Below are 144179 nucleotides of genomic sequence, written 5' to 3'. Positions count from 1 at the left end.
TGAGTCAGAGAGAGAGAGAGAAAGAGAGAGAGAGAGACGTGGTGGGTGGGAGGGGTGAAAGAGAAGGGAGGCAGAGGATGAGGGAGGGGGGTGTGGGATTTTTTTGTATTGATCTGAGTGCATTCTGTGCGGTGAATACAGAGAGAGAGAGACACACAAAAAAAGAAAGTGAGAAGGGAGACAGAGATGGAGGGAGCAGTTACTGTCTCCAGACATCAAGTCTCGCCTTTTGAATCAATCTTCAGAAAATTCTGATATCATTATCGGCGTCACTAGCAAAACTGAGGAACATCTGCAAATGCGGGGAGAGAAACAATACAGTGACAACGTGGAGAGATGCGAGAAGCAGGGAGAGAGAAAAGGGAGAGAGGGAGGGAGGTGACAGTTTCTGTGGGGGCGATTACATTGGAGAGGGAGGAAGAGAGCAGGATGAGAAGGGTGGGCGGAAGTGACAACGAAATAGAGATCAAGAGAGAGAGAGAGAGAGGAGATAACAAAATCCAGCATCTCTTCTTGTTATTTTTAACGAACAGTGCATTGCAAAATATGTGCCCACACATGTGACCAAAAATCTGTCGAATTTTTCTTTGAAATCGTGGCATGCATACATTTTCATCCTGATCCACAATAACACACGTTTTAAAAACGAGGACACTTGGAGGTCAGGATGTTCTGGAAACGAATCGCGTGCTATCTACGGGAGTCGGCGTACAGTCCAAAAACACTTCTCACAGTCGGAGGAAAGTCATAAACAAATACGAATCAACTAAGCAAAGGATGGAGGGATGCAAAGAGTAGGCAGCGATGACAAAAAAAGGAGCTGATGGGGAGATGGGCCTCTGAAAATAGAAGCGGAAGTAAACGCAGCCTCCCAAAGACTCTTCCCACTCAGCGTCTATAGAGTTATTTTCTGTGCTCTGCTCTGAAATAAAAGAAACTGAATCCGGCAGTGAGCTTCCTGCGATCCGTGATGTGTGTGTTTCACTCTGAATTCAAAAAGGAAGGCCAAAAAGCCCTGTTGAAGTTCAGAAAGGGTTCTGTAAAATAACTATTCATGTTTTATTAAACAAACAGATCTCCCACAGAGCCAACAAATGTTTGAGTGTTGCACTGCATGTGGCTTAAGGCAAAAGTCCAATTCAATTCATTTGTCTTTTTGTTTTAGTTGGTTTGTTTTCAAAAACCTAGTTCCTATGTTATTATATTTTTGAGAATTCTGTCCTCCACGCTAACATTCCAATTTCATATTTATGATAATTTTGGATAAGCAAATAGTATCATACATTCAGAGTAAACAAGTCAATATAATGACGGTAGATCTGAACCGAAAAGTCGAACTGTGTTCTCAGGACAAGATCGTTTTTAATGAATGCCAGATTGGAGCAAGTTTTCAGATTTATTTCAGTGCAATTTTGTTACCATTGTGGAGACGAGTAGAACATGCTGTGGACTCAAACAGCTCATTTCATAACTGCTTTGCTGAAGGAGCATTTAATGATTAACATTTAAGATGCTAATTTGCGCTATTGCTAGCTAATAGTTTGTTAATAATAGTCATATAATTCAGTTATGTGACACTAAAATAATATGAAATTGAATTGGATGAATGAATATGAAATGAATCATGTCAGGGAGACATGTAAAATTCACATAGAGACCACTTAATTGGGTAACTTAAAATGACTTAATTTCATGATGTTGAAGTTACATGAACAAATTATGATGGTTTAACTTATTTGATTCAAGTGGGACCGATGTGCAAGATTCAATCTTGTAAATTAAACACAGTTTTTTCAGTGAATTGATTCGTTAAAATGATGTGTTGCTTGGTGCTCACTGTGATTTTGCCAAGTAAGACATGTTCCTGAACGTGCCTGTCTGGAAATGTATTCCTAACAATATATCCCCTAAACCTAACCCTACCCATAAGTTATGCCTAAAGTCAGAGGGAAATGAGATGAATAACACTGGTAAGCACCTGTAAACTGGATTGAAATGTTGTTCCAGGATAACAAAGATGTTGTACTTGTTGAAATCACGTTCACCGTTGGTTGATATCAGGTTTTCATTGTGACTACTTACCCCATAGTGTGCTAATATGCCCTCTGTCTGCAGCACATAAGGTCAATATAAAAAAAATGCATGTTTTACTTGGCAATGTCAGTGGAAATGTTATATTTTCTTTTTAGCAGATAAAATTCATATATAGCCATAGGCCTGTCAAAATACTTGTTTGATTCTTGCTAGTAAAAAAAAGGTTTATAAATGGGCCAAATAATGTCTAAATCTAACCATGCAAAATGGTTCAAAATGGTCCTGCTTCATTTATTAAAACAATAGAAGTCGCTGAGGCAAGCATCACGCGTTCTTATGTGTGATAATGCAGTAAGTTGATCAAACAAGTCATCCTTGTTTAAATAGTATCTTCATGCAATAATATTCTAAGTAAGTTGATATGTGCATATAGCGAAAGTTAGAAAAGCTGCAAACTTCCTCAGGGATGTACCCTTTGCGGGGGCACGCGGTGTATTCCGCTGTCTTGATCATCCCACGTTCAGTTCAGGAGGGAGAATACGAGCTACCCGTCTGACACGTGCGTTACGTCTCAGGGTTCCCCAAATCACTATCCAGAATTGGTCATGAGGACGTAGACTACCGGTTGTACGCATTTGCGTGCTCTCGGCGCACTTAGAGACTTCGAATCGAGTTACACTTGCATTGATTTCAAAAGGCTGATCAATCCTCTGCTGCTATGACTGCTTCCCATTGACGTCTGTCTGAATATCTAAACGCGAAACGCACTCGAGAATGATTCAGCGACGCGATCCGCAGAGAGCTTGTCGACATTTTGCGCGCGCTATATGATCGAAATTAGTTTATTACAACAGCATAATGGCTGTCGACGTGTTTGCCGCATCAAACACAAGAAATGAGAATGTGATGTTTCGTTCTTGCAGGAAAAAAGGACGTCCGCAGTCTCCGCAATGTAACGCTATTCTGTGGTAGTCAAAGGGTGAAAGGCGCGCGAGGAATCACGACTCGCGCGCTTATGCGGGATAATAAATATAAATATATAAAATTTTAATTTTATTTTAATTAAAGTACACGAATTATACAGTAGTGTAATGAAAGTAAAAAGACACGTAAACTGACATATGCTTTTGTTCAATCTGTGGTTGAGGGTTGCTTTATGTTCAATTGTTCAATTCACATGTTTTGTATATCATTTCAAAGCAGCTTTACAGAAAATGAATGTGTCTACATTAGAATTTAGAGTGGTCTGTTATCAGAGGTGACATTGTCCAAGTTATGTATTTCAGAAATGAACATATGCCTACATCACACAGTAGCTAACAATGTATTAATTTAGGGCATAACAATTAAAGCATGTTGTTAACAAATGTTTAGGATATATAGAATGTAATGTCTGTAACTTATTTGTTTTTAAGCCAAGTGTTCAAAACTTTAATATTTCCATATATCTCAAATAAGTAGGTAAACGTGTAGTTTAGTTGTCCTTAAATGGTATTATTAACAAGGTGGGCTGTTCCACTACTGGTTGGGTGTAACACTTGCATGCATTTAATATAGCCAACTTCAAATTTATGTGTTCAAAATAATAATTATTCTACCCCTCCATTGATTTTAAACATTTTTATTCAAAAGATCAAATAAACGTGGACACAAGTAGAACAAATACATAAAGACTAACAAATCTATAACATAACAGACTTGCCAGTTTTGGTAATTGTGGCCTACAATGTAACAATGTAACATTTTGTGCAATCTTGGGTTAAGTACATTGGAAAGTGTCAATTTACACATAGGTGAAAAGGTTATGGGGATGTTATATATTGGTTTTAACTAAGGAGAACCTGATGATTCAGATGATAGTTGTCATTTAACATCCGTTTATATCTGAAATTATACTAAAAGGTTGTGTGGATGTTATATTGATTTAAAACGAGAATCTGATGATTCAGGATAGTTCTGTCCGTTTACATCCATTAACACCTCAATTTATAAGACAGAAGTGAAGTTATATACTTTTAAATAAGTGGTGTTAAAACCCTTCCTGGTCTCCCTTACATCAAAACCAGCATTTAAAGGGACAGTTCACCCAAAAATGGAAATTCTGTTATTATATATATATTTACCCTCATATTGTTCCAAACCTGTATGCGTTTCTTATATGTTGAACACAAAAGAAGATATTTTGAAGAATGTTGGTAACCAGACAGTTGACGGCAGCCATAGACTTCCACTGTAGGAAAAATAAATAAATACTATAAGTCATTGGCTATCATCAACTGTTTGATTACCAACATTCTTTAAAATATCTTCCTTTGTGTTCAGCAGAAGAAAGAAACTTGAAACTACATGAGGGCGAGTAAATTATGACAAATTTTATTCTTGGGTGAACTATCACATTAATCATCATTTGTTGAACCTGAACGTATTTAGCCACATTTTCAGTCTTGAGATTTTAACTGGCAGGGTCAGAAGGAGGAACAAGCACACACAGTCTATATATAATCGTTCTGTGCTCGTTTAACTGTGAGAATCCGAACTCTCCTTGGTCTTTATAAATAGCAGCCCCGTTGACAAAATTCCGTCAATGACGTAGTGCACGCGCGTAGTTGAGTAGGTGATGCTTTTTAGTGAATGAGTTCCCCCTCCCTCTCCAGCTTACTAGTACTATCAGATCTCTATAAAAAGCGCACGGTAGATGGAAAAGCGCTTGAGAGCTGCTTGTTTCTACCAGGAAAAAGAAGACGAGACGAGCGTGTCGAGTGTAGACAGTGGTCCATATGGAGACACTCAGGCGATAAAGAACTTCTCATTGCGCAGTACACCGTACCATCCTACTGGAGCGCCAACATCTCATAGACAAGGTGCTAGAAAACGGACAGCCGTCATAAATTCGACTGCATTTTTGACAAGGACTCCTATATTTCAAGGTAAGTGTGATTTGACACTGTTTGGTTGAAAATGGCACGGTGACAGCCAGGAAGTTCATTTAAAAATGATCTGAAGGTTGCCAAATACAAGTCTTAGAAGTTTTTTCCCCCTCAGGTAATATTTTTTATGCGTGTTTATTAAAAGATGTACGGCATATTGCAGACGACCTGAAACTTACTGCAGTGTGACTCACTTTTTTCGCACGTGGGCAGCATGAAGACCCTTTAAAGGGAACAGTCTAATGGACAATGCAGGTGCTGCTGAAAAAGGTTGCGTTCACAAGTGAAATTAAAGAATCTGTGTTTTTATTATTAACTTTTTAACGTAGAAAATGAATTTACGAAGCTGTGATGTATTATTCATAAGTTTAATTAGCATATTGACTATTCGGGAATTACAAACATAGGTTAAAATGCTACATACATTTCTGGAATTAATATGTAGGCTATAGGCCTATGTATTTAGTGAAACAAGTCTATAATTGAATGTCGCTGTAAGTCATCTAAATGTACAATACCACCCGAATCTTCGCTGTAAACTCTCTCGTGAATATGTGACACCGGGAGATTTCCGGTACAGATGAACTGTTGTCGTCTCGCTCAGTGTTGCCAGATCTTGATAATAAAAACAAAAAAAACATTTAAATAGTAGGCCTATGGCAATTATTCCGTATAATAAACTTCGGGATAAAAACGCACTTTTGTAGGATTCTATGCCGTTTATCTGAACAGGATCGGAAACGCTCCCCTAGCCTCATCATTTACAGAGATGGAGACCCACTTTACACTAACGACGAAGCAGTCAAGCTCAAATTCGCGATGGTAGCCTACCTATTCTAAACCTTAAAAAAAGCAACAACAAAAGAAGTGGCTTATATTAACTGGACGTGGCAACACTTCCCTCCCCTTTCTTTCCGGTTGATGCCCTCGTACCTCCACTAACCATCGTTTTTATTTTTTGCCTTTCTATTCAACAGTCGTTTTTTTTCTTCTCCCTCCTCCCTCCCCCCTTTTAAATGAATGGTATAATTTCCTTCCTACCTAATGTTTCCGCTCACCTTTTTTTCTACACAGATTCTGTGACGTGTATTCAGGCGTTGAAGTCAGGTCTGCGTCACTCTTGCGCACTTTGCAGATGATTCGTAGTCACCTACTGTAACCCTTTAAAGAGACAGCGCGCGCTCAGATACAAACACACACACACAAATGACTGCAGCACAAACCTTTTATTTTTCGCGGGGGTGTTAAAGAAGGGAGCAGGGATCCGTTTTCATTCATTGAAGACACCTTATTCATTCTATAATGACTGAACAATTTAATTAGCACAGCCAACGACACTTATGACTGACATTTTGAGTAGCTTAAACAAGTACACAACATGTATTTGAACTCTTAAAAGAACAGTGCATACAAAAAATAGTATTATGATAATTCTTCACTCGCCCTTATTTTGATTTATTTTTTCACATGGAACTCAAAAGGAGATGTTTGGTACAATATCAGTCAGCATTCACTGTATTTGTATGTACAAATATGCTATGAAAGTGAATGGTGACTGAGGTAATCTTTTAATTTTAGGGTGAACTGTATAGTTTGAAGTGTAGTGCAATGGAAATTTTAATATCTTAAGTCATATATTTAACCATAATGCTACCTAGGACTGCTATATTAAATGGGTTCAATGGAATAAAGCCGAGTAAACTTGTGTTTCAGCACCACGGACAGCGGTCAGTGTTTTGTCAATGCTGCTTTCTCCTTTCTCAAAACTGAACACAATTAAGCAGTCTAACATTGGGCAGTCTAAAATAAACAAGTATAAGGTGTTGTATACATAATCAAATATAATTGAAAATGACTTTCAAAGGGGTTCAAGCCAGCATCTACGTCACTATCCCAGCCGCGGTGCTCATGGGAATCAATGTTCCCGAGAATTTTCTGCTTGGGCAAAACCATGGCCCTTCTAATGAAATAAACCGTGCTATGTATCATTCAGGGCATAAAGAATAGTTTTTTTTATCCATACACCATATACATATAGGTGTTTAATACATCCTGTTTTTGTAACACTTCTCTTTACTTGCAGTAGCTGTTCTATCTCTCCCTCAGTGAGCCGAATTCTTCCAGGTCTTGCCCAGCATGGCAGTAATGAGAGTCTTTGCCAGTATGCCAGCACTTCATGACCTTGGCTCTAGACTGCTTACTGCTTATGGAGTCCAACAGTACAGTAACAGTCTACAGTCATGGCTACTGAAGTCTGGCTCCAGCATCACAAATATGCATTTGAATACCAGACCTAGCCCGATTTAGCCTATCATCTGTATAACTTCCGTTGGATTTCATAGGAAAGGCTGTGAAAATGTGCACGCACACATACATCAGAAATACTCGGCTGTGACGGCAAACAGTTGCGTATATCTGAGCCTGTATTGGGGGAGTCCTGTGCTATGGAGGCTTGTCGTTTCATCTAACAAGCCAATAGGAGAGCGCTATTTCCAGTTACCATGCCAACACCCCCTCTGCTGTCTCCATGGTGACCGTGGCTTTAGATTGTTACTGTAGCGATGGCACGTGGTAACAGTCTACAGCCATGGTCGCCAAGGGGCAGGTGTTATAGCGACAACTGGAAGCATAATTGTGACTAGCAGGCTTAATTATGTTTCATGTGCGTGACCAGAACGCACATGAAACTGTAACATGGTGAGGGATTTGCTAGGAAGAACTTACAGGATGATTTGATTTTGGAAAGTAGGTCAAAGTCTCACTTTATTTATTTATATCTTTCCCTCCTTCTGAAACTCTATTGAAAGACTGTTTTTCTCTCTCGTTGCCTGCTGAAAAGTATCAAAACTGTACATGTGTTACTGTTTGATTTCTGACTGAAAACAACATACATTAAACACTTCGATACAAACAGATTTGTGTTCTGTGGTTATTGATTCACGTACTGTACCAGAATATACAATGTTTTTCCTGATGATTCACCTCGTTTCCTGTTGGCCAAGTGATTCATTCTAATGTGAAGTGCCAATGATTGCTCCTTTTTTCCCCAGACAATTTCCTGTGGAACAGGGAGAAGCAGTTTTAATTAGGATAGAGTGACAGAATATGTTGAATGTGTAATTGATGAAAGCCATACAATTTTTTTTTTTTACCGGTTCCAGTGCCATCTGGGACAGCAGGACAGGTGTTTTGGTTAATTTAGTGAGTAATTAACATATATTAAATTAACAGGGATGTCTTGTCAAAATGAGTTTTGATCTGCAGATTTTTTTAGTGGTGTGCAATAGAATATGGCCCAAATGCTAAAGAAATAGAAGTCACATGTCGCCCTCTGGAGGAGAGAGTCTGTAGTTGCACAAAACAAGCTGTGGGCAACAATTGTCATGCAAGTAATAGAAAATGATATTCAGAAATGTTTATATGAAAATTAAAATACATAAAATCTCGGCATCCAAGACAATGTCCCTTTTTTTATTTATTTTTATTCTTTTTATTATGCCACTTTGTAACATTAAATACAATATTTTGTTCTTGGGCTGGATGCAAATCGTGCCCAAAGTTGTCTAACCTTTTAAGCCTATATAAATACTTACTTCGAAACAATGTGATGAGAAGTCGATAGAGACTCTTTTCCCTACAAGTAAGAGACCATGTGCTGATATTGGAACCTCAGCACATAAACTCTTACTGTTCAGGGCTAAGGGCATCGCACGCACACACACACACACACGCACGCACGCACGCACGCACGCACACACACACACAATTATTAATTATTCAGCCTCTAAAAGAAGACAAACATGGCACTGTCAGGCATTTAAGCAGAAATACAGAAAAAGTACTGTAGGAGATCATCAGCAAAGAACAATAAATTCTATTCATTTTAAAAAGACAAACACTAATTGGCCATATGCATTAAAAGGAATGATTAAAAAATGGAACGTATAGGCATTAATTCATCTCCACCTCCACTTGACCCAAATGTGCCCCTGTAAAAACTACATTCACAAGAAGGAACAGCCAAACCAGAAGAATTTGAAGGGTTCTGTTCAGATCCTCTTCACCAAAACCTTGTAGTCCTTACCAATGATAGCACAGTCCCTGGTAGCTCAGAAGAAAGAAAGAAAGAAAGAAAGAAAGAAAGAAAGAAAGAAAGAAAGAAAGAAAGAAAGAAAGAAAGAAAGAACTTTATTGTTTCGCATGTACATATATTTACTGTAATTACACTAACTGGGTGATAACTAGTCCTAAACCTAACTTCAACCCATGTAGTTACCTTATATTTCTACGTTGGGTAAGTAGGCTACATTGTAAGTACATTGAAAGTGCACGTACTGTGAAACAAAGTGTAACCCAGTCCCTCTGGCTTAAGGTGTGCACTGTCCACATAGCCTAAACCGGAAAACAGAAGCAGCAGGACCGGGTTTAGATCAGGCTGGGAATTAATAAGTAACTCAAACCACACTCAGCTGAACGAATTCCTGAATTCCTGGTAATAAGACCGCCTGACTCTCTAAGAACAAAAGAATCCTAGTTCCAAAACAAAACCACCACAACAACAACAACCCCTAAACTCAATTTTCAGAGAAAAAATCCTTTGTTCTAACATCTTGTCTTACTCTTTGCTTGTAAATATGCACCATGTGCTTCATAACAGTGACATCATAGCTGTTCTTTAGGTTAAATGATCCATTCGTTGGGAAACTCCCTCCACCCTCTCTGTCCCTGCTGAGATCTGATTGGTCAGTCCGGCCACACCAGCAAAGCAGGGTCTTCTCAGTGACCTCTTCACCATAACACATTTCCTGGAATTTACCTTCTTCTGCTCTTCTGGGAAACCTCATATATTTTTCCGTCTTCTTCGAATATTATATAAAGTTACATATAAGGGTTTTGATTCACTCCAAAGCAACATTTCACCAACACTATGAATAAACAGGCATATTCATATACAAATACATATTCATATACATAAAGACAGCATATAGAAGTAGGCCTATGTATTCATACTCTAGGCTACACATACCTTTCTAATATAAATACACTATTTAGCTTCATTTTACCACAAAACATATTTAAAATGAAATCATGTGACTGTACAGCACAATACATACATGACTCCAACATGTGTGATAAACACCCCAAATCACCACTTGTCCAAACGCATCACTCCTCAAAATCTCCCATGAAGATTTCCAGAAAAATAAAGGTAAAAGTTCAGAGACAGTGTGATATAGTCCATATAGTCAGCTTTCAGAATGAGAGAACGCAAAAGATAGTTTAACGGAGCAGGATGAAACTACCGAGTCCTTCTACTCTTATAAAAACACGCTGTAGCTCCGCCCACATTCTCAAAACCACGCCTTCCTCATTCCTCAGAGAAAAAAACACCCCGTTACTTTTAACACAGGTTGCTGGCATCCCTCTGCCTCTTACTATAACCCACCAGAGTCAAAATATAGCCCGATGCACCGCTCACAACCTTCTTTTCCAGACATTTCTTACACAACTGTCCTTCTCTCACCCCTGGCCACGACTGTTGCGCAAGTCCAGGATTCCTGAGGCCGGGAGTCACGGAGCTGTTGTAAAACTTACTGGCAAGAGGGAGTTTGTGTTTCTCCTCTTGTCTTCCATTTATCAAAACCATGTGTTTGCGTGGAGAAAGAGACACGTGGCACTGAGAAGGAGAGAACAGAAAAAAAGGACGAATTATGTGGGAGGGACTGACAGAAAGAGAGGAAAAACAAATGAGAGGAAAAATAAAAAAAGGCTTTAAAATATGATCATTTTGGCATGGTATGTTAAATGGTAAAATGTTAACCAAATTATATACATATTTATAGCCTATATACTATAACAATTATAAAATAATCATATACAAATAAATGGAAGAAATTGTCCTTCTATCCCATCACAACCCTTTAAGGGCTCTGTAAACCTCATAGTTTTTACATTTCGGTAACTAAATAAAATAAGTTAAGCATTTTTTTATAAGTTATACAAGATTCAACTAATTTTTAAGTCAGTTTAATGTACTTTAAGTTGAAAATGACTTAAACTTCCAAGTTGATTGTACTTAAATTTAAAACAGCATTTTTTTTATAGTAGCCTATAGGTTGAAATGCATAAATCTTGAAAAAGGCTTTAATTTTTTTAGTGTACATTAGATACAGTGTGAACTGTTTAAAACAACAAATCAACCTAATGTGTAGCTGTTTCATTGTCGTTTACAAGAATAAGAGAGGGATGGAGACAGGGAGAGTGAGAAAAAAGGAAAGGAAACGCGAGAGATCGGGTCAAGGAAGGTGTGGAGGAGCTCAGGATACATTGGAAATAGTGAGTGAGAAGAGAGGAGTGCTTTCCACAAACATCTGGAAATCATCATGAATGCAATCCTGGTCCGCCAAACTTCCTTTAAGCTACATGAGAACACAGAGTTCCCAATCTAACTGTGAGCGCGCGCAAACACACACACACACACACACACACACACACACATTGACAGAGGAATCAAAATGATAAACAGCTGCAGGGTGAAACACACACACACACACACACACACACACACACACACACACACACACACACACACACACACACACACACACACACACACACACACACACACACACACACACACACACACACACACACACACACACACACACACACACACACACACACACACACACACACACTAAGCTACTGCACCTGCCTTACTGAATATACTGAAGATTCAAGTTCATCATCCAGAACAGTTTTCCCACTACCAATATGACTTAAAAAAATGTTTATTGAATAATTAATAAAGCACTTTAAGAAATAATAACATAAAGCTAATAAAACAAACCTAAAGCCTATACTGCATCATATTTTGTGCGGAAATTTTGAAATAATTAATTTAATATTAAATTATCAATAGGATCAAAACTTTGCTGAAAAAAACTGCTGTAAACAATGTACCACATGTCATATGATTGTTGTTTATTCTTTTTTTTTAGCAAGTAAAATGCCTTTTAGTATCATTTTAAAAATATCCCCCTTCGGGTTGTGGTACTGTGCTGTAAAATCTTTTCAGATTTGTTTTATAAAGTAAATGTAAGAATATATTTTATACTGTTTGTAATATTTTATAATGAATCCAAACAGGACTAAAGCAACCTAATTATCCATACATCACTTCTTTTAATTTTTAGAAAAATCATATAAAAAATGTATCAAATATGACACAGGCTTTTGATGAACGTTTATTTGTTCATCTCTCAATCATCATTTTATTGCATTGCATTATGTTTTACTCCCCACAATAAAATCTACAGAGAATTGATCATAAAACTAAGCATTTTAATATTTTCTTAATAAAACAATTTATTGCGAGATATAGTGACAACTGATATTTATATGCATTTATGTAAGTCTGCTATACTGTTATAAAGATCTCACTGATTAAAATGACAAGCTAATTTTATTTTACTTTTTGACCATATAAATATCAGCAACTGCACCAAATGGCACATTTTATATATATACACATAGTATGATATAGGAACATTTGTAGCACATACTTGAAAAAAACAAACAAAAAAAACCTGTTTTATTCAGCCCTGAGCAAAAATGTGCCATTTGGTGCAGTATGTGTGTGTATATACTTTGTCTAAAGATTCTATAAACTGTTCTATTTTTATGACTATTTCATGTCAGGCTTTACAGGGTTAAAGCCCGCCCCAGGGAGTTGCAGCATAGACTTCCATTTTACATACATTTCTGTGCAATATTGTTTATTTTTTTTAGACTCCAAATAAAAACATTAATTTTTTTTCTGTGGCAAACACCATGCCACAGAGCCTAAATTGATTTGAACCCCAAAATATCCTTTAACCAGACACTGTCCCAGTGTCCCGCAAATGAAACAGCACTGGATACTTCTGAAAGTCTTTATTCAAGTAACTATTTCCCTGAGAACAGTGTAAAACATTCTTTTATTGTCCAATTTCCAAAATATCGATTTACTCTGGCGTATTGACAAGTATATCAGACAAGTATAAAACATAATGTAATTACTAAAGGCGTAATCTAGTATAAGTACATTATGTTTTATACTTGTCTAATGTTTTGTTTTTCTTTTATAATTGTAGTTCAAATTGTTCTAAATTGTACATTTCTTAATGCTTTCTATTGTGGAGTGATGTGTCATTTTACGTGCAGCACTCATGTTGCTTTTAAGGGTATATAAATAAACCTGACCTTGAGCAAGGCTTTTTTTTATAATGTTGCTACAATTCACTTTGTACATTTTATGTAGACCTGATTTATTCCAGGAACCCTCACATATTCTTTTATCCTCTCACTGAAACTTCTTAAGGAAGTCTTGGTACGTCTGCCTGTGAGAGGATTTCGCCGGAACAAAGTGTCCACCAGGATGAAGGAGGATTTGAGCTCCATCAAATGCTGGCAGCAGATCTCGGCTCATCTCCTCAGGAATTACACGGTCATCCTGTCCAAACACATGCAGAGAGGGGATTGTTAGCGCCGGTGCTTTGTAGAACCGCTGATGCTGGGAACAGGCACTGCGGAATCCCGCGACCACGATGGCAAAGCGGAAATTGAAATCAGGCTGTAGTTTCTGTTCTTGCAGGGCACACAGCATGGCCACCAGGGCGGCACCCTGACTAAAGCCCAGGATGCCATCGAAAGGGCCGAGATCCTTCACTGCAGTTTTCACAGCCTCTATACTCTCTTCCAGACCCAGGCTGCTCTCACACTCCTGCTTAGCATTAAAACCTCGTGCCTGGACATCAGAGAACCACCAGCCCCTCTGGTCTTCTTCACCACTGCTGGCCATCTTCTCTGGCTCCTGATTGGCTGTTTGCAGTAGTAAGATAAGACAGAAAGACCCATCAATGACACTTACGTAGGATATAGATCAGTTATTGCGGAAACCATTCAGGATGTCTGGATTCTATGATGAATAGAAAGCTCAAAAGAACAGCATTTATTTGAAATAGAAATCGTTTTGTAACATTATTTACGCTGTTACACGTGTTAATAATAATAATTTTAAAAACTTTCTTAAACCAAACTTTTGATTGGAAATGTGTCAAAAAGTTTCCACAAAAATATTGAGCAGCGCAACTGTTTTAAACATTATAATAACTTAAGGTATGTTTCTTGAGCACCAAATCAGAATATTAGAGTGATTTCTGAAGGATCATGTGACACTGAAGACTGAAGTAATGATGCTGAAAATTCAGCTTTACCATCAGGAATAAATAACAGTTTAAGATATAAAATAGAAAACAGTTATTTCAACTTGCAATGTTTCACAATACTACTGTTTTACTGTATTTTTTTATCAAATAAACGCAGCCTTAGTGAGCATGACTTCTTCCAAAAATATTAATTATTCCAAACGTTTGACCGGTGTAATGCTAGGCAAATATGATCAGTTTTATACTCACTTTCGTTTTGAATAGCAGAAACTTGGTGTGGTGCACTAATATACACCAGCTCCACTAGTTTCTTTAATAGTTTACGTAAAGCCCCTGTCTTCTCTCTAAAAGAGTTTGCATTCTGTCGATAACCATGAATACAGAGAATTCGGAGAGGAACCGCAGATGTAGACATTATTAATGATCTGTCAAAGCTTTTTGAAATTTTGTAAATACTAGCAATTCCCAAACTCGAAACAATGTACTACCGCAAAAAAAAATACACACACCCAAAACAAGCAAACAGGGACAAGCTGACTTAACACTACAGAGTAATATTGAGTTATATTGTTGTAAAATAACATCAGAAAGTCTTCACACGTTTCCCTATTCTGCGACTGATTCATGGCCGTGTGGAAACATAACGAATCAAGAGTTCCGCTTAGGAAAATATTATCCGCAACTTGTTTACAAAAGTCCCAGAGTACAAGTTAGCAATACAACTATTTTATAAAATGCGTTTTATGTTTGTTTTCTCTTCAAGTGTGCTTTCCATAAAGTGTACATTATTGTTTTCTACAAATAGAAACAGAAGTTCCGAATTTAAACGCCAGGGGGCAAGCGTTCCCTAAAGAATGTGTAGGGTGTTCTCTCTGGATCTTAGATACGTTAGCCTCTCATATGCAAATAGAAAATTATTGCAACGAATTGAAATGTCTTACTCATTGAATTTAATTCTCAATAAATAGCCTACAGGCTTAACAATGGCTATATAGTTCTTTTTGCACTAAAAGAGAACACCGAAAAAGGTCTAATAGAAGCCCACTGGCAGCAGACATGACAACAGACTGACAAAAGCAGTTTTTTTTCCCCAATAGAACAGTGACAATAACATAGTGCCAAAAAAGTGCATGTTTTTAAATCTAAATGTATGTCCAAAGAGGAAAGTTTCACTGCAGGTAAATAGAGAGAATGCAAAGAAGAAGAAAAAAACATGTGCTGATATGAATGCAAATGCTAGATAATTTCTGAAAAATTAAAACAACAAAAGAAACAAAACATAATTTCTATGCATTTTTGCAATTATGCATAAGGATTTAGGGATTGTGTCTCCCATATCTCCAAATGTTTGTATAAGAAGAAAAATCATGCCTCCAAGCTTTTAAAGAATGTAAATAACTGCACACAAAAAAAAATGGTTTAACATAAATCTGTATGCATTCAATATTTCATGCAATCCTAGAGGGGAAGTTCTTAATTTGGGAAGATGATTATTTCTCTCTGTTGATCTTGGTGAGTTTTCTGGATGATTGTGCCTCCTGAGCACTTGACAATTAATCTAAAAATGAGCAGGAACCCTGGAGGTCTGATGTCTCTAATACTTATACTCTTACACAACATAGAGTTTATCTGTATAATAATGCTGATCCGAGACCAGTTCTACTGAAACAGATATAGGTGATAGGTAGATAGGTAGATAGATAGATAGATAGATAGATAGATAGATAGATAGATAGATAGATAGATAGATAGATAGATAGATAGATAGATAGATAGATAGATAGATAGATAGATAGATATTGATTCGTTTGTTGATTCACTTATTTCGCCCATAGATGTTTATTACCTGGTTGTGTGCTTGCGTGTGTTTACGTGAAATGAATGAATATTTCTGGCCAGTGATGTGCAGTAGAAACCAGCACTAAGCATATCCTCAAAGCATTAATTATGGGAGGTTTTGTGGCAATCCACCATGTTAACTTAAATGAATATCTGTAAAAGAAAAAGAGATTTAATTAATGAGAGTCTCTTTCTCTAATTAAATTAATGTCGTGTCTGTGCATGCATATTGAATATGCCAGTCAAATTCCCAGCATTCACTATACAACCTATACCTCGTTCCCTGCATTAACAGAATTACTTAAACACATCCAAAGCTATTTTGCCAGTGCGACGCATTTGATCACACATTAAATGCTTCGGCGTCCCCCTTCAAGGGTCTTCCTATCAACCAGCGTCTCGTTCGCACCCGTTCATTTTCCCTGTCCTCTGCCTGAACTGCTGCTCTCTTTAATATTCACCGTGATCAACCAGAGAGATGAGTCACAAATGAGACCAAATAAATAAAACAGGCCCTAAGGCCAACCTTCCTTTCAGTGCTGTTTAAGTGATTTATTCTCAAATGCAGCTTGTTAGAGGCAGGTGAGGGTGCTTCATTCTCACCCTTTGCAGCAGGAAGTAACCCCTGCAGGAACGCCAGTGCGGAATACAGATGAGATGTAGGATATATCCACAGAAACACACATGAGACTGGAGCGAAAGCACAATCACCCACAAACAAGTGCACACATGGTCATTTAACAAGTGGACCGCTGGATCAGAATGACATGGATTGCATCAGTGTTGAGTTGAGTAACCATGTCAGCAGCACATATAAAATCTGGTAAACAAACAACAACAGGCACTTTACAGAAATAGTGTGCAAAATTGAGGTTGAAACTTAAAAAAATGAGTGTCAGGGAAAAGAGGTGCCTAATTTTTTAGTGTTATAGTGTTCTTTTGTTGTTTTTAATGTTGTCAAAATGTTCTTAGAATGTATTTTTGTCAGCCAGGAAGGTTGAAGATTTAGCCTAAAGTACTTATGTTAAGTCTTATGTTATGCTATGGGTTTTTTTAGATAATATATTTGGCAACAGGGTTGATTTTGAGGAACATTTGAGTACAATTTTAAATAAAAAAATTGTTTCTGTGTGACATTGTAAAGCACATTGGTCAACTTGTGTTGTTTTAATTATGCTATATACATAAAGTTGCTTGCTAAATAATTTTTGCTATGCAGAAAGGTTCTAAATTATGTTAGTTTCCATTTTCTGTAATTAAAGCAGCTTTCAACATATTGATTTAAAATATGACACTGTATGATTTTAATTGTTGGATAAAATGGAGAAGGACTAGTGAGGTGGGCCAAAATGACCAAACTCCAGTGTAAAACAACAGATACAAACAATTCATTTGTAACAGTTAAAACTATGCTATGGTATTTTTTACTTAGACAATTGATATATAGCAATATAAAGCTCACTCTCTAAAGAACAGGTTATTTGGTCCCAAGTTAAAAAAAAAGAAAAAGAAATGACAAATGTATCCCCTTTTCACAGAAAGAACCAACAATACATAGAAAATACTCGGGCAAAAAATCCAATAGCACATGACTAACTGACACACACGTGCCAGTAGCTTTGAATATCAAATATCATGACACTCCCCACATATCAAGTTAGAAACTGTCCATTCCCTTACAATATTGACGCATTAATGCAGTTAAAGTGCATTATAAGAAATGTAGGAATATCATATATCAGGTAATCTGTCAATAGAGATAAAGGCACTATAGAGAAGGACATTATGGAATTGAATGCGATAAAAGAAAGTATAAAAATAGATTGTATAATAATAATATCCCAGTTCCAGTTGAATATAGGCCGTGGAATTGTTCTTTTACCATTGAGATAGATCATAACCAGCGAATCTGTCATTTGTATGTTGTTGTAACTTCATAAGCGCACACTGCAATCACAAAGCTTCTTTATCATAAACCAAAGTCATGTCATCTCTGAGCTTTAAACCGTGGATGCAATCTCTTTCTCACACACACAGCAGCAACAGTGGAGGTTTAACAGTGTAAGAGAGATATCGCAGCATGCTACCTGTAATACTCTGCACACAAAAAGCTGGGATTTACTTCTGCTTCTTGCTTCTTTTCATTGTACCACGTAGCCATCGTTGTGGGTGGGATGTGCGTATTCCCATTCCCTGCAGCTGTTCTGACAAAATATTTATGCCTCTGCTGAGTGACCTCTGTGTTTGCTTCGCACCGGCTCAGTTCAGAAAGCTTTAGGACCGTTTATCAGCAGTTTCACACAATAAAATTCAGACATTTTGTGCCAGAGACCGTCGATAAGCATAATAAAAGCAGTGTGGATTTCTGTCGTATAAGTGCATTACCGTAAATGTGTTTCCTGTTTTATTGTCTGTAATTCGACAGTATGCAACAAATGCCCATCGACCTTGAAGGAACAATTCACCCAAAAAATAAGTTATATTTCTTAAAGGCAGGATGATTTGTTCCAGATTTTTTTTTTGTTATGATAGTTGAAAGAGCAATCACTAAGTAAAGTGCCTGTCAACGTATGATTCTCATACCTCCTCGCTTAGACATCACACGTCATTGTTTCATGCTATACAGAGTTAGACAGACGTCAGTCACCGAGCACCGCAAAATCCCTAGAGTTAAATGAACGCTGCTCAGAGAACGTTTTGTCCCACTCTAAAGAGAGTTCAAGTAACTCTGAATCTGTGTTAAAGTAATGAGATAATAAAGTGATTCATTAAGTGATGATTGAGCATTAGTGATGAACACCTGCTGGTAACAAGCAGAATCAATGAAGGAAAGAGAAACAAGAACTACAACTGACTTCCGGCCACAGCCTTAGAAGAAATCAACTGAAGATAAAAGACATTCAATCTCTCAAGATCTCAGCAGAGGAGGATTAAACAACAGCATTACCTTCATTTATTACTAACCAGATCGACTTTATTTCAGTCATACGGCTATAGAATTAATTAATTAATTGATGTTTTATTTAAGTTGTTTGGTCATCGTTATGGTGATCAGTGTTTCGTTTAGGTGGGCAGTTTGACTCTTGGATTTTTATGTCAGTTTGTGGTCTTTAAAACAGTGTTTACATAAACAAATAACAAAACTGCAAAGAAAGCTGAAACAAATAAAGTACAATAAGGCACATATTTCAATAAAACATCAACCTCTAAACCTCTTTAAATTCTCTATAAGAACTTATGTAGACGTCTGACAGAAATAAAGTCAATCTGGTTAGTATAAGTGAAGCTGGTAATGCTTTTTGTGGAGTTGTTTAATACTCTACTGGGATCTTGAGATATTTTTTTTTATCTCCAGTTAATTTAATCTAAAGCTGTGGCTGGAAGTCAGTTGTAGTTCTTGTGTTTTTCTTTCCTTCAGTGATTCTGCTTGTTAACAGCAGGTGTTCATCACTAATGCTCAATCATCACTTAATTAATCACTTATTATCACTCATTAACTTTAACTCTGATTCTGAGTGAATTTAACAATTCCAAATTTGACAGGGACCAAATGTTAACTGAGCTCTGGGGATTTTGCTGTGTGGGGTCTCATGCTTTCAAAGCTAGCTCGCTATTGCTAACCGCTCTGAAAATTGCCTACCCTACCTTTAATTACCTAGCTAAACGATTATTTTAAACTGAAAGGAACAGTTCACACAAAAATAAAAATGTGTCAACTCACTCTTGTGTCCTTACAAACCTGTATGGCTTTCTTTCTTCTGTGAAACACAAAAGGAAAAATTAATTACGCAATACTTGTAATGTACAAAACATTTTGACCAAATCATTTCTGAATTGATTCATTGATTCACAGATAATCAGACTCAGTGCATCCAAAATCGCATATAGCTACTTCCTGAATTTATACATTTGAATTTACTTTGTGATCGTTTAAAAAATAATGTTCTATATAGTATAAAAATGGGGAGTATGAATGAAATTCAGATGTATGTACTATATCCGCCATGTTGTAACTGTCATGTGGCCTACCAGAGTCAGATGCGTCGCTACACTGCCATTCATAAATCCTCTCGCCTCATGGGATAGTAAAGTGTCCATCGAATGCACACTTTAGAATCTCGGTGGAAGTAGTTTGTCAAGTAGTTACTTCTTCGCCTACAGTTTTGTCGAATAGGTATTTGGATATTCTACTTTTTTGGCATACTATCCATTGCATACTATATATTAGGGAAGCATTTCATTTCAGATGCAGCGGCTGTAAAAAAAAAAAAAGACCAATTGATTCGTTGAAAATATTTGGTTTAAAAGACCATATAATAACTTGTAAGACTGCAGCAGAACTGATGCAGAAATATAACTCATTGCTTGAGCATCTGAATGGTGTGACTATACTGTAAAGAATCTTGTCTGAATACATGGTAAGTGCGTTCGAGTGATAATTAGGACCATTTTTAATGTCTTCCCGGAGGACACGGCAATTAACGCTAACCATTACATGGCTATTTATAGTGTAATATTGTGTCTGTGTTCAAAGAAGAATGGCAGCGAAACTGGAGGTAAAGAAGAAAGGTGAGAAGGTTAAATGAATGCAATATTTTTTACTTTTATGACGGTGCAATCTAGGGAGGGCAAAGATGGGTCAGAATGGATAAGTGATCAATTTCACAAGTAATTTTATCTGAGGTTTCTCTTTGTGAGCTGCGGTTATGTTCCAGAATGTTATGCGGCTGTGAAATTGTGATGTGAGAGACAGTAAAGAACAAAATCATAGAGCTGATTGAATGTTCAGACATGTGTGAACAGAAAAGCAGAAATGAGCTTGGCTTCATCCAAGATCAATTTGGTCAATTAGGTCGACTAACTAGAAATTGATTCAGTGGCTTAAATTTAGTCTTTCATCTCGGCTCGGGTCCCTACCTGAATAAAGACCTTGCCAATATGATATTTAGCAAAGACCAATCTTGGAGTACAAACATCCTAGAGACTTTTGAGGTCGAGCTGATAATTATTTTTATATTATGGTCAGTAACCAATAAAGGCATTTTTGTCTAAATTAATAAAAGAGATTTAAAAAAAACTAAAATCAGCTATTTTGAATGAAACAAGTGAATGTGGGCGTCATGTACAGTATTAAAAATGGACTTTCAATTTAAGATTTAATAAAGATTAAATTTAAGATTGTTTTACAGTATATATGTAAATACTATATTTGTATGTATATATAGGCTATGTGTATATATAAATACTTTATATATATGTAGTACTAATATATATATGTAGTAAAAATATATATATATTACTGCTGTCAAATCAATTAATAGTGATTAATCACATCTAACATAAACATATACTACATACACACATATATAATGTGTGTATGTATGCATATATGTATGTATATGTGTGTGTGTGTGTATATATATATATATATATATAAACACAAAAATATAAACAAAAAACTTTTATGTTAGATGCGATTAATCGCGACTAATCGATTTGACAGCACTTATATATTTACATATACTTATATATAAAATATAAATTAATCACTAGTTAACATGAAATGTCATTTGCAAACCATTTTACTTCCATTTAAAAAATAAAATAAAACTGTGAAACGCCTCATATGACAGGTGGTTAAAAAAAGGGGGTGACGTTAGTTGAAAAGCCAAACCTATATTATGGTTAAATTTTCCTATTTACTAGATGCAGCAAAGTGACCATTAAACACACAGAAATTTTGCACAGGATTCACAATCACAGAAAACAAAGTATCACATGCTCTAACATTGATTATTGATTCACGTACACAAGAGGACTTGCTGAGATTAGAGCCAAAAAGACAGAAAAGAAGTCACAAATGAATCAAATCTGACTCGTATCTTCTGAGACGCGATATAAGTACTGCCCATGTCGGTTGGTTGTTTGTGGAGGAAGTGAGATCAGCTGCCCATTGCTGAGAAGATGTTTAGTCTGCAGAGAGCGAGCAGGTGCCAGATCTCAGAAGGTCAATAGATGTGAAATATCCTGCGACGAGGAGACGTTAAACTCGCATTCCAATTCCGGTTCTTTCCTTCTGCTGCTGCATGAGCATGCGGCCACTTACGCACACATTTCACACACACTCATCAACTTCATCTGCATACATGTATACAGACAGTCTGAACCGACTGTCACTTCCCATTAGCATCAGTATCTCTCCCTCTCTGGACTCTATTTCCGTTCACACCTGGCCATAATAAGAACTCGCTGCACCTCTGGCTGAAACCTCACAACCTTAATATTAATATGTCCCTTTATCAAAACTCACGTAAACAGCCTCTCTGACTGGCATGAACCTAATGTTTTATCATTTATGGACACACACACAGGACGTGTAAGCAATTTCAATTGTTTTTACTAACTTCTGCTGATGTTGGTTATCAGACAATATTAAAGAATTGTTTTATTTATTTAATTGAACTTATAACTACTACTAATAAATGATTATAAATTAATGCATTTATATAAATTATCATACATTTACATAATAATGCTAAATAATTAAATCAAATTAATAATTAAAACGTAATTTTATATTGGTTACACTACTGTTCAGTAAGATATTTTTCAAGAAATGTATTGTTTTATTCATCAATAAATCATAAAATTAATTAAAAATGAAAGTAAAGGCATTTATAATATTACAAAATATATATTTTTTTTATCTCAAATGAATGCTGCTTTATACTTTATATTAATCAAAGAACCCTGAATCACGGTTTTCACACACACACACAAAAAAACATATAAGCACAACTGTTTTAAACGTTGATAATATTAAGAAATGTTATCTGAGTTGTAAATCAGCGTATTATAATTATTTCTGAAGGATCATGTGACACTGAAGACACTTTAAAATATACTAAAATAGAAAACAGTTATTTTAAATTGTAACAATATTTCAGTGCTATTTGTACTATATTTTTTATCAAAGCCTCAGCCTTGGTGAGAATAAGAGGCATTAAAACATCTTACAAACCACTATTTTTACATTTAGATAATTTTTGGTGTCATCTACCACAAAATATATATAAAAAAAAAACGAATCGTTTAGCAAATCTCAAATTGAATATCAATTGTCCCATACTGTACATTGTAAAGTGTAACATTTTTAGTATTTTATTTGAAAGTTATTTAGACAAAATAAATAAATAGAACTTTAAATATGAATTAAAATGACAGATCAAAAGAACACATGAATAGATTTATATTTCCAAAGCGCAGCTAAGATCACAAATAAGCTCCAATGCATGAGCCTTAAATGAGCAGAAATATGCCTAACATATGTCAGAGAGTTTCTAAGATCCCAGACTTCTGAAATATGGACGTTTAAGAGGATGACTAGGGGTGCATAACTAATTCACGTGCACTTAGCTGAGCAAAAAAAAAAAAAAAAAAAATCAAGAGAAGGATTACAGTTGGTACTTACTGATCCAAACACTTGAATTATTTAAGGAAGTGGAATCTTCATTAATATATTATTGTATATAGTGCACACAAGCTAGGAGAAGTAAAGGAGAGAGAGAAATGAGGGAGCGAGAGAGGTTTGATTATTGACAGTGCAGTTGTTAATATAAAAAAGAGAGAGTTTGAGAGAGCAGTCAGAAGAGCAATGCATGCTTTTATCTCGGGTTGTTTTCTCTCACATGACAGGGTAAAGTATAAACCTATCCTTACTCGACTCTCCTCTGCTGTGACTGCATTCATCTCATGCCGGACAACACAAAGAGAGACGGATTGGAAAAGAGGGAATAATCAGAGGCATGGCAGAAAGAAAATAAGAGTGAGGGAGAAAGAGCAACTGGTTTGTGAGATGCACTACATGTAGATAGACGGGGGAAAAGTCAGATTAATGAACAGGCAAAAAAATGTGTGTTTTTTTTTGACAAGTGTCCACCAAATGGCGATAGTTTAGTCTCCATTTCTGCTTGGTAGCCCACCCACAGAGAATCATCATCACCTATAAGCATAATAGGGGACATAGTTAATAATCTCCACTGGCCTGAAATCAATACGCTTGTATTATTGATCTCTCAGTCAATGGTGAGGACAGGGTGTTGAGCGCATAGTCTGCTCTTCATTTCACTCTTATTTTCTTTGTAGAAGGAAGGAAAGACATATAAGACACTTACTCTCATTAAAGTAGTAGACTGTCCGCTTAATATCTGCTAATTCTTTATTGTGTTGGTCACCCAAAAGAGACTCTATAAGTAACTTTGTAAGTACGTCAACTTTTTCTAACCCTAACCCTTCCAGATACTCTACTAACACACTAATGAGAGTTAGTTGACATGTAGTCAACAGAATGTCTAAAAGGGACTATTAAAATAAAGTGAAAGCAGTGGTAACATGGAACAAAAAATACCCAGTTTTAAACAGAGGCAGAATCATGAGATTCCCCAATGTTTTTTTTGTCGATATGTTCAAGTCAATATGTGCAAGTTCATATTTTATTTAAGAAATTAGTTTGCATTTGCATAATCGATCACGCCAACCTCTACAATCTCCGCACTGACTCTCGAAGTGGAATTTTAAAATCTCTAACTCTCTTTCTCAACCATTTCGGAATGCGTTAAATTGATCCAGAAGTTTCTTTTGGCACGCTGAGCTTAAGAACAGAGGAAGTAGAGAATGTAATTTGCTGTACCATCTGCTCTGCTGTATGTTTATGTGGAGTGTAGCTGGCGTGTTAACAAGAACTAAAGGTGTGACAAGACAGATGCTATAGGAATAAACAAGAATAGTAATAAAATCAGCATTTAAAATAGTTGTGTCAAAGTTAACACTTTATCACGCAATTAATTAAAAATGTTTAATGCTGCAGTTTTTTATCTTACTGTTAATTTAACGTTGATTCATTCGGTTTTGTGTGAACAGCACAAGATGTTCAGCGCGGGTGCCTCGCATGCACACAAAACTCCCTAGCGGAGCAACTGTTTATCAGTACATGATTAAAATACTTTATGTCACAGTCACACACCATTTGGACTTTGTTTTTCAGTTTGCACCGTTTTCCTGAGCTGAGTTTGTTAGTTGTTTGTGTTGTTAATTATCCTTGTTTGCCGGTGCACTTAGATAGTTCACTTTAAAATGAAAATTCTGTCATCATTTACTCACCCTCAAGTTGCTTCAAACCTGAATGAATTTCTTTCCTCTGCTGAACACAAAGGAAGATATTTTGAAGAATGTCGGTAACCAAACAGTTAACTGGTCCCATTGACTTCCATAGTATATATTTTTTCCTACTATGGAAGTCAATGGGATCAGTTAACTGTTTGGTTACCGACATTCTTCAAAATATCTTCCTTTGTGTTCAGCAGAAGAAAGAAATTCATACAGGTTTGAAAAGCGTTTTTCCTGAAAAAAACTGGAAACAGTTTTTTTCATTTTAAAGCGAACTATCCCTTTAAATTCCTTTGTTTCTGTTCATTGCTGTCGGGTCCCGACCATGTGTTGAATTGGATTGCTGGTCTCTCTTTGTGGATATACCTGTGTGGATTCTTTCTCTGTTCTTAACCTCAGCGTGCCAAAAGAAACTTAGAAAGAGAGTGAGAGGTTTCAAAATTCTGCTTTGAGAGTCATTATGGAGATTGCAGAGGTTGGTGTGATCGATTATGCAAATTCAAACGAATTTCTTAAATAAAATATGAACTTGTATTGACTTGATCGACAAGCCATTGGGGAATCTCATGATTCGGCCTCTGTTTCATTAAGTTTATAATTAAAACTGGGTCCTTTTTTCATGTTACTGGTTACACTTTATCTTGACGGTCCCCTTTAAGTCAAGTCACCTTTATTTATATAGCGCATTATACAATATAGAATTGTTTCAAAGCGAGCTCTACCGTGATAACAGGGAAATTATGCATTTTGGCTGTTGTTCAGCTGAAGTCAGTGTTCGGCTCTTTAGACATTCTGTTGACTATAAGTAACATTGTATACAGTACAACTAACTCTTGGGTAACTGGCTCTTTAGACTCATTCATTTGAGATTGGACTACACTGGTTGAGCTATATATTTTGATTCACTGAAAATACCTGGCGAGAATTAGACTACACTGTCACAAGAAACAAAGCCTTGATTTAGTCGCAATAGTTGATTTTAATGAGATGAAGAAACCAAGAGTCATTCGGTTCCAGTATTTTTTTAAATCCAAATCTTTATAAAATATGAATACATTTTCAAGAATATATATAATCTGCTGTTTTATTGTGTGGGTGAGATAATTACACGCCTATTTAGTTTCAACAAGCTGAATGTGTTAACTTGTTAAAGAAATGTGATTGTTTTAATCAATGGCAGCCCTAATTACAATACATGAATTCCAGAGATGTTTATCACAAATGTGTGAAGCTCAGTCCAGTTGAGTTCTGGAAGATTCACACTGCATAAACAGCTCAATACATCACCTCTGCCACGAGAACACAGTTTGCTTGTGTCTCTTGCCATGTGAAAGACAACTCTACTTAAGATTACTAATTCAAGCTGAACTTCTCCGCAGAGGATAGACTGAATATGCATTTTCTTTCTTTTAGATCAGTTTCAGTTCTTTTAGATCAGACGTCTGAGGAAGTGAAGCAGTAAATAGTGTTAAGATGGAACAGAGAAGTTAAGATGGAATCGAAAAGAAAGACGGAGGAAGTGAAAAGTGAACGGTAATGTATCTGGGCCACTGCATTCAGGTGTGATGGGAACACTGCTGTCAGTGTGATTTATGAAAATGGAAAATGTATATCATAATGATCTTTCTGTGTGTGTGTGTGTGTGTGTGTGTGTGTGTGTGTGTGTGTGTGTGTGTGTGTGTGTGTGTGTGTGTTTAGAGAATGCTTTTTAAAGACGAACAGAGAGAAAGTTTACACATAACACACAGCCTACATAAGTAGACGACATACATAGACAACAAGTTTGCATCGATATCTAAGTCCCTTTTGGACCTCATTCTTCAATGATGGATTCCCTTCAGACAAACATCCTGAATCATTTGGCTTCAATCACTATGAAACAGCAAAAACTCTCTCTAGCACTGATCAAAAATAATGTTTTGTGAGGTTAATACTGTATAAAACACTTCAGTGTTGATATATTTCATTATCATGTCAAGGCCAAGAGCACTATGACTAGCAGTGGACCACTTCAGAGTGGTTTAGTTTCATTAAATGGTCTAAAAGTAAAGCAAAGTAAAAAAAAGATAATAAAAAATTTGATAACCTTGATGAGAGAGGCGTGTGCTTGTGCTATTTATATCTATTTATGCTGTTTTATAACTGTTGCACATACCCAAACACATATAGTATCACAGTCATAAAAATGATCATGTGGTGAAGTAAATACTACAAATTTGTAAAAAAAAAAAAAAAAACACTGAATAAGTTAGTTCAGGCAAGACTTTCAGCTTGTAGAAATTAAAGCGTAAATATCAACGTTATAAAATTAAGTAAAACCTACTCAACTTTCTGATACTGGTTTTCCCATTATGCGCTGGTGCATTAATAATTAATAAGGTTTTTTTCACAGTTGTTTTTTACACCGTTTTTCATTGTTTTTGTTTAGGTTTGCACTGGTCCAACGAATGCTACCGTTATTCTGAATTGTGTACCAAGTATTGAGATCCATGTGTTCGGGTGGCTACCACTTTATTATGTTGACATGTTGTCTACAATATCTACTGTATTATTTACTTAGATGTTCTAAGTAAAGCATACACTTTAAAAGCATGATTCAGTGTTCTATAGGCTATTTGAGTAAAACGTACTTGAAACATTGCAAAGTAAACTTCAACTTAATTACTAAACAAACTGGCCAATTTACAGTTACTTATTTTCTTTGTTCATTTTACTTAACTTAGCTACAGTACGTATATTTTACTTAATTCCATATGTAAAGTTTACTTAAAAAATATGCATACACATTTTTTTATTACTTGTTTTTTCTCAATGTTAGACAGCAAGTCATTACACTGAATTCAAAAGAGCTCATTGATTAGAAGTCAAATATATTGTCTTTTTAGCACACTGGAGTGTAAACACCCATCTGAACAGACTCCTGCTAACTCTTTGATTTCATGAAACTGTGCAGCTTGCTGAGAAGCTATTTCTATTACTTTTCTAAATTACTGGATTGATGATTTTTGCCTGGCTGACATTACAACAGAATACAGAATATAGATTTGCTTCGAAGGAGGAACCCAAGGGCAAAAATATCAGAGACAGGGTAGAGTGTTTTATTTTCTATTTTGGGTCAGAAAGAAACCACAGTACAACACTATAGCAACTGCATTCTAACCTGCTAACAAATCACTCATGTTAATAACAACTGCAAAGCAACACCTAGGAACACTCAACCGGAACATGTTAGCAACTCATAGCAATGCCTTGACAACCATCTAGGACCCAGGAAAAATGGAAAATGACTGATGTGAAAATCAATCAATCAATCAATCAATCAATCAATCAATCAATCAATCAATCAATCAATCAATCAATCAACCAATCAACCAATCAACCAATCAATCAATCAATCAATTCCACTTTCAGTTAAAATCATTAAGGGATTTATTTCTCAAATAACTATTTGATTTGCTTTATTTGCTTTAAAAACCTAAGAACCAATTTACTGACAAAAATTACAAACCAACTTAAGAAACCTATATATCAGTGTTTCTCAAACAGAGGGCTTGGGATCTAGTAGGGGGCCTCAATAATTAAAACAAGACACATGCATTAAATAAGCACAAAATAAAAATATAAATTAAAGATATTTATCATATTAATGGACTCTACGAACAACAGTTTTTCTTTGAAGAACCAGGGCTCCCACTGTCTAGAAAAACCTGGATATATGAGGTAGCATCATTTTAAAAGTGTGATTTCTAGACCTGGAAAAGTAAAAAATAAATAATATCTTATAACTCAATAAATACTTATAACTCATAAATACTAATTTCCTTAGCTTGTAAATCATGAATAACTGGAAAGGTCATTGGGGCTTTTTGAAAATTGTTGACAATGAGGTAAGTCTCTTAGAGTCAAAAAGTTTGAGAACCGATGCAATAGAAAATGTTTGAAATGAAGATTATTTGCTGAAGCCAAAGCACAGCAAAAGAAAAAAAAGTTCTCTTTAAAAGCACATTAGAGCAACAAAGCAAGCAGCCAATCTTCTCATTCAGTCTAGTGATTCAAATCTGACTTCAGACACTGAAGTTCTGCACTTGTGCTCTGCATTGACGCAGCCCATATGGCGATAAGTGTGTCAACTGGGCTCGTGCCGATGGAAGGCGACAGAGAAATGGGACTCGCGATCCTTCTCAGTTCAGCCCTCGGTGCCTGCTGTTGGGTTTTAGGTCGTGAGCTGGCGGCTTTCCCTGCACACACATGGAGGGCTGTGGGGTGAATCAGGAATTCACACGGTCACAGAGCTTCTAGCAAACAACCCAGCTGACTAAACACTCACACAAGGTCACGGTATCAGTGCAACTGCCTGAGGGCCAGAAACGCCACGGATGGAAATGCATGACAGGGTCACAAAGCGAAAGAGAGAAACTTTCTGGCATCTTGAAGGAGACTGACAGAAGGTATACGAGACTTTCTGAGGGTTTGTTTGGAACGGCATATATCACACCACTCCCGGTATTAGTCTTTTGCAACATGCATCATGTACTAGCCCCAGCATGTAAATGCACAGAATATGTGGAATATCTGGATGACCTTCTACATTTGCTAAAATGAATAGTATCAGAACCATCTGAATGAATGAATGAATGAATGATTCAAGGGGATTCATTCATTGAATGATTCAAAGGGAATTAAGGGGAATCTGATTCAAGGGAATCAGAATGTCATACTGACTGACGAGAGGAGGAGCTGGGGAGGGAGGAGGGTAATTCGCTCCTGAGAAACACGATAGCTGCTGATAATACTGAAGGAGCTTATATATGGTTAGTGATAGGCATCGTATTCAACCAATCAATCAATCAATCAATCAATCAATCAATCAATCAATCCAGAAGGAATCACTTTTTTCACTCAGTATACACTCTTTGAAGAATATATATATATATATATAGGGTTCCCATCATAGGATCATTTTATGGATTTAGTTTTAATTAATTAATTTTATGAATTAAACAGCTCGTAAACATACTTTATTACAATAAATTATATTGTTTTGCTTATATAGAATTTGGCATAAAGGGTTCTTTTACAATGAGTTAAGAACCCCAGGGTTTCATACTGGACCCTATTGAACCTTTTTTTTTTTTTTTTAAGTCAGTGGCTTAATAGAAAAACTAAACCTATGAAAAACTAGCTTTCAATACTTTTTTTTGTTGCACAAAACGGAACTAAAACTGATATATAACTACATTTTTGTCAGGACCACTATCGTCAAATACGATTGACAATTAGCATACAGTTTGGATTGGCGGTTTGGTTCTGTTCTGGGCGAGAACTCCCTGCGCATCCATGCAGCCTAGCATGGAGAAGAGCAGATAGAGCAGCAATCTGAACGACACATACTAAAACATGAGAGGAAAGTAATACAGCAGAAGGCATATTTTTCCAGTCTGATAAGCCAAGTTTGTTTGTGTGTGCTGAGTTACATGTCATGAGATTTTGATGTCTGACACTATTGTTTAAGGGGAAAATGGACTGGATGACTGGAAGTGGGAGAGGAAATTGCTTAATAGAAGGCCTGGTGCCTTTAGTGTGAAATAAGAAGCCTTCCTCTTTCTCTTGTTCTGATTGGAACATTGTCGGGTTAAATTATGACACGTTGATGAAAGGTTCCACACTGCCAAGCCTTTCATGACAGACAGACATAAATATATACAGCAAGCACTGACTGTAATTTTACCATTCTATCCAGACTCCCAAATAGCCCCTAAGTGTCTGAAATCTACCAGGAATACACACTAAGAAATACATTTAAATGCATTTGTTACGTTGCACATCATGCTGACCTTTATTTCAAACAAGACGCCAAAACAAAAAGCTGATTAGCGGTTTAGTTATGCGGCGAGATGTGCTTACGACTCAAGTGTTTTTTCATACTTAATGATGTGGCGTTCCCCTCTGGTAGCATTCAAAGTTCAGTATAGAGAGAAACTCCACGTCCCGGGAGTCACGAAAACCAATGTCGTCAGCATTCTGCTCCATCTCCCTGTATATTCATTATCCCTCTTTTCCTGGCAATTAGGCCTGATCTCTCGCCTCTTCCCGCTTCCACACCATCTTTTCCTCCGGTGGTGGGAGAAATCTCACGCCTTCATCATGTGTCAGCTTTTGCGTGGCTGCAATATGAAAGAAGGAAGCTGATGTGATGTTTACAAATGTGGCCATATGACTGAACATCTATCCATCTTCCATCCATCCATCCATTAACATATATAACTACTAACTGTCTACGTATCTATCTATCTATCTATCCATCCATCCATCCATCCATCCATCCATCCATCCATCCATCCATCCATCCATCCATCCATTCAACCAACCAACCAACCAACCAACCAACCAACCAACCAACCAACCAACCAACCAACCAACCAACCAACCAACCAACCAACCAACCAACCAACCAACCAACCAACCAACCAACCAACCACCCACCCATAAACCTACTTGTCTCACTGTGTGTTTTTTCATTGTTCAGTCTCTCCAGTTAGTCAGTCAATCCATCTATCTATCAATCAGTCTCTCTCTCTCAGGGATAATCTGTTTACATGGCACACACACATATTGATTGACATATCTGTTGGGCGGTGTAAACTTGGCACGGCTGAGCGGGACTCCCACAGACCGCACAACACATGACATGTACTGTAGCTAAAAGTGCAGCAGTCGTTGAAGTTCACAGAGTGACTCATATTTTTCCTCAGAAAGCGGGGATTGTATAATTTGGCAAGGAGAGTGAAAGCAAGAGCCCATCTGTTGAAAAGGTCGAGATCTGAGCTTCGGACTTGGATGTTAGGAAGCTAGAGTACAAAGCGTTCATTACAAGGCAGAAGCTTGTGGAATGGTCAATGAAAGGTCACCAAAAGGTCAAAAGCCCATCAAGCTGATCCCTTCTCCGCCAGAACTGGAAGTCATATACAGAGCACAGAGTGCGATACTAAAAACTGATTTAAAGTTCAAAACAACCATATTATATATTTTCTTGTCTAATTAGTTGTAGTAGTTAAGCCAGTAATTAACGCTGCCTTCACGTGTTATCAGAAATGTACAACTTCTGAAGTCGTGATTACGAGCTTGTTGCATTCAATTGCTTTGTTGTCAGAAAGAACAGGAATCATAGAGTACAGCATTTATAAAACATGCAACGTTCCATTGGAAATCCACGTCAATGTTCAACGTAAAAACACACAGATTTGAACTTAGAGTGTGTGCGAGCGCTAAAATCCACGCCAACGTTTTTACCATTTACCATTTAACCATTTAGCTGCGCACAATTTCAAGATAATTTGTGATGTATAAATTTCACATCTGAAAGAGAGGCGTACAAACGTTTTTTTTTTGTGTGCTTACGTTCGTTCTCTGAATCACACGTATGCACGTTTGAGAAATGATTGAAAGATCATGTAGGACGGTTTCTACAAACATTTTATAAATGAGGCCTTAGGTTTATTTCTGCCTATTGGGAAACTCTTAAAACCAAAATGATATTTAGCATCCTATTCATTGACAACCATAATAACATTCACCATGCTATCTATCTAGACAGCTATTGCTGATGATTCTGGAATTTCGGTCACAAAAGCTATTTTTGCTGTGTATAAAACATACAATACGTTCAAATGGTTATTCATATTTGTAAATGTCCACTACTTTACCGACAAGACAACACAGTGTTGTTTTGGAAAAAAACTAGAATACCAGCAATCGTTCTCCCCTCCACCATGTTTAAAGTTTATGGCCTGACAAACTCAGGCGCTTGGGTATCAAAATGATCCCCGGTCATGTGGTAAATGTGGTAAATATGACTTGAGAGGCCAATTTTTAACTAGGAAACTCGTATTTACGATAATTCTGATAGCATGTAAAGGTAGCAAAAGTAACCATGTTACAACCACCCAGAACACCTAGCACCATTTTCTTTAGAAGATGTTAAAAGTTTTTAAGTAGGCTATAAAACTGTGTCATCAAACATTATGCGCACTGGTCAATGCTTCTTCCAATAATGTTCATGCTGTGCCAAAATCGGTAACAATTCCTCAAATGCTCCGTAATACAGAGAACATGAAAGAGAGCACATTCCTGGAGTCTGAATCCAAACCTTGCGCCTCTAGAGTCCAAACCTAATTCTTCTTTATGTATAATGAGGACCAGCGAGACTAACTTTTAAGAGTAAATAACATTAGTGGTTTTGTTCCCAATACATTTAGCATGACATGATAAAAACTCAAAAGACTGCGCTCATCTCAGTGCTCACAAGACACACATCTTCGAAATGTAATTTGTGGGAAATGGTTCGCTCTGTGCTGTGTTTAAACTGACAGTAAGGAATGAGAGGTTGTGTGAGAGAGATTTCATTGTGTTTAAAACCAGCTATAGTGGATGAATGGGAGAACTACTCTACTTTACTTGACATGTGTATTGCCTTATAAAGCAACCCTTTTTTATATTTTATATTAACCCTAAGTATTAGCAATATTAATAGGGCAACCAAACTAAACAACCAAAGAAATAACAAGTGAAGTGCTTTTAAATTCAGATGGTAAACTCAACAAGGCTCCAAGGTTTTCAAAACAAGCGAAGCTAAAGACTGGAATCTGAAAGAAAATCAACATCTGACGTCCCTACTGAGTTCACAGTTCTTAGTGGCCTGGTGTGTGACCAGTTTCTAAATGGCTTTATCAGCACTTTAAAACACTGATGTGTGTGTTGCTGCACCTCTTAGAGACAAATAATATTGTGTGTCAGTTGACCAGGTTCCTCTGGGAGGACAGGCACAGGCTGCATGACTCCTCCTCTCACGCAATGTTGTTTTGTCTTTCTTCTCATGCATGTCTCATGCTTGCTTGTAATTCAAGTGTATATTTCCCAATTAGGTATGATAAATTACCTTGATCAAATTACCTTGTACTAAAACAAAATTTAAAGGGTTAGTTCAGTCAAAAATGAAAATTCTGTAATTAATTAGGCTACTCAGCCTAATATTGTTCCAAAACTGTAAAATGGTGATCCGGCTCACCATTGGCCAGCTCCTGCTTCAGCATCACAGGCATGTGTCGTGGTGCTCACATGACCAGCGTCGGCCAATGGTGAGCCGGCGATCTGAGGTAGAACTTGGAAGTGCTGTACTGTTTTTACAACGTAAACAGCGTGGGAAACTAACACAGACGAGAAGAAATTGTTGAATAAAGTCATTATTTTTGTTTGTTTTAATGCGCAGAAAAAGTATTCTTGTCGCTTCATAAAATTCAGGTTGAACCATTGTAGTCACATGGACTATTTTAACAATGTCTTAACTACCTTTCTGCCTTAAAGGTGGGAATTTAATGCTGTCTATGGATGGTTCAGAGAGCTCTCCGATTTCATCAAAAATACCTTAATTTGAGTTACCAAGATGAACGAAGGGTGAACTAACCCGTTAACCAGTTTGTTATCATTTACTCATTCATATGTTATTCCAAACCGCAGTTCCATCCACTGAACACAAAAGTTGAAACTCTCAGAAAACCCTGCCTTCTTTTTGGGAAGTTTTTTAGGGAATGTCAAGCTCCAAACTGATTAAAAATCTCAATAAAGGCAAATGTTTTATTCTTCAAGTTTTCTAGTTCAAGGGCTTCACAAAAATCTTAAAATGTCTTGAGTTTAGTGCAATCTTTACCACAACACTTTAGCAAAAGAGTTTTGCATGAACATGCACCACTCATGTTTTCAGAAAATGTAAAAAAAATTATAATAATTGCCTAAATAATAATAACAATAAATGTAACTTAGCATAAATGTAATTGCATTTAAATAATTAAATAAATTAAAGTAAATAAATATAAATTATATTTTCAATTTTAAAAAGTAAAAATAATTTCTAAAAATAATACTCTATACCTGTAGAATATACAAGACCAAGAAAAGGGGTTATATAGTTTCATAAGACAATAAACATGACAAGAGTAGTTCTCCCATTTCCCCACTCTTTTGCACAACCTCTCATTCCTTAATGTCAGTTTAAAATTTAAACTGTTTAAATAGTAACCAATTCAATGTGATTAAACTACAGCCTCACTTTTCTGTCCACAGGAGATAAACCCAAACGGAGAAAGGAAGGCACCACTGGGGAGGTAGAACAATTTATATTTATCAGTGTCCATCCTATACCGGGCCCCCTGAGGGAGAGGGAGGGAGGAAAAGGGGGGCATTATCCTCTTTACTCTGGATTAAAGCGGCCTTGTGATTGACCCTACTTTCTGGACTGTGTGATCCTGACGTGATAGGTGCTCCAGCATTGTGTCAGATGATGCTGGATATAGGGACATTAACCCCCCTTGCCCTACACAGAGACATACAGGACACAGGGACATTAACACTCTCACCTTACACAGAGATTTACAGCTTTTTACTCGGGCTGCTTGGCTCAGCAAAGAAGGACCAGTGCTGCTGTCATGGCAGATTTATCGGGTAGGCTTACAGCCAGACAAATAAATCCTAAACAAAACAATAAAATATATGAATTATGGTAAATTCGTTTAAAACAATTATTTACCATTATTAATTAGATATTAATCATATAATAAATGTTTATTTCAGTCTGTCTATCAAAAAGCAATGGTTGTAAACAATCTGATTGAACCCACTGATGCATGACATTTTCACGATCAGAAACTCAAATAGGCTATGTTTCATAAAATGCAAGGCTCTTTTAAAGATTAGCCATCACAATCAAATAATGTCCCTCAACACTCACGATAGTTATTCAATCTTCTTAAGACTTCATCTTGGAAAACAAGAGCCCTTAAAATAAGGAAAGTTAGCTCCTCCTATCTTTCCGTCGACAGAGGCAAAGTGAGAACAGACAGGTTGCCTATAGTTTCATCCACAAGGCATGAGACAGGCTTTGAGACGAACGAACACACATTAGATTTCCTCACAGCTGCAGGTCTGACTGGGAAAAAGAAAGCAGGATGGAAACACGTTTAGGATTAAAGTGAGAGACGGCAGAGGCTCTCACTTCGTCTTTCCTTTGCTCATAACCTCTAGTGATGAGTCAATTCCGTGAATCGGTTCTTTTGAACAGTCTGTTTTGAAGAACGGTTCAAAATAAATAATTACGTGATTCTTAATGTACACGTTACCCGTGTGTCTTATAACAGGCGTTAAAACGTTTCAAGAAAACTAGTCTACATGAGCACACATTGCTGATTATTATGCTTTTCTTTTAAGTTGGATCAATTAGGGTGTTTATAATTAAATGTCACAGTTGAAGTTTCTTGCAGCCATGATTCCGCTCAAATAGCCTACTAAAATCCATTTGAAAAGTTTTGCATTTTTTAACAAAATGCTATTTAATGATAGGCTATTAAATATATTATTCATAGGCTACTGATAAAACTTTAATGTAATTAATTCATAAACAAATTTCCAGTATGCGGACTTATTACGAATCCTAAAGAACTGTTCAGTGAGATGACGAATCAGGTCCTCCCTCGAAATCGGGTCTCCATTAAGACCCCAAGTCATCCTATTGGCTCAAATTGCTTATAATAGGCTACTCTCTTTAGCGCATGATTACAATTCTTAAAAAATCATGTTATGATAAATGCTGTTTGAACTATAATGACCATTAATGTCTGTATTTAGCTTAGCATAGCATACAGATACCAGAAATAGTATAGCTTTATACACAAATTTTCACTTGTCCAACATGTATTTACAATCATCTTTAAGGTGATTGATTAGGCTACATGTTAAATTAAGTGTTAAATATCCAAATATTTCAGTTAGCCTATAAAATGAATGTAATGATGTTCAAATATTCACTAATAGGCTATTATTTGTATTATTAATTAGGCTAATTAACAGTTTATCAAGTGAAATAAGTGTTCAAATTGTTTTTTATGCGAGTATAACCTATACATATTTTAAAATTATTATTGTGCGTATATACTTTGGGTTACACTTTATTTTAAGGTGTTATTGTAACAATGTAATTATACATTTAAGTAGCCTACTGAGTAATATTAATTAACATGTATAGGGTTAGGGTACAGGATTTGGATTTGGTTGAGGGTTAGTTGCATGTAAATATGCACAATTTAATGTTATCACTGTGGCCTACATGTAGGCCTATATGTAACAAGGACACTGTAAAATAAAATGTTTCCATACTTAGTAGCCTATAATCAATAATTGAAAGTTGGAACTTAAGAGACCCGATTTCGAGGGAGGACCCGATTTGTCATGACACTGCAGAACCGCTATAACGATTCAGTTTAATTTGTGAGCCGTTCATTGAACTGATTCATTAAAAAGATTCGATTCAAAAGAATGGTTCTTTCACAAATCGGGCATCGCACATACCCTCCCCGACACCTTCCTCCAGTGCTCCAGCTTTCCGACTCCTGAAGAGAGAGACACTCACCGGCGCCTGCATCCGTTAACCACCAGAGCATCTCTGGCATCCAAACGCTGTCACTTAAACAGAACAGTAATTTGACTCATCGTTAAAGTGGTGTACGACGCCACAAGGCTGTTTTCCCGTCACACCGACTGATATTTTAAAACTTTAAATGCTGTTGTTATGGCTATCTGAAAGGTTTTAGAGGCAGTTATAAGTGCTAAACTGATGCTTACATGAAACATTTTTGGCTACGATCTCTTGGAGAGGAGTCATCTCTCTTAAAAAAAAAAAATCTCGGGATTTCTGTGAGACTTCCATGTCGGCGATGTTGTTTTCCATCTTAATCGATACCTGAGACCAGGGGTCAAGAGTTAAGAATTTGTATTTGGTGCGGATCGCCTCACGTTTGATTAAAACAGATCAAACTTTTATCACATGTGACACGGATTATTAAAGATGAGACGCTTATTTTGACTATCACAGTGGGATAAAGTACAGCGCATCATCACCGCACCTTCAGGATGTTCCGGCGAGGTAAGATCAACATTTTAGATTATATAATTGCGTTTTTGGTGCAGTTCAAGCAGATGCGTGATGCTGAAAGTAGGTTACATTTCTATTCATTGCGCGCGTGACTCTTGCACGCGCATCCGAGTTTATATATCAGAAACTCTTTACGAGGTTTTAACCAGGTTAGTTTCAGGTTTGTCTGGCTCTTTATGCTTTGGACTGTGCGCTGATGAAATATTAATAAACAGCACGTAATATTATTCTTAAAAATAGACAAGCGATGCCGCACTGCAGCTGACAACTACTAGAGCTCACTACACTTATTTCACGCGCTTAACTAGTAGCCTACTATTAAAACACACAGTGATATTTATCAGGCTAGAGAGGCGGTGCATGGCGACAGTTTCCCATGGGACCAGTGTTTGTGAACACAGGAGTGCTGCCACAGACACACACCAAGAAATTATAGATGCGTGTATTTTCTGTCTTGCTCAATATAAAATGTGGCATATGAGCTGTGATTTAAACTACAGAATAATTCAAGAAACATCCAGGTCATGAAAATGAATGGATCGACCCAAGTGTGTCCACAGAGAGGTGCTGTTTTACCTTTAGTAGGCAGCCATGTATGTCACTCACAATACATTTTTGCTGTGCTTTTAACTTTAGTAATTGTTGTTGTTGTTGTAATTAGTTAGCTAATTACTTTGGATGCTAATTTGAGTAATTTAGAGTGTTATTGGAGTGCTCTCACACATAAACACAAACACACACAGACTTCTGAAGCTATATTCGGAAGAACCACTCAAAAACAAATTATATTTATATGAAGTCAATCATATTTACTTTATATCACACCTATCCCCAATCCTTACATAAACATGTTCCATTATTAGATCTAAAGCTACAACTATTTAGCTGATTTATGGAAACTTCAGATTGCGATGACCAACATATTTCGGACATTTACACACACTGGCCTTTGAAGCTAAATAAGCGAAGACCACTGCAATGATTTTCATATTAAGATAATGCTATTAATAATATACACCTAAACGCAACCCTCAAAGAAACCAGTTGATATACATAATTTGGCTTATTTACAAGCCTTTCAAAGAACGAGAACCCCTTCAGATGTCCTGATGTTTTTGACATATTTGCGAACACACAGTTCAAAAACTCTAATCCTTACCCACACACAAATCAATTTGAATTCAAATATCGTTCAATATCAGCTACGTTCATTTGCATATTTAATTTTTGTCAGCAGCTCTAAAGCTTGCTATTCTGCTATTATGTACGTGCCTAAAAAAAAACCTTCTCCATCCAGTTATTTTTTCCTCTGAGGAGTGACAGCGGAGTCATAACACTTTTACTAATGCTCAGCCTGCAGCTTCAAACCAGCCTGCTCTGGGAACTGCTTCCTCATTTTCTTCTCATTACAAAAGAATGTGTGGGTTTGAGTTGAGGCAAGAGATGGGATGGAGAAAGAGAGAGGGGGGATTTGTTTGTGTGCTTAAATCATTCTGCATCAGCTGTGGCACTGAGCCCCTCCTCAACGCAAACACACAATAACAGACAATAAAATGATAAGGAGTTATGGCTGTTTATTGTTGCCATTGCTAGCAGTAGGGGTCTATGCTTACAGCCCCGGGGTACAGAGAAGGGTCTGGAATGCATAATAATACTGAGCAGCACAGATGTGTTTACAGGAAAGCTGCATGTCTTCGTCAAATAGCCGGGTTTCTACTAGACTCTGGGCTGGTGACGCACTAAAGGTCAACAAAATTTTGTCTCAGATGCCATATGTGGATTGAGCATATTATATTTCGATATTTATGCATTTGGCAGACTCTGTTATCCAAAGAGGCTTTGTTGAGGTATACTTGTTATTGGTTTGTGCTTTCCCTGCATGAACCCATGACCTTGGCATACTGTAACAGTTGAGTGAAATGCCAGACAGACAGTCAGACAGACAAGTAGGTTGATAGGTGATCAAATGTAGTTTGATCGACAGACAGACAGACAGACAGTTAGTCATATATGTATACAGATAAATGGATAGATGGACGGATGAAGATGGATGGATAGATACATAGACAGTTAGTAGTTATATATGTACATGGATGGATGGGTGAATATCTAGACCAGATGAATGGATGGATGGATGGATGGATGGATAGATATATGGATATGTAGATATGTAGACAGTTAGTAAATGCATGGATGGATAGATATAGATTAGATAGTTGATAGACAGACAGATAGATATAGATTAGATAGATTACAGACAGGCAGGTATATAGATAGATAGATAGATGGATAGATAGATGGATAGATGGATAAATATGTAGACAGTAATTATATATGTACATGGATGGATGGATGGATGGATAGATATCTAGATTAGACAGACAGAGATAGATAGATAGATAGATAGATGGATAGATGGATAGATGGATATATATATATATATATATATATATATAGACAGATAGTAGTTATATATGTACATGGATGGATGGATAGATATCGTGTGTTGAAACACAATATATTCAACCAAAAACATGTAGGGACTTGATTTTGTCTTTTAGGAATCAACTGGATCATCAAAAGTGACATTGCGGGTGTGAGGCTGAAAACTGTGAGTGCTTGGTAGTGATGAAAAGTTAAGACATTAAGGATCAAGTACCATGTACGAAAAACATAGCTTTTATAAGCGACAAAAGTCCAAATTCGCATTTTCTTTCCCTTACGCTGCTTGCAGCCTTCATCTCATCCCCACAGAACCACAAGATGGAGATGTTAAGTGTAGACGAGATGATTCTGCGGGACAAAAGACTCGTGTTTTTTTTTTCTTGGCAGGTAAGATTGTGGATTTGAAGCAGCAGGAGCCCACTGGCTGCTCGCTGTAATGAGCCTGTTTCTTTTTCTGGCCACTTCTGCGATACCCTCTCTTAACCCCAGATTGCTCCAGGTCCTCTACAATATGGCACCTCTATTTCCATTATCCCTCCACCTGGGTGAGAGCCTCAGCCTCGGAGTAGAAGCAGCGCAGATTAAATAAAGGTTTGAAACACACAAAAAAAATCTATTGGCTGAAGCGCAGGCAGGAAACAGGAGGCTACTTACCATACAAAGTGCTACTGGCTGGGCAGTGAGCCGGTGCAGCTCGTTGGCCCATTTTAATAGCTTGTTCAGTTGAAAGCTCGTTTAGTCAGAGATCTCACACACACAGCCAGAAAGAAATGATTCCACGTACACCCCCCACCTGTGGCGGAGAAAATCTCCCTCAAACCTACTCTTAATGATGATTCAGTGCAAGTGTGTGTGTGTGTGAATACTGCACTCCTCGCTCTATAATTTAGAAACATTTCTGTTTGTAGGTGTTTGTGGCCAGAGGCATGCATGTGGCCAACCATTAGCATGTGGAAAGCACACTGTGTTCACTAAAATATCACTGTAAGTGACTGTTCAATTTGTTGGTGATTAAGAGACTTGAAGTGATTGTTCAACAGGTCTTAAAAATAATATATATATATATACAGCTGACAACGGGATCGCAGCTGCAGAGCCTTGCGTGATCACAATTAACGACAGACATATACTGGGATAAACTGATATGATGATAGCAATGTTATGCAGCATACAAATATTGTTTCGAACATCTCACCTGCAGAACTTTTAAAAATGCTTTAAAAATGCTTTAAAGGGATAGTTCACTTTAAAAAAATGAAAGGTGTGTCATAATGTATTCAGTTCATGCCGTTCCAACATACAACTTTTTTAGAATATCTTCTTTTGTCATCCATAGGAGAAACAAATTAACAGTTTTGGAAAGACATGAGGATGAGTAAATAATGACAGGATATTAATTGTTGGGTAAACTATCCCTTTAATATGATGGCTATCTGAAATGGAATCCCTGCTTTTTTTTCAGTTAAAAAGTAAATTGCTAGTTTCATTGTTTGCTTAGTCTAAAGTGTATATATGCATATTAATGGGAACAGCCTAAATAATAACGTTGTTTTAACACAAAAAGATTATGATACCATCAGATTTTTAATTGCATGATTTGAAATATGCTACAATACCTATTATATTATATTCACTCTAAATCACGCAGCACATGTATTTATTTATTGAAATCACAGCCTTTATAATCGCAATTTTATATTTTGATTCATCGAGCGGTCCTGGTATATAAAGTGCAGACGCACTATGTGTAAAACTGGCCTAATTGCACGATTATGTGCTAAACACACTCTTTTACTAACATTATACACTAGAAATGTTGTTTAGAAAAGGGCAAAGCCATGAACTCATTTGTATATATGTCACATCTTCTTAAAAATGTTTTTATTCATCGTCGTTCGCCTCATCGCTGGGTAATCACCACAGTATGCTCATATTTAGCATTTGTAGAATCATAAAAATAGATCCCCGCCAAGTCTGACCCCTTTACTGTGTCATGCAGATGATTAACCCAAACTCTCAGCAAACATTTGGCCCTCTCTTTCTCTTTGGAGTGTTAATTAAATCTGAAGGGTAGGAAGGCGCGGTCATTAGCTGATGATAATTAGGAGTCAACGAGAGAAAAAGCAAACAATAATCTTTCGGCGGAGGTCTGCCATGTCACCGCCTATTGAGAGATTAATGATGTATTATCGGGAGAAGAGGGGAACCGTACGGCGAAAGGTCATCTGTGACGCGAGTTCCCTTTGGAAACGGCGAGGTATGACGCCGGATTCTGTTTGTGCTTGTCAGCTTGCTGTCTCTCTGACTGGTGAATGGTGTTTGTAGAACGGAGAAGAGTAGGTCTACTTCCTGCATACAATTTACTTTTGATTAACTTGGGACTCATGCGAGATGGGGGTGATCATGGAAAAGTATTTGCACCACCTCGCTCTTTGTCAAATGCAGACAACTTCCGGGACCTTGCTAGACATCAAAGACATAAAGGTCAAAACAAGGAGGTCTATAATACCTGGAGAAAGCTCAGCTGGCGCATGACCCCTGAAAGTGACCCCTAAAAAACAGATCAGTCACAGGAGAAAAATATGATGACACATTTGTGATTTTATACATTCAGGAGTGTTTTCTGCTGCTGTCTCAGAAAAAAAAAACATGTTTAAGTTTACAAGGCATAAAAATTCACATTATAAAAAGAAGGGCTGTCAATGGAGAAAGATGATTTTACCCTCATCTACTGTACCAGCAGGGGCTAATTGGGACATGTTAACCAGCCAAACTCTAACTCCTTAGTTGGCATACTGGTATGATTTATTTCCACTAAGGGATACAAAGGTCTCGAGTTCATGTCTCTAAGGAATATACATGTTTTTATCAGACCAAGTGAAACTGCAGCTGTAAATGCTGAATTTTAATGTCAGTGGATATCTCAACACATTTTATTTTGACCATTTAGGGCTGTAGATTCAAATTTCAGTGTTAAAGTTTTTGTTTTTTTACCTTTGTTTTAAATATGGATATTTTTATTACAAAGGCACATTGCTTCCCTTCAAGGCTTTTTATTATTAACTCACTGGAGTTGTATGAATTACTTTTATGATGGATGGATGTACTTTTTGAAGCTTCAAAAACTCGGGGACTATTCAATGCCATTACAAAGCTGGGAAGAACCAGAATCGTATTTAATATAACTCCAATTGTGTTAGGCTGAAAGAAGAAAGTCATATAGCCTACACCTAGGATGGATCCCAGAAAATTCTGGGATAATTTTCATTTTTGGGTGAACTATTCCTTTAACATTTAGAGTTGTTCAGAACAGTGTTGTTATTGTAAACTAAAACTAAAATTATATATATATATATAACAATGCCTCTGTTCATTAAAAATGAATTTGAAATAAAATATAAATAGATAAAAAAAACATAAAAAAATCATTTAAAATGTAAAATGTTGCCTGGGCAGCTAACTGTTTCAGTTTGGCTAATTTAGGCTTGGCTTTATGTTGTTTACAATGAATGTCATTATAATTTATGTTATATATATATATACATTTCATTTGACATTTGAAGGATTTGTTGTTGAGTGAGGGAACTAAAATACACGTTTGTAATGTTTGTTTATAAGATTTCCCTTTTTAAACCAGTATTTTACATTAATTCCTAATGTAATAATAAAATGTGACTTATTCACAGATGCGACTTACCGGTAAGTGTTTTTTTCTCTCTCAACAATGCAATTTGGACCCAGTGCGACTTAGTCAAGTGTACTTATTTTCCAAAAAATACGAATACTAAAATTACTAAAATGAAAATAAAGTAAAGCTAAATATAAATATAAAAAATGACAAAAGCACAAAATTATTAAAACTTAAAGCTGCAGTCCAGAGTTTGTCGCCATCTCTGTTAGAAATCTGCAATTGCAGTTATTCGCAGAATGATCAACTTTACGTGAGTTGTGCCTCGGCACGGCACAGCAATGAATCCAATGTTTTGAGGAGAATGTACGGCTGTCAGTCACCGCGCCGGATACTGTCATTTGGAATTACAGATTGTATTTTTTGGAAGTATGACCAGCATAAGAATTTTCACCGGAAAATGTAATCTGAACAAGTAACATCCACTTTTGTTCTGACCAACTAAGGAAAAAAAAAACATTGCAGTAAATCTAACGATCGCTTATCATATCACATCAAACAGGGCAAATTATACTTTCTCCAGTTGCCATGCACTGGTGATTGACGTTTGAAGCTTTCTGGATCCGCCATCAAATTGATAAGTTTAATTATATCAAGTGCGGTGAGAAAAGGCTATAAATCTCCACCTCCCACATCCTCACACACAATAGCCTACTAGCCGAGACACCTTCTTTATGTGCACAGATGTGACTTAATGACGCAAAGACATGCTCGAATTCCAGTACCACTGGAATTAAAAACATTTTTACAAGCTTACCGTTTTGAATCGAGCTAAGGCAAGCAGATAGTGTTGAACACTGGCAAAAATTTATTTTGGATAATTTTTAACCCCAAAAAAGTTACGGACTGCAGCTTTAAACTAGAATTAAAATGAAAACTAAATTCAGAATATTAAAAATATTAACAAATACCATACAAGTAAATATAATAAATAAATCATAAATAAATGACTGTAAAAATACTAAAATAACCCTGAAAGGATTTAGGGTGACAGCATTCTTCAATTCTGTTAGCGATGCTTCTGCTTATCTCACATGACTTAATGAACATCGCTAGACCGTTTTTGGTCGCTCTAGAATCTTTCCAGTTGCTTTAATGAAGGTGAGTTAAAATACAGAATGCTCTCATTTGAACTGCACCATCTAAAATGAATACTTTCTCCACGAGGCTCTTAAATGATTTACTGCGTTCGGGAAACATGAGAGCTTTGCCTCGATCCAGACAGTTTAAAAATTGAGCGCTCATTATCACAGTCTGTTAAAAGACAGAACAAGGACGTCGGGTCTGGCGGGTGTATTTCCCTCCCTCTTCCCCCAAGACGTATGTGTCTCAATTGAATGCAAGAGAAAATACACACCTTGAACATCAAGAGCATTTGACAGGAGCCATCCAGATCTGTGATTCGACATGGCAGCCTTCACTTTCCTTGAGACATGACGAAAAGATGTGTTCAAACACATCTCGGGCTTCACATAAAATTAGCTTTTGGAAATAATGTGAGAGGACGTTCTTCGCTGCCATGTTGGCGGTTAGCATGTCAGCGGTCGCTCTGAGTGTTGGCCATGTTTTATTTTGGGAGACGAGACGAAGAAAGGACTGTCCCTTTCCATGGCATCTTTTCCTATCTCGCTTGTCTTGTCAGGTCTTTGCTGACGCGGCCTGACACCAAGCTAACAGAGGCGGCTAACCACGGCAAAGCACACGGAGTTTATAACTGCCTGTATTTTTGGGCATGCGTTCCCTTGCCTGCCTTAGGCCGGGCAGTCTGTCAGGTAGTGTTCTGGGCACTTTTCCCCAGTGGAGCCTTAGGTGCTAGTGCTGGTACCAGAGCTGGTGCTCAGAGGATCTCACCTGACAGCCGAATGATGAGGATGTATCTGACTATGATACTTCTTAACCCGCCCACAAAGAAATATATAGCACATTATGGTTGTTTTACTTTGTTTATAACTTCGGTGGAGGATTTATAAATGGCAAGTTTGTGAAATTTTTGAAGTAGAAAGTCTGAAATAGTATTTTCTTGTCAAACACACTCAAATAATCTCAAATGTTTTATTTACTGCATTTAACTTCCAAAGAATAATTACTTTTTGCCATCACAGGTTGCCTTTAATGCAATGGTTGAATATACACCTCCGTTCACTTCCGTTCAAACTTTCTATTTATCAAAGATTCCTGATATTTTTTAGAGTAATGATGCTGAAAAAGCTTTGCCATCACGGGAATAAATGACATTTTAAAATATTTTAAAATAGAGAATATTTCACATTATTGCTGTTTTTACTGAATTTCTGATCAAATAAATGTTCATTAAACGCACTTCCAGAATGCAAAAACCTTTGAATGCTAATTTATAATATATATACAAATACCTGTCAAAAGTTTGGAAACAGTAGAATTTTTTTAAATATTTTTTTTATGTTGAAAGAAGTCTGATGCTCACGAGGCTGCATTTATTTAATAAAAAATAGTAATATTCACAGTAATTTTGAATTAAATGCCTGCTGAAAATTCAGCTTTGCCATCGCAGGAATAAATTACATTTAAAAAATATATTTAAATAGAAAACAGTATACGGTAATAATATTTTGCAATATTAACCATTTCAGAGCAATGTGAATGAGAAATACACAGATACATGAGATAAGAAGAGCTGCTGTGCTATCTCTCTCTCTCTCTCTCTCTCTCTCTCTCTCTCTCTCTCTCTCTCTCTCTCTCTCACATACTCACCCACACCCACAACACACCCACCCACCACATACCTCTTGCTGAGTCACTTGACATAGCAGGACCATCCAACTTAACTCTGATACTGGGGTTGTCTGACAGTCCTGTTTGAATGCATGCTTTTTTTAAGAGCCACACTTATACACGCATTTTATGTCTTCAAGCATCAGTAGGACTTGATGTGCAGGATGCCAGATTGCATACATACGTGCACCATCTTGAAACATCCTGCCTCTAATCCTTAAAATGATTTCCTGTTAGAAAAACAGTTCTTTACTTTCCAGATGAAAACAGTGAAAAATACTTGTTTATCCTTTCAGGTTGGAGTTTACTTTTCGTGTGAAATTTCATGCTGTTTTATGTTTTCCTCCCCGTTGAGTTAGTCTGTCAGAGAGAAGCTCACAGACTAAAGCCGCTGCAGAGAAGGAAGGCATGAGGAATGTACTGTAAGTGTTGTTATAAACAGGTATCAGCCATTTCAGGCTTTGCTCCGTTGATGTGGAGAGCATCCTTGTAGAGGGATATACCTGGATTGAGTGAGAGAAGGTGAACGAGAAAGAAAGAATCTTATAAAGTCTGAACCAGGTGGCCTTGACCACAATTAATTCTGTTGACGTGCTGGTTTGCTCACATTCTCTTTGGAAATTCAAATACCAGTTACAAAATGTAACAAGCTTCCATTGGATATTCATAGGCTTGAGCAGGTTACTGTGTTTGCAGCAAACTTATATGATCATTGCCGTAGTGAGCACATGATGTGAGGCTCGTGAGCAATGCTGTGTTGCCAGAGAGGCTGGTGGAGATTGATACCGCAGCACTAGATAAGTCCATCTGAAGGAGTTCTCACTAGAAGATAGAATCTACCAAGAGCTGATGTTTATAAATGGGATACAGAGATAGAGCGAGAGTCGAGAGTAGTGCCTTCCCTGTAGATAAAGATGTAAAGCTTTGTCTTAGATAGCAAGAGCAATGAGGTGGTGGAAGTGTACATTTACACAACTGTACACAACTGTGTGTGTTTGTGTGTGTATGACTTATTGCGTGTCACTGTTACAGCACTCTATAGGGGAAAGTGAGGCAGAGGCTACTGGGATGGCCTTGGGGACGGCTGGTGCAAATGTCAAACCAGAAACATGCAATTCTGAGCTAGATAGATGTAGCATAACAACTGCGATGATCTCCAGAATGAGATGTGCATCTATGCTTAGAATCATAGAGACACCAGTGGTGGGGTTTTTGAATCATTATTTTGAATCAGTTCACCAAAATGATTCATTCATTGATCAATTCAGTGAATTATTCTGCAGAATACATGCTTTTTGTTATGAATGAGTCACTCAATTGATTCAGTTCGTCCAACCAATAAAAAGAAGCTTCACATCCCAGACTAAAATGTTACATGCCCTGTGTGGTCACGCTTACTATTGTTCGGCTAACAATTATTAATAGATACAATTCCCAATTATTCACTATCTTAAAACCTGTTAACGCAGTTTGCACACTTTTTATTGTATTTTTTTCCCCATTTAATATTTTATCAATCATAAATTAGGGATCATTTGATTGCTTAAACACTCAAAAAACATCCTGTGAAAATCATTTTGAAATCGGACTGCATTACCATGGAAATGGTATTTTAAAACCTTTTAGTGGGCTCCTCCCCCTAGTGGGAGGTCTCATGTTTTAAACAGTACAAAATGTACTGCTCTATTTAATAATAGATAATAATAATAGTTAATAATTTAATAATTCTTTTTCTAATCTTGACAAAACATATATAGTTGGAAAGGTCTGAGACTCAAGGTTCCATATTTGGCCACTGTTGTGTGATATTGTAACAGAAGAGTGTGGATTTCTAAAAGGAGAACGCATTAAAAAGTCAGTGGAATGTGGGTGTGAACACTGATTTGTTAATGTACAAACCATCATTAAGAAACATAAATAAATAGCAACCTGACGAGGAGACGAAAAACGAGGTTGAAGATTACGAGGTGAATATTTTAGAATTTGTAAAGTCATTTACGAAGAAATGTATTGTACAAAAATGTATGACTGAGATGTCTAGATGCCACAAATTTGCCAAGACGTGAAATAGTTATGAATTGCATTGAGAGTGTGTTGGAATGGAGAGGAAAAAACAGAGAAAGGGTTATATTCGGAACAGAGACATATGGAAAGAGGAGGAGGGAGAGAGGGATTGTTCAGTAGTAGATTGCTGCTTTTCACTTACTCCCTCTGAGACCCGGGGATTGAGCGGAGCCTGGCCCCCGAAGATGCTAGAAAGAGAAAAACTGCTGTTAACTAAACTCAGACATCTCTACATAGATCCAGGCTGTACTGTAGGAGGGTAACATACACAAGGAGGGAGAAAACACAAGGAGGGAGGGAGAAAACACAACTTTAAGCTTATAAAACTGAGCCATGGTAAAGCCTATAGTCAGGGTTGCCAACTTTGGGACTTTGGCTGGAGTGAGACTCTGTAAAATTTCAGTGCGCGCGGAGAAAATGTTTGGTAACCCTAACCCTAATTTAAAAAAATGTCAGTCCTTGTTTACTTAGTACAACCCCTGATTTATGCACACACACAAAAACAACTAATAGAATGGAAACGCTTTTAATTTATTGATTGCACTATATAAAAAAAAATAGATAGAGGTGATTAAATAACAAACATGTAAAACAACAACATCAACACAATAAGAAATCTCAAAACAAAAGGGACACATAATAGTTACTTAACCTCCCCAGAAAACCACAACACACAAGTTTCACAAATTAGGCCTGCATGCTACGGCACAGTGGCAGTTTTGGCCTGCTTCACTACCTCTGCAGGAGGTGTGTATCTGAAGCAGGGTTCAAGGGTGCTCATTTTCATTGTCATGATTGATGACAGGGTGCCATCAAGTGTCAGTCTTGTTTAGGCCAATAACTAAAAAAAGTTCGCTCAGCATTCACATTTGAGTGTGGCAGGCTCAACACAATCTGGTCAACCTTTGATAATTTTGGGAATTTTAAAATGCCACTTGCCCGATTTGCCAAAACGTAATTTGTACCATGAGCCTATTTTTATTGTGCAATTAGCTAGCACACGTAATGCACACCAGACAACGTTTGCAACTAAGTCTGTAGGCTTAGAATGATTAGGCAAGGCTACGTCTGTAGTAACAACTGACAAGGCACACTATTTTATTATCCGCTTACCTTGATTGTCATCAAAAAATGGACTCTGACTCCAAACCATGCTCCGAACTCTCTCTGAACTTCTCGCACGCAACTGACGTATCAGGTGCAAGGTTTTCAGCGAATCAACGATCAGAGAATACTGCAGTGACCAGTGAGAACGTTGTAGGCAGATGTTACAGCTGTGTGCTCCTCTCCTGTCATTAATACGCTGTGGTCTAGTCTAGTCATCAACAGAAAATTAACGTATTGAGAGGGGAGAAAAATGCTGCATCTCATTGATGCTGAAAGCGTGAGTGTCACGCCAGATGCGTAAGAGTTGGCAACCCTGCTATAGTAGTTAGCTCACATGGGTATAACTGATGTGTTTTATTTTGTCAGGAACACCTCTAAAACTATAAACCAAACTGGCCAAGCTTGTCAGACTGGTCTGTATGCTGGTTTTAGAGTTTTCACAGCTGCGGCAGGGAGAAAACCTAGCAAACTAGCTAAACACCATTTTAACTAGGCTAGGAGTCTAGCTAGCTAGATGAAGGCCATCAAACCATATTTCTAGCAACAGGCTTCCTCCCCTTTGCCATCTTTCCTCTCTCTACTCTCCTTTAAAGTTTTGAAACGGCCAGAAATAAATGTAAAAACTGAAGCATGTTATGCTAACATTGCTAATGGGTGCTAACATTACAGAATGAGGCAACAAAACCACTGTTAGGGCACAAAACAAAGTGAGATTTTGAGACTTTGTTGTAGTAGACTCAATGTTATCATAAAAGAATTGCGAATTTTCACTAGCTATAGTGAAAAAAGCTTTATAGAAGCAAATAAAAGTTCCCTCAGGCTATAGATATGAGTACTAACGCCCTTATGAAACATGGCTGTTTCTTGGTAACTGATGGGCACAGCCGCACAATATAACCTTGTTAAGCTCTCTACTGATAAAATAAACCTTTAATATTTTGGTAATAAAATTTATGAGAAGGAAAAAAACCTAATAACATGTAAGTACAGAACTTGTGTTGCCTGCGCCGCTGTGGAAATGAGAGACGGTTAAAGGGACCCAGGAGACCATGTGTCCTCTCGAACACTCTCTGACCTTGGCTATCGATTCCCATGGCTTTGCCTGCCCTTCCTTAGCTGTCAGCGTAATTTTATAGCCCTTTAATGACCATCCCACCATCATCACTATGGTTAGCTGACATACCAAACACAAAAAATATGGGATTGAGTATGTTTCAGACAGTATTCATACACCAGATGTTTGCAGTGACACTACTGCATAGCACAGTATCACTGCTCAGGGTAGGAAGCGATGTATAAACAGAGTGGTCTTTGCGGACAAGCATTGGACAACACAGCACTTCATTGATTTTATGCTTTTGTAGTATCTAAATGCGATTATTGACATTATCATGCTGCTTTGTTATTAATGCAGTGGGTACATTTTATTTAATGTTTTTTTTTAATGTGGTCTTGTTTATTGATTGAGACGTTTGTGCTATTGATCAGGTTTGACTTGTTTGTAGTGCTTTACGCTGCGAGCTTCAGCTTTCTCCACTTTCCTGAGTTTTTTCATAGCCTTGTCCAGTGCCTCTAGATGTCTCTCTCTCTCTCTTTCTCTCGCACTCTCTGTTCCTGTTGAATTATTAAAGCATGTTTTGATTGGCAGAATTGGCAGAGATGGACGAAGTCCACAAATCAAGTACTTGAGTAGAAGTACAGATACTCTATTAAAATATTACTCGAGTAAAAGTATTAATTTCCAATTTTACTTGAGTAAAAGTACAAGAGTACTTGATTTTGTACTTTAGTATTAAAGGGCACCTATTATGACATTTAAAATGTTCCTAATGTTTTTTTGGGAGTCCCCAACAACAGTTTTACATGCATGCAATGACAAAAAACACTTTTGCTGTCGTATAATATGCATTTATTTTTACCTGACTTGCTCACCGACTCCCAAATGATTCGTTCAACGACTCGTTTTTCCAAACCCCTCCTTTGCGCGACGCTAATCTGCGTTGATTGGTCAGATGACCCAGCAGTGTTTACAGAGATAATACTTATTGTTTAACACGGAGTACAATGATGCTTTTATCAATAAAATTGTGTTATAATAATGATTATAGTCCACTGCTTTGTAGTTTGCAGTAAAAAACTAAAAATAAGATAAAGAATTTAATGTTATATTAGCGAGCATAGCCCAGAGTTCATATTGTAAAAGCACAATCAGTCTTTGTTTGCGTTAGCCCGATGCATAAACATAACGTTTTTACAAAAAAAAAAAAAAATGCAGTTACATTACTACGAGGTTTAAGACAACTCCGAAAACAACGACAAACACTTCACATATTTCAATACAATTGTCATTGAAGACCTAGAAGCTAAACGGTGCTTACACAACAAACAAAATAATTATTAAGCATGCTACATAAAACATAAAAGCAACAATTATTAATAACACTTACAGGTTGTGATACGGAGGAGGAAGCTGATGCATTGGAACTGAACCTTCCTTCAATATCAGCGGCTCGCGAATCCAAGTTTGATTGCATTTAAGTTGGTAAAGCAATCGTCTTCAAAATGGCGCGAACAAAGCACAAGGCTCGGACTATACTTCTGTGGTATAGTTGTATATATGAATTGTAGCCACTTAGTCTTCAAATGCTCCTCCTTGGGCAGATGAAAATAGTTTGCTTTTTAGTCGCACTTCAGATCGCAGCGTCTCGTCGCCATGATGTTTTCAAGTTTTCCCTGGCCTTGGAGCGCAATAAGTGGGCGACGGGCGTATCGTATTCAAATAACTTGACAAGTTGACGTCATCTAGTCAGAGAAAAAGCTTCGGTCTTCTAACGATTCATAAAAATGACTCAGAGTCGACTCTTACTTTTGAAAGACAATAACTTTATATACGGTGCACTTTCATATTTCAAACTTTGCAGAATGTTTTTGTTCACTTAGATCTATGTTACACACTACATGAAAGGTAAATTTCAAAATTCCATAATAGGTGCCCTTTAAAAGTACTGATAGATAATTTTCTATACTTATACTGGGTCTGACATCATTATGATTTGTCAAGTATAGTCACTAGTCAGTATGAAAGATGAGTGGATGCCGATACATACTGTATGCATTGACCTGCAAGTAAGAAAAAAACGTTCTATTTTATTACTGTGGCAAGCAGGGCGGGGCAGAGGGGCGTGAGAATGACCAAATTACCAACCCTTGTCATACACTATCAAAAAATTAAATATATTAAAATATCAATAGGTGACTGATAGGCTACTATCATAGTATTTTAAAAAATAAGGAAATATAAAAATAGATGTCAAATTTAACCAGATGGAACTGGATAAATATTCTAAATGTTCTGATCCAGTCTGACTTCTGACCTGTAATGCTGCCTGAATCATAATCATACACTGTACGTTCATTGGCCAGAGGAGAACTGGTCCCCCGACTGAGGCTGGTTTCTCCCAAGGTTTCTTTCTCCATTCTGTCACCTGATGGAGTTTTGGTTCCTTGGCACTGTCGCCTTTGTCGCCTCTGTCGCCTCTGGCTTTCGGCTTGCTAAATTGGAGACACTTAATACTCAATAATATTATTGATCTGCATGCGTTGACACTATTATATGAGAACTGAACTGAGCTGGACAATGACATCACTGTTTTCTCCAAAGCAGCTGTATAGATAAATTAACTAAAATGCAAACTTTTTTCAGAAAACAGAAAAAACAGAAATGAACCATCACTGAACTTACTTAAGCTGGACTATGACACTATTTTCTTCTTCTTCTAGATCTGCTGTGCAGCCGAAACAAACTTTTTTGCATTATTTTCCTGTTATCACTGTAAAGCTGCTTTAAAACAATCTGTATTGTAAAAAGCGCTACATAAAACAAAGGTGACTTGACTTGACTTCGGGCTAAATACATAAAATTAAGAAGAATTATTTTGTGTTCTTTTAATGTTATGTTCAGGGTTTTTTCTCCCTAAAACCTATCGCTGAGATGGTGATGTCGACATGACCGCATTTTAAGCATTACAGTGGCCTGCCTTATGCCAATTTAACACTATAGGATTTTAAGCCCGATTTGCAAGTCAACGATCTCGCCGACAGGTCTGGTTGTGATCGTGGGCAAATCAGCAGGTGATAAGCGCTCGCCAATCTTTATTTCACACTTACATACAATTAGAGGGAGTAAGGTTTAATGCGTATTTGGCGTGCTATCCAGGGGGAGGGCTCAGAGTTTAACAGTTGGAAAATGAGCCTATTTCCAAAAAAAGTGGAGTGTTCCTTTAATTATCTGAACCTGCTCCTCCCGACCTTTGTTAATAAAACATCATGTGTGAATGCATCAAAGATGCTCGCTGAGAACCGATTGAACAGGCTCATTGAAAAGAATCAGCTCGTTCACGAATCAGGGATACCATTGTCGCATCTTGGAGGTGGTTAAAATTTCTTCAAATCAAAGTAACGAGGAACGAGGTGTTTTTGAGGAATTGTATTGGAGTAAAAAATACGATATTTTGCATTAGAATGTTGTGAAGTAAAAGTTTCTTGATAATTTTCTTATTAAAAATACTCCAGTAAAATGCGGACACTTGAAAAAATTGATTTAAAGCTGCCGTCGGCAAGTCTGGCAGATTGAGTGGACTTAGACAAAATTTTGAATGTTTACAACTCTCATGCTCCTCCCCCACAACCAACGAGCACCCGCCCATCGTCAGTGTGTGTGTACCTGATTTTCTGTGAACACGTCCGTCTCTTCAGCATCGATCAACACCATAGACTCGGAGGTAGGCTGCCCTGGCTAATCTATCCATAGATGGCAATAACCGAGGAATTGGAAGCTTGTTATTAGATTTTCTCTCTGCCATCAGGCTTCGTACAATCTTCAGGCGAACTTCAGGCGTGTCGTGTGCATGTGATATTGTAACGTCAGCGTCTGCGCGAGTGAGGGGGTCTGTGATTTGTGCACGATCTGTGATTGACAGTCAGATCTCACACCCCCCCCTGCGCTGTTTAGACCCGATGATCCGGGAGCGGTGGATTTTTGCAAAACAAAATAACACGCTCCAGGTGGAGTTAAAAGCTCTGTTTTTTTTCTAAAACCACCTTATTTATGTTGTTCTGTCGGATTATAGTGTCAATTTCACTGAATTTGATCAAAAAAATTTTGCCGACGGCAGCTTTAAGTACTGTAACAAAGTAAAAACACTTCATTACTGTCCACCACTGATGATTGGGAATCTAAGGCTAGAACATTCAACAGTGAGATCTTCATGCTTCCCTCTTCCACCGTCTCCACTTTCCCTCTCTCCACATCCTTCTATTCATTTTTCTTCAACAACCATATTTGGTTACTTAATAAATATCCTTCGTCTTACATGGTCAATATGACGACATATGAAACTCATCATATGTCCAGGTCATATTTCACCCTAAAATCAAAAGAAAGAAATAATTAAATGTAGTAAGTTTGCATTAAGACATTATTTTTATTTTAAAATCTCCAAACTTCTCATTATCATAATGTGATCAATATAAGTATTTATATTAGTATTATTTGTTGGACAGCCCTTATTTTATGCTGATTTTAATATTATAAAAATACTGCAATTACTATACGATAACTCTATCATTCAAATATTTTATAATGTTTCCATAGCAGAAAATAAATCTTTTCAGAGGACGAAACTGACGTAATCCAAGCTTGGAAACTAAAAGCAACGATTAAAGACTGAACTGAAGCTTTCAGTAAGTCTGTTACTCCATAGATTCAGTTTTACGGGACTAAAGATAGATCTTCCATGGAAATACTCCCCCGTGTCTGGAATTCAGCGCTGTGTGTATTTTAACAACATAAAGCAAGACACGGTTGGCGTCAGAGCCATTGCTTACATAATGGACTGCATTAACTCTACATCTCTGCCGTCTGAAGCTTATACTGTTCAGCTGAAAATGAGCTCGAAACCTTTATTTCTGCAAAGGTGTTCGTGGTTTTTTTTGTGTGTTTTTTTTTAACTCATAGCTTGGTTGTTTGGAATAAGATTCTAACACTCTCTATATATTTTTGCAATATATGCATAGTGTGCACAGTAGGCTATATGGGATTTTTTTCTGTATGAATGGAATACAGAGAATCACCCACATGTGCTAAAATGCACAGTTTCTAACAGATACTCTATCCCATAATGTAATTCACTCGACTTGACCTTCCATTTACAGTGTGACAAATAAACGAAGCATTTTAACCTTAATTTCCAACATGCCTAACAACAGACATTAAACCATTTTTATTTCAAAGATCAGATGATAGGATTTAGCATGCAAGGTAGTGAGGTAATGTGACAATGTACCATGCTACTGTTTGAATATTTCAAGGCAAAATATTCTGCGCAGTCGCAGTAAGTAGTGAGCTATTACACTGTAAAAAAAAAAAGTATATGATCAATAAGTTATGACAACATGTTTTTACATTGCTTCAACTCATCAAAATAAGTTAAGGAATTATTTTTTCAACTCAGATTCAAGATTCAACTCATTTTTTAAAGTTTGTTTAATGCAATTTAAATTTAAATGACTTAAACATCCAAGTTGATTGTACTTAAAAATTTAAAGGCAGCTACTTTTTTTTAACAGTGTAGTGAGTCAAGGAATGCAATATTTCACATGAAAATCAGGAAGAAAAAAATGAAAATGAATTGTTTCGGATTTTCTTTGCATTGCGACATTAATTTCCTGACATTTCAGCACATCCAGTTGTAAATAGTCTACTGATGTTAAAGCAGGGCTATACAGTTTTGGGAATTTCTTTGCTGTATTCTCGCTCTTTGCTCGCAGGTTTCTCTATAGAGCTTCCCCTACAGCTTCTGAATAGATATTTGACAACACTGTCAAAAAACTTATTGTCGACTCCCAGATACCAGAGGCTAGTAGATCAACGACATCAAAGCAGACGGGACATTCTTTAAAATGTCTTCTTCATTCGGGTTCGAACAGCGTGAGGGAGTGCAATAATGACAGAATTTTAGCAGATTTTATTTGCCGTAAAGCAATTCGTTACATCGCGAGACCTGATATCACGCGGTACTTCCTGACGCGCCGGCCCAAAGTTGCAAGTGTGGTTTTTTCGCTCACAGGCGATAGGGGGGTGCGAGACGACCACCATTCAACCCGAAAAAAGTAATATAACCATTCCAATGACTCCGAAGCTGTTCGGTTAAGGTAAAAAACCTGCATAGTTCACCTTTAAAAAGGATAAATGATTATTATAATCTATGGAATATGAATGTGCTAGTACTAGTAAAAGTACCAGTGCTAAATTTGTAAATTTATTTTAAATAATTATATTAAGAATTTATTAAGAAATTAATAATAAAAAAAAAATTATGATTAATGATCATTTTCAATCATATAGCATAATAAATTATGTCATTTTGGGAATAATGTGCTTAATTGTCATGCATTATTATAAATAAATAAATAAATAATTAGAGATTAAATAATCTTGGACATTTCTTTGTGAGATTCACTCAGTGTTCTACATCCAAGATCCAACAGCCATTGTGTTCATTAACAAAGTCAGAGCTAATGACTGATGACCTTCATGTTCATGTTGATTCAAGGTCAACAAGCGACAGGGAGTGAAGAGAGAGAAAGGGGAAGATTGCAAGAAAGAAAGACAGACAGAAAGATCAGCAGAGAGAGCACATCGCCTATTCTTTTTCAAGTGAGGGAGTTTGTTTTTCCTTAGCATGTGTTTGTGAGAGATATAAAGAGAGAGAGAGAGATTGAATAGGTCAGTAAGAGTAGAGCGCGAGATGCTCCCAGAAACAGATCAAACAGCCCGCATTAGACTGTGACAGTGCTGGGACAGCTGTGTGCTGACAGTAGATTTACATGTTATGTACTTACGCTCTACTTACTGACCACAGGGATTTCTTCCAGTAATCTGTGATGTGTCTGTGTGTGTGACACTGCATTTCAATGCGTTCACAGAGGTCAATCAACTTACAAACGCATCATGACTAAGCTGCTGGTATTAACGTCTTGAACTCACTAAACGAACATTAATTTTTTTTTTAAAAACACACACAGCACCAGTAGATCCTTTAAAATGACCATGACTTCTGTTCAGATCATGACTGATATGATTATATCATTTCCTTGATGGAGTCAGCAGGCAGATCTTTCCTTTGCAAGTTCCTCCTCCATCTCTAATTCTGGCTCTGAGAAACATTTAGTGTCTTGGCAGTAAAAATGAAAAACGATCGATCAGCCAATGACGCATGTCTTTCTGCCAGTGGGAGGGATGAATATGACTAGCAAAACAGATATTGGCTTACAGACTGTAGTGCTAAATGGAGGTATAACAGTCAGTCTGTGAGAATGTTTTTTAATAAATGAAAGGGGTTTTTCTATTTTTTAATCCTTTTATGGTTTTTAGAGTCCTTTGAAAATGGCTCAGTCTTCTGAATAGTACTTATGATGTAAATTTATTTCAAGATTTCAGAAGCGTGCACTTCCTCCGCGTTTGTTTACTCTGTGTTCCCTTATAATTGGTTTATCTCAGGATTGGGAGCGACTATAAAACATTATTGTTTTAAGGAGACCGTTTTGAGAGATTATTGCCGGCAGCCCTCATTTAACACCCCCCCCCCCCCCCCCCAACTCCATCCTTCTCATTGTTTAGTCTAAGATTGAGACATTTCTATACAGTTTTAATCCTACACTAAAAACCAGCCAAATAAGATGAAACGCAAATTCTTCACATTACCATGGACTGAATTACTGACCAAAATTATTTGCATAATGTTTAGGAAATGTTCACATTTGTAATTATAGAGCTAAAAGCCTCTGACGCAATAGGAGAACCTTTTTACGTTCCAGTTTTAGTGAACTATTTGTCCATTCTGAAAAAAGGTGATGGGTAAAATGTTAATAATAATGACCATAAAACCAAGGATATCAACTTTGACAACACACTCTTTGATTATTTAAAAAAATACATGTTTTTTTTATATCCTGATAAGAAGTGTTTTTGAAGATACAATATTTCCGAATTCAGAATTAAAATAGCAAATACGTTTATCAAATGGGTGGTAAAAGATTTCCTATGTCTTTTTGTAGTTGAAAATGATCACTGTACGTCCAATTAAAATTATGTATTCAGTTTATTCTTATGCAGATGACACAATCTGGGCACAACGTGGACCAATAACTGCTTATCCTCAAAAACCATGACAAATCTGTCAAAATATTACCTAGATTTAATACGAGATAAACATGGTTTAGGTTAACAATGTGCTTTATGTAGTGAATTACTGGATGCAGAGAAATTCATTTCTTTTTTTGCTACGTTTTGCCTGTGTAAAATTTTGAAGAGAACAAAAACCACTGAGAACCACTGATTTTGAAAACCACTGTGATCTGAAGATGTCCATAATGAAATGTCTTTTCTTCAAAGAACCATATTGCCAACTCAAATGACGAATCTATGGTGCTGCAAAGAACCTTTATTTTTAGCAGTCGTACATCTGAAAGCTGAGTAATTCACGCTTCAGTAATAAATCGATGTTCATGTGAATTCGCCGTGGCACTTTGCTTAAAAGAGCATTAATATTGAGCTGATGAGCTGACCGAGCATCTGATAATGTCTGCTGCATGTGGCCTTTCCATCTAGGAATCATAGACGTCATTTATGACATTTCGGTGTGATCTTAAGCAAGATATACAGCATAATTTATTCCCAGTTACAGACAGGTGATTTGGCAGTTGTCAGGGCTAGTTGTGTGCCAGCAGGCCTTTCTCACAGATGGTCATGTGAGCTGCCAAATCACCGGGCGAATGTGTATTTACAGTAAATGTGTTAGCCCGGTATCTTCTGTGAAACTCTTGGAGGCATTCTTTACCCACTTTGAAATGATTTAGTATACTAATGTTGTCCTATGTCAGACCTGTCTTATTATATGTCATGGGCTGACATGTAAAATAGATTGATTTCCCTCTGGGCAATGTAATGATGTAATAATGCAATAATAGGTTATAAAGATGAAGTATGTCATATCTTATGTCAGAATTTCTGAATGTATTATGCAGAAATAAGTGCTCAGGAAGCCTGTTTGGAAACAATATTTTGTTGTCAGTCACCTTTAAGCTTAAAAAGTATTTTTTAACATGTATATATATATATATACAAAAAAATGTTTGAAACCTTCACCAGGCAAGCATGCCTTCAAACCCAATCTTAAAGAGTAAAAACACTTTCTTGAAGGACTGTCGAAGGGAACAGCACAGAAAGAAAGAGAGCAGACTGTGTGTGTGTCAGATATACCATGTATGTGTGTGTGGATGTGGTTTGTGTATCAGTGACTATGAGAGGCCATCATTTCTCATAATGCCTCAGCTTGGCTCTTGCGTTTACTCTGGTGCGGTGACTCGTGAGAGTAGAGTCTCGTATCAACAGCTAGATAACTCAACACATTTAAAGCACAGCATAATTCAGTGCAGTAGTTCACACTTCCTCGTTGATAGAAAGGACTCGAGACGTATACACGCACACAAATGATAGATTCTCACTTAGCGGTCTCAGACTTTTTGGACCCCACAAGAACTGCAAGATAAATGAAGAAAAAAAAACATGCATGCTGCCAGACCTTTGCTCATCCTTCTGTTCTTCTGTTTCAGGCTCTTTTCTTGTTTGCGTGAGTAAACATTTCTGGCAATGGCTGCTCTAGATTACCAAGTCCCTCTAAAGATTAAGTGAAAATCACCAGAGAGGATCTCAACACACACACACAGACACACACACACACACACACACACTGAGGATACAGTGGAGTTAATTACTTGCCATGGATAAAGGCAAAAACAAGATAAAACGAATGAGAAAGTGATGGAGAGGTAGTGAGGGAGGGAGGGAGAGAGAGAAGAAGTGATGATGCTCCCAGGCATTCGCTCCGTCATTTTGTGAACCGACTGATCGATAGTGTGTCAATGTGTCTTGTAACGGCATAACCTTAGACGTGTCCGTATTCACTTACATTGCAGAGCAGTCAGCTACAACACGGTACTGGGCACACAAAACACACATAATCACGAGATGATATACTGAATATGTACAGTATGTATGTGCACATACATATTCAGCATCTGATATAATCTCCTGCATTATATAGACCTCTTGTAGCAATAACCGTCAAAATAATCAGGTCCGGGTTCTGTTATCCACAAAGATAATACCGTTGTCCTTACCACAACCTAACAAACACAGCACATGTCTCTGCACTGCTGCTGTGGTCTCCTTGCTGGAAAAACCAGGTCAGTTTCCTAGCCAGACACTAAAGTCTACGCTCAAAAAAATACTGCAGTACCGCATTGTCATGTTGCAAATTTCAGTATCTGACCCAGGCAACACTGTACAGCTATTCAGCACGGTTTGTTTTTGGGGTCTGTTAGAATCATATTTTACATTTTTGCAGCACCTCTCTTCCTAGTCTGTCAGGAATACAGTTTAGTTCCTGTCTCAAAATGGACCCCCTCCTTCTGAAAAGAGCAATGTGCTGTGATTGGTCAGCTGGATCAGTGTGCTGTGATTGGTCAACTGCTTCTAGTGTGTTTCGGACATGTCACACCCCTCACCATAACCGCGAGTTTCTACACACTATTATCACAAGTCAACCAGGCCTTACCCTGTTTTTTTTTTTTGCATTATGCCTAGAGCGCGCATGCACGTTCCCGGAAGAAAACTCAGGGCTAAAATAATTTATTAAAAAGCAACCTGTGGGTGCCTGTGGTGAAATTGTATGCAAAATTATACTATGTTGCTTTTTGCATATTTTGAAATGTCCAGTGAGTGGTGCTAGAAGTGTGTTCGGTTTTATCCGAAACCGATGATTGTCAATATTTATTATGTTGGTTGTTGTATCGCTGCAGTTTGTAAATTAAATGTCCAGTCAGTGAGGCTAAATGGTCAATGCTCTTTTGCATACCACCTATTATTTAACTAAAATAGTTATATAATAAATAAATAAAATATGTGTAATACTGAGTTTATTAAATTAAATAAAACAATATATTTAATCAATAAATAATATATAGAAACCAAGCCAAGAAAAAGTTCTATTGTTCATCCCTGTTGTGGCTGGTTATGGGAAAAAAAACATGTAATTTGCTATGTTATATTTTACTTTATTTCCACCTTAGACCAACTAATGACCGTTTACAGCATCAATCAGATAGAAAACAAGTAAAACACGTTAGCATTAAAAGCTAATCTATATTTTCAAATGGGACTCCAGAACAAACAAACAAAAACAGCTTGCATGTGCTGAAATGCATTTAGCCTCATTGTGGTTTTCAGTAAAGTGCTCAGCAGTGACCCGTAAGAGCCGTCGGCGGTTTAGTCCTGTTAACTGAAAACTCACAGCACATGTTTCCCTTAGAGAGCCATGAAACCATCAACCCCCTGAAAGAGAGTCTTCCTCAGATCCTCAGCGGACAGCCCATAAACGTATTGATCGGCAGTTAGCTGTTAACATTGATATGTTTCTAACGATGTCCTCTGTGACTCCATCACCTCTTTAGCTCATTAGCTTAGATGCTAATGCGTATCCATGCAGAACTGCTAGGATAAGTGGCGACTAACATACAGTACTAATACATAAAACTAGCGAAGTTAGTTGAAGAATCAAAATAATTAATTATCCACATTTTTCTGGCACAGTTCGTTGTCATGGAAGCTTGTTTTTGCCACAAAAAATGTTTTTGTCTCACAAATTTCTCACAACATTGAGTTATCTTGCATTTGCAAATTGTAAACGAAAATTATTTTTTGTTTTTCTTCTCAGAATTGCTAGAAAAATAATCTTAATTGTGATATATAAACTCAAAAATAAAGAATTGTGAATAAAAAGTTATTACCATTTTATTTGTTCATGCCATGACGGAAACAGGCTTCCATATGTTATCGATGATAATTGGCAAAATCGCTCATTAGTTTTATAATAGCAAATATAGCTTGAATAGCTGATCCCAGCTTAGCATTTTTTCCACAGAACAACCAAGCACTCTTTCCTCTAGATGAATAAATGCAGTTCACGTTCAGCACACAGGTCCATACACACAGGTGTCTCAATATGTCTCTCAGTTCTGGAAAAAGAGTCCAGAGGTGAGACAGAGAGGGGACGTTTTATGTAAAGCTGCTTTGTTTTATGCAGGATGAGGGTAGTGCTCTGTGGGTCCTTCTGAATAATGCAGAGACAGGCTGAGCCCTCTGGTCTGTCATGGAAAGGCATGGGGGAATGTGATTAAAGATTTATACACTCTGGGCCACTGGAGAAAGTCCACCCTGTGGTCTAACTCGGCAGAGGTCCTTTGTACCGCTGTCAGTAGGGTCATATATGTCCTATGAAGAAGAGAGAGGACAGGGGCCCTGAATAATACAGATGTGAGGCACTGAAGTGACCAATCGCATCAGAGCTTTTCACCAAGTGTCTGTAGGTTTAGTTTAAAAGTGCACAAAGTAATTTTGCTATGCTATGCCATGCTAGTTTTAGTGTTTTGCAAATATGATTAATATGATAAAATGCTCGTATCAATGGCCTTACAGTATGTCACAACAACAGGTTAATTTGTTGCAGTTAATTAATATAGGCGAAAATTTATTATCATCGGTTATCATTTTATCATCGGTTATCATTTTAGTATGCAAAAAAAAGCTCACAGGCCAGACATCACTTTTGACCACGGTATATATATAAATGATCATTTATATGACAAAAATTTCAGTTGTTCAACTAACCATTTTTGTAGCTGTCATATATTTCTTTATCTCTTCATTTTTGCTCTTTTTCTGGCTGTACCAAAAATCGTGTGCTGAAAATGTCATTTTATGGCATTTACTTAAAAAAAAGTTTGAAAACTTAAAAAGTTTGAAAACCTGGCTGAAAATGTGACCAGAAACTAACAAAGTGGCAAATGCACATAACAAAATGACTAAAACTCATACAAAAATGAAAATGTAAAAATAAAAGCAAATAAAATAAATGAATTAATTCTATAACAGTATAAATAAAACTAAAATAGCACTGCCTTCGACACTTTGTGATTGAAAAGTCTTTTAAAATAAGAAATTAATATTTATTATTATTACATGCTTTGGTCAGTATAAAGTTGTTTTTTTTTTTTTGCAGTGAGGTGGATAGGGCAACAACCAGTCAAACTTGTAGTCGAAAGTTATGGGATGAGTAAAGCTGAAGCTGGTGTCCAGGCAAGTATTATTAATAAAACTAGTTAAGAAATCTAACGGGTAGTAAAATTGAACAGTGATAGGGATCGTATCCTCTGAACCTCCAGCCGTCCTCGAGCTCCTCAGCCTCTAGCCCTTACGCAGCATATGCTGATGGATCTCTTAAAGTAACAATTTTTCACCTGTCGGTTGTGATTCTGGTCCAAGGCCGAGGACGCGTGACAGCGCTGCACTCTGATCCTCTCTCTCAGCCTCGCATCCATCCAGCGGACAGATTTAGGGCCGGGAACCATCCTGCACATCATCTCAAAATAACACTCTGCCCTTTTCACACAATATCCTCTCCTCCCCGACCATTACTGAAGGCCCACCTCTGATCACACACACACGCACACGCACACGCACACGCACACGCACACACACACACACACACACACACACACACACACACACACACACACACACACACACACACACACACACACACACACACACACACACACACACACGTAATGGAAACAATGGCTACAAGCTACCTCTAGCCTAGAGAGATAAGGAGAGTGAGCGTGGTTTGGGAAGGTTAGATGTGGTATCGATCAGTTCTCTCGGCCTGAGACTTTTTACCACGCTCGAGTAATTGAGGATGAAGCAGGCAGAGCAGGGTGCTTTCACCGGCCACATCACCAGCTGTAGTGCGCTAATGGAAAGGCAGCTGCTCTTGTCAGGGCTTTCCTCCAAGTGTCCTTAGCATAGAATACTGAACAGTTGAGAAAGTCTCGCACACACACACACACATTGTACCTTCCCTTGAACCAAATCCAATTTTTCATCGAGCTAGGATTAGTTTCCCCCTAAAAACGAAAATTCATCATTAACTCCTCCTTATGTTGTTTCAAACCTCTATGAATTTCTTCCTTCAGTTTAACACAAAAAGGAGGTGTTCGGGAAAATGCTCTTTCAACGGCAGTCAATGCTAGACGCAGTATGAAAAATGAATTTGCTAAAGATTCTATTTAATTATTTAAAGATTAACTTTAAGTGAGTGATAAATTATGGCAAAGGTAATCTAAACTGAGCATGCACAATTAAATATCCAATATTCGCCAAGCTTCAAAAACGACAAAGCTCATAACACAAGAACCATAAAAACAGTTTGTCTCTTCTGAAGCCCTTTTGTATAGAATGACTGCTTACATTTCAGTCTTTTCCTCAACAGAGCTATCATACACCTGTTGAAGACCTGGAATATAGCACAGTAGTTATGGACTACTTCGGTACTTTTATTATGATTTGATGCCATCCATCTCCTTTCACTGCAAGTCATACAGGTTTGAATGACATGAGTGTGAGAAAATTATTCTTCATTTTTGGGTGAACTGTCCCCTCAGGACCAGATATGCAGAGCAACATGCTTTTTTGATAAAAGAAAATTGTTCTTTTCAGGCCGTGTGTGATCATCAACATCGAATTGACACTGAATTAACAGATGAATTCCGAGGGATGTGAAACAGACATAGAGGAGGCGACCGTGTCAAATCGTCAAAGTAGGGAAAAGACATACAGTATCTAGTGACATTCTGCAGTTTGTATATAATCTCGTCTCTGTGATTTAGCATTCGTGAGCTGTTAGGAATAATCATCCATCTTTTAGTGATTTACACTTTGCTCTTATCAAGCGTCAGATACAAATAATCCAAGCCCACGCCCTGGCCGTCCTGTCTGGCATCTTTAACTCTCGAAACTCGCATACTTAATCACCGAACTGACAGACAATCCATTGTGGATGACGATGGCGTTGTGTGTCCTTGCAGTCTCGATAGGTTCAGATAATACTGCAGTATAATGGCTGTGCTCTTTTCACAGGGCCATTCAATTAGCCAGTTAAACGCTCCGGCAGCTCTCATTGCCACCCAACATGCGCGCACGCACAGAAATGAGAACAAACTTTTTTTTATTCAATGCATCAAATATTGCCCAAGGGCCTTATGAGCTTGTGAAAAATTTCAGAGTGGAACTGCTGTTATAGTTGAAAGGAATAGTTTACTCGCTGTCATCAGTCATCATTGCTTCTGTCGAGCACAAACAGTATATTTTGGAAGTATATCCTGGCCACCCTTATTACTGTAAGTGAGTGAGGACAGGTACTGCAAAATTACACAAAAAGGCATCATAAAAGTGTCCTAAAATGGTACATGGATGGACTGTTAGCGCAATAGAATGTGTGAACGAACGAACGATAGATAGATAGATAGATAGATAGATAGATAGATAGATAGATAGATAGATAGATAGATAGATAGATAGATAGATAGATAGATGGATAGATGGATGGATGGATGGATGGATGGATGGATGGATGGATGGATAGATAGATAGATAGATAGATAGATAGAGCATCAGAATGTATGAATGAGTGAATGAATGAAGGAATGAAGGAATGAATGAATGAATGGACGGACAGATGAACGGATAGATGGGTGGACAGACAGACAGACTGACTGACTGACTGACGGATGGATGGATGGATGGATAGATAGAATGTATGAATGAATGAATGATGGATGGATGGATGGATGGATGGACGGACAGATGAACGGATAGATGGGTGGACAGACAGACTGACTGATGGATGGATGGATGGATAGATAGATAGATAGATAGATAGATAGATAGATAGATAGATAGATAGATAGATAGATAGATAGAATGTATGAATGTATGAATGAATGAATGAATGAATGAATGAATGATGGATGGACGGACAGATGAACGGATAGATGGGTGGACAGACTGACGGATGGATGGATGGACAGATGAACGGATGGATGGATGGATGGATGGATGGATGGATGGATGGATGGATGGATAGATAGATAGATAGAATGTATGAATGAATGAATGATGGATGAATGGATAGATTGCGCAATAGAATGTAGATAGATAGATAGAATGAATGAATGAATGAATGATGGATGGACGGACAGATGAACGGATAGATGGGTGGACAGACTGACGGATGGATGGATGGACAGATGAACGGATGGATGGATGGATGGATGGATGGATGGATGGATGGATGGATGGATAGATAGATAGATAGAATGAATGAATGAATGAATGATGGATGGACGGATAGATGGGTGGACAGGCTGACTGATGGATGGATGGATGGATGGATGGATGGATTGATTGATTGATTGAATGAATGAATGAATGAATGAATGAATGAATGAATGAATGAATGAATGAATGGATGAATGAATGAATGATGGACGGACGGACAGATGAACGGATAGATGGGTGGACAGACTGACTGATGGATGGATAGATAGATAGCGCGCAATATAATGTATGTATGGATAGATAGCGCTATAGAATGTATAGAAAGGCATCATAAAAGTGTGCTAAAATGGTACATGGATGGACTGTCAGCGCAATAGAATGTGTGAACGAACGTGGCAAAGTGGCTGAAGATGCAGAGAAGGCAATAAAGTGATGATTTCTATCTGATGAGTCACACAGAGGTAGAGGATCATGGGAAAAGGGCAGAGGACACTTGGCAGGAGATAGGAGAGAACGGAGGGAGATTTCTACTGCAGTTTTACACAAATGAGAAGAGCAATTGAGAACTGAAGAAGGAATATTACTGCACACAAACAGCAGCTGGTGTTTCCACATATGTGAATGATATATACTACACCTGCTCATTCATAGGCGCCCGCTGTGAGATATGAAAACATCCTGATCACGGATGCGGATTGCAGAGCTTCTATAGGTCCATTGAGAGAGAGGAACCCGCAAGTATTCCTGTATTACCCCCGACTCCGGCAGCAATCATCCTAGCATTCAGCGGTGAGCTGGGGCAGAGAGGTCGGCAGCTCCAGCGGCGCAGGCCAGGAGGGTAAAAACTGTGGAGCAGAGGTGCACAAAATGAGCCTCACTGAAAATGTACAGTTACACGCACAAACCCTCCTGGAAGAGGCACGTTAAGCCAAGAGCATATCTCATGTATTACTTAGATATGCACAAATAATTGAATATGGTCTTTATGGTCTTCTATTTGTGTTCTCACAGAAGTATTGCGGTCCCCCAAGACCCTTTGTGTTTTTTTGCAAAAGCTCAAGGGCCAGATTTACTAACATTTACTATTTAATAACGCGCAAACCCTCTTTTGGTGTTAAAAAACTACTGTCAGGATTTACTAAAGGTACGCAGTGAAGAATTAGCGCTGAAAAGGCGTGGACAGTTATTTTTGCGGCTGACCTTATTGCATCATGTGTAGGAGTTTCCCTTTCAGACGCAAAATGCAAGGTGATTTACTAAGGTTTGCGCTAGTCAATTTACTGTTTTTTTTGGGCCGTTATTTACGGCCCAAAAAAAGCACGTCTTAAGCAAGACGCTAATTTTCGCTGCTCTTGGTAGATTGCGTTGGTTAAATGATCCGACTGTGTCTGTGTTCCTTAAAGGTGAACTATGCAGGTTTTTTTTACCTTAACTGAACAGCTTCGGAGTCATTGGAATGGTTATATTACTTTTTTCGGGTTGGTGGTCTTCTTGCACCCCCCTGTGAGCCTGTGAGCGGAAAAACCACACTTGCAACTTTGGGCTGGCGCGTCAGGAAGTTTCGCGTGATATCAGGTCTCGCGATGTAACAAATTGCTTTACGGCAAAAAAAATCTGCAAAAATTCTGCCATTATTGCGCTCCCTCACGCTGTTCGAACGCGAATGAAGAAGACGTTTTAAAGAATGTCCCGTCTGCTTTGATGTCGTTGATCTATAGCCTCTGGTATCTGAGAGTCGACAACAAGTTTTCCGACAGTGTTGTCAAATATCTATTCCGAAGCTGTAAGGGGAGCTCTGTAAAGAAATCTGCGAGCAAAAAGCGGGAATACAGCGAAGAAATTCCCAAAACTGCATAGCCCTGCTTTAATTTGCGAAAATCAAAATGTTGATTATTAACATAGGCCTATTAACATAGGTGGGCCTCAGGGGAAAATATGTGAAAATATATGAGCCTTTAAAAAGACTGTCTACAGTCAGAATACAGGTACTGCTGTTCACATGTACCTGCATTAGTATGTGTTGAAGAGAGAGAGTATGAATTACAGCTGAGCTTTGTGATATTAGTGGTTTGGCCCTGTGATAACCCTCTTTAGGTGCAGACAAGACAGGAGTTTAAGCAGCGGGGTGAGCTAATTACAGGTTTGCATTAAACCAGCCCCGCTGAGACTACAGAACCCCCTCACTCTATCCTTTCTCTTTTTTTACAATCATCCCCCACTCTCTCATTCTATTTTTTCTCTGTTTATGTCATTTACCTTCATCTTCGCTTCCTTCGTTCCACTCTGGTTCCTCGTCTCAACCCCTTCTTTCTCTTCCAACTGCAACTGCAAAATCATCAGCGGTCTCTCCCAGAATAGAAAAGCCATTACTTACATTTAAAGCTCAAGTAATACATTGTGAAAATCGCAGGCAGGCAGATTTGGATTAACCTCGGCTTTCCGTACATCAAAAGAAAAATGCTGTCTCCCAGCGGTCGCGTTCAAGTTATGTGGCAGAAAGAAGGGGGAAAAAAACATATTTCAGAGCCTTTTTTTTTTTTGCATTAAATTGCTTTTCCGGTTGATTCTCGAGAGTCAAGCTGCTTTTCATGGCTCTACCAAAAGATGTGCAGTCACAGGCCAAAAGTTCAGCAACCTCATCAAAAGCATGAGTTGTTTTCTGAAACAGCACATTCACTCTGAGTCACGCTCAGACTGTGTGTGTGTAGATGAGTTTGAGTCAGACTGGAACAATATCAGAGAGGGAGAGAGAGAAGACATAAATCAGAGACATCTGTCTGTATACCTGTAGGGTACAAAACTGTGCCTTTCCCCTTTGTTTTTATTTGAGGTTTAGCGACCTCAAATAGAGACATCTATTTGAGATGTTGAGATGTATTCTTGTCACGTACTGCTCAGATACACGGGTTGAGGATCCGAATGCAGTTTGTTGTTGGGGAAATCCAGAACCATAATCCAAAAGACAGGCAAATGATAGAACCATAATGCAAACAATCTAGAAAACAACTGGGCAGAAAACACAGGCAAACTGGAAAATCCAGAAAACCAGGCAGAAGATCGAAAACCATGACATGAGGAAACCAGAGAGCGCTTAGAAACGCAGTGTGACACTTACAAGACTTCGTAATGCGTGAGGGAAAACACAGGGCTAAAGAGACAGAGCAGAACAAGATAATGAGACCCGATCACAACATATTGAGTCCAGGCAATGGGTTATGGGAATTTAAGTTTAGCAACCCTGTTACAAAAATGTGTGTGTGTCAGTTAATATATTTCAAGATAATGTAAGAAAAATTAACAAACAAAAATTATATATATAAATATTGCTCAATACAATTTTGAACCAAAATTGAGTAAATGTAGAGCAAAAAAAAAAAAAAAATCATTATATAATATACATGTTAATACATTTTATATTGATATATATTAAATCAATTGTGACCATGGACCCTGGACAAAACCAGTCACATGGGTCAATTTTTTGAAATTGAGATTTATATACAATCTGAAACCTGAATAAATAAGCTTTTCATTTATGTATGCTTTGTTAGGATAGGACAACATTTGGCAGAGATATAACTATTTGAAAATCTGGAATCTGAGGGTACAAAAAAATCGAAATATTGAGAAAATTGCCTGTAAAGTTGTGCATTTATGTTCGCGATTGTGCTGCATTCACTCACAAAAATAAACGTTTTATATATTTACGGTAGGAAATGTATAACATATCTTCATGGAACATGATCTTTACTTAATATCCTAATGATTTTTGGCATAAAAGAAAAATCAATAATTTTGACCCATACAATGTATTGTTGGCTATTGCCACATACCCGTGCGACATGTGACTGGTTTTGTGATCCAGGGTCACAATTAATAAATCCTTATATTATTAATGTAATGTATTTAAAAAAATAACTATGCAATATAGAATAAAATATTATAAAAATAATAATAAAATGCAAAATAGAAGCATCTTCACTAGTGGTCTCAGACGTTTTGGCCCCCATTGTAGATAATTTGATAATCTAATAATCGAATTGGGAAGATATCTGTAAAAGATCATCGATTACATCAGAAGGACTTTCGCACGGAGAAACAAAGCTGTAAAGCGCAGCATAAAAAGCCCAGGGTTTGCTGATGAGACGGTATGGCTTCACGCTGACTGCAGAGAAAGAGGGAGGGAAAACAGTGTGGGAGTAGCTGTATTATTTGCGACATTAGAAATGTGCATATCCTCAACTTCATTACAAAGTACGTGGGCGTTAAGTGTGCAATCTTATCTGACCCGGACAGCTATAACAGACTCCCACTACCATCCAGCGTGTGCAGAGTGTGTATGTGTGCGACGAGGGTTGAGAAAGACGGAACGGTTTCTTTTGTAAATATTAGGCTCAAATACTCTAAATCTCCTGCCTTTATTCTCAACCACACAACACGAGGATGATTTGCTTCCTATCCGGCGGATCTGCTTGATATATTTAATCTATATTTGACGACTTGGATCACTAAAGAGACGTTGATTCTTAAAAGAAAATCATTTGTTTTCAATCCCTTTCTATCTGCTTAAACCCTTATGATATTTTCTATTTGCACACATGAGATATCATACCATCCTGTTATTAATTCCCATCTCTGAGGGAGCATCCGTAATCTACATGATCTTCTTAGCTACCTTGGGTCTGCGGCAGCAATATAAAGGATGCAGAGCAGATCTGACGGCTCAAATGAGCATCCTCATGGGCTGTGAATCCCACAGCTGTCCGCCGTCCTGAAATCCTGTATTAATCAGCGCCTGGAATTCAGCAAATCCGGTTGAAGCAGCGTATTAGCCCATCCTGGAGCTGTCCTTGGTGCCATTGCATTGGCTGATCAGTATGAAGGACCAACATAATGAGAAGTGCTATATTTCACAGTTCCTTCCGCTGAAATAGAATAGACCTGTTGCTGCATTAGTCACTAGAAGCTGTCGGCGTTTCTGACGTTTTTAAGGCAGCGCTGTAATTTCTATTTCTATTTTTCATTTTATTCTCCACATTAATTCAGCTTGGAATGCTTGGTTTACAAACTCTGTTTAAAACTTTTGATCAGTTTTAGAGCGATGCTCCACTCAAAAAATGAACAAGTCCGCACTTGTTCATGTCGTTCCAAACCTGAATGACCGACTTTCTTCTGCAGGACATAAAAGAAGATATTTCGCAGAATATTGGGAAGTAAACAACATTGGAACCCATTGACTTGTATTGTATGGAGAGAGAGAAAACAACTTAAAACATCATCTTTTATGTTCCACAGAGAAAGAAAAGAGTGACAAAAATACATTTTCAAAACAGATTCCCCCCCCCCCCCCCCCCCTTTCTTTAGAATGTAATTTTAAAATAGCTGTCAGTGACGATGTCATTGTAATGTTTACCTGAATTGTGAATTGTGATTGGTCTTCTTTTCTACATTAATTTGCATGCTGATTTGCGATGGGTCTTTTTTGTATATTTGCATACTGAATTGTTCTTTTTCTTTTCTTAAATGTGACCACCTATTTACACTGGAAAGGCAAGCCACATTATGTCTACTGTATTATCATGCTGACAGAAAACAAAATATTATAAGTGAAGGCTGAAGCGTATAACCATCGCATCACCAACAAGAAGAGCGGAAATAATTAGAGATGCACCAAAATTAAAATCTGGCAAAATACTGATCATTATTTTTTAATGCAAAATGTCCGATATGTATAATGTCCGTCATTTTAAATGCTACAAGAGTTTTATTGACAGTCATGAACAGCTTCCTCCTGACCCTAACCCTGCATGAGCCGCTAGTACACCACTAAATCATAAACCCACACATAGGCAAATGGGTCTGTTAGGGAGAGACAACACACTAGTTAGGCTGCGTACTGAGTGGGTCTCTCAGGAAGGAGGAGGAGGAGGAGGAGGAGAGAGTTTTCTTCCATGTGACAGACACACTGCTGAGCCAGAGCCGACCGGGGTCAGCAATGCTGCTATCGACAGACACATTATAGACCGGAAACAAACGGAAAGAAGCCATTACTGAGAACAGGGGGTGTAGCAAAAGTAAAGTCACAGGAACTATCTCTGTAATAATAGGGTGGAGGAAGAAAACAGAAAATAACCTCAGAGAAAGAGGGAGATCAAGCGAGAGCTAGAGGAGGAGAGGAAAAGAGGGGAAGAGTGGAAAGACTAGTAAATGAGAGACTATGGGAAGTGAGAGAGCCAGCAGCTTGTGCAACTCGGAATATACTCCATTTAAATAAAGTATTTGTGCACATACCATTGTGGTATAATTGGTATGAATAACTTTGACAACATTTGGAATTGTACTACTAAAAAAATAGCTTGAAACAATGTCAAGCAGATAAAAAAAATCTTCATTTAATAATGTTCAGTATTATTAAATAATTATTCGTAATAATATTGAATAAATAATTGGTACAAATGTCCAAGTAGGGAATTGTTCTACAACAGAAATCTTTTTGAGAAACAATGGTGAGTCGATAAAATAGTATTTTAAAATGTTCTTTATTTTTTACATTTTTTCGTTTTTTGATCAATTTGTTTAATTTCCATGTAACACTTTTTTTTTCATTTAAATGACAAATCAAATAAAAAAGGCATTGCTTTAAAACAATTTGACCTTGTAACACTTTACAATAAGGTTCCATTTGCTAATGCTACTATTCACTATTCTACGGCATGGATTAATATTGATTCATGTTCATTTCAACATTTACAAATACATTTTTAAGACCAAAAGTTCTGTTAACGTAGCAACATGCATTAACAAAGGTTAATAAGTGCTGTAAACATACATTGCTCATTGTTAAAGTATGCTAGTAAATGCTTTAACTAATGTCAACAAACGAGACCCTATTGTAAAGTGTCACCGACCTTTTTTGTTCAAGTACTGAATTCACTTTTCCATTAAAAGGTGTGTTAAGAGTCTACCTAGATTCTGACCCTTTTAAAATGTTTCTGCTTTGTGCCATTTTCTTTCCCGAACACCTTTGTGCAGATAATTAAGGTTCGCCAGACTCTCTTTCTCTAATTCGGACATGAAATGCAATTATAACTTGCCTTTAGCTCCGCTGCGGCGTCTGCTGGCATTTAAACAGCTGTTGTAAGAGACAGGTGAGATTGTGAGGTGAAGGCCTGGACAGGTGCATTTAGCTCTGTTAAAGCTATAGCCTCTTCTGCTCACGGCATGACCTACTTCTGTCCTTTTCTGAGAAAAACAGTCTGTGGAAAAGTGTGCAGAGATGTGTGAAGGAGAACTTTCAAGCCAGCAGGACACTTTCTGTGTGTGTGTGCTGCTTCATCTGCACATTTCTGACGCCCAGTGCTGGGACACAAGCAATGGATTATGGGAGTTGCAAGTGCTCTTATGGAAGGACGTCACATGCCGCTGAGTGAGTGTGTCTCTCGAACAGATGTTTGTTTAATAAGGGCTTAGCATCTGTAAACACGTCCTCCGGCCGTCCATTGAGTCGTTTGCATTCGGACTGACGTGCGGACCGCTGTGCGTTTATCTCATCCTAATGTGGGTTTTGCTCAGTGAGGAAGATACGAGGAACTGGACAACAGAGGGCTAAATCAGCGGCATAATATGAGCCGTATCTCATTCTGCAAAGCTTGTAATACAAGCCAAAGCTTCCAAACGGGTTCTTGACATAATTGAAGCTTGTTTCAGTTTTTGGGACTTTGTGAGTGTGCTGTGGAAAACACATTAAAATGAAAAATTGCTCTCATGCTAACCCGACAATTGATGAAGTTGCATTATTATGAGAGGAATAAACAAAAGCTCTTAAAGGGATAGTTTCACGAGATGAAAAATCTGTCATGATTTACTCTCATTTTGTTACAAATCCATTATTCTGCTGAACACAAGAAGCATTATTGCAGTTCAAAATGGAATACATTTATAGTGTTTATAATTTTTTTTTAAATATAAATATATATACACAAAAATATAAACACAAAAGAAACACAGAATAATAATAAAACAATATAGGTGAGAGTAAATGATGACAGAATGATGACAAAGTTAAAGCAGTCAAAAATGTGTTTTATTGTATTGACAGCAGTTCTTTAGTGCTTCACTACATTTGTGTTTCTGAGCACAGAAGGGCTCTTATTTTGGCCAGGAAATGTTGACTTTCTGATCTCCATCCCATCCATCATTTTCTTTCCATTTCCTGGCCAAAAATAAGAGATTTTGACTGCTTCATACTTCGTGTACTATAAAATGTACACTGTTTAAAGTTGGCGTGAAACAGAAGATGCCTTTCTTCCCTATTGTGATGTATATCCGAGTAAAAACGACTTCTTGAACAAGAAAAATTATAGGGCGGAACTTGATTTTGTCCATCTGGAATTGATTGGATTGTTATGTTTTGCTGTGATGTCATGTGAGTGACAGGTTGTCCCGCCCTCGCACCATTAAACACGTCATTGGTAAAGAGATGTTGCTGCAAGGTGGAGGGGAAGTTATGATGTGCTACAATCAAAAAAAATAATGGTCAATTTTGATTTCATGGTGAAACTGGCCCTTCTCTAGGCTGCACATTGGTGAGGTTGCTGTTGCTTATTCAGACAAGCTGTATAAAAGGTCTTATAAGGAATGAATAGGAAGAATAAATAGAAGATCAGAATTGAATTCACAATCATCTTATTAGTTTTTAAATGTCTTCATGGTACTGCCCCAATATACCTTCTAATTTGTTGAATAAATACTCCTGGAAGATTGCTCCAAACATCCAATAGTAACTTGTTGGTTGTACCAAAAACACGGCTAAAAATTGAGTGGGCCTTTAGTCATTTTGGTCCCAAGCTGTGGAACTCTCTTCCTGACAAACTACGAGCAATCGACTCACTATGCACTTTAACTCTTTCCCCGTAATTGACGGAAATTTCCGTCGTTTATGAGACAACGCTTTCCTATCATTTCGGACTTTCCGTGTTTTCACCGTTATACTTCTGAAAGAGTACAGAATCTCCACATCAAAAGACAAGAGAAGAAGAAGCAGAAGCAAGCATATGTTAGCAGAAAAAAATAATGCGAATATCAATATTAAACAGCATATAAATCTAAACCGTCAAATGTTACCGAATGAAACGTCGACGTGCTATAGGACTGTGCAGTGTTGATAGACTCGATTTAGTCCATCCGTGTGTTGATCATCATTTTGAATCCAATCTGGAAGTAGTCTTTGACAAGAACCTGATTTTCTCAGCTTTTTGCCCAAAATGTTGCTTTTTTTTATGAAACTGACCAACATTCAACGTTTAGAATAACGTTTCTTTTTTTTCTTTCTTTCTTTTTTTTAAAGCCGAGTCTGTTCTTTCTTTCGATATCTTGCATGTTGAGATATTCATACAACTATTAATTCTGTGGGCCATGATTTTACTTCTATTATGTGTGTATGTATGTTTTTTTCTTTTCTGTGAATGCACACATTTATTTCCCTTCTGTGAAGCACTTTGTAAACACCGTTTTAAAAGGTGCTATATAAATGAAGCTTTACTTACATCAATTATGACAATTGAAATGTTTAGGTGAACCAGAAACCAAAACCAGTTTTTAACCAGGCTTAGCAAAAGCTGAGTGTCCTTGAACCCCAGAAACTCTGAAATGTTTTGACCCCGACACAAAAGCAGACATCTCAGAGGTGACTGCAGACATGCATCCCTACGTTTATCCTCCAAAGGGAGCTCATTATGCGGCTGTTGAGCATCATCTCCTGTTCCATGTCTAATCTGGGCCACTGCAGCGTCTCACATTCCACCTTCTTCAGCAGAAGAGTCTTCGCACGCTCCCGGTGAAGGATGGCTGCTATCCAGGGCTCTGACAGGAACAGAAATTAGTAGATTAAATACTGCATGAGTTAGACAGAACCTGCTGCACTGTGTTTTATCCCGCTTCCACGTGCAATAAACAAGCTGTACTTTTGAATTTGCTCTTGAGAACGGCAATAAATAAATGAATAAATTAAATAATTCTCATCCAAGTAAATACATTTGGAAATGCATGAAATTACTCCTGGGCTTTGCTGCAGAAGAAATGACAACACGACTCCCTCTGTTCGCCACAGTGCAGATAGAGACAGGCAGTGACCCACTTAAAGTACACTGAAAACCATGCATCACACACATTTGCATACAGAATCCCAAAATTAACACTCACCAAGAGCCAAATGCGAGTAAAAAGGTAGGAGATGGTCATAACTTTATTAACATATTATAATGATTTCAATCAATTGTAAGAACATCTATTGATTATAATATGAATCTTATAATATGAATTCTGAGGAATAAAATCACTATGTACATAATATGCACAAACTTTGAGGACATGGACAACATGCCAGATGTCCAAATCGTCTCATGGATTTGTTTGTTTGTGTCAGAAAGCGAGTGTGTGCTAGTTCCAGGAACAGAGTGTGTGTGTTCATGAGTGTTACAGATAAAGGTACGGTGTGTGTGACGAATGTGTTTGGACGGTGTTCTGGCCCGGCCGTGACACATAAGCGCTGAGATCAGCATATTAGGACATCCACTAATCCCAACATGTTTGATCTTCTCCTCCAACCAGCTTCACTCAAGGACACACTACTTTTCACACAAGGCTTTCTCTGACACACACACACACACACACACACACACACACACACACACACACACACACACACACTAGAGGGCATTTTGAACAAAAGGATGAATTCAGATTTGTTCAGTGGCCCTCTCTGCATGTTACATCGTCAGTTGGTGATGACAAATGAGTATTTTTCTGTGTAATGAGGGATTCACTGAATCAAATGATTCATTAAAAACATGTTGTTGTTTTTTACCAAAACAAGTTAAATGTCACATAAACACCGTACTACTTTTTCACAGCATTGCCAGTCTTTCTCTAGAACAGGGAGGAACTTAAAGTCACCATGAAATCAAAATTGACCATTCTTATTTTTTATGGAATATTGCCGTATTTATTTTAAGCGATTTATCTGTGGCCATCAATATATTTACAGAATTCATGTGCCCTCTTGAACTTTATTCAAAAGACATCTCTACTCTTCTCTGATGACGTGTTTACTGTCGCGAGGGTGGGACAACCTGTCGCTGTCATGACATCACAGCAATAGCAAACCACAACCATCCAATCAACTCCACACGGAAAAAAATCAAGTCCCGCCCTACAATTTGTTACTAGTTTGAGAAGCAGTTTCACTCAGATATACATCACAATGGAGAATAAAAGACAATCGCAGCTTCTATTTTATGCCAACTTTAAAAAGGAGTGAACAAAAAAACAGTCAAAGGAATGATTCTTTCACTTAAGATTCGTTAAAAAACAGATTTAAACAGTTAAACAAAACCCCACACACACATTCCTCCACACATACACACACACACACACACTACTACAAGTCTCTCTCTCTCTCTCTCTCTCTCTCTCTCTCTCTCTCTCTCTCTCTCTCTCTCTCTCTCTCTCTCTCTTTAAATTGTGTGTTCTGATTGACAGCAATGTTTAGCAAAACACAAGGATAGCTTTTTATAGCCTGTGCTTTATTTGACCTCAGTCCCAGCGGGATGGTTCCCTTGTCAGCTTGATGCGCGTGAGTGAATGTGTGTTTACGTTCTTTTCCGTATGTGCATTTGTTTTGTGGTTTCGTGGGTTCTGCTTGCAAAGAACATGACACGTGTTGCCAGGATGCAGCAGTAATCGGAAACAAGACACTTATTTGTATAAATGGCACATATAAAAGAAAGAAATGCGCATGGGTTTGGAATGACATGCTTAAAGATTTAGTTTGGGTCAAATGTTCCTTTAAGTCTTTAAGGCCACCACAGGGAAAAATGCAGCACATCGACATCCCGGTACACTGTTCTCCACCATCGCAATGATGAATACGACGACAGATCGATATCTGTCCACTACTCTGAATCCAGCAAATTGAGCTTGTGTTTCATGCACAAGTGCTTTGATTATAATTCTAATTAAAGTAAGTTAATCAGCGTATAGGGACACAACGACCTAGAGCGCATGTAATTCAGTAACACAAGTTTCACTGGACGGGTATCGCTAGCAATTAAATCAATGTCATCTTTGCTTTGTGTCGCTTCATCCGGATGGGCTATCAGGTTCATCAGCACACAAAAATCTAAATGCAAACAGGCAGAAACTGACGTCGGCAGCCAGATAAAAAGAAGTGACAGGATAATAGCGAAGTTATGAAAAAAAAAAAACTGGTGGCACGAGTTGGCATTTGTTATGTCTGATTTACGCCGAGATTGCAAAGAGAGATGGAGCGCAGACATATTCATAGAGCAGAGAAAGTGGGAGGGAGGCAGGAAAAACTCTATTGTGCTCACTTTAACAAGACAAGGGAAGAATAAAACGGAGGGAATGGTGAATGAAATGGGCTAAAATTTGCCAGCCCACTGCCACATATTTAGTCAGGCATGGTGTTTATCGCTTTTCCCTTTGTGTGACTCATCGTACCGATCAAAGCGTGATTTGACAAAAGCTATTGAAGTCATGCTTTCTTTCCAGTTTGGCACTTTTTTGGGGGCGAGCGCTGATGACAGTCAATCAATTGCGAAACGTTAGCCGAAGTGACGTTTTTCTGTTGTTACATGACCCCAGGATATGACTCGTTCTTTGTTTCGCCATTCACTATCATTTATCATTCAGCTCACTCTGCGTGAGCATTGCGTTCATTTGGATGCTTGCGCTCCTTTTATCCGCAATTTAGAACGGAGCACTCGCAATTTCATGTAATTGTAATCTAATAAATAGATGGATCTCTCTATCTTTGTATTCCTTTCTTTCTCTGCTGTGAGTCAGAAGTGTTTCATAAAATCCACTCACGTCTTTTACACCTTCCAATCTGTTAATGCACTCACAGGAAGTGACAAAACTGTCGTGTTTGGATCATGACACCGAATTGTCCAAATCATGGGTTGTGAAAGGGCTTTAGTGCCCACGCCACGCTGGTGAGAACGTCTTATATAAACTTGAGAGAAAATTTGCTAATGAATATGATATAAAGTCTTTTGTCTCCCACACACAACTGCACCGTTGAAGTAACCTTGTGTTGGTGTTCTTGGTGAAGCTCCAACTTCACATTAAAGTCAACTTGAACCCTATTTGCTTTCTTAAAACATTTACTTAATTGTTGGTTTTAGACCACCTATTTTAAACTATATTATAAAAAGAAAAAATACCCTTGCAGCCATGGTGCAGAAAGTAGTACTTGCTCTCGATCTATACAAGCTGTTGGTTCACGAGGACAGCTTGATATGAAAGAATTAAATTTAATAAGCAGGGTGAGGTACTGAAAAGAAGTGAAATATCAACATTTGCATTAGAGGTAATAGTGTAAAACAGAGAGAGTGTGAAGTATACACAGTTTCCGTGATTTCAGAGGGTTGTTTTTATAAGAACAGACAGCTCCCTAATCGCTCACACACTCATATTCAAACAGACACTTCCTAAAATAACACCATAGCTCCGAATTACATAAGTGATGCCAAGAAGAGAAAGAAAGAGGAAGAACTGCACGAGTATTTTCACGTCTGCATTCCGCATCTGGCCGAGCTTTAACTAAATTATCCAAATGAGCTCAGCCAAAAAATCCAATCTCTCAATCTTCCCTTTTCCTCCAGCCCATTATGCACCTTTCCAACCTGCCCAATTCACTTAGAGTTCATTTATTGCTACGATTTGTCGAAAAGGCTTTTTCAAAATCAATTATCCATTTACCCCACACTCTCATTGGAATAAAGGCTTGTTAGATGCAGTTCCCATCACTGCCATCGGTGCTGGAAATGGAGCTAATGAATGCTAATGCATGCTAATAAATGGTAAATGGGCCGATCTATTAGAGACCAGGCGGCGCCGGCTAGTGACACCATCCACACGGAAAATAAGACACGCATGCACAGAGGCCACGCATATTATCTTTGCCCATAAATGCATACTATTAGTTTTACCATGATGACCAGAACTCCTGAACGAACACAAGAATGGGTGGTATTGTGTAGTGGTTAAGGACAACAAATTTGACACCAAAATTGTGTATTATAAGTCACTCCAGTTAAAAGCTTAAGCTAAATTATTCATTATTTATCTATAAGCATGGAGTCCAACATTATATAGGAGCCAATGTTAACACCACACTGCTAAAATCCAGCTATAAACATGACGGGGAAGTTTAAATTAGCTTTAAAAAAGACATGCTACTCAAAATTTAAAGTTGGAGGAATTGTTTAGCCTTTAGCGCATTGTTTTTTGAGCTGGGTCATTTACATGAAACACCTCATTGAATCGATTCACTTAAATGAATCAGAATTCTCAAAGTTGCACACAGGAGTGTGTGTGTGATATGTCTCAGTTTGATTGTTTGTAATACTGTATGCTCAATAATACACTATGCGTTAAAATAAAATCAGCACCGAATTTTCAAACTGTGAAACGTGGCTAAGATAGCGTATATCTGCACTTTTGAGCAGAGCTGTTGATCTTCACAGTCGATTCAAAAAGCATAAATCCGCCCACGCAGACACACAAAACAAACAAGTACTACTGTTTGCTAACCATTATGTCAATGTACGCCGAGGGTCTGTTGTTGCAGAGCAAACCCTGCGCTCTCTAAGTGTGTAGGCCACATAGATCAGCCTCGCGCAGTGTCTTAAAAAGCTGTTGTGAAATATGAGGGAATCTTCTGCATGAGCTGATGAATGAGCTCGCCGCTATTATTGAGGTCCTGCTCCGCTGTTCCCCTCCACAGAACGCAGGCTTGTGTACCCAGCACAGCGGATCATTGGCAAATTTAATTACCTTTCTGAGAGCTCTTCAATCACATGGATTAGTGTGTGTGTGTGTGTGTGTGTGTCTGTGGGGGAACAGAGGGAGGGAATGACAGAAGTGAACTTGCAAGTGTATTTTTAGAAGAGTGGCAACTATTCCTGTGAATGCAATGAAAAACTCCTCACTCCTCTAATAAACATTCCCAGAGGCTCTCTGACTGATACATTCTTTGTGATGGTGATTCACTCCAAATCCATAAGTTTTTAACTACTGTAGAGTATTAATATAGCCTGGAGGTCACTGGTGAGGTTACCTAGTCCACATGAAATCCTCACGCTGGAAGATCTACCACTGGAAGAGCCTCATCCCTCGTGTGCTCTGTTTGTTCAAGATTTCATTTAAGATTTAATTTTGCATTTGTGGAAGATTTATATTACGTAATCAGAATGAATTAAACAATTATAATCAATGTGGATATAGCCATATACTTTCACATGTTATTCAACAATTATAACCGTGCGTGCTCACACATGATGAATAGCCATAAAGAGAAGACGTGATGATCTTGTGTTCGGCTATATTATAATTTGCCATGCAAAGATCTTATGCTCGTATATGAAGAACTGATGACTCTTTTTGCTGCCATCATTTGAGAAAACATGCTGAACTGAGATCTCGTGTTTTACTTAATTTAGTCTGGTATATACAATAGTGGCGTATATGTAATGCATTGACTCCACCTTGGATTTGAGTGTGTGGATTTGAGCGTGTGGAAAACTGTATATAAGACGGTTAGAGACAACATTCTGGAGTTGCTTTCTTAAAAACTCGGCTTTTTATCTCTGATAATAAAGTCTATATTGTGGCATCAAAACCCCAAGACTTCAAGAGTGGTTTTCACAGAGGCTGCAGCGGCCACAACACTTTTGTTTATAGAGGATATACAGATATACATATATAAAGAGAGAGAGAGAGAGAACTTGGTGCTATCAGAGTTTTGCAAGTACAGATTTTGAGATTTAATAGCGTATGAACTGAACCATGGCCTGTACTCTGTTTTCTAGTAGATATGGCAATTTTCCTTCAGAATGCTCGTTATTTGCATGTGCCTGTTCAGATAGTCAGGAATCTATGCATGAGGATGTGTGTGTGTGTGTGTGTGGTTAATACATTCCAGGATTCTGAAGGGCATCTTCCTCTTTAAGCATGAGAGTGAAAAGTGTTTCTCCTTGACTTGTGTCCTTGCTTTAGTGAGACGTGGTCCTCTCTGTCTAAAGACCTTTACAAGCTGGCTTACTAGCGCATTTCTCATGTCCCCCTCAGTCCTCTCACACACACACACACACACACACACACACACACACACACACACACACACACACACACACACACACACACACACACACACACACACACACACACACACTTTTACACAACTTTCTTGTACCTTGACTCTTTTTCCTCTTTAAATTGTTCCGGTGTCCATCTCACTCTGTTGTGTTCTGTTACTGCCTTTGTTCTTCCCTTTCTTCTTTTCATGTGCTGTTTTTTTTCTGTCTCCCTGTCCTCTGATCCTTGGTTCAGAGTGCCGGTCACATTGGCTTTTCTAATTACAGTTCTGACAGAGAAAGAAAAGCCAACGGTTTATGTCGCCTCATTTTCTTTCTTTTTTTGCTTTTTCACTCTTTGTCTCCAGAGGATATGGATTCCTGCTGAAAAAAAAATGAAAAAAACGGTCATACTGTTTTTTGGAACATAAAGATGGCCTGTCAGTTGAAAACCACCTGTTAGTCCAGGTAATCAACCAGCTAGAAACCATGCAAAATGCCACCTTTACTCACACCTTCGTGTCGTTTGTCCTTGAATTTTCATTGTTCTGTGAAACACAAAGATATGTATTTTTGCCATATTTGCAGTTCATTAATGATTCTATTAACGATTATTTTGAGGAAAAACCAAATAATCAACTTGCAGTGTGCGTGCGTGTGTGTGTGTGTGCGTGCGTGCGTGTGTTCACTACTCACTGCTCCTAATGTGATGCACTCACTTGAATGGGTTAAATGCAGAGGACAAATTCCGAGTATGGGTTACCATACTTGGCCTTCACACTTCACACATCACATTATAATCAATTACATAGATGTGTTGTGATCACAACATGCTAATTGGCTGAATGTGCACTGTAACCTCTGGACCAGTAACCATACTGATCTGACAGCTTTAGTAACCATATAGATCTAGATGGTGTCTTAGTGCATCAGGATGCATCCAGCACAACAAACACAAAACCCATTAGTTTCTGCTAATACATGCTCCTGTGTACTCTTTCTCAACTGTGCTTTCCCCCCATGTCCCCGAGCTTTGCTGTGAAAGCATTCTGGTGTGAAATGGCCAACAGGAGAGAGATATTAATCCAGCAGCTCTCTTCTCAGGTACTAAAGAGAGAAGCTTTCCTGCACTGTGCTTACAGTGAGATAGTTTCATCTTCAGGATCCATCTCTTCCTGCTGGTTTATGAGCTTTTATCTAATATTGCAACATGATCTCATACGTATTGTTAGGTATTTAAAGTATACATACAGTTTTTGACACTAAATGGCAAACATATTTGTAGAAACCATGATAAACTACCATTTAAAAGTTTGGTGCAAGAAAGTTTAAAAATAATAATAATACTTTTACTCAGCAAGGAAGCATTAAATTGATCAAAAGTGACAGTAAAGACATTTATAATGTTACAAAGGATTTCTACTTCAAATAAATCTGTTCTTTTGGACTTTATATTCATTAAAGAATCAAAAAATAAAATGCATCACGGTTTCCACAACAATATTAAGCAGGACAAATGTTTTTAACATTGATAATAATAAGACATACTTCTTAAGCACCAAATCAGCATATTAGAACAATTTCTGAAGGATCATGTGATCTGAAGACTTGAGTAATGATGCTGAAAATTCATTTACAGGAATAACTTGCATTTTAAATATATTAGAAAACAATACAATAATAATGTTTACTGTATTTTTAGCCTAGTCACAGCCTTGGTGACCATAAGAGCCTTTCAAAAACATTTTAAAAAATCCAAAACTTGTGTGTTACATACAAATACCTATACATACTCCTATAATTATGCTGCTTATTGCTGTGATCTTACAGTCAAAATGTAACTTATTTTACATATCCTATTTTTCCTGTGGCATGATACCTATTACCTTGTGTGATATCATCCCCCCACAGCAATTCATATACATATTCATATAGTCAGTCACGTTAAAAATGTTAATTACTTTGGAAAAATATTCATGCTTTATATCAATATTTATAGTCTTCAGACTAGAGCAGGACAGTTAGCAGGTGCAGACACAAGTACATTACCGTAATATCATGCGGCATTTTACACCAATGAGTCAATGAATTCAAGTTGTTATAATTTTCATAGTGTTTGCGAGCACATAAAATTAGCTTTGCTCCTGTTTCCTCTTTGTTCTCTCTTTCGTCTCATGCACACACACACATTGATAACCTATAACCAATGTCAAGCTTCATTAGGAAGCCATTTGTATGCCCTCGGGAGCGACTTCCCGTCTCGCGGGGCGTTCGTCTCGTGAGCCATTAATTCCGACCTCTGCTGTCGCTCATAAAAACATTATTCTCTGGCATTAGCCCCCTGCTCTCATTACAGCCGAACCGACCAATAGGTGAAGAGAAGCAGGTAGAGTGTGTGAAGAGAGATTACAGTAATCTAGCGTGTAGGACAGGCCAAGGAGACTCTATACTGGTTACTTTTAATAGAGTATAATAATATAATTTCACTGGATTATTGCTTTATAAAAAGGTCTGCTCTCCGTTTATGGAGGCTGACCTGCCAATCAGATGATATTAATGTAGTAATTATGTATAATTAGAATTATTATGTAAGAATAATTATGTAATAGCCTACGTGTAAAAAATAAATATATATATATCCCGGTGTTACGTGTGCTATACTAAAACAGCCTGAAAATCTAATATCATTATTCAACTTTTTTTTAACTTTTACTAAAAGCAGCAACAACTACATGATAAATAATAATAATAATAAAGAATATACATTTTATTATATATTATTAAATAAAATACTATTAATACGTTATAAATAAAATTATATTAATTAATTAATAATAAAAATATATGTTGGTGTATGTTTTACAATAACCTCTATCAATAATAACCAGTCTTTCTACTTTTATATTTTCACATTTAATTCAATGTGTTGCTATTTCTTTGTAATTTTGTTTGAAATGTAGGAATTTCTGAGTGAATTTTTTTTATATATATTATAAAAAAGTCAATATTTTTCAAATGTATGTAATCTCATCTTAAAACAAGCATTTTTTTCGCTTATATTTAGTATATTTCTCTTATGTTGGGGCTGTAAAAAGCTTAAATTTAAGTTATCTCCTCTTCAAACCAGCTTTTTGTTTTGCTTATATTTAGTATATTTAACCTATTTTGGGGCTGTAAAAAGTAAAATTTCAAGAAAACTTGTCAATTGAAATTATCTTGCTGCATGGAAAGATAATTTCACTTGTTTTGAGTACCTTTTCCCTCAGATTTAGTGTTTTTATCTTGTTTTAGACACCCCTTTTTTTGCAGTGTGTATTCCTGATATCTTGTAGAGTGAATATTCAATAAAAATCACCCAGCCTTCATTCACAGATTATAGTCCTGCCGGCACTTTTTATAGGAGAAACACACATTTCTGTCCTCTATCAGTCAGGTACTCATAATTACCGTCTCTTTTTCAAGCCAAGACACGCTGCCACAAATCACCCAGTTCTCCTGAGGATGACCAATTTAGTCTTTAACCTCTTGTCCTCATGAAGAGAAATAAAGCGGGAGAAAGAGGGGGAGATATGCATGAGAGGTAGAGAGAGTGCATGTGTGACAGAGAGCGAAAGAAGGAGAGATAGAGGGAGGCCATCTGGGAGGAGGAGGCGTAGAGGAACATGTTGTTGAGAGGGGTTTATAGCCCGCTGTCTGCGCTCAGCCTGTGCCTGCAAAAACACATCAATTATACAGTGGTGCTTTTAGACAGCTGGCCTGTGAGAAAAAAAAACAGCTAGCATGAATATGACATAAAAGAGTGGTGTCTTTTAAAGGCTCACTGATCTCTCCTCATTGAACACAACTGAGAGTTATTGTCGCACTTCGTGGAATGATAGCTTCTGCCGCAGTCCCGACACCATATTAAAGATCACGTCCACCGTCTACGGGATGAAAAAAACTTTTAAGAGCCTCGGTAGATCACATTCACTGAAATGAAGAGAGGTGCTTGGAGGAACAGAGAGGTCCAAAAGTCTGAGACCACTAGTGGAAATATTTCTGTTTTGCAATATTTTTTTGAAATAAGTGTAGAATATTTTATATATTGTGTATATTCTTAAAATATCTATTAAGTGAACAAAAAATTTAATTATTAATATAATTTAACCTATATATATATATATAATTATTTAATTATAATTATATTTTCTTTTATCATCTAATCATGGTTCTAATCGTAATTATTTGAGACAATTGAGCAGGTTAATGTATAATAAAACATTTCCAAATATAACATAACAGTTGTAAAGTACATTAAGATAGTCAAAGGTCTTCCTTAATAAAAAAAATATGTTTGTGGGTTTACTCAGACTGCATTATATTATATAATATTATATTATATAAAATTATATTATATATAACATTTCACTGAAATAAAGTAAATCATATGGAACTATTTTATTATGGTTTTATAAATATTGTTTCTTTAAAGTTGTGCATTTATGTTCGCGATTGTGCTGCATTCTCTCACAAAAATAAATGTTTAATATATTTAGGGTAGGAAATATACTAAATATCTTCATGGCACATGATCTTTACTTAATATCCTAATGATTTTTGGCATAAAAGAAAAATCGATAATTTTGACCCATTCAATGTATTGTTGGCTATTGCCACAAATATACCGGTGCTTATGACTCTTTTTGTGATTCAGGGTCACATATAAACAAAGTTTACTTCTTTGTTTACCTTTTCTCTGTGTTTTTTTTAACCCATTTTTTAAATCCCCCAAAGTTCACTTAATTTCTTATTATTGATGTTTAAATGAAGGCAAAAATGGTGAGCTCCCACTGTTGGCATTCACCGCCGTAGGGTGACGCTAAAGGTTTTCCTTTGTTCCGTTCGAGAGAGGTGGGCTGCTAATAGCGTGTGGAGAGTTGGCAGTTGTTTCATTGTGTTCACTCAGCTCAGAGCTGACATTGCAGTTCAGCTGTCTTGAGAGTTTGTACCGGCATAATGGAAAGTCCAGTCGCTTGTTGCTCACTTATGTAAGTCTGGGCCATTTAAAATGACAGGAACCGCTAATGTGTCCTTAATACTTTTGGCTCACGCTGCGCTTTTAAAATACAAATCAACGATCTGTGCTGGCTCATTCAAAGATAAATATGTCGCGACACCACAAAAGTTTCAAACAGAAAGTGGTTCGATATTACTCAGAAATAGCTAGGAAACCAATTTAATCTGTAGGCCTACTAAAACACACCCACGCAAACGCAGATCTTCCTGGGAAATAAAATAATACAATTTAATTCGATTAAATACTGAAGCACAGAGAAACTGATTAGTAGTATATATTTGTATCATTCAAATAATAGTAAACAGACGTATATTGTTTTTGTAGGCGACGCAACCAGTTATAATAACTACTATAGGCCAAAAGAAAACTTCTTGCATTGTGTGTCCGAGGGGTCTGTCCCATAATCCAGGCCTGCACTAGACCATCTCAACATGGATCTCTCTCTCTTTCTCTCTCTTGCTCTGTGTCTCTCTATTTGTTTCATTCTCTCTACTTGTCTCTCTACTTGTCTCTCTCACTCACTTTCTCTGTGTGGGAGATAGACAGGAAAGAGTCTGTGCGCTTTGTGATTACTGAACCGGCCAGCCGTGATGTACAACTCCTTCTGCTCTGCCAACACACCCGCACTGCCTGAGCCAACCAGGAAGATTCCTTTTGTCGAGATGAAAAGGAAAACTCTGTAACATTTGATTTGGTTGCTTTACATGCTTGTCGAATGCAAATTGGATGAAATTGGTGCATGCTGTCAGATTTCTGCTGATGATTCATGCCGCCCTATAAACGCTGCCCTCCACGCTCATTTTTAGCCAATCCTGTTCGTTAAATCAAGATGAACCAACATAAATCAAACGCTAAACCATTTATAGGATCAGACGCACCTCTAGGTGGCGCTGTTCGAGCTGGACTAGACCGGATGACTTGACTTGGCTGAATCTCTTGGAGGGAGGGAGGGAGGGAGGGAGGGAGGGAGGGAGAGAGGGAGGGAGGGAGGGAGAGAGGAGAGGGAGGGAGGGAGGGAGGGAGGGAGAGAGAGAGAGAGAGAGAGAGAGAGAGAGAGAGAGAGAGAGAGAGAGAGAGAGAGAGAGAGAGAGAGAGAGAGAGAGAGAGAGAGAGAGAGAGAGAGAGAGAGAGAGAGAGAGAGAGAGAGAGAAATAAAATTACATAAATAAAACGAGGCAGGTTACAATCAAGGGTGGGAATTGATTTCAGAAGCCCATTCAAGCAGAACACAACAGAGAGCTAGCACATCAAAACAGAACAGTTTTGATTAGCTTGACATGCACAGAAGCACGTGCACACACACACACGCGCGCGCGTACATGCAAAAACCAAGACGGCAAAGCAAAGGGAAATTGTAATGTGAAAGTACACTTTGGCATAATGCTTTTTTTTCCCACTTGTACACACATTTACACTCTGAAAAGAGAAAACTCCTTTTCAACATTTTCCACTAAAAGTCATTTTACATGGATAAAGTACATTTGGAATGACAAAAAGGCCAAATATTTTGTCTTACACAGTCACCGTTTTTTTTTTTTTTTTTTTTACTGCTATCAGATGCTGTTAGTTATAGAAAATGTAATCCCTGATTTTATCCCACTTCTTCATTCATTAGATAATAGCCATAATAAACTAAAGCATTACCCAGACATGACTTGTATCAAAAGGAACAACTTAAAAAGGACTTGTTATCTAATGTAGAATCTTTCTAAAAGTAAAATGATAGAATGTTAGTTTCTGAGACACGTCCTCAATGTCTCGGTTGTTTCTCCGACAGCAATGAGATTAAATTGAGAGCAAAATGGACGTTTGCTTCTGCTTCTCCTGTGAGAAAGGCCCGTCATCTTACATCTTTAGAGTTATGACAAAGCTGATACTTAATGCTTGATTGTGATTGGTCATGTTATCTCAACCCGGTCTCACTAAGTTCAAATAAAGGATTCAGACATGCGACAAATGTTGCTATACATCGTGACATGAGAGAACACAAAGACAGATTATTGAAATTGAAAAAATCACCTGCAAAAATCACCCATGGGCGTTCAGAGCAAAGGCACACGAGACTTTGGCAGAAGAAGAAAGAAGGGATCATAGCACAAATGTGAGGCTCTTAGAAAGAACAGAACAGACCCTTTTTTACCGTGATGAATGAGGTATTCGCAGGGCTGAAACCTCAAACGACTGTTTAATGAGTCACATTTTCATTTTTCATGAAGGTGACTGACTTATTCATGGCATTTAGTGTCTTTGTAATAATTTTGTAAGATCTGATGTGACAAGGTCTCTCCTGCCTTTATTGATCTGCAGCTCTTAAACTCTAATCTTCAATCCTTATAGCTGTGCTGAGCGATACCTGCTGATTGGTTGCCGACTGCATCTGATTGGCCGAGCACAACAGGCCGGACACTGCGATTGGCTGAATTCTCCAAACAAGTCGCCAGGCTGTTTTCTGCCAGAGCTCACTGCTGTTTTTCAAGCGAGACATCTAGATAGATAGAGATATAAAGAGAGACAGAAAGAGCGAGGGAGATAAGGGAGGGGTTAACAGTCATTTTCAGTCCACAGCAGTTTATAGTGTGAGGTATTACATAACTAGTACCTAAGGAGATTCTTCAGCAGTGCTTTTGGGAAAGAGTGCCTCCTGCTTTGTAAGACATGCTGACTGAAGCCAAACAGCTAAATATCGTCAAACTACTGAATAATAGAGATACACAGTCCTCGGCCCGCTTTCCTGCATGTTAAACCCTTTTCTGTGACTGAACTGCAAATATATGCCAGATAAGGATGTACACGTGATTTATTCAATTTCACATATTTCGTACATCATTTATTCTTTTGACGAAAACTTCATTTGCATCACTGTATTTTTGGACTGCAATGTAATGCTGTTAGTTACAGATAATTGAACTGAAAAATTGAAAATTCATTAGATTACAGTCATTAAAAAAAGATCCATAATTCAACCATGAACACCCAAAAACTCACTTATTATCCAGTGTACAATCATTTTAAGAGTGCTGAAGGACAAAACTGCAGTGAAGTGATACGAAAAAACAATGTCACTCTGCATGTACAATATTACAATTTCTCTGTAACCACACTAGCGAAATGTTAGATTCGGATGTAGTCGTAATATGAGTACTGTTTTTTTTATTATTCATAGTCGTTTAAAGAAAATATTCTTTAAATTTAGTCAGTATTTCATCATATTCATCAAATGTATCCATTTAAATTTATTCCACATTTCACTGACTGAAATGGCAACTTTAGCTAACACAAATAATATTTTAGCTGAGCAAAATGACAAACTGTATGTCAAACTGTTACAGAGAAAAGGAAACACATTTTCCAAAAAAATTATAAATGCATGAATCATGTTTATTGTAGATGAAATCTAAAAAACAAAGTGAACATCATCAGTAATTTTATTGACGTGATTAATTTTGGGTACAAAGTAGGTCAAAGGTTGTGAGATGAGCCGCTAAGATTGATATTAAGATGATGGGGATTTTGTGGATGCAAATAAGGGAGAATTATTGAGCATCTGTTCAGTGGCCCAGCTTAAGTCGCCGCCATGTTCTCTTATGACTCTCATGAAAATTGTGGTCTTTTAATGGTCTTAGGGTCGGTTCACAGAACACATTTTTGCTGTTAAAAAAGCACAAGGTCTAGAAACGCGGTTTTTAAAAGTTGCACTCATTTTAACTTGAGCTCCTTGCTTTTAGAATGGTGTGTCATGCGTGAGACACTGCAAAAGACATGAGCGCAACAGTTAAAAACGTTAGACGCGCGTGTTTACATTTAAAAACAATGGAAAAGTGGAATGGAAAAAACGCGTTCTGTGTGTGACAACAACCCCTTAACCATTTTAATCACAAATCCCTGGTCAGGAAACTAGAAAGAATTGCACAAATACTGTAGATAAAGTAACTTGGCATGTAATAGCCTTGCCCTACTTGCAGACAACTTTTACAGGAAGAAGAGTCAGTGTCCCACTCAATGTTAATAGTTTCAAATAGTTCATGAGTAGCTGAAAAATGTCTCCCAGTTCATTTGAGTTTAATGTGACTCTGACCAGGCCAAAACACAAGCCTGATGGACTTCTTGTTGGTTGTCTTTGCAATTTGGGCAGGAGCATTGTCTTGTTGAAAAACAACATCTGATCACTACTCCTTAGTTAACAACTTTTCATTCGTGGAAAGCAAGCCATTCTGCAATATTCTCATGTACTAAAAAGGCTCCCCACACAAGGACACTCTTCCTCCGTGCTTCACTGTGGTAGAGATGCATTTATTATTATATTTCTCACCAGATTTTCGAAGACACTGTTCTGGAGCATCACCATGAACTCGTGTTTTGTGATTCATCACTCCGCACACAACTTCCCATATGGGTCCCAATGGACTAAAGTAGTGCATTTGCTTAAATTATAGCTAATATCCTGACCAATAATTTGTGGTTAAGCGTTGAGCAATTTCGCTCTCTGCCCATTTATTTCTTTACTTAGCCCAGGACTGTATAGAGATCCATCATGTATGCTATGGGTGGATCCATCATCTATTCTCCATTCTACAGAGATCAACAGAAACATGATAGAAAAATCACTCAAAGATCTATTTTCAGAGGAAAAAATGCAGGGGAGAGAAAGAGGGAAGGGCAGAATGCTTGCATAAAGAGTGAAGCGATGAATGCCTATAGCCAGAGCGAATATGTGTTTATAAAATTTTCATTAAATCCAAAAGTGCCTTCATCTGACCTGGAATGCACTAGAGCTGCTATATCAGAGCTCTTTGCATGCCTCGATCACCTCTCTCTCTCTCTCTCTCTCTCTCTCTCTCTCTCTCTCTCTCTCTCTCTCTCTCTCTCTCTCTCTCTCTCTCTCTCTCTCTTTCAAAAGTTCTGGTGTGAGAGGTCACGCAGGGGTTGAAGGACAAGTGATAAAATAACCGCTCTTTCTCTCTCTCTCTCTCTCTCTCTCTCTCTCTCTCTCTCTCTCTCTCTCTCTCTCTTTCTTTCTCTCTCTCTCTCTCTCTCTCTCTCTCTCTCTCTCTCTCTCTCTCTCTCTCTCTCTCTCTCTCTCTCTCTCTCTCTCTCTCTCTCTCTCTCTCTCTCTCTCTCTCTCTCTCTCTCTCTCTCTCTCTCTCTCTCTCTCTCTCACAGTCTGACTAATCTGGTATTCAGCTGGTTGGTAAGCTTTCCAAGTGCCCCAAAACACTCTAAACCATCAAACTATCAGTTTTTCTTTAACATGCATCACTTGCACAATATCCGTAAATCAGCCTTGCGGTGAAACACCGCCATCGAAACAGATAATGAGCATGTCTGTTGGCGAAAAAAACAATGCAGTGTTATGTCGTGTAGTCATGTCTTTCCGATTAAACTCTTGTCTTGGGGTTCTCTCATTGGCATGTTATTGTGAAATACTCGGTTAAGAACAAGCTCCCTAATTAAGCCGTAATTAGTTCGAACGATCAATTGTTCGGTCTTTGTGGCTCAGCTGACCAAGTTGAAAAACAGGGAAGCAGCAAAGCCCAAAAGCCCAGCTAAAACTGTCTGCAGAGGACAGTGTGTGCCTCATGGGAACACATTAAAGTCAGGAATGAGATGACATTATGTCCTGTGGTCAGCGGGAAGCCTTAAGCAAAGGCTTTAATCCTTCGGGTGCGATTCTCAAATGTGGCATTGGAAGAAAATGGGAGGATATCAGATACCGTGCATGGCATCGACCAGAGCAGAGCAGATGTGACGATCTATTACAGCTGGCCATCAATAGCGCATACACAAAGACACGGCTTTCTTAGACCTTGTTGGAGGCCTTTCTTCTGTACAGCTTTTGATTTATTAGTTTTTTTTTGTTCTCTCGTTGATCATTTCATTAACTGCCTGATGCAAATATCAACAAAGCCCCCTGCAGGGACTCAGATCCTGAGGCTGATTACAGCTTGTCAACCACTGCTGAGACGAGACGACAAGCACAAACAAGATTTGTACATTTTCGGAAGAAAATGTAAGTAGTTTGTGAATGCAAAACTCATGAAGACAGCATTGTGGATGGTTGCAAAGTTGCAAAGGGCGTTCTGGGTGGTTGCTTTCTTGTCCGATCAAAAGAAACATCCACCAAAACTCCTCCTTCAGTGTAAAACTGTGTCTTAACCAGGAGAAATGTGAGAAGGTTAACTAGGGCCGCACAACTAATCACAATAAAACCAATAAAACCAAAGTTTCCCAGAAAGGTTCTCTTTGGCAATTACTATTTCATTAGTAATATTGAACCTTGCCTTAGCATGCACTACTAAAAACCTGAATACACAAAAACAAGAGAACAAATATGGATGTTTGTAAAGATAGTCAATGTTTAGGCAAGGGAAAGAACTGACAGCAAGGGAGTTTAAGGTTGACAAATATGTCTGAAATTTGCCGAGAGAGAGACAGGTGGTGCTTATCTAGCAATATGCCATGATGCAGCAAAGTTTGTGCAAAAAACAAAACCTGTCGAGAGGACTTGAAATAGAGAGATATTATAAATGTAAACACAGAGCAAATAATGTCGGCCCCAGCGCTCCCGACGGACCGGCTCAGACACATTGTGCCACACAGACAGATCCCGTCTCCGTTATGATTACACTTTATTTCCCCGCCATCGATCAACATGAAGTCACATGCTTATCTTGTGTGCAGCTCTATCAGCGCTGTCATCTTTAAGGGCTATTTTAAGACCTCTATATATCTCAATCGCGCCCGATTCTCGCGGTACGGCTGGATCCGCTGATAAGGGTGTGCGACAGTACGCGGCAGACCGTTCGGCTTTATTTATGTTCCGACGGGGTCAAGAATTTATCGACATCTACATCGTGCATCATGGCGTCCTGTCACATTTCAGCTCATCAGACGATCAATCGGATGTTTAATGCCACAGCAATTAGCAGCTGACATGACGGTGACCTTTCACATGCTAATAAACACTGATGAATACAGTGTTTGACTAATGGGACACTGACAGGCCGCCATGCGCACGCATGAACGAGCAGGAAGAAGGAAGCTGGGACACTGTAAACTTCGCCAGAGGGGACAGTGAATGAGTGAAGCAAACAAGGAGACCAGGACACTTCCTCAGAGAAGAAACTTGTACTAAAGCATCACGGGCATTCATCTATATAGTTCACAGCACTGATAACAAGACTGAAGACACCTGAGTCACTCTCAAAGTACAGAGCCAATGACGTCAACTGATCTCAACCGAATACAAGATGAATCACTTGGGACGGGAGATGCTACTTATTTTCCTTTCGATCCGACCGCCACCAAGTCTCAGAGAGGCTAATTTTGCAGATATTGATACCATTATCGATATCTAAAAGTTTATTCTGGAAAATGAAATGGGTAATTACACCCACAGGGAAACATTATGAATAAATGGGGAATGGTGGTGAAAAATAATAGCACTGGCAGACGCTAGCAAAAGTTGCTTTTGTGAATAAAAGTGGTCTTTAAGTTGACTGCGGTGAACAAAAGCTGAGAGTTTGTGACATTGCCAGGCGTGGAATAAATAAGTAAATAATATATGAGATAAAGTAAATGTCGAAATAATCACTTTTTCATTCTGCACAGTTTCATTCTTCAGCACGACCATTTTAAGTTTCACCATGCAGGTATTGTGTGTTTGTCCTCTAGTGTTATCAACAGAGTTCTTTTGGAAGAATCTGTGGAACAGAAAACAATCCGCCCCAGTGGGGGAAAAACCTCTGAAGTAAAGATCGAATTTACTTATTTTATCTGCAAAGTTATGGAGTGCAAAATAAACAAATAATAACACAACAGCTTGCCATGTTTAGCTTTCTAAAAATACTCAAATCTTTTGGAAATGTCTTTTTACTTTCCCCCAGGGCAAAAAATGACAAAATTATGTCTTTAGTTTAGATTCACAGGCCTATACTGACTGTAGTTTGATGAAATATATATATATAAAAAATTAAATAATAATAAAAATAAATTAAATAATAAAATCCATACGTATATGTTCTGAACCATATGGCTAAAATACAATAAAATAAAACAGGAAAACATAAATTCTATAACACATTAATTTCTCAAAACTTTTTCTGTATGTAATATGCGTTTTATTTGTTAAACACAGTCAAAAAAAATGCACAAGAAGTACCATTAGGGGTGCACTGGGGAAGTAACCTTAATTGTACACATTTGTACATTATCTGCCCCTAAAGAGTATATATTAGTATCTTAAGGTAATTATATCCATCCCCTTTATGTCTAGATTGTGCACAAACCTCTGAGGTTATTACCCCAGTCCCCGATATCACAGTGAAGTTCTTTTTCGTTCTTTGCTTAGAGGTAAAAAGAATTTGGAACACGTACAACACGATGCCGTCCACACAGCTGAGAGCGGCGTTTAAATGAATATGTATAAATGTGCTGTTTGTCATTCCTCTCAATAACAAAATAAACACACAACAACAAATGACAGTGCGAGAAGACAGCAGTAAAGAAAGCATCACATCACAGAGATGTGGATGTTTGAACGAGCTCTGCAATTTCGGCAGTCCAGTCAAGATTATTTATACAGCACCTTACACAATAGATTATTTAAAAGCAAGCAGCTTTAAGTATTAAACATGAAAAAACAGTGTAGTGTCTCTCTCAATAAGAATTACAACTTCAATATCTTCTATAAACCGGCTCTCAACTCAACTCGGTCGACTCTGACCTCGACAGACTGAACAGAAGAAATTAACCGAAGAAGATTTGAACATCAAAGAAGGCGGAGCCTCAGAGCCACACCTACCTATTACATCATCGCCAGGGACCAATGGTAGTTCAAAGGAGTTTACCAGCTGGAGCAAAGTTTCCCAGAAAGGTTCTCTTTGGCAAGCTGTTTCAAACTCACGAAACGAACAACAAAACAAACTTCGTTTTGGCCTGATTTTATTTGAAATTACCGTATGTCACACCAGTTTGTTCTTGAATTTTGTTTCAGTTGAGGCCTTAAAGGTACAGATTCTTTCTGACAGTGCATCATTTTGTGTGTGTGTGTGTGTGTGTGTGTGTGTGTGTGTGTGTGTGTGTGTGTGTGTGTGTGTGTGTGTGTGTGTGTGTGTGTGTGTGTGTGTGTGTGTGTGTGTGTGTTTTAACATAAATAGGATAAACTCTGCCCACAACCACTAGCACTGAGCACAGCACAGTGCAAAATCCCATAAAGTTGGGTTTTAGCGAAAGTCTTGATCTGTAACACACACATACACATACACACTAGGGTGGAAAGAGGCAGAAATCTCTTGGCCTTGGCTATGGAGTCTGGAAACAATCCTATCAGGCTGCTGCCTATCCCTGTTCCCTTTGCGCTTGAATATTGAAAGGGGGCCGTGGGGGCTGTGACAATGTGGATAATGGTAGCAGACATACCTCCCACAGCGCTTCCAGAACAAGCCTTCGGAGGAATATATGGAACCGTTACAACAGAGAAAAGGATAAGCGAGATGGAGACAAAGAACAAGACAGCAGGAGAGACAGACAGAGAGGTAGAGAGATAGGTCAAACTTTTGAGACATTGCCACATAATAATAAAAAATACGGTTTAATTGTATGATCTCCTTTGCCCTCTGTTAAGTGTTCATTATTACACTTGCTAGTATAATAATCATTTTTATAGAAGTTTTTTTTTTTCATTATAAAAACTCCTGTTTAATTGTTATTTCCATAAGATATTCCATTAGTTAAATCTCTGATTTCAAAACATTTCCAATTTTACTTTGTAAGTTACTAAGTTCAAATAAAATTATTTTAAATTAAAATAAAACCAAATTTAAATTAAAATTACTTAATTTGCAGTTATTTTACATTTTTGGCAATTATTTTACATTTTAAATGAAAATAAAACTATAATTTGATCTACATAATTTATTCTGTTTAGTTATATTTCCTGATTTCAAATCATTTCAAATTTGACTTTGCATTACATTAAGATGAAATCATTTGAAATGAAGTTTATCTATTTGCAATGTTTTTTTTTACGTTTTAAAGGGGTGGTTGGTTATGATTTCACTTTTCTAACTTTAGTTAGTGTGTAATGTTGCTGTTTGAGCATAAACAACATCTGCAACATGCTCAAAGCAAAGGGAGATATTTGCTTTTAAAGAAATCGCTTTTTAAGGACTGCAACAAAGGCTGGTAACTACACATAGATTATCAAGACAGAATATGCTAATCAATCACTAGAAGACAGTTAACTCAGCAACATAAATTCATCAACTAACCATTCAGAAATGTCCTGTTGTATTCTACGTACATGTTGTCATTACTTTCATCATTGTCTTATTCCGGTTTGAACATAAAAGGTTAAATGTTTTTGATATTTTCAGTGCATGTCTGTGTGAGGTAAAAGGACATGAGCTCTTGAAGCTCCGCCCCCTGTGCGGGTGCAGCAGCTCATTTGCATTTAAAGGGGCACACACAAAAACAGTGCGTTTTTGCTCACCCTCAAAAAGTGACGATTTTAACATGCTATATAAAATATCTGTGGGATATTTTGAGCTCAAACTTCACATACACACTCTGGGGACATCAGAGACTTAAAGGGTTAGTTCACCCAAAAATGAAAATAATGTCATTAATGACTCACCCTCATGTCGTTCTAAGCCCGTAAGACCTCCGTTCATCTTCGGAACACAGTTTAAGATATTTTAGATTTAGTCCGAGAGATTTCTGTCCCTCCATTGAAGCTGTATATACAGTATACTGTCCATGTCCATAAAGGTAATATAAACATCATCAAAGTAGTCCATGTGACATCAGTGGGTTAGTTAGAAGTTTTTGAAGCATCGAAAATACTTTTTGGTCCAAAAATAACACAAAATAAGACTTTATTCAGCATTGTATTCTCTCCCGGGTCTGTTGTCAATCTGCGTTCAGGACTCCGCAGTGACGCTGCTGACGTAAGACGCTGATGACGTGTTATCTGGTGCGCCCGAGCTTCGTTTACAGTCTGAGGAAGACGCACGCTATATTCAAGCTATTCTACATTGTTTGCGTGGATATAATTTTTTTAATGGTGCGTAAATGTGCATGTCGCGGATGAGACACTTTTACAGCGTGCGTTTCCCTCAGTCTATAAATAAAGCTCGGGCGCACCAGATAACACGTCATCAGCGTCTTACGCCAGCAGCGTAACTGTGAAGGATTGACAACAGACCCGGGAGAGAATACAATGCTGAATAAAGTCTTATTTTGTGTTATTTTTGGACCAAAAAGTATCTTTTTGAGAGGTCTTACCGGCTTAGAATGACATGAGGGTGAGTCATTAATGACATTATTTTCATTTTTGGGTGAACTAACCCTTTAATAAAAATACAACTATAATGTTATCTACATAATATTTTCCATTTAGTTACATTTCCTGAGATAAAATCATTAAAACATTTATTTTGCATAAATTACCATAAATAAAATGAGTTCAAATTAAAATGAAACCATTTAAATTCAATTAAAATAAATTTTACTTAGGCAATTCTGCACAAAGACAATTGCAGTATGCTTGTTTATGTGTGCGCATCACCTTTGTTAGTTCTGGCTCATGGTTTGCTGAACACTGACGATGACCTCAACACTTTGTGGATGACAGGATCGCTGTATAGTTGTAATGAGTGAGCCTCAGGGGAAGTGGCACATCATGCATGAGGACAGGCGGTGACGTGGCAATGATTCCACACTTCTGGCCTCTTCATGTCTGACCCGAAAGTGCGACAAAAGACCTGAGCACAGGGCCAACAAACAGATGTGTCAAATCGGTGTGAAAGGCCTGTTTGTGATCGTTTGTGTTGGTTTCAGGCTTTCTGTTCTTGAGGCTTGTTCACACCTCGTCCGATACAACAGAACGACATGAACGAATGAAATATTCACAAACAATATTTCACACCAAAATATTGTTTGGTTTCTGAATTAAGGAGGAACATCTGAGACGAATCGGATATTTAAATAAAAGTCTTCTGAGGTATGAAAGAGCAACCTCTGAACAATAACATTTTCTCTTTTGGGCAATTAAAAAGAAAATTGGCCTATTCTCTTCAGACGTGGGTGTGAAGTTCACAGAGAGTCATGGTTTCCTTTAAAATCATGTGAACATTATTTGTGCCCATTTTCAGAGCTAATGTGGCTAATTTCTAATCTTTGTTTGAGATTGTGTGAAACCTGAGGTCAGTCTTGCTAAGTGAGAGGAGTTTTAAAATGAGAACACTTTCAAACACAAAATATCCACTCTCAATGAGCAACTGATCATGTACAGCTACGGTCATCATCGTCATAATAATAATAATAAACATTTGAAATTAAATTACTTTATTTCAATAGTTATTTTATTTGATCAACTTTAAATAGACAACTTTATAAATAATATTGTCAGTGTAAAATTCATCAAACAACAAAAAAATTATAGTTTAAACTTATTATTATTGAATAGAATTATTAAAGCTGCAGTCCGTCGTTTTTCCTCTTTGTCGCCATCTCTGTTAGAAATCTGTAATTGCAGTTATTCGCGTAATTATTAACTGTGCGTGGGTAGTAAATCGGCATGAAACAGCGCGGATGAACACAATGTATTGAGGAGAACCTGTCGCTGCCGCGTCGCTGTGGATACTGTACTGTCATCAGCAATCTCAGAGTATACTTTTTGAAAGTGTCAACATTAGAATTTTTATCTGAAAATGTCATCTGAACAAGTAAGTAACATTCACTTTTGTTCAGACCAAATTCGGGGGGTGGGGGGAAGCATTGCAGTAGCTATATCATGCTGATTAAATCTAACGATTGCTTATATCACGTCAAAACATGAAAAATATATTTTTTCTGTAGCCACTCTGAAGTCCGAAGTCTTTGGGTTTTACAACTGGTGAATGTCGCTTTAAACTTTCGGGATCCGCCATACCAAGTGCTAAGCTAAATCTCCACCATCATCCACACACGCTAGCCGGGGACTCCTTCTCTATGTGTACAGAAGTGACGTAATGACGCAAAGACATGCTCGAAATTCCCGCGGAAATCCACCAGTACCACTGGAATTAAAATCATTATTACAAGCTTACCGTTTTGAATCGAGGCAAGGCAAGCAGATTGTTTTGAACACTGGCTGGTTAAGGTTTTTTTCAAAAATGTCTTTTTTGATATTTTTAAACCCAAAAAAGTGCCGGACTGCAGCTTTAATATAGAATATAATTTTGATCAAATAAAATAATTAAAAATAATAATAAAACAATTTAAAACTAAATTCATATTTACAATTATAAAAAATTAAAATCGATAAAATAAAATAATTGAAAATAATAACTTGTTTAATTAATTATTTTATGTGAGAAGAAATACCAAATAAATTAGGAGAGGAAACATGGATTCATAACACACACACAGCCCATACACACACATAGTTTTCTCCCTCCTGCAGTTGTTAAATTGGGACCCCTAGGGTTCTCCATATGTTTAGCATTTATACCTGTTGGACATCAAACACACACTCACACACGCTCAGTGATATTTAAAAATATCTTGCCTGTGCCATCCATCTTCATTAGCTGGTGGGGCCGAGAGACGATGCAGACACTCTCAGTCTCAACAGTTAATAACATAAAAAGCACATCGCGGGCCTAAGGGAGAGTGAACACAAGGAGGAGAAAGTTATTAATACACACACACACACACACACACACACACGCACGCACACACACACACTTAGTATGTACACCCATGCTTGTATGAACACTCCTGCACATTTACACTAACCAACTACAAACCCTCAAGAACACACAACAACCTTCAGCATTATGTGTGACCTTCATTCACGCGTAAACTCTACTCTAACATCATTATGTTGCATCTGTCTGGTTTTACAAATATACAGGTATTTAGCAAGACACTAGATTGCTCTTAGCAAAGTTAGGAGACAGTTACACAAATGTTTAATTAAATTTCATGAATTTTGAATAGCATATTGCTATGCATTCAATCTCTCTCTCTCTTTATACACACACACACACACACACACACACACACACACACACACACACGGGAAAAGTTACTTCTAAAAGTAATTCATTGCAATAGTGTTACTCCCTAAAAAGTAACTGTTACTTAGTTACTTTTTATGAAAAGTAAAGTGTTGCGTTACTCACCTGGGCTGTATGTTTTTTAATAACAAAAAAGGTTAAATTTTTGGTACATTTAAAGGCCCTTTCAGACCAAAAGTGAAAGGGCCTCAGGCTAAAGGAAAATGCAAAATCATGTCTGTACAGTAGAGGGCGCAGCTCAATCTACTCAATCTCAATCAAACCTTTCCGCTGTCGGAAGAAAGGAAAACAAAGTAACTTTCAGGACTTATTAGAAAAAGTAACTCATACATTTTGTTGTAAATTTAAAAGCAATGCGTTACTTTACTAAAAGTAATCTACTTGTAATGCGTTACCCCAACACTGTGTGTGTGTGTGTGTGTGTGTGTGTGTGTGTGTGTGTGTGTGTACAGTATATATGTCAGCAAAAAACTAATTAGTGGTGAAGTGGTGAAGATTTTGATTCATCCCAATAAATTTTTGAGTCTTTTTATTATAAAGCTTACTTTTTGTGTGTTATGATGAGTCACTGAATCATTTTGAGTCGATTCCTTCAAAAACACATACTGTAGATGCAGATTCTTTCACCCTTCTCTCATTGTTGTGCGCATTGACTCATATTGACTGATCGACAAGGCACCTTTTGTTCAGCAGACTCTCATTCACAAACAAGATTTCTCAGCAAGTTGTTCACTGAAGGCAGGAAAACAGACACGCTGCAAAAGAGAGACTTCAGCGAATGAATCATATGGAACTTCACGAGAACGATTTGTTCACTTTTAGCTAATTCATTCACAACAAATAACCATTTCAAAGTGCCGTATATGCAGAGGACAATGTTAAAGAGTGTGTAAAAAAGAGTGAAGCTATCCTTCAGGGTTACAAAGCAAACAAAAAATGCAGCTTTCATGGTATTTAATCTACATGCACCTCTCAGCATGGAACGCTTCGGCAGGATTGCGCATTCGGGTCGGTGTCTTCAGGGTGTTGTGGATGCATTAACCCTTAATAATTACACATTTCTTTTGTTCTACTCTTTCTTTTTAAACCACAAGCTGCAGAGTAATTAAAAAAGAAGAAATCTGAAAAGCCAGTGTCCCGCCGAGAACATGCATCAAAGGGGGCTTGTTTTTTTTATGGTTTCCTATTCATCCTGTTGTCCATCGCCACGCTCTCTCTCCCTTTCTCTCTCCCTCCCTTTTTCCCTTCTATTTCCCATTTATGTCTCAGTGGGAAGTCAAGTGAGTTTGCTCTGTCCACCGGTGCGGGCCGGTATGGAGAGTGGCTGCGTTTCTCCACCGCTGGTCCATTATGCATGAGCATGGTAGATCTGTAGATCTGCGGCAGAACGTTCCGAGATGCTATCTTACCTTCATCTCCCCAGATACAGTTCAGGCCTGATTATATCACAAGCCGGAACACGTTCCAGAACAAAAGCCTTATCCAGCAGCGCTCATGATGTCAGAACACATACGACCATCCTGCTTCAATGGCAAGCAAAACAAGATGATTATTTCAAAATAACACACAAATGGGTTTTTGAAAATTAGCCTTTCAGATTCATCACGGCACAATTTCCGAATGCAAGAATATAATTAAGACGAGGCCACTCAGTCAAAGTAGCCTACTTGATTTGACAATTAAGCTGTAGTTTCAAATCAAAACGAATGCACAAAACTCTGAAAAACACAAAAATAACATTAGCAAACATGTATATGAAAAAATATTAGGTCCCCATGGTGAAAAACAAGCGCACACACACACACACACACACACACACACACACACACACACACACACACACACACACACACAATACTGTATGTTGGAATTGAGGCAGACAAAACAATTATTAGGCTGCATCTTAATAGTAGGCAAATGAGCTTTTGCACTGGACACTGTTTAAGTGACAATTAAAAACGGAAGGAAAACATAAAATGTGTCTACTTTTGGGAGATTTTAATGACTGAAATTGGAATGTCAAACGGTGTAACCGACATCTTGGGGTTTGTCTTGATTAAATAGCACCGTCTTCTCAGAGGAGTTTCCCCAAACACGCAAAACGAAGAGTGAATATCAACGTTATTCTCCACACTTTACAAAAACAGCTGTTAAAGGACACCAGAAAAGGATGGATTGAATTTAAACCAACTAAAATGTTCCGTAAGGCTGTCAGTCAGTTCAAAATTTGAATTAATCACATGGAATACTGGAGTTATCAATCAAATGAAACGCTTATATCATATCAATATGTGCAGGGATTAAAGTTTCTTTAAAAGGAGGATTTCTGTCAAGTGGATTGCATTGCAATTGGATCAATTTATTTGTAATTGGTTTATTTGATTTTATATCTAAAGTCCTAATGTGAAGGCCCGCAGTTTCATTTCATAAACTGAAAGGTTTTAAAATTAGACAGAAGCTGTTCAAAACATCTTCTTCCCTTAAAATGCTATTGGCCTCAAGTATTTAAATAAAGTGATGATTAAAGAAATATATTTTTTTTTGCTGAGAAAGGCCGTCAAATAAAGATCATTTAAAAGATATTACATTGTGGGCATTTCAAAAAGTCAGTATATTGTTTTTTTTATTCAATCGAGGTAGATAGGGTTCACGCTTGCCACCTGCGCTAGTTTTTAACTGTTGGTCTGTAAACAAACACGCACTAGATGACATCTGCTAAGAACACGCATGTAAAATGCAGCAGTCCTAAGAGAGTTTGTGCAACTTTCTTGCAGCTCCATCAAACATGAATTTACTCTTTTTGGTTAGTTAAACCGCAACACTTCAAATGCTGCACGAAGGGCCCTGTAGCGTATCTGTGCCGACTTAAGTGATAGAGAGGATGAATGGAGGAGGAAAAGGAAAACTCTGGAGTGAGAGACCGAGACAGATAAAGAAAGAACTCTCACATTTATTTACCTTTCTGTAAAGAAAGATATTACTGTCTATGTGTACAGGCCGCTAGCCAAACACGATCAGTGCAGAAGCCTCCATGATGCCTGAGAGAGACGCATCAATCACTTTATATATTCTTTTCTTCCCATTTCTTCACTTGTTTTATCTGTTCTTAAGCTGGTAAGCTAGCAGTGAAAATGGCACCTTGAAATGCCCATTACAGCTGCTGTCAGTGTGTGCCCGGCAGCAGCTGCCAACCCGGGTGTAAATGTCACCTGCCCCTCTGTCCTCGAGAGACGGTCAATGTGAGAGGAAAAAGAGACAGAAACAGAGAGAGGTGTTAAACAAACCAAGGGTAAATCATACCTTGCTGTCATTATTAATCACTGCAATATCATGATGAAAAATGATGGTACAATTCAAGGAAATTGTTCAAAAAAGTATACAGTAAAATGAAGGGTACACTGCAAAAAAAAAAAAGCCTTGTTATGTAATATATATGTAAACAAGACACACACAGCTGATTAAGAAAATATTTCTGCAGCAGATTAATGTAAATACTATGGTACAGTAGAGTATATGAACATGATACCATTGTCAAAGTCATCACAGTACCACAGTGACACCATGATACTGTAGCTTTTTTAGAAATGTACAAAACACACTTTACGTGCTGACAACTACGCCACTGTCACACTTTCACAGAGGATGTTATAAATCTTTCTCCTCTTTCTAAACCTCTGAGCTTTATTATCTTATATCTGAAGGTCCCCTTGAAGCACTGATGGATGAGAACATTTTCCATATATAGACACTTTAGAAAGAAAAGCTGGAAGACTTTTAGAGGGGATGAAGGACCAGAATGTACACTCTTGAAAGAAAAAAACACACACACACACACTGGCTGTTAGCATGTCGTGCTACCGACATGAATGATACCTTAAATTGTGTGGCTTGTTGGGGAGAGATGCTGCTATTTTTCTAACTGACAGGACCTATAATTTTCACCTGGTGGATGATAAAATGGTGAACGAAAAAACAATATTGAAGGAGAAATCGAAGAGGGAAGTAGGAACCAGAAGATAATAGAAACTTGAACTTACTAACAAGAAACACTCAACCACCTAACAACATGCTAAAAACACTCAGAACACTTTAGCATTCATATAGCAACGCCCTAGCAACCACCCAGAACATCTAAACTACGGTACCATCTAACAACATGGAACAAAAACTAAGAAAATGTATACATATAGCAACACCCTAGCAACCTTTAACAGCATCTTAGCAACCAACTAACAACATATCAAAAACAATCAGAAAATGTTAGCAACACCTTAGCAACCACCCAGAACATCTAAGCTACGGTCCCACCTAACAGCATGGAAAAACACTAAGAAAACTTTAACAAACATATAGCAACCACCCAGAACTTCTTAGCAATCTTCTAACATGCAAAAAAAAAAAAAAAAATTGTGCTCGGAACACTTTAACAAACATATAGCCAGACCATAGCAATGACCGACTGTAACAGCATGTTAAAAAAAAAACTCAGAACACTTTAGAAACAATATAGCCGGACCCTAGCAACCACTGAACAGCATGCTATAAAACGCCTTCACAAACATACTGTATACAGAAGCTAGACCCTAGCAACCATCCAGAACAAACATCTTAGCAACCACCTAACAGCATGTTAAAAAAATCCCTCAGAAATCTTAAGCAACCAGCAACACATTTCATTTAACACATTAATCAATAATCAAAAAACGTATGAAACATTGCTTTCTATGATTGTGTCTGCAATGCATTTAGGTCAGAATTGAAACGTCTGTGCAAAAGCGTTATATTTGTCTCTTGATGTGGCATCTCTGCAGAGTAAAATCCCTCTAAATAGGCACATTTAAATAGGGCGTCCCGGCGGCCTTGCCTCCGCCGCTGTGGCTTTGGAGTGTCTATGGTGTGTTGAAGTTGCATTGGCAACAGCAGCCTGAGAGTCGCAGAGAGAGGAGGAACAAGGGTAAACCGTGCATCAGTAGTTTGATATCGTCCTCCCACACAAACAGCAACATTTGCCTTCCTCGTGTCGCCAAGCACTTATCGAGAAAGCCTGCAGCCTCACGGGGATCGGCGAGAGCGATTTAGCCTCTGAAAAGAGGAGCCGGTTCCTTATCCTGCCATGCTAATCTGATCTCAGGTCTGAGGGCCGCTGTGTGCGCCGGCTCGCTCTCACAGTCTCTCGGCTGTCTGTCTACAGCAGAGAGGTTTTGTTTGATCGCTCAGGTCTGAGATGGCGACCTGGATGAGAGCTCGACTCGGCTCTAATCTGTCTTTGACAACTGAATTCTTATTACAAAGGGTTTTTAGGGTCTAATAGAGGCGGGCTCGCCATAATATGGGGCAATTTTTACCTCACCTATTGAGAGAGTGTGTGTGTGGCGAGTAAGTTGAGAGCAGAGATGAAAGAGGGTGAGAAGGAAAGTGGAAAATGATAGCATAGAGGCCAACGAGAAGGTGTAAGAAGAGAGAAAGGATAAGAAGATAAAAATAGGCCGTGTGAGGAAGCGAGACAACCAGAGAAAGAGACATCAAGTCAATGAGAAACGGCAATGACAAATGGTTTGATAATGAAGGCAAACGCTTTAGGAAGGAAATTAAAATTTTATCAGGAACATAGATGCATTGAAATTGAGTGCATCTTTCATTACTATCACAAGAGCTTTATCTGTACTCTAAGAAATATTATACATCTGACGAGTTTATAGATCATATCTGGCGTAAATGAAACAAACTAATCTCATGAACAAATAGCCGTCTAGAATGTCTGGATAACCTACGCTCAGACCATCAAGAACATAACACTAAAAAAGTTGCTGGGTTGTTTCAACTCATGTTTGGGTCACATATGGACAATATTGGTTTAAATTAAGGAACACTCCACTTTTTTTGGAAATAGGCTCATTTTCCAACTCCTCTAGAGTTAAACAGTTGAGTTTTACTGTTTTCGAATCCATTCAGCCGATCTCCGGGTCTGGCGGTAGCACTTTTAGCATAGCTTAGCATAGATCATTGAATCTGATTAGACCAAAAAATCAGACTATCTATTTTTTAAAAATTGACTAAAGAGTTTAGATATTTTTGCTGTTTAAAACCTGACTCTTCTGTAGGTACATCGTGTACTAAGACCGACGGAAAATTAAAAGTTGCGATTTTATAGGCCAATATGAGGAACTATACTCTCATTCCTGCGTAATAATCAAGGAACTGTGCTGCCGTACCAGCAGGCGCAATGATGTTACAAACTTAGTGCCTGTCACGTTGTAAGTTACCTAGCTGGGGACTATTTTCAGGATATCGTAATTAATATCATTGCGCCTGCTGCACCCATGGTACGGTAGCAAGTTTTTTGATTATTACGCAAGAATGAGAGTATAGTTCCTAGTCATATTGGCCTAGAAAACTTTTTCATTTCGCAACTTTTCGTTTTCTGTCGGTCTTAGTACACGATGTAACTACAGAAGAGTCAAGTTTTAAATAGGAAAAAAATATACAAACTCTTTGGTCATTTTTTTGAGAGAGATGCTAACAGTCTAATCAGATTCAATGATCTATGCTAAGCTATGCTAAAAGTGCTACCGCCAGACCCGGAGATCAGCTGAATGGATTCGAAAACGGTAAAACTCAGCAGTTTAACTCTAGGGGAGTTGGAAAATGGAGTGTTCCTTTAAACAGATTAAACCTAGGTTAATTTAATCCAACGGTAGGGTTTGTCCATATGTGAAGCAATCATGGGTTAAAAACAACCCATCATGACGTTACTGTATGACCATATTCTTCATCCCTACTCTATAAATAACCAATTCCTAAACTTACAATTACACCACTATCTATTAATAAGCAATAATAAGGAGTTTATTGAGGCAAAAGTCTTAGTTAATAGTGAGAATTGGACCCTAATCTAAAGTTTGACCAAATATTCTCTTTGGGACCCAAAAAATTTAGAAAAATACAGTTTCATTGCCAGTAAGAGATACCCATGCCTGTAAATCATCTCAACTCACAGCAAAAAGTTAATTTTGTACCTTGGAAACGGGTGTTCAGAGAGCAGGAACTTAACCAAGCGTCTTCCCGAGGCCATAATTTGTGAGATAACATTGCGTTAGTTATTTTATTCATCGCGGTCCTCTCTCAGGGCCTGCCTCTCTGCATCGCGCCACGCTACATCACAGGAGATTAATGTCAAACCCTCAAACGCTACTCTGCGTAACTAAAACACACTCTTCCCATCCTGGAAACTTCAATTCGTTCAATTAAAAAAGGCCGTCACACACAGAGACGCGTATAAAGCGTGAGTACACGGATGGACAGACAGGGCTGTCAGTCATAATGGCTTGAAAGCCCCGCCACCCAAACGTCTGCCGTCTTGTCCTTTTTGAAAGGTGAAAAACTGACATCTGAATGCTCCAGCCCTAACATCAGTCCATCATTCATCTCTATCTTCCTCCTTCCTGATTCCCAGCTGAGAGAGCGTGAGCGAGAGAGAGAGAGAGAGTGTGTGTGAACGTGTTGTGATGGTGTGTAAGCTGATAAATGACAGATTCAGGACAGCCTATTTCAGATAGTTTGTAATTGGACTCTGTGCACAATGTAAAAATATGATTCATGGTGGGAGAGGGACATTTATGTTTAAAAGCTACTTGTAAAAGTTTTCTCAAAGCTAATATGGTTGGGATGAGAGTCTTCCAGTTTGCAAAAGAGGTTATAAAATGATTTTATCAAAGAGAATGATATCTAGAAACACTCACCAGGACACCGTGGGACATATAGTACTGCCTCTTTAATTCTACACATTCCTAGCCTGTTTAATTTGTACGAAGGGAATAAGAGAGTTTTTACGTGTTTATATTTTATAGCCAATCATAATAGAGCTCATTAACAGAAATTTTAGGTGGAACATATGCAATAGGTTGTCATGACATCATGATACATGATGAAGGGGGCGGGACATTCTCATTCTAAAAGCATCTGATTGGATAAGAACTAGTCTTTTGGGATATTGCAATTCTGGGATATTTCTTGGAAAAGAGATCAAATGTTAAATGTGTATAATGGCTATAAAGTGTTTTTAAATCAACATTTAGGGGCACAGATGGATTCAAAGCTAACAAAAATAGACTAAAAACCATAACAAAACACCAATTCTACATCATGGCGTCTTAAAGGTATAGCAGCAAAAAATAACCTGTATTCATAATCATAAGGCAGATGCTTTCATCTAAACTAAAGCAACTTACAGTGCAATCAGGGTGTGTGTTGAATTAGTTTATTCAGTGCAGAATCAAACCCGTGACCTTGCCGTTGCTAGCGCCGAGCTCCATCAGCTACAAGAACAAAATAAAATAAAATTTGATGTTTAAGCAGTGTAAAACTTTTTGATGCAACATAAGTGGATTTATGGCAGAAAAATAAAGTGCATTATACTGGAATGATCATATTCTGTACTACGCAACACTGCTGAATGTCGTAGCACGCCAGTATGCAATTGTAGTTGTCAAAAGTGATACTTTTGAAAGCCAATGGTTTTCAACTTTTCTGACAGTACTGACTTACAATAGAAGTGGTTCACTTTACCTGCGTTTTCTTAAATAATAACTGCAACTTTCTCATCACTCGCTGTAAAGCATGCGCTAACCCAAACCATCTGTCTGTCTCTGTCCTCATTAGCAAGTGGATTCACAGTTCTGGCATGTTTTTCCATCGAAGTCATTTCGGTATGTTGGATGCTGCGAAATCTTCAGACAGTTAATTCAATAATGTCATTCGGGACGCATCAGTGTCATGTCGGTGAAGTCGTGCATGATGGTGAAGTAAGACTGTAATAGTCTTAATTAGCACAGAGGGTTGACGTTGGGATCCACGTCCTGCAGAACAGCACTCACTAGTGTTGGACGTGGGACAAGCTTTAAGCTCAAGTGGGTTCTGTGGTGTACTTGAACTTGTTCCGGCCTCGTTTAATGATGCAATCTGTAACTATAAATATTAGTGAAATAAGTTATGCATCTTTCTCTAAAGATTCATCCATGTTTCCTACTTTCTCACTCTCTGGTTTCATTTTTATCAATTGCTAAGTTTGCTAAGAGAAAGTAAAAAAAACGAAAATTGACATTATTTGCTTATGTTTCAAATCTGCATGACTATCTTCTGTCGTGGAACACAAAAGGGACATTTTGACGAGTATACTGCTTGCTCTATTTAATATATGAAAAGATTCAGAATGAAAAAAAAATACTAAACGTACATATTTAAGTCTTTCATCTGAGAATATTGTCCTCAAATAAGGCGGGATTGACGTCAGTGAACTAATAGTGTTTCCCATCAGTTCCAGACAATTTTGTGTTATGTACAACATTATTTTGGTAATATAGCTTTGAAAGACTTGAAATATTGTGCACATATGGACCACCTTGATGATATATTTATCATTTTGCTTATTTTACAATTTTGGAGCTTGACAGCCCTATCAGAGAGGCAAGGGAAAAAAATCAGTTTTATGTTCCACGGAAGAAAGTGTCACACGGGCTTGAAAGAAAATGGTGAGAAAATGATGACAGATTTTTTATTTTTAGGTAAGCTGTTCCTTTAAAATAGATTTAACAGCATATGCACGGATACAAGTACAAAACACACACTCTTACAGCTGCATTAATGACTCTTCAGCCTGATAGATGATCATCCCTGTTCCCGCCATCGCTGTCTTTTTCTCCCATAATCTTCTACGTTTCTCTCTCTCTCTCTCTCTCTCTCCTTGCCCATCTCTCCCACTCTCTCTCGCTTTTTTCATGTTTTCCTTCATTCTTTCTTTTTTCCGTCCTTTGGCTCTGTCATTGGTATAATCTTCAGTCAGACAGCGCAGGCCATTAAAATCAGCTCAAGCTCTGTCATTGCTTTGCTCACTTCCTGTCTCTCCTCTGTCTTGTTTCCTTGTCAACTACCATGACAGCAGTTGAAAATATTTTCATGCAAACACACACTTACACACGCTTATGTTTTATGCATATGCACACTCATTCCGAGGGCCCATGGATGGACGTACACACACACACACACACACACACACACACACACACACACACACACACACACACACACACACACACACACACACACACACACACACACACACACACAGCTAAACCAGCAGTGAAACACATGCAATTACCGGCTTCCTGAAAGGAGGGTGGGAACGAAGTTCGTGGATGTGCTAACAGTTCATTTATTTTAAATGAAAACCAACTCATAAACATCCACACACTCACACAAACACACAAACACTATCTTATGGGCTCAGAAACATGCAATTATTGTTAATTGAGGAGAAAAGTCTCACTGAGGCAAAATTGATCAATTTCACACTGAGTGGATACAGAGAAACAGATGCAGCGAGGGAGCGCGAGAGAGATAGGATAACAGAGGGAAGAATTGGAGTATAGGGAATATATACAAAGTAAAATAAACAAGATACATACAAAGTATTGAGTAATAGATTTACAATTCCAGTCAAAGGTTTGGACACACATGAATGGATCTGTTTCTCAAAAAGTTTGAACTAAATGTTTATGCATAAATGTTTTAACTTAACTTTGGAAGCAAATATACATTTTGCTTATATACAGTACAGATTTCTTCACAAAACAAAATTTTCAGTAATAAGAATGTTATTTATTTGTAGTCATTTCATTCATTGGTTGGGTTTTCTTCACTATTAACACCAACTAATTTGTTAATAATAATAAAAATAATAATAATTGTTATTAATATTAAATTATTGTTAAATTATTTGGAGTTGATAGTGGATGAATGAATGACACAATAAATAACATTATTATTATTATTTTGTTAAATAAAAAAATCATTGATATTAATAATTTTTAACAAATAAGTTGGAGTGGATAGTAAAAAGCCAATCAATTAAAAAAATAATTATTTTTTAAATATTATTATTATTATTACATCTTGGCTACATTTGCCATCAGGATTTTAATATACCTCTGCTCTTAAATAACCTTGAGGCAATGCCATTTAAAATAAAATTAAAGAAAATTAAATGACACTTAGCTTCGGCGTATTGAGTCAATATCATGATTAAACACAATCAAATGTAATTTTATACTAGATTGCTTCTATTCATTTTTATAGAGGTGCCATTTCTCTAAGGAGTGAATGGCCTGCGTTAAAATAGCATGAGCTCAAATTGAATAGCCTCCATGAGATTATAGAGACTCTTCATAATCATAACGCACAGAGAGCAGTTATTGGGCATCACCGTTTCATCCAGATTCTACAGTGACACTACATGGGCCTAATAAAATAAGAGCGGCAATTAAAGATGAATTAAAACAATGGGCATTCAACCGTCTAAAATCATATTATTGTGAGCTATAATATGATGCCTGCTTGATAATTTGTAGTTACTTTCTAAATCAAATCACGACTGCACGTCTAATGTAATGACAGAGAGATTGCTTTTAATGTAATATGCTTTGGCCTTTAAAGTGAGAACACGCGACTATAGGGAGACAAAAATAAAAATAGGACTTTTTATGTCTTATGTAAAAGAGCAGCAACTCTGGGACTTAAATAAAAGCTGTAACTAGGACAGGAGGGCTGACCATCCTCCCTTCAACACGCACCTGACATATGGAGACATGAATGTGCTATCCTGTGAATCTGAGCACACTCGCGCTCCCCGCTGATAATTAGGAGCCTTAATTAGTGTCTAGATGGAATTTGCAATCATCCAAATGACCCAATTACGTGGTATAAAGAGCATGTTTTATTTTTGCTCGGTGTGCGCCCAGAGTACCAACAGAAACTATGAGAAGGATTCACCAGCTATTAACTCTACGGAGAGAGAGAGAGAGAGAGAGAGAGAGAGAGAGAGAGAGAGAGAGAGAGAGAGAGAGAGAGAGAGAGAGAGAGAGAGAGAGAGAGAGAGAGAGAGAGAGAGAGAGAGAGAGAGAGAGAGAGAGGAGAGAGAGAGAGAGAGAGAGAGAGAGAGAGAGAGAGAGAGAGAGAGAGAGAGAGAGAGAGAGAGAGAGAGAGAGAGAGAGAGAGATGGAATTCATCACAACAGAAGTCATAATAATACTGACTCTTATGGTATATTAAGACGTTTACAAAAGAATTCCATACTTTTATTTAGCAAGGGTGCTTTAAATGGATTAAAAGTGACAGTAAACATTGTCACAAAATAAATAATTTTTCAAATAAATGCTGTTCATTTGAACTTTATATTCTTCAAAGATTCCTGAAAAGAAGGTACCGGTATACGTTCTCACAAAATTATTAAGCAACACAATTGTTTTTTATATTGATAAGAAGTGTTTCTTGAGCAGCAAATTAGCATATTAGAATGATTTCTGAAGGAGCATGTGACACTGAAAACTGGAATAATTACTAATTAAAATTATCTTTTGCAATCACGGGAATAAACTACATTTTAAAATGCATTACAATAGAAAACGGTTGTTTTAATATTTCACAATATTACGTTTATTATTATTATTTTTTTATCAAATAAATGCAGCCTTGCATGGTGCACTTAAGAGTTTTCAAAAACATTTATAAAATCTCAACAACCCCAAGCATTTGAACAGTAGTGTATAATTATAAAATGATAAATAACCAATAAAATGATACATTACATGCAGAATATTTCAACAGACTTGCTCTGAAGGGTCAATCTTCTCTTTTCCCAAAAATATCCATGTGAAAAGTTTAACTGAAATTTGTTTCTGGCATAAAAATACTTTATGGTGAAGTAAAATATCGCAACACTTTTTTCCTCCTAGCTTTAGGTACACAAAGGCCCAAAAAAAAAAAAAAAAAGATTTTTTCTCACATTTGACACAGATCGGAATTTGTTGCACAAACAAAAAATCTAAACCGCAACAACAAATGTAGTTTTGAATCAGATGCACATGCAATATCTGAACATTTGACTTATAGGAATTAATCACAATTAAACTGAAACCACAATCATTTATTAATTTTACAGCCAAAACAGCATCGATTCGTCTAGGGAATGACAGATACAAGTCCTTCACAGTGGCCAGAGGGACTTTGAGCCATTCCTCTTCCAGAACAGTGGCTAAGTCACGATGTAATGCTGGTGAGGAAAACGTTTTCTGACTCGCTTCTCCAAAACACCCCAAAGTGACTCAATAATATTAAGATCTGGTGACTGTGCAGGCCTTGGGAGATTTCCAGCTTCACTTTCATGTTCATCAAACCAGTCTTTCTGTGTGTATTGGTGCATTATCATGCTGGTTGCTGATACCCGGCACCCCCTTCAGGTTATATTAAACCATGAGGAGCACATGGTCCTCCAGAATGGTTCGGTATTTCTTGGAAGTGACGCTCCCATCAAGGTTCGCCTTCGTGCGGGTATGCCGACATTACCCTCCCTGTATACCATAGCTCGCAATATATCCCAAAGACTTGCTGTCCTGGTCACATATGAGCAAGTGAGATCTGCAACAATTTGTTGGCTGGTGGCTGGACAAAAAAAAAAAAAAAAAATCAGATGTGGACAAAAGATCAGATCTGTTCATTAAGACTTGCAGTGTAAACGCAGAAAACGTCAATTGCTGCAGAAAATAGTTGGAGAAAGTAAAAAAAGTGGGAGGGAAAAGAGCAAGCAAGAGATACTATAAACAGCCAAATATTCGAGAGAGAGAAGACCGCTGGGAATCAGAGTGGTGGGACACATACGGAAGTGCCAGTCAGAGCGATTTCACAGCTGGATGCCTCGATCCTCACATACACCTACACATCTGTTTGGACTCCATGCTTCAGAAAAGAGATAGGTGTGTGCGCTCACAGTGTATGCACAAACACGCACGGCTTTTATTCACAAATCTCACTGGTAGGGATGCCTGTGTGTATTAGTGCACTAGCGTATTCCTGGAAATCTAGCGTGCTTGCTAGTTATTTATTTGATTGGTTATTACGTTTATGCCTGTGTTATCTCAGAACAATGCTGCTGCTCGTATTGATATTCTTCATGTATCAGATTATCGTCGAGCACAGATTGGAATAAACCGAACAACAACAGAGTATTTTGGAAATCCGTTAGATCTAAAGCCTCTGGATCTGCAAAGGAACATTTATTAAGAGCTTCATATCACAATAGATTATAAAAAGATTATGTACAAATTACAGAGCAAATCAGATAACGTTTTTAAGCTTTGCTGGTGGGCAGACTTTCTTCTGTATCATTTCATAATTTCTGTATTCATTTTAGTTCAAGGCGTCTTCTTTTCATTGTCTAAAAGAGAGGCAGTTTAGTCCGTAGAGCATTTTTGGGTCAGGAAAACAGAATGACTGCATGATGAATGGGGTGAGTGAACTGACATGACCATAACATAAGCTGGTTTAGAATTAGATTATGATGACAGAACATTTAAAGATATTAAATTCCACCGCAGCTATAGAGGAGAGAGGCAAGAGACAAGTTTTACGGGGTTGCATGGAGTGGCATACGTGATTATTTGAAAATGGTTTTCAGAAATGTTCTTTTAAAACGCCATTCGACTAAAACAGAGGCGGATTCACTACAGTGCCACTTTTGTGTGCTGTATTTCTATACTCCAGTTATACTCTCCTGAAACATTACTTATTATCCCTTTTGCTGAATTTAATGCATCCTTGCTAAATAAAAAATAATACTTTCAAAAAAAAATAATAATAATCTTTTGAACGTTAGTATATTTTAAATATTAAAGTTTACCCAAAAAGGACCATTTACTCACTGTCATTTTGTTCCAAGCCAGCATTACTTTCGTTATTTCTCCTGCAGAACAGAAAATAAGATATTTTGGAGAATGTTTCAGGCATTTCTGGCCATATAAAGAAAGTGAATTGTGTCAAGAACAACATTGGACCCTGTTGACTTTAAATGTACAGACAATTTATCTTGACTTTTATCAAAATATATTTGTGTAGACACACAACCAGTTTTTGGGTGTACTATACCTTTAAATATTGTAAAATATAGTACTGTATGGTTAAAGTCGACATGAAATCAAAATTGACCCGATTTACTTTGTTAGCGCATATTACTAGTCTTGTGGTGAACAATTAATCCGTGCAAGTTAATACAAAGAAAAAAATAAGGTTGAAGAACCAATCCCCTCAAACCGTTAGTCTGCTATGAGCAGAGTTGGAGAGGAGGAGCGCTAAAGTAAAACCCTGCCCTCTGTTCAATATTCCCTTTCACTTGGAAATACGTCACAACACTGGAGAAAAGTCGTTTGCAACTTCCGGTTCATGCAGACTTTAAATGTTATGTGCCAATATTTACAGTATGTGCACTACATGTTTGTATGCAGCTGCCTCATTTATTCTGAAGTGAATCGGGTGCTAAAATGACAAGCTATTAGCGACACAGCATATTCTGAGTAAATTCCCCCCTCAGAGTTCTCGAACTAGGCTAATGTCTCCACAACACACACACACACACACACACACACACACACACACACACACACACACACACACACACACACACACACACACACACACACACACACACACACACACACACACACACACACACACACACACACATCAGTCATCTGGTTCACATACAGTAAAGGTGAAGTGCCGCATCATTCAGGAGATTACAGAACATCAAACCATTAACCTTGAGACAGACTGCACTCCATCTCCGTCCATTAACACACTTTGTCTCATGCAGAGATTAAAAAACAAAGTTTTCTATCTTTTCCAATCGCATAAACATTAAAAGGACGGGGATCAGTCACAAGGCAGTTATGATAAAGGTCAAAGAATGTAGAAAAAAGCAGAAATGGAGAAGACAATATGAGAATCACTCATTACACAGAGAGTCTTGACATGGTCTCTCAAGGAGCCCCGATAGGTGCCATTGTGGTCACTCCATGTGGTCATAAAGTGCTCCAATTACACAAGCTTGAAAGCTTGATGGTCCGTTTGGTTGGCGGACATCAGTATGATTGACCACTCACTGTGTTTTGAAAGCTTCTCTGGATGAGATCAACCATCACTAACAGAGACTTCCACAAGAGCGCCTGTGGCTTTGCATCGAATACTGGACAGATGTTCACTATTAGCGATCTTTGCTAAGATAGAAAAGTAATTTAAAGTTGCAGTAAATTATATTTCACATACGGTATTAATGTTTTACTGCATTCTTGAGACTTCTTTAAAAAACACTGAATAAAATCTGGCCTGAAACTTTTGAATGGTAGCATAAAGGAGGGAGTCATATTGTAGGGACCAGATCATCGATACTGTACTCTGAGGTGGGCTCTTTTAACATGGGCTGTAAACAAGCACCTAACCAGAACACCATAGCAACCACATAGCAACACACTAAAGACCTTATTGCCGGCCAGAACTTTCTGAGAGTCAAAATCCACTTTGTTCTGTGAAGTAGTTTGCAAGCCGTAATTTTTTTAGTGAAGAAAATTTCCATTGACAGGCTCTTCACAATATAATTGTAGCAATTGTCATAAACACAAGAAAATAATTCCCACAAGATGGCATCATTTTGATGCCTTGTCTTTGAGCATTTTTCATATGTCTTACAGAGAAATGCAGCGCTGATGGTTTATGACACGCGTTTCGCTGATGTGGAGTAGTAGAACATCTCTTTTGGACTCAAGTGACAAGGATTTGAAGGATTTGAATTTGAAAGACATAGTCACCCTTCCCCGATGACATTATACTGGCGAAAATGGTGGGATAGAATACAAAACATTTTAAAGCCAATTGTCAGTTGATTCGCCCCCAAAATATAAACACTGTCTCTGTGGCACTTTCAAAACCTTGCAGCTTGTTTGAGCATCCCGATCCGCCCGACAACAGCAACATTGGTTCAACCAGTGAAGTTAATTTTGGGTGGGACTAACCTGACTGCAGGACCAATGGTAGAAGAGCGGAGTGTTTGGGAAACATGTTTGGTAAAACGTTTGGTGCTGCTTGGCCTAGACACACTTCACCTACAAAACATAAGAATTGTATATTATTAATTGTTTTAAAGTTGTACTTTTTTATGTTAAATTACTATTATTATGGCAGGTTTATATGCAAAGAAAACTATAAAAAAGCCAAATATCAGTTGATTTCTCGTAAAAATGTAAACACTGTCTCTTTGGCGCTTTCAAAACATTGCTAGCTTTGAGTAGGCTATCCTAACCTGCCCGACAACAGCAATATTGACTCAACCAGGCGGGGCCATCTGACTGTCCGACCAATGGCAGAAGAGTGTTTGGGAGGGGGGGAAAAAACATTATATTTTGCAGTTCTTTGTGGCTGGGAAATTACACACTTTACCTTTAAAACATGAGGAGAATTTATTTTCAACCACTTTAAGGCTTGAAAACATACCCGTCTGCCTCCCTGTTGTCTTACTTTCCCTCCTAGGAGAGATTTGGTTCTCTCCTTTCTCCAGACACTTTTGTCACTGTCCTCTCTTGATGCACTACAGTGACATTTACCTTCACATTCCCTGCTTCATTTTTCAAACTTACACGATTCCCCCTGGCGTATCTGCTTTTTCAGCCGGCTGAATGGGCAGACATTCATTCCTCGCTTGGTGCAGCAGCATAAAATTCCTCCTTCTAAATGCCACATTCCCCAACTCAGACAAGCAAAACAATCAGTGTGAGACAAAGAAGACCATCAGGTTCAGTCCAGAAAACTCTGTGGCCTTTAAAAAAGGGATGCAGAAAGGTGAAATGCATGGTATTTTTTCAAATGTTTGTAGTTTCTCCTACGTAAGAGTCAACCTTTTCATAGAGAATACAAAGTTGAGCACAATTGAGCTTGAAGCTGCACATCCATGCAGTAGCAGGCAGGCTGAATTTTTGGACTGTATTCAGGGCGGCTTTTTCCCAAGAGCCACAACTCTCCTGTACTTCCCTACAGCTATCAGAAGAAAAAAAACAACGGATTGTGATCCACTCCCTCCAAATGTTTTATAAAAGAGAGATGGTTAGACCAGCCGATATGTGGGCCGTCTTTGGCATGATGCAGGGGCGTTCGAGGCTTTGATGTTGGCATGTGGCGTGGGGTGGGATTGCCCTGAGACGTAGAGGATTCGGGGGGATAAGTGGCTATCTCAAAGGTCCAGATACCTCCAGCTAAAACAAGAGTCGGGCAACGGTCTGAAACACCCCACCATGACACACAAGAAGAAAAAACACACAATTGAAAAAGCATTTGTGCTTGTGTCTGCAGTTTGTGTTTTGAATTGTCAGCAAGTCAAATAGTATTTGGGTTTTTAAAATGGGATCAAAAACATAAAAAAGCTGGTCAATATAGCTGAAAAAAACTATTTCAGGTCATTATTTGACTATATTATGTAGGTTTTCACTAAATCAGCACTAAATCAGTAAGAATACCTAATTGAGATTTTATTTATTATTATTTATAATAATAAATAGATTATACATTATAATTTTTATAATAATAAATATAAATAATTGAACTGATTAAATTAAATAAAAAATAAAATTGATACAAAAACTGTACAAAAAAATGTGGGAGTGAATTAAACACCCCAACTCTATTTATCTGGTAAAGTTTAAACGGATAAGCTATTAAAATGTGTTTTAATGCTCTCATAGTCATGACACAAGGAGGGGGTATGAAACTCGCTCACGGCGCAGTCTTTAGAAAACTTAATGGGCAAATAAAAAGCACATTAAGATCATTGCGATATTCACAATGCTGCTCAGTTTTATATCACCGAACTCGTGTCAAATATATTGTAAATATTCAGTGTATATCACCCAACCCTAACAGAATAATGTTTTTGATTTATTGTTTGGCCCTGTTTTGGGCTAATTTTTCATCACAAACATCAATTCACACTGTTCTATTTGTGTGCATGAGTGTCTATGTGTGTGTGCAAACACTGAGTGATAGATGAAGGCTACACACAGAGCTCTGTCCTGATTAGCAGTGTTCAGCTTTGTGAAGTTAATGAATAGACATTACAGCAGGATCAATGGCGCCTTTCTCACAGTCTCCATATGAACAGGCCTAATGAAAAGGAATTACACACGTCAAACCGAGGCCTCTGTCTTCCTCCTGTTCCTTGAGCTCTGACTTTGCCTCCTCTTGCTTAACTGTTGTCTTTTATCTCACGTCTCTCCAAGAAAGAAAGCACAAAAACTAAAGCAGCAAACTCTTAGATCGGCTAGAATAACAAAGACGTGCTAATCTCCGTCTCTTTTTTTCTCATGATCAACTGCATAATGAAGTCTAGCGCTCCGCTCACACTGACGGCGATATTATCACCGAAGGTTGGTCACTGGTAGCTGTAAATCTTATCACAAATTGGATGTATTGCCTGTAAAATAAGATGTCATTCAAATTTGACAAGGAATCAGTTCTTGCTGCTAAAAATGAACATTCAGCTGTGCATAATACATCATATCATGAACAAGATGAGCAATTATCAATGCATGAATCAAACTCAGTGTCTGCAATTTTTGACAGTTTTCCACACATTTTTTATTATATCGCTCTATGTGGGCAGAGATAAATCATACAGAACCGAAAATCGCCTTGCAGTAACATCCATCATGGCCATAGTATCTCGCAAGAAAGAGTTTATGCGCCACTGTCTTCCATTTGTTAACTTTATCGAGTATGGAAATCGGTTACTCCTATTGAAAATGAAAACTTGTGGCCACATTTTTTGATGCAAAAACGGTCACATTGATAAAGTGTGTTAGTATCGTGTTGTCACCGTGTCTAAGAGACGCTGTTTTTTTCCACCCCAGATCTAACACAGTTATGGTAAGGGGCGTGGCATTTACGTAATACGCACAAAGCGGTTGACCAATCACAACACACTGCTCCAGCCGACCAATTAGAGCACACTGCGCTTTTCAGAAGGAACTAATAAAGACAGGAATTAAACAGTGTTACTGACAGACTGGGAAGAGAGGTGCTGCAACACTGTAAAATTTATGGAAAATTACACGTTTTTTGAAAATCTATTCTAGTAGGCCCCAAAAACAAAATCAAGACTTTGTGACTTGAAAGTGACTTGATGTGACTGCTACTAGTGGAAGTAAAAGCACTGGAGGACATATGATCGTGTAGCTGTTCGTGGGCAAGATTGAGAAGTTAAAAGTAACCGTGAGCAATGGCCCTCACATGGATCATGTTTTTTTTTAATGGTTCATGAAAAACCACGGTAGAAATATTCAGCATTGCTAATAAGTCATGGGGTGCATGATATGTTGCACACTTTCCCCCCAGAATGTCTTGTTTTATTCATTGTCAAAATGGAATGACATTCTCATTTTACACCCCATTTGTCTAAAGTTATGGACGTTTGTGCAGCCCGCGAATAACATCAGAGCATCGGTAGAAAAACAGACAGCGACCAACAACACTGTGTATATGGGGATTAAACGTCTGTTTCTTTATGATGTACAAAAAAAAAAAAAAAAAACATGAGATAAAATGTATTGTGTGTTAGCATGCTGAAAGTTTCTCATAATTGCCTTTTGATTTAATTTTGTATACTCTGAATCAATTTCCCTGTGTTAAACGAGGCATGTGCGAACATGAGGGCTGGCATGTGTATGCGCTGCTTCTCTGGTCTGAACGATGCTTGTAAGACTTAAGCATAAGCCAGTCAGTGCTGAAAGGGTTCAGAAAGGTTTTCTCCCCAATCCATGGCGATTTATAACCAGAAGTGTGCACATAATCCAGCTCTGTGTACGAACCTCGGTGGCCTGTAGTCACTTTTGGTCCATCTTGATGTGGGGCTTGACATCATGAGTTAAGAACATCAGCTTTACACGGTACATTAGATTCGCCTCAGAGTTATTACTCAGCTTTGGCTCTAAAAATACGAGGCGTCACTTCTTAAAATGATCCAGGCAAAAGTGTCATTTCTACAAGTTCTAAAACAAGTTTTAAACCCGTTAGTTTTGGTGTTTCTCCTTTGAATGTTTTTTTGTGTGTGTGTGTGTATATTCTGAATTTCTTTTATCTGTACTGATTTCTCAATCACCTTTTTCTTACATAAACACACATATACCTCATACAAGATAGCAGTTGATTTTACAGCACAAATCTGGCAAATTATAACTACAATTTGTGGGCAGATTCACAACAAGTATCAATTCAGCATTAGTCTATCAGGTTTCCAGACATAAAATATGACAAAAATACATGCGAAAGCTATTTCAACACTCTATCTTACAAATGTTTTCAGACTAAACTCAAATGGTGCCATTAGTTAAAGGGGTGGTAAAGTATGATTTCACTTTTCTAACTTTAGTTAGTGTGTAATGATGCGGTTTGAGCATAAACAACATCTGCAAAGTTACAACGCTCAAAGTTCAAAGCAAAGGAAGATATATGCTTTTAAAGAAAAGGACTACAACAAACGGCTGGTATGGACTACACGACATTCCTCTCGGGTTAGTGACATCAGCAACCCTAAAATGTACATAAACCCCGCCCCCGGGAACACGCAGTCCATGTTGAGAAGAGGAAGAGTTGTTGTATAAGAGTACATTTGTGAGTCAGCTCAAACTTTAGCATCCATCTTTTCACATGCAATAGAAAGTCACTCTGTGTGCATCTCACAACAGTTCCTATACGAGCAATTTATAGATTATCATGACAGAATATGCTAATTGAAGATAGTTAACTCCACATCAGCAACAAATTCATCAACTAACCATTCAGAGACGTCCTGTTGCATTCATGGTGTGATTTCTTCTTGAGTCTCTCCATCTTTGTCCGACTCCATTTTAACATTAAAGACAGAACAGTTCTGTCATTTTAGTGTGTCTGGGTGAGGTAATCGGCTGCTAACACACACGAGCTCTTGAAACCCCGCCCTCTGCAGCAGCTCATTTGCATTTAAAGGGCCAGGCACAAAACAGTGCGTTTTTGCAAACCCTCAAAAAGTGACAACTTTAACATGCTATATAAAAATATCTGTGGGGTATTTTGTGCTAAAACTTCACATACACACTCTGGGGACATCAGAGAATTATTTTACATCTTGTGAAAAGGGCATTTTAACACGCCTTTAATAAATCTATAGACTGCAAACAGTGAACACAGCTGGCACTGTTAAACAGACAAACGATTCTTAAAAACAGATTATTTTTAATGAGTCAGTCAAAAGAGTTGTGTCCCAAAGGACGTACTTTATGCACATATGATGCACTGTGTACTCAACAGTGTAGTGTATGAATTTCATAAGGTTATTTCTTCATCCAACATCAGAGTCTGCTAATCCCTCCCCCTTTGTTATGTAAGGGAATGAAGTGTCCAACATTCCACACTTCATTTTTTTTCCGGTTTATTAAGTGCATCGTCAGGGTATTTGTTAACTTGTCCAATTTGTTAACTTAAAAAAAACATAAGAGCCACTGTCTTGCTAGGTGTGCATTTTTAGTCTGTTGATTGCCTTTGAATCGGTTGTGTCATTCAACGCAACTCCTAATTTGTTTTCGGTATGCAGCAGACAAAACAACGCAATGATACTAAAACACTTGCCACAAGCATATAACACAGCACACTGATAAAGAAACAGACAGCGTCCCACTTCTTGCTGACAGGGGCAGGAAATTGAGTTTGTCCAGAACAAAAGGAGAGAGCGAGCGAGAGAGAGAGAAACAGCGAGGTTCAGTATTGCCTCTCATTAAGACTCATAAGCGCTGTCATTGATATGCATGCGATCGCCTCAGCCCGTCCATCTGCAGCGGCACACGACTGCTCGTCTATTCACTCAGACATGAGAAAAAAATTAAAGGAGCCTTTATGCTTTATCTGTCTCACTGCTGAAAGGACGGAAAGACACGCACTGACAGACGAGCGCAGAGGGTCAGTGACACGTCCCTGGCACCGGCCTTTCTGCAACAAGACATCAGCTGTGTGGCATCATGGGACGGAAGCAGACCCAAAATACAACCCATAATAATACTTGCGCTTTAAAAAAATAAAGGTTCCAGAATGGGGTTTTCACAGAGATGCCATAGAAGAACCACTTTGTGAACAGTTCTTATTCAAATTTGAATCATCTAAAAATCTTTTTTCACTACATTGAACAGGGGTGTCCAAACCTGCTCCTGAGGGCCACTGTCCTGCAGCGTTTAGCTCTTACGAGATATTTGACCAACTCGCTCACTCAAATATTCTATAACAATGAGAATCAAGCTGTGTTGTTACTGTAGAAATAAAATAACTAGTGCTAGATATAGTAGATATATAGCGACATATACTGTACATATAGATACATTCCCATTTAGTTAGAAATTGCTGTTCATATCACTTCTTTTGCTCTGCTTAAACCATGTATCTGCTACTGTATACTTATGTTACTCATAATATAGTAGAACGTAATGTTCCTTGTACCCAGACCTTACTTTTATTCAGGAAGGACGCATGAAATTGATCAAAAGTAAAATATTTACATAAAACATACTTATGTAATAATGTTACATAAGATTTATATTGCAAATAAATGATGGTCTTTTAAATTGGCCATTAATCAGAGATTCCTGAAAATGATGCATCACGGTTTCTACAAAAATATTAAGCAGCACAACAAGTTTTCACTATCTATAATAATAAGAAATGTTTCTCAAGCAGCAAATCAGCATATAGAATGATTTCTAAAGGGTCATGGGACACTGAAGACTGGAAAAATCAATAAAACATTTATATATAAAACATATACACTTTTTTTATCCAGTCCACCAATTCAATATCAATTTCGATTGACTGACAAATGACAAACATTCCATTTAATGGCAAACTGACCTGGCTCTTTCCATCTGTAAAACGTTCCATCCGAGCTTTCTCAAGAATCTATACAGTGCGTGTGGAAAGAAAAGAAATACAGTGTCTGCAACACTACACATCTGTGCATCACAACGTGACCAAACTCGATCGCTCCCATTATAATCAACAACGCTGTCAGTCATCAAAAATCAATCGCGCACTTTTGCAAAGCTTTTGCTGATTGTAATGGGAGCGATCTTGTTTTATTGTGTCGTTCGCATAGACGGTGTCAGAGAGCAAGAGCAAGAGCGAGACTGAAAGAAATAAGAGTGGTTTAAAGATGGAGGGACATTTTGACAGACAACAGTACATGCTGGCACACAGACAGAATCCCGTTCTCATTTTTTTGGCCAATTCGATAGGTCTGGCCGAGTCCAGAGATGTTTACTCAATCCATTACTGAGAATGTGTGCCGTCACACCAAGGGGACATGCTTTGACTGTTTAGCATGGCCCAGTTAACCCTTGCTGGCTAGAAGGCGTAACTACACCATTCACGTGACATTTACCACTTACATGAGCAAATCTTTAAATAAGCCGATTTCATGCACCAGCCAAAAAAAAAAAAACTGCCATTAAGATGAATGGGAATTCTAATGGATAGCTTTCTCCAGTTATTATAGACCTCCTTGTGCCGCACGGCCCACAAACACAGACAGATCTTTTGTGCTATTTCAACCTTCCTGTACTCTCTCTGCCAGTCTGTAGTCCTTCATCTCAGTGTGGATCTTTTCTCTGTCATTCTGCACAACATTACCCCAGCTTGTGTGTGTCCACTCTCCCCACGTCGTTTATTCAGACTGTCACCGCTGCCTTCACCCACTCTCGGCTCTGTTACACCAGCCTCCTGCGGGGTAAAAAAAAAAACTAAATATGTAGTTTGATGTATAACATCCATAATGACAGATGCACTTGAGAGGAGGAGGAATACAATCTAAGCTGAAAGTTCCTGACTTAATTACGCGCTTAACTTACTATAGCAAGCCATTTTCTATGCTAATTTTAGCCCAAAATCAAACACCGTGAAATGTGTTAAGCGAAACTGGGAATACTATTGGTCCCCGGGAAATTTGAACTGAAAGGACTGTCGCTTGTGTTTTATTTAGCCATTTCGCTGTCACATTTAGTGTACAAAATTTCACTGACAAAATCTCTCTGACAGAAATCCCCAGTTTCGCATTTTCAAGTTGGTACCGTGAATGTACCGTGCTGACCAACGGAAAGCTGCTTGGTTTGAAAATGCCTTCTGTATGATCTGTGCTTCATACTTCGATACACTATTGACAATAGAAAATGAACTTTTTTTCCGTTGAAAATTCGCTAAAGTGGCCGCTCCTTTATACTTTACACTCATCCTGATCTTACGGGGAAAACTTTACTGTTACGAAATGGTGATGTGAATCATACGAAAACATACGATTATTAGAAAAAGCATGTAAATGAAGGTCCACCCCTAAACATAACTGGCCACATGCCCTTTGAGAAAATGCAGAACTTAAAGAGCTATTTGAATTCTGTTGAGCTTTCTACGCATGAGTCTACTTACAGCTGACATGAACACAATATTTCCGCTGTGACGGGAAATATCCTCAGTGGAAATAAAAGGACATTTTCTCAGTGACTTTGATAGCTAGGGCCCAAACGGTAGGGGCCCCGGTGGCTGGATCTTGCTAATGAGAAGAGACATCATAATATATTTAATGCACTTATTATCTACCAGAGTTATAATCCAAATGTATGAGACAGAAGGGGGAAAATGAGAATAGGAATAGAGCGAGAGGTGACCGGAAGGTTTTTTCTCTGCCTCACAGAACAACGAGGGATTTCTGCAGCCTCTGTTATGTGATAAGAGAGAAAAATCAAAGACGGTCATTATGGAAGAGCGAATGAAAAATGAGAACAAATGACTGGATACAAAGGGGGGGCTAAAGATTTGTGTGCGTTTTGTCATGTGTGCATTTTCAAGTCTACGGACAATAAACAAGTACATAAAATGCCACATACTTCACTATGCGGACAGATAAAACATCGCAATTACATTTGAAACTAATTGAAATCCAGTCAAAAAGACAGACAGAGAGAGAGAGAGAGAGAGAGAGAGAGAGAGAGAGAGAGAGAGAGAGAGAGAGAGAGGGGGGGGGGGGTGGCAGGCAATAAATGGGAATGAAGAAGGGATAAATGAAGTGATGATGTAGTTATTGAATGGAAAAAGTTTAACAGTTTAAATTGTTTAACAATATATCGTTTCTGTTTCATACTATTATACACTACCGTACAAACGTTTGGGTTTGGTAAGATATTTAATCAAATGAAAAAATTTGATACAGTTAAAAAAAAAAAGAATAATCATTTTTTAAAATATTATTGCAATCTAAAAGAACCATTTTCAATTTAATAAAAGTTACTTTTAATATATAAAAGTTGTACAGCTTTTTTTTTTGTGAAAAGAGTGATGCATTTTTTTAGGTTTTCTTTGATTAAAGTCCCCCTGTGGGGAAAATTTAACTTTCAATGTTACAGACAAACCATGTGCAAATTCAGAAGTCAACACAATTGCTGAGTATTTTCTCCTTAAAACTGCAGTGAACCAAAGACAATCTCAAAAATGTGGTTTGAAATCGCTGGCGTTTATGACGTCACAAACTACCTTGTAACCAATCACGTCAACGAGTGGATCTCTGAGCTGGTGTGAGTGAGTGGAGGCGGGGCTAATTTACATATTCATAGAACCGCGTATACTAAATAAGGCAAAGATGTAGTTACATTCAAGCTATTTTAAGGCACGAAGATTTTTTAAGGAAAAAACATTTATATATGTTTGGTGGTCAAATTTGAGTTTTGAGGGATACAATTATTGACTACAGGGGGACTTTAATAGAAAAAAACAGCATTTATTTGAAATGTAAATCTTTTGAAACATTATTAGTTTCATATGTATGTAAACAATACAGATAAATGTCTTAACTGTCGCGTTCGACCAATTCAGCAAAGTCTTTTACAAAAGAGTACAAATATTTTTTTTGATCTGCAAAAGCAATGTACTGTAAGCTACTAGCATCTCAATCAGCCTGCTAGTTAGCAAACCCTAAAACGACTTGCACAAACCCATCAAAACATGTGCCTTTCAGAGCCATTTCAACTATAAATTCATCATAGAAATACCAGCTCTCAGCAAATCAATCCAATCTTGAGCTTTCATTACTAGTAAAATAATGATCTTTGCCCAAAGGGTTAAATTAAAATTGTTTGAAATTCTTCCGGACAGTTAATGGATGCTAGTTCTCGCCAGCAGGTGCTATGATGTCAGGCGGTCTTTAATCAGGGCTGTTTAACCTTTCAGTAACCCGCAGAACTGATACTCAAATACATTTTCATTTGCTTCAGGGGAAAAGAAGACGTGCTTTGACCTTTTATTTAAGTGTTAGTAATCTAACGCTTCTAAACGACCGTATTCATGCTTGCCGGCCCTTCCTGTGCATTACGTGGAGTGTGTGTGTGTGTGTGCGCGCGCGCATTGAGGCAGAGAAACCGACAGAATGAGATAAAGAGACACACTGTCTAGAAGAGTTATTCAGGTGTAATACAGCATGGTAATACCCGCTGGTTTGACCGGAGTCCATTTTCATAATCAAATAAAGAGAATCCTATCAGACAAATTTAATTCACACTGCCAGCAATAGAGCTGTGTATTCAGCCTTCATTTTCAGAAGAATACACTTCACTTCACCGGCCAAAGAGTATCATTTTGTTGGCGTTGTTGGACTGCTGTAATAAAGATAAAGCAAAGTGAACATTCGGGAGAGAGAAATGTCACAGAAAAAGCCCGGTGTCAAACAGAAATGCAAACATTCAAATGCGAAGGATTACACGTGTCATCCGAGGCTGTGTGAGATTTCACGCTGTATTAGGCATCGGGTGCCATTTGAAACAAAGCTTGCTTGGAAAAGGTCATCCGTCGAGTGCGTGTGTACAGAGGAGATCACTGTAATCTTAAATAAACACAATCATGTACGCCGAGGCATGTGCAAACACACGCAATTTGAATATAATGACACCGACATCGCTTCTAAACAAGCTTAGAAGACGAGTTCACCCAAAAGATGAACATTTTCTTCATTTACTCACCGTCATGCGTTATATGACTTTCTTCCCGTCTTCAGTTTAAGCTGCACACATTAACGCACTATAAAGTGGTCTTTATGAATTGTGTCTTCAGAAGACTTGGAATAATTATAATTACAAATAAACAAATTGTCATTAAAATCTCAACATCTGCCCTGTTCTCCTTGGCTCATTCATGAAAGAACAAATCGTGATTCAAGAACAAATTGTTCTTTTTATTCTTCATATTAATTGACCAATCCAGCTTGCAGAAGTGGTCTGGATGATTTGTTTTTTGAACTGCACTGATATGATTGAGTTCTCGATCTGCAGTGAGATCGAGATCTCAGTTAGACTGCACTGAGTTCTCGATCTCAATCTGGTTAACGGCCCACTTGGGGGGACGATTAACTTTGTGCAAATTGTATTAACCATTTTTATGATGATTTAATGGTGTTAAAGCTTGAAAGCCTCAGCGTTCCTTCGTTTTATTGACTAGAATGGTCTCCTTTTGTGGTCCACGGAAGAAAGTCAGACACCGATTCGGAACCACAAGAGGATGAGAAAATTATGACAGATTTTTCCTTTTCGGGTGAACTGTCTTTTTAATAGACCCGTGGTTTAAGCAACAGTATCCTGTCACGCTTCCTGCTGCTGAGAGTGTGTGAGAGAATAGTAATGTTTCATATCAGTGTCAGAACACCCTGTATTATGCCACATCACTCAGCTCTCTGCACAAGTTTACTGTCTCTGTCAATATCAATCTCTCTCAGTCTCTGTTAGCAAACCGATCCTTTTAGTTTTCGTGCACCCGAAATGACTCACACATTCCATCTCTTCCTCAAAACACTTCCCACTGCGGTGCACCTCGAAACCTCTCTCTCATTCCCATTTCAATTCGACATCAAAGAGGCGAATCAATGCTGAGCCACTAACGTTCACTTGTACAACAGCGCCCTTCATCACAACCTCATCCTCTAGGTTTTATCATGTATTCTTATTCCTCTCTCTCTCTCACCCTCAGACATGCATATTCTTTTCTTTCAAAGAGGTTTTTGTTCTGATCTTTTGCATACACACACACACACACACACACACACACACACACACACACACACACACACACACACACACGTGTGCTTGCATTTAATTCCTCTCTAACCTTTAACATTGATTTTCTGCTTTTAAAGTTCAGCCTCGTGGGTCGGGTATATTCAGAGATGGCTATAGATATAGGTGGAAATTGAATCTATATAAATATCACATGCTCTGATTATTTTTGTACGATGGATGGATGGATGGATGGATGGATGGATGGATGGATGGATGGATGGATGGATGGATGGATGGATGGATGGATGGATGGATGGATGGATGGATGGATGGACGGACGGATGGATGGACGGATGGATGGACGGACGGACGTCTTATGCTCATCAAGGCTGCATTTAGTTAATCAAAAATAGTGAAAATAATAATTGTGACATTATTACAATTTAAAATAGGCTACCCGTTTCCTATTTGAATATCTGTCACATTGTTAATGTGTTTTCTGTTGTTTATCATGGACTTTTAGTTTGTTTTCCATCTTCAGTGTTTTCATCATCTCTGTCGTCATTTTCATTAGTTCATTTTCGTCACCTGTTTAGTTAATTAGCCTTGTTAATCATCATCATCATCACCTGTCGTCACTCGTTGTCATCTGTGTATTTAAGTTCCTGTCTCTCACCCTTCAGTTGTCGGTCAATGCTTATGCTAATGTTTGATTATGTTACAGTGTATCGTGAGTGTTTCCGTTTTGTGTAAACTTTATTATAGTAAAAGTTTGAATTGGAGCTTTGTGCCTTTGCCTTTGTCTTCATCCGCACCATACCCGTGACAGATTGACCGACCCCCCTAAAAATGGACGAATGGGTAAAAATTTTCGTCCTGGCCAAGGAGAGCCAAGATCTCCCAGCCTTTGCCCATGGAGGGTCGTTTGAGGGAACCCGTCTGGCCAGATTTCGCGGGACCCGTGGAGGCCGCAGTAGAGGCGGTGGTCGAGATGGACCCCGACACCATTCTCCGCTTTGGTCCCTCTTCGACCCTGGACGGTTGACGTCCAGCTCCAAGCCGCCTGCACCGCTGGTCCCGTCCAGCCCAGAGCTTCCTGCGCCAGAGCCCGCTGATCCTGCGCCAGAGGCCGCTGATCCTGCGCCAGAGCCTGCTGATCCTGCGCCAGAGCCCGCTGATCCTGCGCCAGAGCCTGCTGATCCTGCGCCAGAGCCCGCTGATCCTGCGCCAGAGCCCGCTGATCCTGCGCCAGAGGCCGCTGATCCTGCGCCAGAGCCTGCTGATCCTGCGCCAGAGCCCGCTGATCCTGCGCCAGAGCCTGCTGATCCTGCGCCAGAGCCCGCTGATCCTGCGCCAGAGCCCGCTGATCCTGCGCCAGAGGCCGCTGATCCTGCGCCAGAGCCCTCATCACTGCCCAGCACAGAGCCCTCATCGCTGCCCAGCACAGAGCCCTCATCGCTGCCCAGCACAGAGCCCTCATCGCTGCCCAGCACAGAGCCCTCATCGCTGCCCAGCATAGAGCCCTCATCGCTGCCCAGCACAGAGCCCTCATCGCTGCCCAGCACAGAGCCCTCATCGCTGCCCAGCACAGAGCCCTCATCGCTGCCCAGCACAGAGCTTCCTGCACCGCTGGTCCCGTCCAGCCCAGAGCTTCCTGCACCGCTGGTCCCGTCCAGCCCAGAGCTTCCTGCACCACTGGTCCCGTCCAGCCCAGAGCTTCCTGCACCGCTGGTCCCGTCCAGCCCAGAGCTTCCTGCACCGCTGGTCCCGTCCAGTCCAGGGCCTTCGCCACTGGTCCCGTTCAGCCCAGAGCCTTCGCCGCTGGTCCCGTCCAGCCCAGGACCGCCTTCGCCGCTGGCCCCGGTCAGCTCAGAGTCCTCTTCGCCGCGGGTCCAGTCCAGTGCTGACCTCCCCAAGAAAATTTTGGGGGGGGGCAATAAGTCCTCTGAGGGGATCGTGGAGGCCCTGCCGACACGGTCGCCATGGCCGCCCGAGGGGTCCTCACCGCCGTGGCCGCCCGGGGGGTCCTCGCCGCCATGGCCGCCCGAGGGGTCCTCACCGCCATGGCCGCCCGAAGGGTCCTCACCGCCATGGCCGCCCGAAGGGTCCTCACCGCCATGGCCGCCCGAAGGGTCCTCACCGCCATGGCCGCCCGAAGGGTCGTCTCCGCCGTGGCCGCTCGAAGGGTCCTCACCGCCGTGGCCGCCCGAAGGGTCGTCTCCGCCGTGGCCGCTCGAAGGGTCCTCACCACCATGGACGCCTGAGGGTCCGTCTGCTCCGCCATGGCCACGCCCTCATCCTGCTCCGCCCTGGCCACCTGCACGTCCTGCTCCGCCCTGGAGGCTTCCTGCTCCAGATCGGCCACCTGTTCATCAGCCTCCAGGGCGCCCACCCTCCCACCCCTTTGGATGTTTTACGGCGCGAGGACGCGCCTGGGGGGAGGGGGGGGGTTCTGTCACATTGTTAATGTGTTTTCTGTTGTTTATCATGGACTTTTAGTTTGTTTTCCATCTTCAGTGTTTTCATCATCTCTGTCGTCATTTTCATTAGTTCATTTTCGTCACCTGTTTAGTTAATTAGCCTTGTTAATCATCATCATCATCACCTGTCGTCACTCGTTGTCATCTGTGTATTTAAGTTCCTGTCTCTCACCCTTCAGTTGTCGGTCAATGCTTATGCTAATGTTTGATTATGTTACAGTGTATCGTGAGTGTTTCCGTTTTGTGTAAACTTTATTATAGTAAAAGTTTGAATTGGAGCTATGTGCCTTTGCCTTTGTCTTCATCCGCACCATACCCGTGACAATATCATTCTAAATCCAAATAATTACCGTAACGCATTAAAAGCAAAAATTTAAGAAAAGTTTGACTGGTATTGTTTATATTTATTGTTTGCTGTTGATGCAATCAGTGTGCTATACATTTTTATATACTATATGCTATATAATAATATACTATATAATATATTATATTATATAGGCCTACTTTAATATTCTAGAAGTAGAAATTAGTCATTGTTTTCAGTCGGATCTTTTCAGATTCATTGATCGAAGAGAACTGGTCGTAATGATATGTATACCTATACAGATATTCATAATACTACATAGAATTAATGGCCCATAATTTCATATTATCAATATCAATATCGTTTGCCGCTTGTTTGGTGTTAATTCTTGACCTTGACTTTTCTAATTATTTCTAAATTGGACATTCAAACAAAATTATAATCATATATAGTAGAATGTCAGTAGAATGATCCATGGGTAACAGTAATATTTTTTTATAAGATAACTTCACTATAGTTGCTCACCGGCATATGTTGTGTTTTGGGCTGCGTTATCTTGACTATCAAAGTCAACCAGCTGGACGATGGCATCACTTGTCTAGATTAAATTAACTAATTTAATAATTGATGATCTTTACATTAGAACTGAGTCAATTCAGCTGAACAATGACACTATTTTCTGTTGTACAGCCGGAATGAACTCCGTTTGCATAATTGAATAATTTCCCTGTTATTACTGTAAATTTGCTTTGAAACAATCTGTATTGCATAAAGCGCTATATAAATAAAGGTGACTTGACTTGATATTTGCTGAAGGTCCATCAGCCAGAACAGCACTAACCTGCATAAGCCAGTCTGGAAATTCATAATTCTCCAATGTGCAGATTTAATTGAATTATCTATTTTTGTCTCTGTGTTTCCATAGGCTGTGGTCTGGAGTTTCTCCTGGTGCTGTGTGGTTTAGAGTTGACCCAGGCTTGCCCCCGTCACTGCATCTGCTACGACTCTCCCAGCACGGTGAGCTGCCAGGCGCACAACTTCCTGGTGGTTCCAGAAGGAATCCCGGCCCAGAGCGAGCGAGTCTTTCTGCAAAACAACAAGATCCAGCGATTGCTGCAGGGTCATTTTAGCCCAACCACCGTCATGCTTTGGCTCTACTCCAACAATATCTCATACATCCAGCCCTCCACGTTCATGGGCTTCACCCGCCTGGAGGAGCTCGATCTGGGAGACAACAAACACCTCCGCTCTTTGGCTTCTGACACTTTTCAGGGCCTGACCCGTCTCCATGCTCTGCACCTCTACCACTGTGGCCTAATCACTCTGCCCGCTGGCTTGTTTGAAGGGCTGCACAACCTGCAGTACCTCTATTTACAGGTAGGTGTCATATTCTCAATGTCTTTCTAACATTTGGAAAAATAGATGTGTGTCATTTTAAAAACCAGTGCCAATTCTGTCCCTCTTATACAATAGATATGTAAGACTATAACTTTAACAAGAAAAAGCTGATGTCAACATTTACTATGTGCTACTATTGGTACTTTCTTTTATAAAAACATCAAGATTCATAAGGATGCCTTATTTGACAAGTCACAACCCCAGCTTCTCCTCACTGTACCTGCAAAGTAAACTATAATATAAATGTTTATAAATTCTGAAATGTCAAATTAAGCCATGTCAAATCTCTAAAGGCATCATTTTTATAAATATAATATCAAATACCCTTTAGGTTAGGGAACACATTCACTATTAAGAGTATTCCCAGAATAAACTCCTAATAACTGCTTATTGACAGTAAGTAAGGTAGTGGTTATGGTAGTGGTAATGTTTATGGTTATGTTTATGTTTCCATAGGAAAGTAGAATATGGTCATGCAGAATTAAGCATTAGTGCTTTGTAAGTTCTAATAAACAGTCAATATGGTAGTAATATGCATGGTAATAAGCAACTAGTTAATGGTGAATGTGTTACCAAATGTTTTAATTTAGACTAATATGAAACATTGCAATTTATTAAAGGGATAGTTCACCCGAAAATGGAAATCCTGTCATTAATTACTCACTCTCATGTTGTTTTAAACCCGCAAGACTTTAGTTCATCTTCAGAACACAAATGAAGATCTTTCTGATGAAATCTGAGAGCTTTCTGTCCCTCCATAGACAGCTACTCGGACACTTTAAATGTGAGTTCTTATAGAGATTGTAAAACTAATCCGCATATGAATTTAGTCGAAATTGTCTGAAGAGACTCGATTGCTTTATATGATGAAAAGATTTATTTAGGCTTTTATTCACATTTAACAGAAGCTCAACCGAACCTGCTTGACGCGCGATAGCAAACCTCAGCGGTTCTTGCAGAAGTCGTGCTGCTTAACACGAGAATGAACTTCATTGGTTCTTGCTGAAGCTCAAACGTGCTGCGTAACACACAGGAATAAACCTCATTGGTTCTTGCGGATGCTCAGACCTGCTGCATAACACAAGAGAGTGAACCTCATTGGTTATCACACGTCAAGCGAACATGCTTGAGCTTCAGTTTATCACAACTGATGTACGAGTTCATGAATGTTTATATGGGAACACAAGCCTAAATTCAGTTCATCATATAAAGCGATCGCGTCTCTTCAGAAAATTTGGACTAAACCGCTCAATTCATATGGATTAGATTTACAATCTCTTTATGAACTTTATGAACTGAAGCGTCAAAATGGTAGTTGCGTAGCTGTCTATGGAGGGACAGAAAGCTCTCAGATTTCATAAGAAAGATCATCATTTGTGTTCCGAAAATGAGAGAATGACTTTAATTAATGAAAGAATTTTCATCTTTAGATAAACTATCGCTTTAACACAAACACATTTGCCCCATATAATGCGGAAAATAAGAAAAATGCACTTGTGAAACTGGAAATGGCACCTTTTGCATAAAATGACTCATCTACAGAGAATGGAACAATGTAAATGAAATAGTTACAGTGCCATTTAAGATTCCTGTGTTTTCCCTCACATGAATGTGTCTGATGTTCTGCTAGGTCTGACGTTCTGTGTAAATAGATCATATTTAGGTCCTCCTCAGCCAAATTGAGTGTGAATTTATAAGATGCTTCGCTTGGCACATTTGTGCTGACACTTTAAGAAATCTGACTGGATACAATACCGTTTTTAAGGAAGCAAAAATGCCCTCTTGAATGGACACTTTTTTTTTTAGATTGGCAGTGCTCCCGGTTTGAACCATTGCTTAGGAATCATCTGACTTGCCAAATAAATCCAGATAAGATCTGCTCAAAATGTTCAATATCAGCCTTGGCAGCAAAAAGTGCTGCACTAAAATGATGACCAGAGATAATATTTCGTTCTAATGAAAATGTCAAAAAGGTATCATACTCTTCAGGGGCAAAGAACATTACGGACACACGGCTCTTGGAATTTGATTTATATTTAAGGTTAAATGTTTCTGACCTTTCATGAGGTTTCATAAGCATATGCACAAGGTTATGGGTATTTCGGTTAATATATCCGAACAAGGTCTACATAAAAACGGCATCAAATAATAAAAATGTAAAATGTACTGTAATAAGAAAAGTGCCATACATATAGCATGCATTTCACATATTATTAAACTGGCTGACCTAATTTTTTAAAACAAGCTGAATTTATATATATATATATATATATATATATATATACAGTAAAGTTTTGTCTGTTATTCTAGACATATAATACATACATACACATTTTCTTATCTAAAACGTTCTATTCTGGAAGCAACATATGTCAAGGATAGCAAAACTGTACAGTACCTTCCACCTGAACATACACTGCTTTACGCTCGGCTTGTTTCGTGCCAATTTCACAGTGTTTAGCCTCTCATATAGCTCAAGACCTGATTAAAAAAAAGAGGCATACAGATGAGGAAGGATCACTGTGAGGGTTGTTTGGCATTTGCGAATAACAATTAGATAAAAATAAATTCACAATATTATTCACTCTGCAATCCATGCAAATATATATTTACCTTCAATACATTGTCCTGAGAACACAGTGCATTGAAGGCACTTTCAAAAAGATTCTTATAACAGAAATATAAATGAAAATGGAAAATCTAATATATCCAATATAAAGAGTCATCTTTGAACTGCCTTTATGAAGAGGACACAGAAGCATTCGCATTATTTGATTTGGTGTTTTTTTCTTAAGATGATTTGTAGTTTTGATCTCATCAACATCATCTAGTCTCATCAACACAAACATTTCTTATATTTCGCAGAAGATAACAAAAAATAATAATATGATAAATAAACCATTTTAAACAAAAATTTGATTGAGCTATTTTTGTTAACAGATTAAAACTAATAAATACGACATGAAAGATTGACTAAATTTAACAGGACATTTCATCAAAAGACAAAAACTGATTGCTTTGTATATTCATATCTGTGACTTGCTTTTTCTGAGACTGTTGCTGTTTATTTTGGCGTTCTGCAGAACAACCAGCTGGAGTTTCTTGAGGATGACATGTTCATTGATCTGCTGAATCTCAGCCATCTATTTCTGCATGGAAATCGGCTGTGGAGCCTCCACCAGAACACTTTCCGTGGCCTGGGGGCCCTCGATCGCTTGCTGCTGCATCAGAACCGGCTCCAGTGGGTTCACAAACAGGCTTTCCATGACCTGCGGCGCCTGACGACTCTCTACCTGTTCAACAACTCCTTACCTGAGCTACCAGCCGAGAGCTTGACTCAGCTGCCGGCGCTGGAGTACCTGCGTCTCAACGACAACCCTTGGGAGTGCGACTGCAAGGCCGTGCCGCTCTGGGATTGGCTGCGGCGCTTCCGTGGCTCCACCTCCTCATTAATATGCATGGCTCCGCCGGAGCTGGCGGGAAAGGATCTGAAACAGCTGACAAAAGAAGAGCTTCCCTCCTGTACGGGCTCGGAGTCGCTCCACCAGAGCAAATCCAGCAGCCAGGGGGACGTGGGGGTGTCGCTGAAGAAAGATCATCATCACCGATCACACAATCATCATCATCATCCTCACCTGCCACATCAGGATCAATACTACCCCACCTCCCCATCACCGCTCCCTCGACCGCCCAAGTCGGGACGCAACAGGAACTGCACGAGGCATCGCAGCCGACAGGGCAATGGTCCGAACGAGGTGTATAACCTAAAGGATTTAGCCAACAAGGAATCGGGCGACAAATATGACCAGTCAAAGCCAAGACGTAAGAACAAGTGCATCCCACGGACTTCGGTGGGGCCCCCTAGTAATGTGCAAAGAACAAACAGCAGCAGGGCGACGTCCCTCTTGGCACCTTATTTCATCATCCCTCTTTACTTATTGGTGTGTCTCACTGCCCTTATTTTCCGCTGAGCCTGTGGAAGCCTGTACAAATGGTTTTACCGGAAAAAAAACTTAGCCCTCTGTCTACTCTGGCTCCAACACTTCAATGTGTGAATGTGTGTGTGTTTGTGTGTACGTCAGCGAGCCCCTTTTGAGGGACAGAGGACTTGTGCAAAGTTACGGGCCTGGAATTAAACCGGAGATGCGAAGACACTCTGGAGTTTGTGGGCGAGAGAGGGACACTAAATGGACTACTCCTCGATCATCACCATTTTTACACCATTCCCTGTTGCTGCTGATTTACCAGGGCATATTCAGTAAAAAAAAAAAAAAAAGAATTGTGCATTTGTTAACTACATTCAGTTGTACATCACACCTCTGCAGAATAATTAGCAGTGCTTTGTGGTCAAGCTTACCACTATTAAAACCTCCAAATCCTTGTCCTTACCTTCGACCTGAACACAGGCTGCAGCCCAGAGGGGGAGGGGGGGGTAGCTAAATACATAAACAGACCATTTACACAAATGTACATGGAACTGCTGCACTAATGTGTTAGCATCTCTGCGGTTTCTGTGGGAGGGTTGTTGTCAACACCTTTAGCACCTGACAATATAAAAACGACAACCAAGCACATATGAGAGGGTTTGTGTTAGTTAAGAGGTTTTTTTTTTACATATATATAAGAAAAATGGTTGCATTTGCAATATTCGCACATTAAAGCTGGTTCACACAGCCCCAACAAAAGCTAACAGGGTTAGCACTTTAATCCAACAAAACCAAAAGGTGTCGTTTGTTGTCGGATGGTGAATTAGCATTCTACTGTTCTGAAGCTGCTATGCTGTCATACTTTAAGGTCAGTGAGAGAAAAAGTAGAGTTTATGAAGGATTATGGGATGGCTCTGGGTTTGTGTGTGTTGTTATTCGTTGATTGTGCCCTTAAGATAGTATTTTGCATTAAAACTGGAAGAAAAAAAGTTAAGACATGAAAAGATCAAGTGGAGCTCATGCAAAAAGCCTCATGTGTTATCAGTTACTCAGCTGCAATAATGTGCTAACCTAGAAGGGAATCAACAACACTACATTAGTATCTGCTCGACACAGTTTGGGGAAATGAAACGTCCCACAAAAGGGGAAATAGAGCTGTGCAGAGTTATGATGTTGAGGCTAACCTGGAAGACTTAATTCGCCATAGAATCCCTAAGGAAGTTCCTACGGGTTTCAGGAATAGCAGTTTTTGATTTAAATCGCTATGGAGGAGGGCAAACATCTCAAACATTTAGACTTTCTTGACGATATATAAATAACACTGAGAAAAAGAGCAGACGCAGTGCTAGCATCTGTGTGCTAGCATGTAGCGGAACAGATGAAAATGGCCTTTTTGGGATTTTAACAATAATGTGAAAAGACTTGTTCTTCGTACACAAGTTACATAGTCACACCTACAACATGAATTGTTGTAAACGGTTTTTTTATATATAAATACATTAACTTTGTAAATACGTAGCTAAGGGACTACAACTACAGGTACCACAAGAATGTGAGTTTGCATGCTTGATGGGCCAAACAACCACTGTAGTCCTTATGTTGCCACTTGTTAGCAACTAAGCGTTTGTAAAAAATGTAAATGTACGGTATAGAACAAAATGTTACAAATATAATGGTGACCACAAGCTTTATTTTACTCATAAATCAAAAACTACCTTCTGAAAACCCATTAGAAACTCCAAAGGGAAACCATGGCCCAAAAATGCCATTTCCCATTCAGGTCTTAAGAGTACAAACTGAAAAGTTCCAGAAAGCCAACGCAAGTTCTGAGGTAATAATCCTTGTGATCCAGATTAATCCTTGCAAGCCATAGAAAAACATGTCTGTCACTCACCATCTCTGACCTCTGCCGCTGTTAAGCCATTGAACACATGTCTGAATTGACATCCTAAATCTGAGATATCAAACGTCAACGAAAAAATCACAGAGCCCCCTCTGGACAGGTAGGGTAATAGCACTTTCCCCACCTCTAACTTGTCCCCATTAAAGACTTTCTACCTTTATACAAAAGTGAACAGAAATGATTATGACATGTCCATTGTGAACATTTATTTGTTTGAGAATATGTCACTTACTAACAAAAGACTGTGTGTATAACATTGTCGGGGGAAGGATGAAGTTATTTTGTATTCATGTACTTTTTCTTTGTACATTGTCGTCAAACTGCAATTTTGAACATACGAGTGCACCATGTTAACACCTTTCCCGTCTTCCTCAGTCTGTCCTTCATCTTTATTCCCCCCTTTTTCATGACTCAAACTTTCCGTCTGTTATGAAACACCACTCAAAATCTGTTTCTAAAGAACATTAAAGAGAAATATGCTCTCACCGCTGATGGTTTTGGATGCCTCTGTTTGGATTCTGCTTGGAAAAAAAGCATAAAGTATAAATCAGATGATGTTTAACCTGGGAAATGATCACACTATAGAAACAGCTTTTCATTTCTGGACCAAATGGCGTTACTGCAGGAACACTTCATAATAATTCACATTAAATCACTTGGTTGATTTAAATTCTGAATATAAAAGGCAGACAAGATATAGCGCTTTCTCAATTGCATATATTTTACGTACTCTCACACACAGTGGAAATAAGCATAATTTCTTCAGGGACATGCAGGACATCTTTGAATAGACAGACATATTTTATTGAACCCTGAGGGGGAATTCTGTTACAGAGACAGATAGTAAAGCCTAATTAAACTGTTGCTACGCTATGACAGAAGTTGATCTGAAACAGAAAACTGACTGTGGAAAAATATCAGTTTATGCTAACGCCTGCTATAGCGCCCCCTATGGTTGGGGCCTATAGCTAAAACACTTCCACTGCATTCAGTTTCTTTCTTGCACACACAAAACAAGATAACAGAAACATTATAGGACAAAGGGATACTGTCTCAGGCCAGAAAATGGTTGACACGGAAGGTCAGGATGATTGTTAATGGGACTTGTGAGGAAAAATGTCCTTTTTGTTCCCCCTCGGCACCTGATGAAAATCTAAGAGATGATCTATGAGTTGGGATAAAATCGAGTTTTGCCATTCACAAGAGGAAGTAGTTTTATGCAAGATTACAGTATAGACAGGACCTGAACTACATGAGATATCAGCAGTCTAGAGCCTGTAGTCTCAGTCTCCTTTCAAAGCACACACATCTGATCTTCTCTCTCTGTTATGCTTATGTTGGGAGCCTTTACTTTTTTTATTTATATATATATATATATATAAGATATAAAAGCGGAGGGTCAAGTCGACTGCATTGCATTGTGGGATACACAACAGTATGAGTATTTTGCTCTGTTATATACTGACATTTTGGCAAATACAGTAGCTTGTCCAAATATTCTTTATATCCTTATCTACTATATATTTATTTGATAAAAATTCAGTAAAAGATTCATATTGTAAAATATTATTATAATTTAAAATAACTGTTTTCTTTTTATCAATTTAATGCATAATTGCTTAATAAAAGTATTAATTTGTTATTTTAGCTTACTATTATGATTAGTTACCTTGACCTCAAACTTTTAAACAGTAGTGTACATACTGCAGAAATAATAAATAAGTACAGTATAATAGTACACTGTTCCATATATAGCAGCAGTGTATACTTTGCAGTATCCAGTAGTACTATTTCATTCTGAACATTGCTCAATTTTAATATAAAACTCTTTACATATAAAGAATTCATTAAGTCATTAAATTATTAATTGCATTCACATCCCAAGTTGAACCAACCCTAGCTTGCCACCCTGAAAACAAAACTACAATAAACAGTGTCAACATCAAGGTTTGATTCCCTGAAAAGTGTAAACAACACAGTGACTGTGTTCAAAATCAGCCCCTATACCCTCATTCACTAGTCCCTACATTACTCCACTAATATAGTCCACTTGAAGGAGAGAATGAAAACGAGTGAGTGAATTTGGACACTGGGTGCGCCGGAAGGGCTGCCGCTTTAATGGTTTGTGCTCCCTGTTTAAAATTTATTTTAAAGGATAATTCCGGTATTTAACACCTTGAGTCTATATTGTAGTTTGTTTTGGATGAACAAGAGTGGTGGACAACATTTTTTTGACAATGGTTCCTCTCTCGAGTTTTTGACTATAAAAGAATTGGCCATGGACCCATTTAACATTGGAGTCAATGGCCATGTCCGAAAATGTCATTAAAACAACCTTTAACATTAGTTTTCAAAACTGTGCAACTCACCGAGTGATTAGTGATGTTAGTTGATGTTCCAGAAACAAAACGTGTTGCGAATTAC

General features: G+C 38.2%; 2 protein-coding genes across 2 annotated transcripts; one reads left to right on the top strand and one right to left on the bottom strand.

Moving 5' to 3' along the window:
- Window positions 1-12218: 12218 nt before the first annotated feature.
- On the bottom strand, window positions 12219-14812 carry ovca2 (OVCA2 serine hydrolase domain containing). Its single transcript, XM_079600458.1, has 2 exons — window positions 14420-14812; window positions 12219-13823 (listed from the first exon to the last, which is right to left on the bottom strand). The coding sequence occupies exons 1-2, from the start codon at window positions 14583-14585 to the stop codon at window positions 13306-13308; spliced, it is 684 nt and encodes a 227-aa protein (XP_079456584.1). The 5' UTR covers window positions 14586-14812; the 3' UTR covers window positions 12219-13305.
- Window positions 14813-37576: 22764 nt separating this feature from the next.
- On the top strand, window positions 37577-142239 carry rtn4rl1a (reticulon 4 receptor-like 1a). The gene is made up of 3 exons (XM_079598750.1): window positions 37577-38141; window positions 135454-135905; window positions 139010-142239. Exons 1-3 carry the CDS (start codon window positions 38129-38131, stop codon window positions 139895-139897), a joined length of 1353 nt encoding a protein of 450 aa, XP_079454876.1. The 5' UTR covers window positions 37577-38128; the 3' UTR covers window positions 139898-142239.
- The last annotated feature ends 1940 nt before the right edge of the window (window positions 142240-144179 follow it).

Source organism: Phoxinus phoxinus (genome assembly GCF_949152265.1).
Source record: "Phoxinus phoxinus genome assembly, chromosome: 23".
NCBI lineage: Eukaryota > Metazoa > Chordata > Actinopteri > Cypriniformes > Leuciscidae > Phoxinus > Phoxinus phoxinus.
The sequence above is the reverse complement of the archived record's forward strand: the minus strand, read 5'-3'. Positions and strand labels throughout refer to the sequence as shown.

Coding starts and splice junctions, on each gene's coding strand:
- rtn4rl1a (XM_079598750.1), top strand. Junction 135,906..139,009: donor TGCAGTACCTCTATTTACAG/GTAGGTGTCATA, acceptor GGCGTTCTGCAG/AACAACCAGCTGGAGTTTCT.
- ovca2 (XM_079600458.1), bottom strand. CDS start 14,585: ATGTCTACATCTGCGGTTCCTCTCCGAATTCTCTGTATTCATGGTTAT. Junction 13,824..14,419: donor TTCTGCTATTCAAAACGAAA/GTGAGTATAAAA, acceptor TACTGCAAACAG/CCAATCAGGAGCCAGAGAAG.